A 116,808-nucleotide genomic window follows, 5' to 3' on the forward strand; every position below is an offset into this window, starting at 1 on the left:
TTTTTTAATCTTTCTTTAGAGTGTGTTTTAATTTCCTTTGTTTAAAGAAAGTAAAAATATAAGGCTAAGGTTCCTTTCACAGCTTTGCTCTGGATACTGCTATTCTCTCTGTGGTCTCGAGGAGGATGGCCACAACTGGTGGCTTCAACTTCCCTCCCAGAAATGGTCTCCATTGCTCAAGGTCCTCTACCCCTCACTGCCTTTCCTGAATTAAAGCCACTCACCCCATCAGGGACACCCCCAGCCTGAACCCAGCTGTCAGCTGCAAAGCACAAAAAAGCTATTTGGAATCACACCTCTAGCTTCCTAGTTAACTCTCTTCTCGTATCGTCTCTGGATGTGCTAAGGAACCCAGGAGACATTCTAACACCATGGCTGCCAATGTTTCTGTCAGAATAACGTGTACACTGATTTTATATATAACTAGAGAGAGAGAGAGAGAGAGAGAGAGAGATTTTTTTTATAGATCTGAAGTCATACTAAAAAAAATTATTATTGGCCTTTACTAATCTGTTAGGCTAAGTACAGAATGCTGCCAAATAAATAATTTTAAAAGGCAAAAATGCTCAATTGCCATGTATTGTTTTTTCATCTCCACAATTAAAATTACAAGGTAAAGGGCCACTTGTGGGGAGCCAGCTGAGGTAAGCACTGCCCAGAGCCTGCACCCAACCCCGCAACCCAACCCCCTGCCCCAGCCTGGAGCTCCCTCCTGCACCCAAACTCCTTCCTGGAGCCTACACCCTGCACCTCAACCCCCTGCCCCAGCCCAGAACCCCCTCTGGCACCCCAAAACTCTCATCTCTGGCCCCACCTCAGAGCCAGCACCCTCAGCCAGAGCATTTACTCCCCCACCCCAGCCCAGAGTCCCCTCCCGCACCCAAACTCCCGCCTAGAGCCCACGCCCCAACTCCTTGCCCCAGCTTGGAACCTCCTCCTGCACCCCAAACACCTCATCCCCGGCTCCAGCCAGAGCCCTCACCCCCCCTGCAACCTCCGGCCCCAACACCCATCATTTCTGGCCCCACCGTGGAGTCTGCAATCACTGAATAATAATTAACTCTTCATCCCCATGAGTTACTATCCACCATTTTCTACCTGGGAACTGAGGCACACAGAGGTAAAGTGATTTATTCAAGGCCACACAGACAGTCCATGAGAGAGCTGGAGGCAGAACCCAGCAGGGTGGATTGATTTAAATCACCAAGTGGAAAGCCTCTATTTAAATCATCTGATTTTAATCAACTTTTCTATTTGTACTTCAGTTATTTTCTAAAGAAAGGTGCATTCTCATTCATTGATATAACCATTTACAACTGAATAGTCTCTTTATACTAGTTTTGGTACATCTTTTTGCTACCTCGGAGGACATACTATACCTATATACATTTATTTAAGCAAAATTATATAGCTTAATATTTTCAGATTCTTATTAACTGTACATTTTTAGTATGTTAGAAAATGGTGACTGATGGGTGGAGTCATGAATATTTGTAAGTTGATAACTGAGCCAGGCAAGTAGGGGGAAGCTATAAAACAGGTGTCTGAGACCAGGCAGGTGGGCTCAATGGATGATCTTGATGAGATACAGGATGGTGTCTCCTGGAGTCAGAGGCCAGGTCCCAAAGCCTGTGATGATCTTGCCAGTCTCTTGTACCCAGCAGCACACCCCCGAGGCCCCCACAATACAGTACATAGCCTATTGTTTATACCCATATTTATAAAGCTTGACTTCAACCATTAGATTTTTTTCCCCCCTAATTCTTTCTTTATACAGTAAGGCAGCCTTTAATCCAAAATTGTTGACAGAAGCGCATGGATTCAGCCTATTTATTTTTTATTTAAATGTTTTAAGAGATTACACAAGTTTAGGCCTTAACATATTTTGTATTAAATTCAGATTTCATTTTAAACAGGTTTATTTTTAAAAAGAAAAAAATCATTATAATTTAAACAAGTAAGAAAATTCAATTTAAATTAAAAAAAAAATCTGATTTTTTATTCTCTCCCCCCCCCAAAACCATCATTGATTTTTATCCACCCCCTAGAACCCTATATCGTGAATCCTAGTCCTAGGCTTTAATCTTAGGACATTGCATACTTCATGATTACTTATATAGCAACCAAAGCCTGATTGTCCTTTCTAGGGACAAATACGAGGACAAGGTCCCAGACCAGATGAGCAATACAAAATCTTTAAATAATAAGATTCCTTTCTTACATTTGAAGAAAACAAAGCAACATGGAATCTATGTATAATTGGTTGATTTATTTAATTGTTTTTAAAATCACTGCAATTGACAGAGAATGTGAGCTCCATGAAATGTACCATACATTCAACAAAGATGTATTTAAAGTCACTGATTTCTTAATTCTCTGAGGTGATCACTGCTACAGATAATTCCTTATATATAAAAAGTTCTGTAACTTTGCTTTTAAAGCATCTTTCAAGATGACATTCAAGAGAGTTCCTAGCCAAGTATCCCAGCTTTTCAAATGCTCTAAATGGAAAATGACTTTAGACACTAGCCCACTGGCTTCTCTTCCAGCATTTGCAGCTCTGGTATGAAAGAAACATGTTCACAGAGCATACTGTTTTTGGTAGTGACAGCAGACTGTTAAGAATCTGCAGACCAAAGAGTCCCAAAAGAAGAAAGGAAAAACCATGTTCATTTTATCTTCAGTAATACCTGTTACACAAAGCCAAGAGACCTTAGCAGCCATTTAGCTATTACACCCCTGTTTCAAACAACAATAGAAAAAAAGACCATCAGGTACAAAAATCTTAGTACTACAAGTTATTAAAAAACCAAACCATTAAAACATGTGAGAAAGTGTTTGCATACAAGTAGAAATACAATCCTCATTGAAGCAGCATACACCAGAGAGGACAGTCGTTAAGTTTTTAATTAAAAAGAGAAAAGCCCAGATGTTCTTTTAACACAACCAGAACATTTGGGAAAGGGAGAGGAATAAAACATTCATAGTCTGCCATGCCACAAACATTGTCTTTGTAAGGTCACTTCAGGCATAAAAGAGCATGGTGTCAAACAAAAAGCATGGAGTCAGAGTTTGACCATAGCACTCTATGCCAGGCCCTCAGATAGAACAACTTTCCTGAGTTTTGGTTTATTTGTGTAGATTTGGCAGTGGCCCAGGTAGTCCCCCTGCAGGCACCACAGACCAGGGCAGGTCCTACCTGTTACTCTGGGATGTACCAATCTCCTCTGCATCCAGCTGCCATGGCAGCGCTCGCCACCCAGCCATCCCAAAGGAGGAACATGATCAGCTCAGAGGCTGCTCCATAAAAAACAGAGGGTGCACAAATGCAATACTGTGCTTGGATCATGCCACACCCATACAGCCAAATCCTGACCCCACTGAAGATCATGAGAATTTTGCCAATGGGGCAGGATTTGGCTCATAGAAACAGAGGACATCACCTCCAAGAAATGCATGGGGAGTCGGATCCCAAAGGTCAAGACAGCCAGGTTGGGATTTATTTTAGACTGAGAGATTAAGAATTCAGAAACAAGGAAAGCCAAAGCACAATAGTAAAGGACAATTTGGTGTCAATTATCTGAAAATAAACATTCCTGATAGACTTTACTGCATTGTGACTATATGCTTTTGCTCTTCACAAGAATATGGCCACCTCCCGTTAAAGATGGTACATACCTAAAAGCATGGTAGAGCCAAATATAGCAGGTTAGTGAGAATACCTGATTGAAACTGAAGATGTAATATCCCAGGACTTGTTGCCTTATTTAAGATAGTGTATCTTAAATGGAATGTTCTCAGAAAACAAAATGTCTCACTGGAAATCTAGCACTGCCTTAAACACCAGTATCTGCAGGAAGGCAGCATTTATCTGACAGGAAAGACTGAGTCTCAAAGAAGAAGACAACACAGATAACTGTTTCTGGGACTCAGTAATCTCTCTCTATTCATCTCCTACAGGTCAAGCTAGGCTCACTATGGCAACTGGCTGAAGCCAAAGGGCTTGATAACTGAACATTAAAACTGTATCCACTTAGCATTTCCAGAGAAGTGCAAATTCTCAGAAAGGGCACAATGACTAATGTTGGCAAACATACAATTATATACGACTTAGATTATATAGAACATTATATGCCCCTCAGGCCTTCTCACTTTCCCTTCCAGCTACTATCTAGCTTTCTAAAAGAAAACAGCCTGGAAGAGTTTGAATAGCATAAAAACCATTATACTTCTCTTCACACCTATTCCTTTGTAACATTTGCGTGATTGGCTAACACAAGAAATACTCCAGAACACAAACTGGTGTCAGTTGGCAGTCAATAATACTAATGAGAATCTCAGTATTTAACTAACCACATTATTAGAAAGCAGACCCTGCTCTCTAGATTACTGCTTTACTTCTCCCACTCCAAACCTTAGTAACCCATTTTCATTGACACGTCTTTATTCCTGCTTTTCCCAATTTCTTAACCAGTGCCTAGAAATTTTTCACTAGCACTCCTGGCAGCGCCCGCCTACTGGCCCCATTCAGCACGGCTGCAGGCATCCCAACAACCCACCCAGAGTCTTTGTCACACACCATCAATAACCCAGTTGTGCACCCCTAATCAGACAGGGCCCCATTCTCTCCCTGAAAGCAGCTGCTTCAAAGCAAGACTACTTAGTTACGTTAGACTCCCTCTCTCCCTCCCCTTAATTCTCCCTTCATCCCACCTGGTAACTAGCTATGTCTTGTTTAGATTTGGCCATAGCATCATCCACACCATAACCTCCCTGAAACTATCCCTTACCTTGATCTATTCACTGCCACACTGATCCAGCAGTGTGAGTGTGCGCGCAAACAGTACATTTACATTTTATACTGGCTATTATTGGTTTACTTTAGATTGTTCACCATCCCTTCTCAGTCCCTTCCCCCCTGCCCACCTTCCTGATCCACTGCACCATCCTTTTTGAAACTTTGTCAGTGTCTTCATACATCACTGAAATATTTAACTCTGATATTCCAAGCTTACTTCAAATGTACACACTTTATATAAATAGGTAAAAGCTTCAGACAAAATATTCAATCATCTCTGTGGTTTATCATTTCTTTAAATAGCATTAAAAACACAAACATCCAGCCCTTGCAATTATGCACACACACACACAAATTTATAAGGCTCATAGGTATGTATGCAAAAAATAAACAGACTGTCTGCCCCCGACCCCATCCCCAGAAAAACAAATTCTATACAATGAATCTGAAACCAAACAGAAGCAAACCATTAAAAATACCAAACTTTTTATGTTTTCGAGCATTCTTCTCTCTTCTGTTTTCAACTCATCAAAATAGTATTTACAAGTGGAAGGAAAAGCTGCAGAGGCAGACTTCACAACACCATTGACCTGTAGCCATCTCCACCACGTGCTTCAGAGTGCCTTTGTACTGGCTGGGTGTGCAGCGTGCGATGCCGGCTTCTGAGGGTAGTAGCTGTAGAAGTAAACCTGTAGCAGGATGGCCATGTCCACAAAGACCTGAAGCAGGCCACATATTGAGAACTGGAAAGGAGCCTGGTTCAGGATAAAGTAAACAGTCTTGAAGGTATCACCACTGGTCCACATCAGCACCATCTTGACACTACAAAAAGGGACAAAACAAAGAGAAGAATTAAAGAGGGTATGACTTAGGAACCTCTTGGGGCTAACTGGCAGAGGGCACCGGAGATGTATAGTTTTCCTGGGACCCCCTGGGCCAGATGTATGCATATTAAGTTGACCAAAAGGTGGCATGTGAATTCTCTACCAAGAGCCCCCTGGTCATCTTAATCATTGCAAAATGTATATAGGATCATTTATTTAAGAAATTATGTATCTGTACTGAAAATTATGTTCTAAAGGTACATGAGTTAAGGCAGGTCACCAGGAGGTGATAAACATGCTCCTGTCAAGTAGGAGGGAAGAACCGCTTAGCTCTCTCCGCCTGGTCACCTGTGTACTGTCCGTTTCACAATGGAGGCTTTTTTTTTTTTTTAACTCCTGAAGGAATTCTGCACCAAAATTAAAAATTCTGGGCACAATATTCCAAAATATGCAAAATTCCACAAGTTTTATTTATCAATAAATAAATGCAGAGGCTCCAGCATAGCAGTGGGAGCACAGGCCACTGGCTTGCTGAAGGTGGGAGATCACCCTGCAGCCATCCACCCCACACTCCCCAGACACAAACTCAGCGATGAGGATGCACCCAACCCTGACACAGCACAAGGCCCGGGCACCCTGGGGCCCTGCCCTTCTGCCCCAGGCGCACCAGGGGTGGGGCAGACTCAATCAGGCAGGATCCAAGTGTGGAGGGGCTCAGTGTGGGGGAATCCAGGTGTGGGGTGAAAGGATTCTGTGTGGGGCAATCTGGGTGCAGGCAGCTCAGTGGGGAGTCTAGGTGTGGGGGGATCTGGATGCACAAAGGCTCGTTGGGGGTGATTCCAGGTGCAGGGGCAATGGGACTCTCCAGGGACTTCCAGGAGATTGGGGCTCAGCAGAGGGGTCTGAGTGTGCAGGATCTCAGCACGGGATGTCTGGGTGTGGGGAAGTGGTGCTTGGTGGGGTGGGAGTATCGGTGTAGCTAGTTGGGGGTCAGTGGTATGGGGCTCAGGGTGGTGCAGGGGATGGAGCATCAGGGTCAAGGTTTGAGTGCCGGGAACTCATTGGGGGGTGGTCTGGGTGCAGGGGTGGGGATCTGGAGGCAGGGGGTCAGTGCAAGGGGGGGCTCCAGATTCAGGGGTTCAGTGGGGTGGGGTGGGGTTCAGGTATGGAGGGCTAGGAGGGTTCCGGATGTACCTGGTGAGGCTTGGCAAGGGTGTCTGGGTATGAGAGGTCTGGATGCATGGGGGTTGGGTGGATGGGGGAGCAGCTCCCCGTACAGTGACCCCTCCCACCACAATTGAGTTGCAATGGAGGCAGGAAGCAAGGGAGGATGCTGAGCTTCCTGCAGCTGGGGGAAGTTTCTGGGGTGGGTCTGACACAGCCCCAGACACCTCTTGCAGGGGAAGAGGAAGTCCTCTACTCTCCTGCCTCCACCTCAGTCGGGACTAGCAGCTGATCCTGGCTTAGGGTAGGAGCCACTGGCTGGGGTGTCCCCAGCCCCGTGGTGATTTACCTGTCCGCCGGTTGCTCCATGTGCTTGATGTACCTACTCCACTGTGCAGTGGTGCATGACTGCTCCTGCAGCTTCCCTTTGCTTCCCTGTCAGAAAGTCATTTTTCTGCGGGAAAGCAAAGAAATCTGCAGGGGACATGAATTTTGCGCATGTGCAGTGGCACTGAATTCCCCCAGGTGTACTTTTTGCATTACTGAGCCTGATGCTAAATCAGGAGATTGTGAATTCAACAAGAGGAAAGATGTAGGAAAAAGCAAAAACAGCAAGGAAGTTTACAAGCAAAAACAATGGATTTGGGAGATATAACTGGGAGTACTGAGTACACCTAGATCCTTCACCTAGAAGACAAAGTGTTAGCGTGTCCTCTTTTTATGAATGGAGGGTCACAGCCAGGCTGGCTGGCAAATGCTGCAAAGACTTGGGGTGAGCTAAACTTCATTAGACAGGAACATATCTTGTTAGTTAAGTCTAGACTCTAGAGTGCATGTTACGATTTTATTTTACATATAACCATTTGTTTCCAATAGTTTTACTTGCTATTTCTCAAATTTCTATTCTTTGTTAAATACATTCATACTTGTTTTCACTATAAACACATCTAAGTGCTGCATCTTAAGTGGAGCTGTGATCTAAGGTGTAACTGGTAAGGGAGACACTCAGGATGATGTGTAGTTTGTAGCAATAGCCATGCTCAACTGCAGAGGGACAGCAGAGCCTCTGTAGGCTAAGAGGGGAGAGCTTGTGTTCCCCATGACAGGTGGAGTCAGGGAGCTGACATCCGGCAGGCACAGGCAAGGCTTCCTCCTGCTAAAGGCAGGTGATAGCAAGGGGCCTCACAACCCTGGGAAGTATTACAGGTGGAAAGACGTGAAACTTTTATATAGCTTTAGCTGGTTTAGCTTTACCAGACCATGACAGCATTGATCTACCTACATGAACAGTGGTCAATACCTGATGCTGCAGAGAAAGGCTACTACCAAGTCCACACAACACACTTAGTCCAATCACACAGTGCTCTAGTTAGGGGTGGATAATTGCTTTCTGACCCCCTAAAGCCTATAGTTTTGTTATCTTAGTACCTACAGACATGAATGCCAGTGGCCAAGAAGTTATCTAAATCCTTTTAAAAATCACGCTGTGATATTTGACTTGATGACATCCTATGAAAATAAATTACATAATTTTATGTGCAGCATAATCAGTGTAAGTAATATGGTGAACATCAGACTGACTTCAAATATCTTTTCACTGCAACACTTACGGCCTCCCGTGAGTGGCTCACACACACACCTTCTAGTCACTCTAAATAAACACTTAATGCGAAGAACTGATTTCTTGTACATCATACCATGCAATGTGTGCTCCAGAGTCAAAAATAGGTAGCCCAACAGTACGCACAAAGAAAACAATGAATATATCTGCAGCTGTTTATAGCAAGGTTAAAAGGCCATCAAGAGGATTTGCTCCCATGGTTTATACCTGTGCCAATGTCCAAACTTTAATACCCATCATTCCTCCCTTTTCTACTTTCATTTTGCTGCATCTTTGGCCTTTCCCTGCTTTCCCCTCACCTCCAGTGCATTTCTGGTCCTCCCATTCAAGCTTAAGGAGAAAGTATGGGGAACAGAAATAGATTTTAAAACGTAAAATATGTAAGGTTTTTCTTGTCGTGCCCTCAACATTGACAGTCAAGGATGTGAACAATCAGTTTCTGAAAGTTGGTTATAGGCTTGATATAATTATAACTGGAGAGCTTTTTAAAGGGGCAGATAAGCAATACTAATAAAAGCTTTGCAGTTCACAGTTATATTATCATAAATATTATGCAGCCCATAGATGAAATGTCAGAATTATGACTGAGTTTTGCCAGACTTGATTGTAATTCATCAAATGTAATGGTGCACACACTGTAGAAAAGGAATAGGGCCCAATGTTCATTTCCTAAACATTCAAAGGGGAGGAGGGGAAATCAAGATAGGTCAATTTGTATTTTGGATACAAATTTATCACCCTCATATGGGCTAAATCCAGTATTCCATACTCTAATCCTTACTGTAACAGGGGCCAAGGGAGTAAGAAGATACTGACCCATCACGTAACAGGAGCATAAGCCTTTTGCAACATTTATACCCCATGTTAGGTGACTGGGATCATAAAACAAAGATGAGTAACAATTTACATATTATGACGCGACCAAGGGATTTCATGTGTGAAGCTGCAAGCTGGACATATGATTCAATAAATAATAATATATGACGAGTTCAATCTCAAATTGTATACAAACAACAAGAAGAAAAAGATAAGGTAAGCCTAGTTCAGTCCTTCTCGTTCAGTGAAGGAAAGCACAGCCTTTCTGTGTAACAAATGCCACCAGCAGATTTTTTAAGAACAGAAACAAATCTGAACAGCTTGAATAAGTGAGACGGGAGTGCAATAAATTAGGGTACTTCATTTGCAGACAGCTGAAATGACTCCTCATGGTACTAAGCAGATGGATGTTTGCCATGCAGCTGATCGTGGACACATGATTTAACGGTGAATCTGTCATTTTACAATTTTGTTTGTCTGTTCAATAAAAGCATCCCATGCTAAACAAGTGTGTGCCTGGCCTGCCGTGTCTGGCAAAATGATATGTTAATTGTTTGGATAAATCCAGTTAAAAGATGCCCCAGAGATTTCAAGTAGGAGTCAAACCTGGGACCTCTTTCTTTGCCAGATATTCAGCAAGAAAAAACAAAGTCAAACGCACTTCAGAAAAGGGGGCTATTTAAAAATATCCCAGTCTGTTGCTACCCCAGAGTGTTTTCAGGGGAAATGTATCTCATCAGCAGTCTATAAACCCTGAGGGAGTTTGATCTCCTGGTGAGAGAACTATAGCCAAAGGCAAAAAGCTTTTGGATAAATCCAACGTAGCGCTTTCTGGGCAAAGCACATGCTGCAATGGCAATGCAGATCTAACAGTCACATGAGCCATGATGTCCAGACAAATCGGACTGTGAACTTTCATTAGGAAATATTTTATGATCTTGTTGTTTGCAATGCTGGTTAACAAATTTGGTGAGTGATCCTGCATGCCTGGCACATTTAAGAGATCCAGTGACTTCAATGGGAATTTCAGATGCTCAAGGAAAGTAGGATTGTGCCCGTGATGTTTGCCAGGACACACTCCAACACTCAGTGTTCAGAAGAACACCAAGTTATTCAGTTGCATATATACAATCAGATTGACATGAAATGAATATAGCTTAAAAGTCAACAATGTCAGACATCAGAAAATGTACATTAGTTGGGGCATAACACCAGGAGAAAATCTGCAAATTAATGCTGGGTTTCTGATTTTAAAAAATTGCTATGAAAAAAATTATAGATATATAAAAAAGCAAGCATATAATTGCGACAAACCTAATTTCACAAATAAATCTAGGCCAGAGGGCCCAGGAAATAACCAGGCCACCCTGCACATACTAGTGACCACACAAGTTCTCCCTACTCACACACCCTTATATTTACAATGTTACAGACATGCTGGTAGCACCACTTATTGGTAAGGTTGCCTAATACTTTCCACTTTAGCACTACCCCTGTTCTCAGTAGACTGTAACTTTACCAAACTGTAACCATCTGGGGTGCAATTTTCCATGCTGGGAGTCTGCCTCAGGCTGAATGTTTTTTGGAAAATTTCAGCTATAACAGTTTAGAAGTGTGAGCAACAGGAGTGATGTAGACTTTAATCATCCTGATATCTGCTGGGAGAGCAATACAGCGGTGCACAGACAATCCAGGAAGTTTTTGGAAAGCGTAGGGGACAATTTCCTGGTGCAAGTGCTAGAGGAGCCAATTGGGGGGGAGCTTTTCTTGACCTGCTGCTCACAAACCGGGAAGAATTAGTAGGGGAAGCAAAAGTGGATGGGAATCTGGGAAGCAGTGACCATGAGTTGGTTGAGTTCAGAATCCTGACACAGGGAAGAAAGGTAAGCAGCAGGATACAGACCCTGGACTTCAGGAAAGCAGACTTCGACTCCCTCAGGGAACGGATGGGTAGGATCCCCTGGGGGACTAACATGAAGGGGAAAGGAGTCCAGGAGAGCTGGCTGTATTTCAAGGAATCCCTGTTGAGGTTACAGGGACAAACCATCCCGCTGTGTTGAAAGAATAGTAAGTATGGCAGGCGACCAGCTTGGCTTAACGGTGAAATCCTAGCAGATCTTAAGCATAAAAAAGAAGCTTACAAGAAGTGGAAGGTTGGACATATGACCAGGGAAGAGTATAAAAATATTGCTCGGGCATGTAGGAATGAAATTAGGAGGGCCAAATTGCACCTGGAGCTGCAGCTAGCGAGAGATGTTAAGAGTAACAAGAAGGGTTTCTTCAGGTATGTTGGCAACAAGAAGAAAGCCAAGGAAAATGTGGGCCCCTTAATGAATGAGGGAGGCAACCTAGTGACGGAGGATGTGGAAAAAGCTAATGTACTCAATGCCTTTTTTGCCTCTGTCTTCACGAACAAGGTCAGCTCCCAGACTGCTGTGCTGGGCATCACAACATGGGGAATAAATGGCCAGCCCTCTGTGGAGAAAGAGGTGGTTAGGGACTATTTAGAACAACTGGACGTGCACAAGTCCATGGAGCCGGATGAGTTGCATCCGAGAGTGCTAAAGGAACTGGCGGCTGTGATTGCAGAGCCATTGGCCATTATCTTTGAAAACTCGTGGAGAACGGGGGAAGTCCCGGATGACTGGAAAAAGGCTAATGTAGTGCCAATCTTTAAAAAAGGGAAGAAGGAGGATCCTGGGAACTACAGGCCAGTAAGCCTCACTTCAGTCCCCAGAAAAATCATGGAGCAGGTCCTCAAAGAATCAATCCTGAAGCACTTACATGAGAGGAAAGTGATCAGGAACAGTTAGCATGGATTCACCAAGGGAAGGTCATGCCTGACTAATCTAATCGCCTTCTATGATGAGATTACTGGTTCTGTGGATGAACGGAAAGCAGTGGATGTATTGTATCTTGACTTTAGCAAAGCTTTTGACACGGTCTCCCACAGTATTCTTGTCAGCAAGTTAAGGAAGTATGGGCTGGATGAATGCACTATAAGGTGGGTAGAAAGCTGGCTAGATTGTCGGGCTCAACAGGTAGTGATCAATCGCTCCATGTCTAGTTGGCAGCCGGTGTCAAGTGGAGTGCCCCAGGGGTCGGTCCTGGGGCCGGTTTTGTTCAATATCTTCATAAATGATCTGGAGGATGGTGTGGATTGCACTCTCAGCAAATTTGCGGATGATACTAAACTGGGAGGAGTGGTAGATACGCTGGAGGGCAGGAATAGGATAAAGAGGGACCTAGACAAATTGGAGGATTGGGCCAAAAGAAATCTGATGAGGTTCAATAAGGATAAGTGCAGGGTCCTGCACTTAGGACGGAAGAACCCAATGCACAGCTACAGACTAGGGACCGAATGGCTAGGCAGCAGTTCTGCGGAAAAGGACCTGGGGTGACAGTGGACAAGAAGCTGGATATGAGCCAGCAGTGTGCCCTTGTTGCCAAGAAGGCCAATGGCATTTTGGGATGTATAAGTAGGGGCATAGCGAGCAGATCGAGGGACGTGATCGTCCCCCTCTATTCGACATCGGTGAGGCCTCATCTGGAGTACTGTGTCCAGTTTTGGGCCCCACACTACAAGAAGGATGTGGATAAATTGGAGAGAGTCCAGCGAAGGGCAACAAAAATGTTTAGGGGTCTGGAACACATGACTTATGAGGAGAGGCTGAGGGAACTGGGATTGTTTAGTCTGCAGAAGAGAAGAATGAGGGGGGATTTGATAGCTGCTTTCAACTACCTGAGAGGTGGTTCCAGAGAGGATGGTTCTAGACTATTCTCAGTGGTGGGAGAGGACAGGACAAGGAGTAATGGTCTCAAGTTGCAGTGGGGGAGGTTTAGGTTGGATATTAGGAAAAACTTTTTCACTAGGAGGGTGGTGAAACACTGGAATGCGTTGCCTAGGGAGGTGGCGGAATCTCCTTCCTTAGAAGTTTTTAAGGTCAGGCTTGACAAAGCCCTGTCTGGGATGATTTAATTGGGTATGGATCCTGCTTTTGAGCAGGGGGTTGGACTAGATGACCTCCTGAGGTCCCTTCCAACCCTGATATTCTATGATTCTATGATTTAGCCATTTCTGAGAACAAGGTTAGATGCAAATACATTGTTTTGCCCAATTGCCCATGTAGGTGGGAGGAAGACCTAGGTCATATGAGGAGCTGGGGGCAGGCGAAGGGACACTGGAACTAGCTGGCAAGGAGACTGGGAGTAGGAATCAATGTGGGGGGAGATGGAAGGGAACAGAAGGAGGAAATAAAATCTGACAAGGAGCTGAGGTGTGGCTGGGCAGAGAGACTGGGACAAGGGACCAGGGAGGGGAAGACTGAGATTGGATGAGGAGTTTGAGGAGGGAGACTAGAACTGGGAGCCAGTGAGAAGTGGGGAGAGAACAGACAGATCAGATGAGGAGCCAGAGGGGACTAGGAGTTGGGAGGGGAGTGTCTGGGAGTTGGGGGGGAAGGAGGAGATTGGGACTCAGTACATCCAGAGGGAGAGATTAAGACTAGTTGGGCAAGGAAATTGGGACTGGAATGAGAAGCCTGAGGAGTGGAGACCAAGACCATGGGACTGGATAGGCAAGGAGCCAGGATAAGAAAGAGAGAGGACGAGGATAAGGACAGGTTGGAGGGGATGGGGAAGAAGGAGTCATATTTGGAGGGAATGGGCAGAAGAGTCTGACTGCTAGAGCACACTCTGGAAAGGAACCCAAGATTCCTGAGTGTCTCTTACCCTGATGTCAGCAAATATCTGTGAAAAAAGCATCTCTCTCATCCCCCTTTAGTACTGGTCCACATGGAGGACAACAACCTACTGCTGCTATCAGTTATGCTGTTACCTCAAGTGGAAGAGATCCATGCAATGGATCGAAGGGTTCCAACCATGCCGATGACCATGTGGGCGTCAATATGATGCCACTTGGAGTTTCTGTTTTTTCCTGTGGAAAACAGCATGTGATCACGCAAGTCAAGACTGTATCATAATGCACAGGCACAAGGGGGCTGAATTAAGGTTGCGCGCAGAGTCCTCTGCCCCCGCCAGGGGCCGCAGGGACATGGTGCCGGCCACTTTCAGGGGCGGGGCGGGGCCAGGAGCGGAAGGGAGCCTGCCCTGGCCCCGGGGCAGGCCGCTGCCACCCCAGAGCCGCTCCAGGTAAACGGCGCCAAGCCAGAGCCTGAACCCCTCCTGCACCCCACCCCCCAACTCCCTGCCCTGAGCTCCCTGCCTGCACCCCAACCCCCTGCCACACCCTGCACCCCCCTTACACCCCAACCCCCTGCCCTGAGACCCCTGCTACAGCCCTCCTGCACCCCAACCCCTCCCTGCACCTCTTGCACTCCACACCCCTCCCTGCACCACTGCTCTGAGCCCCTTCCCACACTGTGCACCCCCTCCTGCACCCCAACCTGCTTCCCTGATCCCTCTCGTACATGCCGCACCCCTCCTCTGCCCCAACCCCTTGACCTGAGCCCCTTCCTGCACACCTCACCCCCTCCCAACACCCCGCACTCCCTCCCACACCCCCAACCCCTTGCCCCAGCCCTACATTCATGGCCCAGCATGCAATTTCCCCACCGAAAAAGTTTGCCCACCCCTGCATTAGACAATATCTCTTTCCACAGGCACTGCCAAATACTAATTTTTAATATGCTAACATAAAATAAATCCCTGAAACACTGCAGTTCTGCTGTTCAGTGACAGCACATTTCATATAGATTGTTGTACAACTTACTTTGCGAAAAAAATTGTATGCTTGTTCGTTGTAGTATTGTGTGCGCTAATACTGCAATTTGAAGTCATATGAATTACAGAAACTAGAGTTGGAAAATATCTATTGGCTCACCTTGTCTATACCCCGCCAATAAAGAACTGTTCTGTAGAAAGCTTTTCTTCCCCCGAATAGTTTTAAGTGTCCTAAAGGGAAACCTTTCCACTGCTTCACTTGAGAAGCTATTCCACAGTCTCACCCAGTGGTTCTCAACCTATTTACCCTTCTGGGCTGCATATGCAGCTCTCTCTGTGTTATGTGGGCCACATCCACACTATATATATATACACACACACACACACACACACACACACACACTCTACCTGTATGGCCCTGAGGATGTCACATGGGCCTCAGCTGTGTGCTGATTGGGCCGCAAGCAGCCCACGGGTTGAGAACCACTCACTATTTGGAAATTTTCTCTAATATTTGGGCTCAGCACTCCTTATTCAGACATCACTCCCACAGAACTTAACCTTCGCCCTTTCTTCACTCCATCTATCCATAGCCTGACCGCATGTTCTTGCATGATTCTCCCTTTCTAGTACACCGTTCTGCTTTTACCCTCAATTCTTTGAGCATTCTCTTGTTCGTTACACCTTTCTTCCTCTGCCTTCCAAAAGAAACAAGAACTTCTAAAAAAAGTTAAGGCACAAAACCCCGTTCCCTCTCTCTGCCCCCAAATCATTATTAGCCTCAAAATTTGATGCAACAACACATCAAACTAGCTGTCACTTACAAAGCAGCACATAGGCAGAACCACAGTCTGCAGAACTTTGGTTGGTACTTGGCACAAACCTACACAAAAGGAAAGATGTAACAGTCCTTGTTTTTATTTGTTCCATGGATTTTCTCATAACAGTGTTAAATTACCTACATATGCAGAGTGTTAGCACACAAAACCAAAAATATCCTACAGCTGGAGGATGTGAAGAGATCAGACATTAGACAATGACTTCCGTTGTGAAATTCCACAGTGATTTGACCACACATGCCAGCACACTTCAATAAAAATAGCAGCTACGTCTTGCCGGACTGTAATTACAACCGTGGTATAGCTATGAGCGTAGTGCTAATTTTATTCAGTGGCCAGCCAAGGGACCCAGAGTCCTAAAGTTCATTTCCAATAACTGGAAGATGGATTTAATTTATCAAACTTTAGCCACTTAAAATGTTATTCGCTGCCCTCTCAAACCAGTGGAAACTATGGAAATCAACAACATTTCTGTGACTTTCAACTTTCTCATCAATTTTTGTGAGAGTTAGGCTATGTCTACACTAGCACTTTTGTCGGTCAGAGGTGTGACTGACATAAGTTTCACCAACAAAAGCGATATTGTCCATTTAGCTTATACCAGTTCAGCAAGCAAAATAAGTTATACTGGCAAAAACACACTGAGGCTGGTATAACCATGTTTACACTAGGTCTTTGTAGGTACAGAAATATCAGGCCTGGTGTACCCTACAAAGTTTTGTTGGCAAAATTTGCCTTTTGTTAACACAGCTTTGCATGTGTCCACACCCAAATCTAATTCTTGCCAGCAAAACCCAGACTTTCTGTTGCTAAAATAAAACCTCCCCAAACAACAGAAGTCCGCTGATGACATACTTCCACTGGCAAAATGCCAGCGTGGACACTGCATTAGTCCCTTCTGACATATATAGAAATTGAGGGTCTGGAAGTTTTAAGTGACTAGCCCAACATCATGCAGAAAGTCTGTGGTTAGGCACAGACTAAAATGCCAGATTTTCTGAATGAGTCCTGTACTGTGACCACAGGATCACCCTAGGATCAGCTACAGAACTAGTTTGCAAATCTTGAACAATTTGAGGAAACATTTTAAGATCAATAGTTAGCAAAAGTTGTGCTATATAATTAATAGCTTATATTTGCACATTTAAGGTGAAATTCTGACTCTGTTGGTGACACTGGCAGTTTTGCCATCAACTTTAATATGGCCAGGATTTCACTCTTAGGGAAGAAGAAAAGGAGTACTTGTGGCACCTTAGAGACTAACAAATTTATTTGAGCATAAGCTTTTGTGAGCTACAGATCACTTCACCTCTCCAACACATCATCAAGGATCTACAAACTATCCTGAAGGACGACCCATCGCTCTCACAGATCTTGGGAGACAGGCCAGTCCTTGCCTACAGACAGCCCCCCAATCTGAAGCAAATACTCACCAGCAACCACAAACCACACAACAGTACCACTAACCCAGGAACCTATCCTTGCAACAAAGCCCGTTGCCAACTGTGTCCACATATCTATTCAGGGGACACCATCATAGGGCCTAATCACATCAGCCACACTATCAGAGGCTCGTTCACCTGCACATCTACCAATGTGATATATGCCATCATGTGCCAGCAATGCCCCTCTGCCATGTACATTGGTCAAACTGGACAGTCTCTTCATAAAAGAATAAATGGACACAAATCAGATGTCAAGAATTATAACATTCAAAAACCAGTCAGAGAACACTTCAATCTCTTTGGTCACTCGATTATAGACCTAAAAGTGACAATTCTTCAACAAAAGAACTTCAAACACAGATTCCAACGAGAGACTGCTGAATTTAAATTAATTTGCAAACTGGATACAATTAACTTAGGCTTGAATAAAGACTGGGAGTGGATGGGTCATTACACAAAGTAAAACTATTTCCCCATGTTTATTCCCCCCCCCCCCCCCAGTTCCTCAGATGTTCTTGTCAACTGTTGGAAACGGCCCACCTTGATTATCACTACAAAAGGTTCCCCCCCCCCCCCCCGCTGCTCTCCTGCTGGTAATAGCTCACCTTACCTGATCACTCTCATTACAGTGTGTATGGCAACACCCATTGTTTCATGTTCTCTGTGTATATAAATCTTCCCACTGTATTTTCCACTGAATGCATCCGATGAAGTGAGCTGTAGTTCACGAAAGCTGATGCTCAAATAAATTTGTTAGTCTCTAAGATGCCACAAGTCCTCCTTTTCTTTTTGTGGATACAGACTAACATGTTCAGCTAATATTTTCAGGCTCTGCAAAGCAGCTCTTCTACATCAGGTCTCCTTACAGAAATGTCAAGTGTGCACACTACTGGCGTTTCTGCCAGAGAGACTGACCTGACTTTAACATGGAAGCAAAGGCGGGAGACCATGAAATCTAAATGCTATGCTATTTTTAAAAGTGCAAGAAACAAAAAATACGTGAACAGAGCGTTTATCCCCAACTGAAGATCACGCATTTTAAAAAGGGTCAGTACTGATGCACCACCATCAAGAGCCACATTTCCAAAGGCCAGTGTCTAAATTTTGCCACCTGGAAGTCAAGTTTGCACACATCAACACAGGCTATTTGTGTGAGCAAATAGCTAGAGCATTTTTGCAGGCCCAGCAGTGTATATAGTGCACAACCAGCTGAGAATCTAAGTTTGACACTCCCTGCCTAGGTGCCAAGCCTCTAGAGTGCCTTATGTCATTTAGCAGCAATTTGTCTGACACTGGAGTGGCACAATTTCCAGAGGGAGCCATATGTACAGCCCTTGACAGAAGAACATTGAACAGGAACTTGAGGGAGGAGAAAGATCAAGAGCTTATTTTGGAACTTCAGCGTTAAGCTGAAACTAGATCCATGAGTAATGGATAGCATAGTGTGTGCGGTTTTGAAGATCCAGCTATTTGAAAACCCCAGCAACTTTCAGGAACAACAGGGTTTATTGAGAAAGATGCTCCAGAATGAATGCTGCATTCCACTTGTTCAGCAAAAAAATTCAGAGAGGTGCACTCCAAGGTAGTTGTGTGAGGTGTTTATTTTATATTTCTTTTATGCAGCCACAAAACACAAAAGAAAAAAAAAAGAGAAAATAATTATGAAAAAGGACTTAAGCAAGAAGATTACAGCTACTCAAATACACACACACACTTTTCCATGATTTCCAAGTGAGCGTCTTTATTATTAATTATTATTACTACTGCTACCGCCACCATTGGCAGTGGGCTCTTGCAAAGGGGTTCAGCACCATCCGATCATGTACTGATTCAGGGTAAAATTTCCCTTGGAAAAAACACAGATTCAGGTTTGCGAAGTCATGATAAATTTGCTGAATTGTTTTGGTCAAAAAACCTTAAAAAAAAAAAATCCTCCCTCCAAAGAAATCAAAATATTTTATTTCAACATTTACTTCAATTTTGTTGTTGTTTTTTAAATGAAAAAAATTAAAAGCTCAAAACCAAAATGCTTTGTTCCACCATAGATAAATAAATAAATAAACCAACTAAAGACTTTTCAGTTCGCCAGAAGTTTTTCTTGATTTGTCAGTTCAGCCAGTAAACTGAAAAATCAATTATTCACACAGCTCTGTGGTGTACATATAAAAACACACATTGGGTAACCATCCTACAGCGCACTGTTCATATAACAAAATGTCCCAGATTGAATTAGTTTTGCTCACACAGTATATAGAACACTCCTACATAATATTAATTTTTAAATACAGGTATCTTATTTTTTTAAACGTGCTCTTAAGTGATTGCCCCATTTTATAAAAGACAGGTATTACAGCCTGTGGAGATGAAGGATCTTTGACACAGTATGTTGCAAAGGTTCCTTTAGAAGCTGTAATAATTAATAGATACTATTTTGTAGAGCAACTTGAAATCATTGATTGAAAGTGGAACCAATGAGCCTCAACACCCCAGTGAAGTAGATCAACATTAAACCCATTTCACAAGTAGGTAAACTAAGGTACAGAGTGGCTATTTATCCAAGGGCCACACAGGGAGTCAGTGACAGCTCCAGGAACAGAATTCTTTCTTGTAGTGATTAAAGCATAAATGGCTGTGACTTGTCCAGATAGCCTCTTGCACTCTACCCAGTGAAGTGCACTGCAGAGAGGTACATTTGCAACTATTAATAATTTGTCTACTTTTTATGGGGCTAAATAATGCAGAAGAAACACCCAAATCCAATAACATTCTAATTATTTGAGTCTGCAATCCTATCTAACTTGAAGCATAAGCCATTTAAAGATTTTAATAAAAAAGAAACCTGCTCTTGAGCCCAAGCTTTGTATCCCCAGGCTCAAACACATTATTACTTTGATTTTTAACAATTCCCCTTCCCCCCTAAAAAAAAAAAAATAGGGATTTATAGTAGGAAATTTTGTTAGGCCCATCAGCCAATTAAAGTGAGGTCATTTTAATACATGTGTGCCTTCATTTTACTATGCTAACCCAACGAACAGTCTGCCCACGCTTTTAATATTGTAATGATTTAAAGCTGCAATTGCTGCGGAGGTCAATATATACAAAGTACAGCTTGATCTCTAGGTCTAGCTTTAATATTTCCTACGCTGTCTTGGACCAGTGGTCTTAAGTAGCTCCATAAAAAAGCTGGTCTCTCATGGAGCAAAATCTAAGAATATTATTATAGTCATTTACTCTTCATGCATCAATCACATCCTTCAGCTAAATGTTTTTGTACATTTTAAGAAAACATTGGAGAAATACAATTCCCAACCACAACAGCGTGTAGAACAGGAGTGAACACACAGGGGCCATGTTTAAGACTCCTTTCCCATCACCTAGCAATCTGGAAATAAGATTAGATTTTTACCTGAAATGAGATTCACCTTCTTCTTGAAACCTTTGTGATTACATTGGAATAATAAATACAACTGCACTTACCACTTAGCAGAAAACACTTGCAAACTGGCAGTAAAGAGGACATAAACCAGGACCAAAAAAAAGGTCTTTATGCACAACAGATTTCAAGTGTTTAAGAATTGAACTCAGTACCTTAAAAAAACACAAACAAAACCGCTATAGCAGCAGCAACGCACAGCAAGATTATACCCTTTCCTGGGGTACAACCCAAAGTTCCCAATTTTAAATAGAAATCAGAAGATATTGTTTTGTCACAAGATACCAAGCCAGAGAATGATTAGTAAGCAAATTATTGTTCCTGAATGTTCATTTGCATTATAGTAGCATCCAAATGGCCCAATCAGTGCTGGGCTCTCCACAAAACTAGAAAAAGGAGTCCCTGCTGTAGATATAACAATAAAAAGATTATATACACTCGCACACACCCCCTTCTACCCCGATATAATGCGGTCCTCGGGAGACAAAAAAACTCACCGTGTTATAGGTGAGACCGTGTTATATCGAACTTGCTTTGCCCCCCCCCCCCGCCCCTCATTCCTTGTTCCCTGACTGCCCCCTCCAGAGACCCCCAGGACCCCACCCCCTACCCAACCCCCCTGGCTCCCTGTCCCCTGACTGCCCCGACGCCTATCCAAACCCTCCACCCCCGACAGACACTCACCGGCAGCGTGGGAAGCGGAGCAACACGGCCCCAGTCCGCTCCACTCCGCCAGCTCCCAGCTGCGGCGCTCCGCTTCCCGCTGCCAGTGAGTGCGGGGAGCGTGGGGAAAGGACGCCCCCCGTACTCACCAGGGTGGACCGGCAGCCCCCCCTTCCCCTAAGTTCCCTGTGCAGCAGCTGCAGAGCAGCTATCAATTGCCGGCAGTTCAGCTGTCCCTCCCCCCACTGCCATGTGCTGCTCCTGCCCTGCCTTGGAGTGGCTCCCGGAGCCTCCTGCTTGCTGTGCGGGGTTGGGGAAGACAGGGGGGCTAATGTCAGGGTGTCCCCCTCCCCCCTGCTCTGGCACCCCGCTTACCCCATCTCCATAAAGCAGGGACACACACGACAGGGCTCAGGATGGAGGGAGCTTCCTGGCAGCAGCAGCCCTCTCAGCTTGCTGATTAACTTAAAAAGGCAGTGTACTTAAGAGTGGGGTCAGCGTACTTAAAGGGGAAATGCGCATCTCTCTCTCACACACACACGGTGTGTGTCTCTGTCTCTCTCTGCCATGCTGTCTCCCCTCCCTCCATTCGTGCTGCCTTGTAGAGTGTGAGGCTGCATTAACAACGAGTTAACCTTTGAGGGCTCAGCCAATTGCTAGTTCATCATTTAGTAGTAAGACATTCCCTGGGAAATATCCCACCCTCTGACTTCACCACCTCAACAATCATCATCGCTGTGTACCAGTATTAAATTGTTTGTTTAAAACTTATACTGTGTGTCACACACACACACCCACCCACAAATGTTAAGTGAGGAGTTACTGTATATATAAAACTATCAAAGCAAAATGCTAATAACCTCTCCATGTAGTAACCCAATATGTATCTGAAAGTTCAGCATTAGCAGCCATAGTAACTGGAGATAGGTAAGACCTGCTAGGCTGTAGAACATCCTCCTACTAATGCACAGTTGCTCCCTACAGTCTATTTTTAGGGGTTTATCCAGTCTAGGATAAGTGTCCGAAGGGATGGGGCTTCCACCACTACCCTTAAAAGTCTACTCCATAATGTAGTAGATCTATCTCAGGAAGTTTTTCTTGACAATTAGCTTATATTCCCCCTTTACTTAAACAATGTATTTCATACCTTACTCCAAGTTATAACCCCTACCACCATGCTAAACAGTTCCTCTCCAGTCCTGCCTTTCACACCCTTCAGATATGTGTAGACTTATGACACCCCTCTCCCAAGCTGTCACTGAGCTAAGCATTTTTTTTCCACCTTTTGTCAGTAAGTCAGTCCCTCCAGCGTCTTCATCATTTTTGTTGCTCTTTCCTGAATTCCTTTACAGTTTGTCTACGTCTTTAATTAATCTACTAACTGCTGTTACCACTAACCACCCAATGACTTTTCACATTGTGCGTCTTCTTCACCCACAGAATATCATCCTTGTATTTTCATCACCACATATCAATTTTCATTTTTCAAAATTTAAATTTCATTTTTATTTCTTTCCCATATTTCTAGCCTCTCTTGGTCTCTCTGAGGTGTAAAAAGAAAAGGAGTACTTGTGGCACCTTAGAGACTAACCAATTTATTTGAGCATGAGCTTTCGTGAGCTACAGCTCACTTCATCAGATGCATACCGTGGAAACTGCAGCAGACATTATATACACACAGAGATCATGAAACAATACCTCCTCCCACCCCACTGTCCTGCTGGTAATAGCTTATCTAAAGTGATCATCAAGTTGGGCCATTTCCAGCACAAATCCAGGTTTTCTCACCCTCCACCCCCCCACACACACAAACTCACTCTCCTGCTGGTAATAGCCCATCCAAAGTGGCAACTCTCTTCACAATGAGGTGTGGGGCACAATTCTGCAACCACTTAGGAATGAGAAGAACTTTACTCACACAAGTAGTTGCATTGAACATTGGCAGAACAAGCAAGGTTTGTAAAATGTGCATTGGAATTTATAGGCTCATAAAGCCACCCTTGTTTCAGAATTCCAGAGTTTCTTAGGTACTGGGGGAAGAAGGAACTCTTTAAAAGCCAAGCCATTTTTTCTTAGCCCTCCATTATAAGCCCAGTTTTGACCAACTCCTCCTATAATTTAGCTAAACCACACAAAAAAGTTTTTGTGACACCTCCCAGCTGGGAACATTTTGACCAAATCTAACATGCATCGGGCATTGCATATTTATGATGTGTGTGTGACAAGAATAAGAGGCCTTTACTTTTCAAAAAATCTCAAGCTATTTTTGGGGGAAAGCACCTCTCAGAAGAGAGTTTGGGGCTAGAAACTCAAAGTTTGGTTTTACTCATCTGTGTCCTATAGAAGCCTTTGAATATTTGGGAAGTTGGCTACTTAAGAAAGATGTTATTTGCTATGGATTTCTGAACCAAACCCCCAAACTTTTCTTAAGGTTCTCACTGAAGGCAGAGACAAGTGGAGATATCCCAGGTGTCGAAAGGGCTGCAGTATGAGAGAGAGTTTTGGCAACTAGTGGTGGCTGAAAGTTGACAGGGAGTTAGGGTTTGTCTACAATATGGAAACTATGCCAGCATAGCCCCATACTAGAGATGCAGCCTACGCCAATAGGAGTGGGTTTTCTGTCAGTGTCGGAACATCACCGCCCAAATGATGTTAGCTATGTCAACAGCAATCCTCTTCCATCGACAAACCCCCAGTGTAGACAGCTCTGCTGGCATAGCTACGCTGGTCAGGGTTGTGGTTTCTCATACCCCTCACCGATGTAGCTATGCCAATGTAACTTTTCAGCGGAGACCAGTGTGGCAAGAAAAGAGACTGCAGCTCACGTTGCTATAGTAGAGGTGGCAGCATGAGAAGGTGGCTTCCCATTTTCACCCTGATTTTCTCTGGAGTCCTCTGTGGCCTTGTTGTAGAGCACTGGTTCCCAAACTGGGAGGCGCACCCCCCCCCCGGGGAAGCGTGAAGGAATTCCAAGGGGGGCGCGAGGCTGTGAAATTTTCATAAATTTTTTTTAATCAGCATAATTTTTTTTATTTTTTATTGATTTATTTAATAGACCAACAGACAGTAAATTATATATATTCTGTGTACATAATAACTATTCATAAAATTGTCCAATTACAGCCCTATATTATTTAACTACAATAAAGTATTAAGAATCTTCTCATTTTTGATTATGAATATAGTAGACAAGAAAAAAGGTATAACAAAGTATAATAATAATAAAAATACAACTATAAATAAAAGTATATAACTGCAATGTTTTAAAATTTCATACCACAAAATCCGAATACTTTTTAGCCTTTCAACATGTAGGAGTGCCATTTCAGTCGACGGCGAGGCCGAAGAATGATGTAGAAAGCGATGGAACTTTTTAAAACTTCCTAGCTCGCTCACGAGAGTGTTCAAGACTGTTCTATCGTGGGAATGGTTACCTCCACCACTCACCATGCAAGACCAGCTACTTGCCGGACTGGTGGTGGGGTATATATAGGGCAGCATGGGTCCGTACGTAATAGTAGTAGTAAATAAATGTTTGTGATAACTCAAATTAATTTGCATCCGTTATTATTCACAAATCAGGAAAATTATTTTTATAGATTTTTTTTTATTAGTATATTTTGGCCACGATTAAGAAAAGGAAGATGATGAAGACTACATTAAGTATGGTTTCACTGTCATGGAAAAAAACAGGATTGATCATCCTCAATGCGTAGTATGCCACGCAGTTCTCAGCAATGATGCCTTGAGACCTACTCGTCTTGAGTGACACTTGACATAGAACCACAGCGCTTTTGAAAGACAAACCAAAAGAGTTTTTTTGCTGCTAGACTTCGAAATTTAAAACGCATGAAGCTTTACACTACTGGAGCTTTTCATCAAGTGTTGGCCAAAGTGGTAGAAGCATCTTATGAACTGTCATTGCTCATCGCTAAAGCCAAGAATGAGCACATAAGAGGAGAAACTCTTGTGAAGCCTTGCTTGTTGAAAGCAGCTGATATTGTGCTTGGTGCCGAAAGCAAGAAAAAGATATCGGAAATTTCACTTTCCGACAATTCCGTGAAACGTCGCATCGATGACATGGCAAAAGATCTAAAACTTCAAGTTGTGGAGGCAGTAAAAGCTTCTCCTTTTTTCGCAAGTCAGTGCGACGACCACTGACGTAGCACAATGCTGTCAGTTGCTTGTCTACGTTCGATTCATTAACGATGGAACTGTGAAAGAAGAGCTGCTTTTTTCAAAGGAATTGACAACCACATCAAAGGCTTCTGATGTTATGAAAATGGTTTCCAACTTTTTTTTTTTTTTTTTTTTTTTGAAGAAAATGGACTTTCGTGGGAAAAGCTGGTCGGTTTATGCACAGACGGTGCTCCAGCGATGCTTGGCTCTCGCTCTGGATTTGTGACATTGGTGAAAGAAAAAAATCCAGCCGTAACCACAACTCACTGCGTCATACACGGACAAGTGTTGGCTGCTAAAACCCTTCCAGATGACGTGACTCGTTGAATTTGGCCATCAAAGTTGTCAATTTTGTGAAGAACAGTGCTTTAAATAAGAGACTTTTTGCAGCTCTTTGCGCGAATTTGGGAGCGGATCATAAAATTCTTTTGTTTCACACGGAGGTACCATGGCTTTCCAAAGGGAACATGCTTTTGAGATTATTCGAACTGAAAGATGAAGTGGAAATTTTCCTCAAGCAACAGAAAAACGAAGAGTTATATCATACGTTTACGAACCAAACATTTCAACTTTCAACTGGCATACCTCGTGGACATTTTTGAACAATCTCAATTTGAAGCTGAAAGGAAACAATGCTGCAAACATTATAGTGCACCACGATGCCATCAAAGCATTTACAGAAAAAATCAAGCTTTGGAAACGTCAAACGCAAGCTCAGACGCCTAACTTTTCATCTTTTCCAACATTTTCATCACTCACTGAAAATGAAGGTTTCCAAGAACTTTGTAAAGAGGAGGCAAAGATCAAAATTGTGTTTCATCTGGACTGCCTTGCTGACGAATTCATCCACTATTTTCCAGAAAACTTTTCTGGCAACCTCGTTCCTAAATTAGCACATAATCCATTCAATGTTGATGTCAATTCATTGCCAGAAGTATTGCAAGAACAAGCACTCAAAATGAAATGCGATTTAAGTGCGAAAGATATTTTCAAAAACTTAAGCCTGGAGGAATTTGGGATAAAATATTTCCCAATTTACCCAAAAGTTAGAGAAGAAGCACTACCTATTATTCTTCTGTTTTCGTCGACGTACCTCTGTGAAAAAAGCTTTTCAAGTTTAGCCATAATAAAAATGAAACAAAGGAATTGACTGGATATCAAAAACTATTTGCATTGTGCACTTTCATCTTTCAAACCTAGGATTTCCCAACTCGTAAAGAAAATGCAGCAGCATCCTTCACATGAAATTTGTTTTGTTTATGCTATTTCTTATTTTAAATTACATTTTTATTAAATTTAAATTTTTGTGCGAAGAAAAACTATTTGTGCTTATTTTTAATTTTAAATAAAAAAATGATACCAAGTTTTTGTGTTGATTTTTAATTTTAAATTACGAATTGAATTTGTAAAAAGGGGGGTGGGATAATGGTAAAGGAGAGGTGGGGGGCATGCGGGTTTCTAGAAAATTAAAAAGGGGGCATGATGCCTAAAAGTTTGGGAACCAATGTTGTAAAGCACTGAGAATGCAGTGGGAGGGAGGGGCCAGTGTTAGTGGCAGCAGCATGCAGACATCGAGAAGAGCAGTGCAATGACCCAAAGCATGGAAGTAGGTGGGCCCAAGGCCAACAGAGTGTGAGCCAGGAGGGCCATTTGGCCTGGGCCTCAAGCTCAGAGGGGGCCTCAAATTTAGACACTTGTTAATTTTTTGGCATTTGATAAGTTTTGCAACTCGTTGTTATGCGCATCGCCATCAGGACCAAAATGTGACACTGTGACTGACACACACACACTCAGCTTAGAGCTGCAAATAAGAGGTGTGATTTGGTCAAAGATATAATTTTATTGTTAACTGATAGATTTTGTCATATTAAAGAGTTTTAAATGTTCATAAATATTAATAAAAATATATCGGTTCTGATGGCACAAGATTAGACCATGCGTCGTCATTTTTTATTATGGATAGGGGCCTCAAAAGCTGGAAGTGGCCTGGGCCTCTCTGGACTTCTGAGAGGGCCTGGGTGGGCCAGAGTTTAGGTATTAAATTAGGCTGCGGCGGGAAGTTGCAAACTGAGCAGAGCAAATGGCAGACAAACCACAGATTTTGTTGAAATAGGGGGGAAATATTTGCTCCTTGAAATAAGATTCAGACAGTTTTCTACCAACATCTCTTTAGTTTAGGGCATGCTCTGTGCTCATTTTGCATGCCCGGAAAATACAGTAGAGTATGCTCCTTCTGTCAGATCAATCAGTTTGAATGTGCTGCATATTATTCCTGCTGAAGTGACACTCTTAGTGGGGAGGGGAGGAACCCAAGCCTACCATATTCAAAGGGTCACTCCCCCTCCACCCTTCCCATTGCTATTAGAACCAAAAATGGTGGCTGGAAGTCACAAATTCAAACTTTGTCATAGCACTGAAATTTGGTCTAGAAAATAAATATCTTAACACAAAGTTACAAATCCTTTCATGTTAATGGGTTTTTTTCCAAGTCTCCCACAGCTCACCATTTGCTACTATATTTTTTGTAGCCACAGTAAGTTCTATTAAAAGTTTCTCAATGACTGTTGCACAAACCACTGTTTAACAGAGGGAGATAAACAGTGTACCAAGCCTTTATACTGGAGGATCTCCAAGCATTTCACCAACATTTAATTAAGGTATTATTTCCAGTTTGCAGATGGAGAAAATAGATAAGGTACAGGGAGACACTAAGTGACCTGACTACAGTCACAGATGGGGTCAATTTAATAGCTGCAATTAGAACCCAGGAATTTCTGTTTCCCGGACTTGCATTCAGGACACTATACCATACCTTCCTCACCAACAACGTGATGGGGCATTAGGAAACATTGTGAGGGCCATAAACAAGATACTGCAAGTAAGGGAAATATATATAAAAAAACCAAAACAGACTCTCTTTACTACTGCCAGATGTATGGAGGCATGAGATGGAAGAAAGAAGTTCTTTTTATAAAAGTACATTTATGATTTGGTTGACATTATGGAGATAGAGTGGGATAATATACATGACTAGACTGTCAACAGAAGTATTTTGAATGAGCAAGGAAAGCAATTAACAGATGAAATAGGAGAAGATCAAAATGCTTAACAGCTATTTTACAACCAGTGTTCACTGAAAAGGACAACTGTAGCCCAGATAATTGGTGTCATAATACCTAACAAGGAAAGGAAAAGATCACTAGGCAAAACGATGAAGGTACACGTTAAAGAATGCCAGGTTACCATTCACATAGCTGAAATATCAGAAGCACTGACAATTATTTTTGAAGAATCATGAAGTCCCAGAAGAATGAAAAACGTTAAATGTTAAGTAAAAAGAAAAGGAGTACTTGTGGCACCTTAGAGACTAATGTTAAGTATTTGAAGAAGGGTAAAACACACTCAAGGAATACAGATGCCTACATTTAATGTTACCCGAATAGTTAAAGCAAGCAATTTGTAGGTACTTTGCAGAAAACAAGGTATTAGCCAACATGGGTTAACTTAGGGGATAAAGGAAAAAGACAGTTGACATAGTGCATCTTGAATTCAATAATGGATTTGAAGGAATTCCACATAAGACACTTGTAACAGTAGCAGAAGTAAGTAATACTCTGCACTTATACAGCAACTTCCGTTTATGCTCATTGTTGAAACCCTGATGTCTCAATATGACACCGTTTTTTCTGTAGGCCAGCTCCTACCTGTTCCATTGAAAACTGCAGTTCTTTTTCATACCACTAGTCCAGGAACCGTGTTTGTAAATGTTCTTTGGTCCTGAAAGGGTTTGTACTGACTTCAGAGCATTTCTTGTCCTGCCAGGTCAGATTTCAACCCATAAATCCACATTGTTCTGATTACTATCTTAATTTTTCCACTTCAGCTTTAACTTGTTAGCAGCTGCTGTTTCAAGAATGACTAGTTAGAGATTAAATTATACCATGGAAACTGCGATTCCCATTATATAAAACTAGATGGAAATGGAGAAACTGCCTTTTCTGCATTATAACTGGCAAAGTGTTCAATAAACATTTCTGTTCTGTGTTTGGTAAAAAGATTATGTTTCATATCATATGATGATTGAACACTTTCTATTCCACTCATAACTCAGGTGGATGTTAAACAGCAGTTACTAATGTTAAATATTTTTTAAATCAGCAGTCCAGATAACCTGTATCCAAGAACTTTAGAAGAGTTAGAAAGGTGCTCACTGGACTCTTAATGCTGATTTTCAATAACTCTTGGAACACTAAGGAAGCTCCAGAAGACTGAAAGAAAGCTAATATTGTGCCAATATTTAAAGAGGGTAACGGAATGATCTGGTGTCACTGGTGGGACTGCTTCATAGTGCCTCCTGAGGTGCCAAGTATGGCTCTGCAGGAGCTTCTCGCCTTAACCCATACGTTTTGGCAGCCTGCTTGGAGCAGGGTGTCCTGTGCCATAAGCTCGGTTTCAGTCTCTACAGAGTAAAATAAAAATAAACTCAGAATTTGGCCATCCGCCTTCAATATTCAAACTGAAAGGCAAGCACTTAGTTGCAGCACGTGAAGGCAAGGCCATGACCTGGCCCTGGGGTTCTGAGCCAGCGATGAGGAGTTCCTCCTCTGTCCAGTCGCACTCAACACTCCCCTGATAATCATAGAATCATAGAATATCAGGGTTGGAAGGGACCCCAGAAGGTCATCTAGTCCAACCCCCTGCTCAAAGCAGGACCAATTCCCAGTTAAATCATCCCAGCCAGGGCTTTGTCAAGCCTGACCTTAAAAACCTCTAAGGAAGGAGATTCTACCACCTCCCTAGGTAACGCATTCCAGTGTTTCACCACCCTCTTAGTGAAAAAGTTTTTCCTAATATCCAATTTAAACCTCCCCCACTGCAACTTGAGACCATTACTCCTCGTTCTGTCATCTGCTACCATTGAGAACAGTCTAGAGCCATCCTCTTTGGAACCCCCTTTCAGGTAGTTGAAAGCAGCTATCAAATCCCCCCTCATTCTTCTCTTCTGCAGGCTAAACAATCCCAGCTCCCTCAGCCTCTCCTCATAACTCATGTGTTCCAGTCCCCTAATCATTTTTGTTGCCCTTCGCTGGACTCTCTCCAATTTATCCACATCCTTCTTGTAGTGTGGGGCCCAAAACTGGACACAGTACTCCAGATGAGGCCTCACCAATGTCGAATAGAGGGGAACGATCACGTCCCTCGATCTGCTCGCTATGCCCCTACTTATACATCCCAAAATGCCATTGGCCTTCTTGGCAACAAGGGCACACTGCTGACTCATATCCAGCTTCTCGTCCACTGTCACCCCTAGGTCCTTTTCTGCAGAACTGCTGCCTAGCCATTCGGTCCCTAGTCTGTAGCTGTGCATTGGGTTCTTCCGTCCTAAGTGCAGGACCCTGCACTTATCCTTATTGAACCTCATCAGATTCCTTTTGGCCCAATCTTCCAATTGGTCTAGGTCCTTCTGTATCCTATCCCTCCCCTCCAGCGTATCTACCACTCCTCCCAGTTTAGTATCATCCGCAAATTTGCTGAGAGTGCAATCCACACCATCCTCCAGATCATTTATGAAGATATTGAATAAAACCGGCCCCAGGACCGACCCTTGGGGCACTCCACTTGATACCGGCTGCCAACTAGACATGGAGCCATTGATCACTACCCGTTGAGCCCGACAATTTAGCCAGCTTTCTACCCACCTTATAGTGCATTCATCCAGCCCATACTTCCTTAACTTGCTGACAAGAATACTGTGGGAGACCGTGTCAAAAGCTTTGCTAAAGTCAAGAAACAATACATCCACTGCTTTCCCTTCATCCACAGAACCAGTAATCTCATCATAAAAGGCGATTAGATTAGTCAGGCATGACCTTCCCTTGGTGAATCCATGCTGGCTGTTCCTGATCACTTTCCTCTCATGCAAGTGCTTCAGGATTGATTCTTTGAGGACCTGCTCCATGATTTTTCCAGGGACTGAGGTGAGGCTGACTGGCCTGTAGTTCCCAGGATCTTCCTTCTTCCCTTTTTTAAAGATTGGCACTACATTAGCCTTTTTCCAGTCATCCGGGACTTCCCCGGTTCGCCACGAGTTTTCAAAGATAATGGCCAGTGGCTCTGCAATCACAGCCGCCAATTCCTTCAGCACTCTCGGATGCAACTCGTCCGGCCCCATGGACTTGTGCACGTCCAGCTTTTCTAAATAGTCCCTAACCGCCTCTATCTCCACAGAGGGCTGGCCATCTCTTCCGCATTTTGTGATGCCCAGCGCAGCAGTCTGGGAGCTGACCTTGTTAGTGAAAACAGAGGCAAAAAAAGCATTGAGTACATTAGCTTTTTCCACATCCTCTGTCACTAGGTTGCCTCCCTCATTCAGTAAGGGGCCCACACATTCCTTGGCTTTCTTCTTGTTGCCAACATACCTGAAGAAACCCTTCTTGTTACTCTTGACATCTCTGGCTAGCTGCAGCTCCAGGTGCGATTTGGCCCTCCTGATAACATTCCTACATGCCCGAGCAATATTTTTATACTCTTCCCTGGTCATATGTCCAACCTTCCACTTCTTGTAAGCTTCTTTTTTATGTTTAAGATCCGCTAGGATTTCACCATTAAGCCAAGTTGGTCGCCTGCCATATTTACTATTCTTTCGACTCATCGGGATGGTTTGTCCCTGTAACCTCAACAGGGATTCCTTGAAATACAGCCAGCTCTCCTGGACTCCTTTCCCCTTCAAGTTAGTCCCCCAGGGGATCCTGGCCATCCGTTCCCTGAGGGAGTCGAAGTCTGCTTTCCTGAAGTCCAGGGTCCGTATCCTGCTGCTTACCTTTGTTCCCTGCGTCAGGATCCTGAACTCAACCAACTCATGGTCACTGCCTCCCAGATTCCCATCCACTTTTGCTTCCCCCACTAATTCTACCCGGTTTGTGAGCAGCAGGTCAAGAAAAGCACCCCCGCCTAGTTGGCTCCTCTAGCACTTGCGCCAGGAAATTGTCCCCTACGCTTTCCAAAAACTTCCTGGATTGTCTATGCACCGCTGTATTGCTCTCCCAGCAGATATCAGGAAAATTAAAGTCACCCATGAGAATCAGGGCATGCGATCTAGATAAGAAGCAGACAAGCCGTCTTAACTGGCCTGCTGGCTCCCAATTGGTCTCTGCTGGCCCCAATGCCCCAGGGCAGTGCTGGGGGGTGGGGTCTGCGCAGCAGGGAATGGGGTTGGAGCTGAGTAGGTGGTGCCCCCTCCTCACAGTCAGTCCTGGCACTGATGCTAGGAGGCTGTATGGCCTCTGGGCCTAGAAAATCTCGTTAGTAACCTAGCCTGAGCAGAGAGATGTCTGGACACCAATGCCTCCAGCAAGGAGGACCTGGTAGACCAAATCACACTTGAGTAATTATAGGTCTGTTAGCCTGACATTGATACGGGGCAAAATAATGTAACCACTGATATGGGATGAGATTAATAGAATGAAAGGGCGGAAAGATAATTAATGCCAAAACATGGGTTTATGGAAAATAGATCCTGTCAAACTAACTTGGTATCTTTTCTTGATGAGATTACAAGTTTGGCTGATAAAGGTAACATCATTGATGTAATATACTTAGACTTCTGTAAGACATTTGACTCATGACATTTTGATTAAAAAAACAGAATGATACAAAATTAACATGTCACACATTAAATGGATTAAAAACTGGCTAACTGAAAGGTCTCAAAATGCAATTGTAAGCGAGGAATCACCACAATAAAGCAAGTTTGTTTCTAATGAGGTCCTGCAGGAATCTATTCTTGGCTCTATACTTTTTAACATTTTTATCAAAAATCAGAAAATCATCACTAATAAAGTCTGTAAATGACACAAAGATTAGGAGAGTGATAAATAAGGAAGAGAACAGGTCACTGACACAAAGCGATCTGGATTGCTTGGTAAGCTGGGCACAAGCAAACAATATGCATTTTAATATGGCCAACCATCAAGTTATACAACTGGAAACAAAGAATGCAGGCCATACTTACATGATGGGGGACTCTGTCCTAGGAAGCAGTGACTCTTGAAGAAGACTTAGGAATCATAGTGGATAATCAGCTGAACACGAGCTCCTATTACAGCACTGTTTCCAAAAAGGTTAGGGCAATCTTTGGATGTATAAGCAGGAGAATCTCGAATAGGAGGTTAAATTACCCCTATATTTGGCACTGATGCGACCACCACTGGAATAGTGTGTCCAGTCCTGGTGAACACAATTCAAGAAGGATGTTGATAAATTGGAGAGGGTCCAGAGAAGAGCCATAAGAATGATTAAAGGATTGGAAAAACATGCTTTATAGAAACAGACACAAGGAGCTCAATCTATTTAGCTTAACAAAGAAGTGAAGGGGTGACTTGATCACAATTTATAAATACATACATGAGAACAAAAATTTGATAATGAGCTCTTCAATCTAGCAGACAAAGGTATAACAAGATCCAGTGGCTGGAAGGTGAAGCTAGACAAATTCAGAGCGGAAATAAGGTGGAAATTTTTAACGCTAATGGTAACCCAACCACTGAAACAATTTACCAACTGTTGTGGTGGATTCTCCATCACTGGCAATATTAAAATCAAGATTGGATATTTTGCAAAGAGATGTGTTCGAATTCAAACAGGAATTAATTCAGGGAAGTCCTATGGCCGGTGTTATACCAGAAATCAGACTAGATCATCACAGTGGTCCCTTCTGGCCTTATCTATGAAAAACAACGGTTCGATTGCTAGTAGTTCATGATAGCAGCTGCTTAAATCAGGATGGTAATCACAAGGCCATTATTTTAAAATGAAGTATGTTGCAAATTGATGGAGCTACAGTAACACAATATTTGTATCCTTGGTAAAGTGGAAATCCTGATCTTTTTCCAGTGCCCTACAGCATTCATTTTACAGCGTGGCTGATTTGCAAGGGAGAGAACCTTAATGCTCTTGCTGGTCTCTTGGAATAGCAATGTGTTTTGAGCATTGAGATAGGAAGATGCTGACTTTAGAGCAGTGTAACTAGCAATCTCCGGTTTTTAGCCATGCCAAACATTTAAAAAGAAATAATCTTGCCATATTTAAAAGGAAAATTCCCATTTAGGCCTCAATCCTGCAGACAATGGGAAACTCTCATTTAATTCCTATTCTTATGATTAGTGACAATCAGAAACTGGGGTTAGAAAATGTAAGCCAATATTGCTCTTACTTACTTCCTAAAAACTTTAAAACTGCGGTCACATTATTGATTTAAGGTTGTTGTTTTTCTTTTTACATTTCAATTTTATTGCATTTCTGTGCTTCTGCTGAGCTGTCCAATGCAGATGCAGCCAGCATCACTTTCATTTGAACTAAATTCATTCATTGTTAATCCAGAACTAAGGTACTGTACATATGCACAGTTGTTTTGTTTCACAGAGAGAAAAATTTCTGAAGACGTAGCAAAGAGTAATATTCTGGTGTTATTTTCAATATTTTATTTTTAGTCTAAAATTCTCTTTAAAATAAAAAAAATAGTTGTGCCATTTTCAGATTGTTTCCCTGTCTGCTGAAGTCAAAAATTATCCAGAGACCAAAGTCTATTTCAACTCATTGAAAATTCCTAGCTTCAGGTTTTTCTAATTTGTTTAGATCAGCACAAAAAAAAAAAAAATTCAAAGTAGACAAGCTCAGGAATCAGATTCCCTGTGTGTGCTGCCAAAAATGCATCTGGTCACCATGACTCATCCTGTTCTGTCAGTGTACCTCAGTCATAATTGCAACCCATTCTTCAACACCAATCTGGTACTTAGTGATTAAAATGGTCCTTTTACAACTGCTCTTTAAAGTACGTGCCTGAAGTGATATAAATACAGATGGAAAATCCCTCAACTCACAATAACCTGTCCAGGGGTCAAACTAACTATTTTACCAGAACCAAGAATCTCTGGACCAATGTAAAACAGTGGTTAAGCCACTGAAGTCAGAAATGCTTATGCCGATGTAAGGAAGATACAGACGCCCTCTGTCTCTAAATGGAAGATAGCTGGTGTGAACAGCTGCACTGTACCCGAAAAAAAACATAACAAAAAAGAAAAACCACCATCCAGCAAAACAAATCTTATCTCTCACTGAGAAATGTGGTTTATTTTATATTTTCAGAACAAGCTGGTAAGACAACTTTGGGGGAGAGGGAGCAAGCAAGATATCCCAGGACACATATGCCTCAGATTTTTTTTTTTGTAAAGAAGAACAGCTATATGTACTGCACATATTATATTAGATCAGTGGTTCTCACACTTTTGTACTGATGACCCCTTTCACATAGTAAGCCTCTGAGTGTGACCCTCCCCTTATAAATTAAAAGCACTTTTTTATATAGTTAACACTATTATAAACGCTGAAGGCAAAGAGAGGTTTGGGGTGGAGGCTGACAGCTTGTGACCCCCCCATGTAAGAACTTTGTGACCCCCTGAGGGGTCCTGACCCCCAGTTTGAGAACCCCTGTATTAAATAGTTCTCAGACATAAGGCTGCTTATAAACTGGCTTATAGCTATGTTATACCTCACTATAATAATACTCTTACAGTCAGAAGTGTATTAAAATTTGCAATTCTTGGCTCCCAGGGCTTGAGAGACAATGAATACAGACTGTTTTTCTTCCGTGAATTATGATTCTTTTACAGGGGAATTCCAGTAACCCCAGCAGTATTGCTACAGAAGAGGCAAAAATCAGCATTTGCTTTGAGTTCTCATTTTTCCCCAGTTTCAGACCACACTAAGTTGTAACCTGACCTAATATAATACCTTAACTCTCCCACACAGCCTTTATGGAACAGATTTTCCAAGTTAGGCATGTATAGTTAGTTGTGTGAGCCTACCTTACGCATACAAAATGCCAAATTTATAAGTGTATGTGCCTGTACGTGTCTGATTCAGACATTTGCACCTGTGCAAGGCCTGTAGGTACCCAACTGGTTACGTGAGAGTGCACAAAGCTGAATTACATGCCCACAAATTAGCTTTGCACAATTATTTGCCATGCCTAATTGGAGATCCCCATCTACATCTGTTTACAAAGTCCATGCAATTCTTTATGGCTTCACATTAGCCAGGCAATTAAGCACAATGTGGCAGGAAGTCAATGCATTATAGAATTCCAGATCTTTGAAAACAACAGAAGCCCTGAGAGGCACCCTCCTCCCCACCTCTGATCTCACCTTTCTACAAGTCCCTGGTTCATCAGCATTTCAGGCTGGGCAGAGTCCCTGATCCTGCAAATCCTTCTGACACGTGGCAAGGTCGGACCCCTGCTCAGAGAAGAGCCATTCTGCTCTTAAATACGGCCTCTGACTCCATGGCATATACTCACATCAAGGTCTTATCTTCATTGTTAAAATAAGGTGTAGTTTCTACCCTGGATTTACTAACGTGTATGAGCTATCCCCAGTGAAGATGAGAAAAACTCTCCAGAGTCAACCCCTAGAGTGGGTATAGGGCTGTTTCTCTCATGGTAAAACTATAGTGTCCAGTCTTCACCTCACGATAGCTCAGGTGCCTTAGTTACCCCAAAGTAACTAGTAGTGAAGACAAAGCCTGAAAAGTCCATACCCACCAGTCATGTTTCCCCTACCCTGTTGCAGGTTGGTTTGTAGAGAGACCATTGTTTCATTGGGGTTGACCAGTAGTTGAGAATCATTCCAAGTCGATGACCCCAGTCTGAAGTCTTGATGGCTCTCAGCAATGGTCTTTCAACAAACCGTCAAACAGCTTTCCTTGGACAGGGCAGCTGTCTGGGATGCAGAACCATTCATTGCCCAGGGTCAAGACCAGACTTGTGAAGTCACAGTGCTGGTATTTCCACACACAGTACAACACAGAGTTCATAATCTGATGCAGATTATTGATCAGAGAGCCATTCTGTCACAAGGCCTATATGGATTTTCGGCTCTGAAATAAGTGCAAGAAACAGTGCCAGGAGTACTATACTACATAATCATACCCAACAACAACAAAGCCAGAATCTCTGCTTGCTGGAAGAGAAACATTCTGCATGGAAACTTTTGTTCATCAAGTTTCTGAAGCGTTCAGAACTTTTTTGTATGTTATACTTGGGTATAAAGAACAATCTTTTGTCCTCTTCGATATCATACTTTTGCAGATAGTATGATTAACTCTGTATTTCAGGGCTCCAAAGTTTGGGGATTACTTTTTTTGCTTTCTTCAGTGTGATGTAAAAGAGTAAATGAATTATAGTAAAATCCTTAATCATGCATTTAATTCACTTCAGTAACAATTAGATTACTCTTTCATAATAGGAAAAAATAGGTGATTTAACAGGATCCCAAACTGAATAGAGATTAAATTAAGTAATCATTTCCTTGATAGATATTAACTTTGCCTTCTTCATGAGCTGTGGTACCTTTTTCAAGATTAGTCCAATAATTAATGGGATTATAAATGTACTGTCTAGATTTTCAATTCTGCAAAAATATCTAAATGTTGGAACAGAGCCCCATGTTCCTATAAAGTACTAATTTTAAAGACAAATTTGGTGAGTCATTTAAGAGCCACTGTGGAATTTTCTATTCTTCACATCAGCATTTGTCCTAAATATTTATTTAATAACGGAAAATTTTTACCCCTGAGCCATCATTCCAAGACACACTGCCCTGGCTTACTATAATGAAAGGCTATGATTCAGCATACATCTCCCCTGACTTAAAATTTCTCTGCCTCCTCCCATGCCCAAGTTTTCTCTTTGGTCTCTGCTCCCTCGAGCCTGCAGCACAGTAACTCTCTGGTAGGCACACGGCTGATATTACTACAAACAAAGAAAAAGGAGTGGACATAAAAAATAAAATTTATCTCAAAATAAAAGAGCCACTTGCATGGAGTCAGATGAGTTCTTACTACAAGTTGTTTCTGGCAAATGGTGGGGAGCAGAATATCTTTAGTATTGAGTCAAATAAATCGTACCAAATTTATACAGATGTATGCATGTTGATTATACATCAGCTTAGATTTATTTGCCAAACTCAGAATCCATAGAAATCCCTTATTAGAGTCTCAGAACTCTGAAATGTATTTCAACTTGAATCTACATAAATTTTCAGACATTGTATCATTCTCAGCCAATCAGAGCGCACGGTTATTGTACAGTCACTGACCCATAACTGTAAATTTTGACTGGTTGCTGGAGTGATCTGACAGGCACAGTGACCATATTTTATTCCATATACATTCAAGTCCCTGCACTCTGACTCAGGAATATCACCAGCCATAATACACATATAATCAGATTGCACAGCTGGTTCTCAATAATTCTACAGTGCTTATACAAATTCCCCATACCTGACTACTGCCCACAACAAACATGGCTACAACACCACCACCACCGCCCACTCTGCCAACCCTCTTGATACCAGATGTTGCACGCATTTTTCGTTGAGCTGAAGGACAGTAGCCAACTGAAATGCACAGATAAGATTACTAAGAGCACATAGTATAGCAACTTGAGACTGCTCTCTATTCATTTTTCACTAACAACCATACATTCCTTTAACACCTTTCTTCATCTTTGGTCTCTGAGTTCACTTACTGGGATGCAGATAATGCCCTCAAGTGATCATTTAACTATTACTACCATAGCTGCTAGGAGCCAGAGACATGGACCAGGACCCAATAGTGTGAGGCACTGTACAAACACAGAACAAAAAGATGGTCCCTGCCCCAAAGAGCTTCCAATGTAGTGTTCATTTCTTGTATGCCTGTTGCAGAAGCAACACAGTATCAGAGAAGGGAACTCCTGAACCAGCAGACCCAGGAATTGGCTTCTGTATTAGGCCAAAGTAAAAATTCATCTATCACGTCACTTATTTTCCCTCCTCAGATATTGTTTTAATTTAGAAAATGAATAATTTGTTAAAGTAAAAATATGCATAACACATCAGATACTACTCCCTACCTGGCTCTAATTTAGAAAGACATTCACCTTTTGCCATATTTCAGCAATTAATGAATCTAATAAGATTTTTGTACTCTGACAGACAGTATATATGCTAATCCCACGTAAAAAGTGGTAAGCAGTCAAAATTCCAACAGGCACCCATTATAACCATACGAAGTCGGGCCCCAAGCCTCTAAACACGTAAGCATGGGTATAACTTTTCTCATGTGAGTAGACCTACTGAAGTCAGACGGCATTGTTCATCTGGATATAGCTACATAAATGCTTAAGTGTTTGCAGGACTAGGGTTTTTGTCATATCCATAACAGTGTGTGGGGTGGGATGGGGAAGGTCATAGGAAACAAATTTGGAACAGTTCCCTCCACAAAAATAATTTCATAATTTGTGTATAATGTACAGATCATACTTATTTAATAGTAATAGTACAGTAGTGCCAAAAGACACCAAGTTCGGAATCCCATATTGGTAGGCAGCGTACATATACATTCCAAAATAATTACATAAATTGCAATATATTCTGAGAAACTGTTTATTGGAGGATGAATTTTCCTTGAAGACAGAAACAGCACAAAATTTTAGGAGACTACTTCCTACTTGTGCATTTCAAGAAATATCGTTAGATCTATTAAAAACAAATATTCTGTATGATCAGTTACTGATACCATCCATAAATGTCATGCAAAACATGTCAGCCACTGCTTTCAGGAAAAAAAAGGAACAAATTGCATAAAAGCCACAGAACATGCTGACACATCAGCCCAACACCACCAAAAGCTTTTTATTTTAAAGGTAGTGTGAAATAACTTTCATTACTATTTTCTTCAGTAAATGCAACCCTCTTTCCCCAGCTAGAAGCTGTACATGTTAAAATAAGATATCTGCAGTTCTATGCTGTGTATGCTTCACAGAGAAACAACTGTGCTTGAATAGAAAGCACTTCTTTGATTTTGCTAATTCCAGTCCCCATAGGGTAATTAAGAAAAACATACGGTTACCTGGTCGTAGCTATCATAATACAACACTATTACACATGGAAGGGAAAGGCCAAATGAGAGCATGATTGAGGTCTGGCACTTAAAAATCTCTTTTCTCTTGGATACCACAGATACAGAATTTCTTTTGGCAATGAGTATGCACGAAATGCATAAATATTTACATGAAAACTCCTGACTCCCCCCAGTGCCAAGGGTACTACCAATCGTAAGATGCCTCGAGCATCAAAGCAAACAAATATCAAAAAACATTTCCTTGAAAATGTCCCAAACTAGAGAAGCACTTTCAGCAGGTACTTAAAATACCTCTAATCCAAGCCAAACAAGCAAATGGAATATGGACAGCAGACCCAGGAAGTAGTTTCTGTATCTGGCCAAAGCAAAAGTTTTTTGATGATAATCTTTTGAGGAAAAAAATAATTGGAAGACAGCTGTATTGATAAAGGGTCAAGAATGATAGTGCTGGGCAAATGGAACTTGCTGCTGTATTGGTTCAAAGGATTAGTGAAATAACACAATACAATGGTCACTTTTAAAAATTTTACAGTTGCTTTTGCAACTAAGTAACATTATCTCGAGATGTACAGTGGGCATGGTGGTAATGTAATCTAGTCTAACATTCCGAATGGTGGATATGAGATCAAAGTTTTCTTTCACTCAGTTGTTCACAAACGGTCACCCAATAAGGAGTCTACATTTTTAAGTTTCTAGTTTGTAATTTTTAATATCATTTTATTTATTTTCACATGAGTAGAAGTCATATATAAGAATGAACAGCCAATATGAAAAAAAAAATCACAGAAGGTACCATTAAATAGTAAAAATAGTTAATTAACAAAAATGTGTGAACTAGACTGCCAGAAATTATTACACACAAATTCAAACTATTTTCCCTATCTTTGGTGGTTTTGATGTGTGTCAGTTTCCCCCCTATACACTCCCAATAAACAACACTTTCCAAATTCGGTTAAAATAAGACATTGACATTGGTGGCATGCCTCATATAGTGATTTGCAAGAGACTGTGAAGATATAACTTATAATTGGGAGATTAATTTTTTTAATTAAAAATATCGTTGATTTATTTTTTAATGGAAGTCTCACTAATGGGCTCAATCAGTCCATTGGTAAATCTTTTAAGTTTCAAAAAAGGGTCTTATGTCACTTATTACTGAATCTTTACGTGACAAGTGGTGCCAGATCCTTGTTCCCTATAAATACTGCCCCAAAAGCCACAGAACAGGGAGTGATGAAACAAGCCAATGAGCCTGCAGTGATCAGACAGAATACGTCTTAGATCATCAGCAGTTACAGACAGATCCAAAGACCAATGCAGCCAATGGCAAGACTCCCACTGACGTCAGTGGGCTTTGGATTACGTCGCTGGTACCACAGTGATAGATGCTGTGTTTAAAAAAAATTTTTTAAAAAAAGTAAAATGGGTCTTTTCCTGGAACTTTAAAGAGTTTGAAATGGTGACAGTTAGATGATGACAGAGCCTAGCAACTTTGTACAACAGCCAGGTAATGGAAGGAAGACAAAGGCTGGGAATGAGGCCAGAGGGAAATCATATTTTGTGAAAGGTGACTGACAAGGGGAGATGTCTATTGCTTTCAGGAAGATTAATTTGTCAGCATTTGGGGTGACATCAAGGACGGAAGTCAGACCTGTAGCCCGTTCTTCATCTAGATCCAATGTGAACAACGATAGCAGAATGTTTAAAAGGTTATTTTACAAACCGCCACCACCAGTGTGGATCAGATCCTCAGTGGATGTAAATCAATGTAGCATGACTGACTTCCATGCCACTGTGGCACCTTACATCAGCCAAGGATCTAGCCCTATGACTGCTCTATCACACAGTAAAAACTCAAGGACATTAGAAAATTCTTCCAGAAATGTTCAGGGATTCTCCCCGTGCCCCACCTCAAACACAAACACACACCAATTTAAACAAACAAATAGCTTACCTCATTCCGTCTGTCGATCTGTTCTGATAGTTACGGTAAAGCTGTGGAACACCTAACATGGCCTCAGTGAACACAGCCAGGAAACCCAGTGTTTCCACAAAGAGAAATGAGTCAAGAGAGAGGTAAGTGATGTATCCTGTCACCCCCGTGAAAGTCAGAACACACTGCACGTAGTCTGTAAACTTGCTCCAGTGCCAAAAATAGTTCAAGTCAAAATCTGAAATAGAATATTAAAAAAAAAAATAAGAATTTTCCCAACTCACTTCATTAATCTCTCTCAGAATCTTTAACACGTGGAACTAACAACTGGAAAGCATAAGAGTCATTATCATCCTTCATGTAAGGGATTAAATAAAGGTGGGAGGGGGGAAAAAACCCCAAAGCCTAACGTTAAAAATGGAAAAGCTTGATCAGTGGATGTGCCTGCTCAGGAAACGAAGAGGAAACAAGGATTTCCCACCCTTCAACGTGCTTCCAAAATTGGCTTTTACTGAAATCCTTGCCCCTTGGGGAGTAAACAAGAAATGTAGAGGACCTGTCTGGCGATTACTAGTTGTAGAACATCAACACAGATTCGTACAACACCACACAATACAAAGGCTCTGCCCCAAAACACTTACAATCTAAGAGCTTTCCAATTCAAGGTCATGGTCCTTAACTTTGAGGCACTCACACTCCTGGGACACCTAAAAAGTTGACTGAAGCTCTGGGACAAAGACTGTGGTAGACAACTCTGCTCCTCAAGCACAATGGACCTATCTACAGCAAAGGTAAAAAGCTCATCTGTGCAGGAGACAGCTTTCTCGGGGGGCCAGCCCAAGCCTGCAAAATGAATTCCCACAGGAACCACCACAAACCTCACTAACCTTTCATTCCAAGTGTAAGATGCATTCCTTGGACCACCGAGCCTTTGCTAATAAAAACACAACTCAATGGAGATATATAGAGATATAGAGATAAAGATATAGAGGTATATATATTTGAGTCAACGCCAAAATAAAACACTGCAACTACACTATAAACACAACCTTTGCCCCTGGGGAGCACATTAGAGAAAGAATGAACAGCACAAGACAGATGTTATTCATATAACTTAAAGCACTACTGAAAGGCACTCGGATACCTCAGTGATAAGGTTGGTATAAAATAAAAGACGAATACAATCAACGACAATGGCTTTATTGCAAAACAATAATAATGGAACCACCAAAATGAAAGCTCTAAACTAAGGACTCACTTGTAGCTGCTATTATAGCTTCTTCTACTCTACTACTATTAAAAAAAAAAAAAGGGGGGGGGAGGAGGGTTAAAATACACTTGCTTCATAAGAACTTGATCCCCTTACTCATCAAAAGAGTGGACCATATAATGGCTGAGCTACTTGAAGCAGCCAAAACGCTCCAGGAAGCAACCAACCAGTTGTGGCCTTTGTTCACTTTCTCCCGCAGTGAAAGAATTTGAACCAAAAAAGCCACTCTACTAACAAGGCCAATCAACACCTTGTCTGACCCTGCAACATACCCAGGTGATCTGGATGCTCTTTAAAAAACACTTTCTGTAAATTCAGGTTAAACCCATCATCACATCAGCCTCTGCATCCAGCAAGTTAACTTCATCCAGCCAAAACAAAATGAAACAGGAAAGCAGGTTGGATTCCAGCCCAGCTGTAGCATAACCATGTTTGACTAGAAAATACATTAGTGTGCTATGACCAAGAACTGAATTTAACAGCCTATTGCAGAGCCATTCACAAAGCAAAAGTGACCCAAATCCTTGAAAAGCAGAACTACAAATGGCCTTTAAACGCAACCCAACAACATCCTCTCACCAGGTTTTTTTTAGACAATGCTGGCAATTCATTGACGTTCAGCCCTTAGAAATTATAGAAATTTTGATTTAATTCAGACTCTCTGCTAAAGCCTGTAGGACAGAATATCCAACCAGTGCCTGGAAAGTTTCCATTTACTTTCCAATAAATACCCCTCCAACTCAATATGTAATATTCAAAAGGTGTCCATGTAAATACTTGAACTCTATCAGAAAGCAGCAGCTGTAGCTCAGAACACTCCCATACACTACCAGACCCAAAGGGACTTTGACAGCTCTTGAAATTCATCATCTAGTTACACTACTCTGAATCTTGGACTCCGCATCTATTTCTTTTCTTATTGGTTGTACTGCCCTTTTCTGGTGTAGCTTCCTTGGGCTTCTCTCCTACTACTGCCCACCCTCTTTTGCCAGGCCTCACCTCCATACACTGTGTGTATGTGTGCGTGGGGATTGGTTCCCCCCCCCACTCCATTCCCCCTCTTTCCTCCTACTCTCAGAGTCCTTTCCTACAGTTCCACCCCCACGGTGAACCTGAATGCCTATCTAACTTTTACAATATAAACTAAATAGCTAAAAGCTATTTAACTAACAAACATAAAAAATTAAAAAACACAACTTACAAACCCATCAGAATGCATGCACCACTCTAACACCTCCACTCAATTAATAAAAGCATCCCAAAGTCGTGATAGCACTTAAGCACGCACTTCACTTTAAGCATATACTTAATTCCCATTGAAGGCAATGTAACTGATGCACACGCTTGAGAGCTGTTGTGAACAGAAATGGACACGCTCAAGTGCTTTCCTGAATCAGGGCCTAAGCAACAATACAACCTTGTAATAATGATTTACTTAACACCTGTCCTCCAGGGGTGCCTGAACAATTTATATAGTGGGGGTGCTGAGAGCCATTAAACCCTGTATCTAACGGAAACCAGTTCAAACCAGGGATGCGGCAGCACCACCAGCACCCCTAGTTCCAGCACCTATGCTGTCATCTGAGAATATTATGAAGTAATTTTCCTAGCTTGCATACTATATAAATAAAAATGTATAGATGAAGAAACTGTGGTACAAGTAGTTAAGTGACTTTATCCAAGGTGTCAGAGTAAGTTAGCAGCAGAATTGGCATAGAATCCAGGTCTCCTGACTCCTAGTCTCTTGCTCAAACCATCATTAGGCTATACAGGGCCTAGATTTCACGACTGTAGGTTCTGAGTAATTTCTAAATTTCAGCTACAACTAGCCTGGTAATGTTTTACTGAACAGAGGGTGGGAGAGAGGGAAGACAAGAACAATTATAACCTTGATAACTACAGAAAAAAAAAATCTGAATTCAGTTAAAAACAATCCAATCAGTAATTGCTCTATTTAACGGACATATATTGTATCAAAAGAGACTTCTGCATTTGGAAAATAAATGATAAACTTCTGCATCACCCTGACAATGGCAGTACTTTTTCCAGAAACAAGTAGAAATTGATTGGACTTCTAAAAAAATGTTAAGAAGATAATGTCACATTTGCTTCTTGTTTTTCATATGGATGCTAGTTTTGCCGGCCCTTACTTGGATTGTTAAACTAGTGTTTTGTCTTATAATAGGTTTCAGATGTTTTGCAAGGCAGCCTGTTTTAGCCAAAGCTATCTGCCCTAGTAATTGGTTTCAGATGCTCAAGAAAGGTCAGAAATAAAACAAATCAATTTAAGGCTGGAAATAAAGTTGTGAAGTATTCCTTCTGAGTGTCACCCTTCTCCAGGAGGTGCCAACTATGTTAGATGAAATCATTATACCTTTCATAGCAAAATAGATTACTGTTGAGCTAACTGACCTGATACAGTGTGACAGGATGAGGACTTCAACTGGTCTCCTACCACATCCTTAACAATCTATCCCACCTTGTATTTAGCTTGAAGATTCTAGATAGCTTCTCCAGACTGGAGAAAGAGCTCTGACGCTCAAAAGCTTGTCCCTTCCAGCAGCAGAAGTTGATCATATAAAATACATTACCTCACTCACTCAGTCAGTCTCTCTCAAAGACTAATTGATCTTAAAGTGACCTACAAAGGTTTTTTTATTATTATTTTATTTTTAATTAAGTTGGTATCTTTTTTAACCCCTCCTTTGATAATGTATGAAGAGGGCCACAAAAGACTTTTTTTTTTTTTAGGGATGGGTTTTCTGCTTTTTTAAAATTACAACTATCATGAATGTGAGCTCATGTGACTTAACTGAAAAGACAAGATTATAATTAAACCAAAGCCTCAATTTTGAACTGTGACTAAAAATCCTTTCCCCTAATTGTTTATCTTTCAGTCTCTAATGTCACCATTTCACTGTTCTCTAGTTGCCATAGTCTTCCACAATAAATAGATCACGAATATTGAAGATATAGAACACAAAACAAAAAAACAGGCTTTCGCCACTTATTTGAGTCACCTGTAAAACACACTAATGCAACACTTTCTACAGCTGCCTTAATGCTCCACGTTAAACAAGGTGTTTATTACATTCCTTGAAATAGGACTGTATTGCTTGTGAAAGATGCTGGCTTGTCTTTTTTGTCCACAAAACCGGTACAAGGACAGCACCGGTACAATATGAACTACCCCCATTGCTTTCCCAATATGCCTCAACCGTAACCTGGACAGATCACCTCTGCCAATTAAGTCTTTAGCTCCTATGTCAAAGCTGACAGCAAAGGTGATTTGCATCACGTGGACTTGTGATCAAACTCATCAGATGTAGGCCACTGAACAATCAGATCGTAACTTTCTGTCACTACTGACCTGCACTAGATTTGAACTGACGATGTAAAAATGAAAGGTTCTGTAACATATTACCAGCTCCCAATGCTATTTAATCCAATAAACTGGTTACATTTCTAACATGTTAATCCATTGATGGAAGAGAGACTTATATTGGAAAATCCTATTAATACTATAGGGAGTTTGCTGCAGAAGTCCTTTATGCAATGATGAGAGTATTTGTGGGTGGAGATAGAGGAGAACAGGTTGCCATGCCTACTCTGGGATTCACATCAAATGTGTGTCATCTGTAACACTGAAAGAAGGGATGGAATAACCAGATTTAGTATTATCAGAGCCAACACAAAAGTGGAAAATTCAAGGTTAAGATTAAATGTGAAGTGTCAGAATGACCCCAGGAAAACTACACAACATCTGTTTCCACTAGGATGTTGGCATCAAACTTCTTACAGAGCTCTTAAAACAAAACAAAAACTCAAGTCATACTTTGGTCATGAAAAGTTTTCCAGCAAGTTAGTCGTTCCATTAATTCCTTCTGAGAAGCTGTGAAAAGGAAGACTAAGACAGTGTAATAAGAAAGCAAAAATCAAAAGCCACTGGAAATTTGGCTTCATGTAGTTGTGAGGCTGAAGTGCACTTGTCACTCCTTTGCCCCATTTCATAACGGGGCATATGCCTCGAGGCTATGCCATTATTGAGTCTTTCTTTCCAGAAGGCTCAAGAAGATAACAAAAATCTTGGCTGCTGGGAAGAGGAGGAAGAAAAGGAAATCAGAAGGCAGTTACTGCTGCAGCAACATTTCTGGCTGGCTGGCTCCAAGTCAACTAACCCTGTCACAGGATTTTAGTAGTTGGTCAGAGAGAGACTGACACAAAAAGAGAAGGGTGCTGAACTGGTCTTTAACTTTGGGAATGTGGGAACATAGCGCAAAAGGATAATTGGGAGTTGGCCCAAATGAAGCCTGGGTAATTTTACTCTTGCATTGATATAAACAGCCAGGGCCGGATTATGACATTCTGAGGCGCTAAAGCAGGGGTGGGCAAACTGCGGCCCATCAGGGCTTTGGATCTGGCCCGCAGGATTGCTCCCATGGTGCTGCAGGCCCCACGTCGCTCTCAGAAGTGGCCGGCACCACGCCGCTGCAGGGCGGGGAGCAGAGGTCTCCATGTGTTGTCCTTGCCTCCAGGCACCGCCCCCCGCAGCTCCCATTGGCTGGGAACAGGGAACCGCGGCCAAGGGGAACTTCAGGGGAAGTACCTGGAGGCGCGGCAAGGACAGTGCGTGTAGCCCTGTGCCCCCCTTCCCCGGGGCCGCGCAGGGACATGGCTCCGGCTGCTTCCTGGAGCACAGCGGAGCGGACCAAAGCGGTGCGGCGCAGCACGGCACGGCGTGGGGTGGGGTGGGGCGGGGCAGGGCCACGGCCAGGGCCAGGGAGCCTGCCTTGGCTCCAGTGCGCGTTGCTGCCACCCTGGAACCACTTTAGGTAAGCGGCTCTGCGCCGGAGCCCAAATCCCTCCTGCACCCCAGCCCCCAACTCCCTGCCCGAAGCCCCCTGCCTGCATCTCGCACCCCTCCTGCAACCCAACCCCCTGCCTGCAGCTCATACACTTCCTGCATCCCAACCCCCTGCCCTAAGCCCCCTGCCGCACCCCGCACCCCTCCTGCACCCCAACCCCCTGCCCTGAGCCCCATCGCACCCCGCACCTCTCCTGCACCCCAACCCCCCCTGAGCTCCCTCCCGCAGTCCACACTCCTCCTGCACCCTGCTCTGAGCCCCCTCCTGCACCCCAACCCTCTTCCCTGAGCCCCCTCATACACCCCACACCCTCCTCTGCCCCAATCTCTTGCCCTAAACCCGTTCCTGCACAACACACCTGCTCCCACACCCCTCACTCCCTCCCGCACCCCAACCCCCTGCCCTGCATACAATTTCCCCACCCAGATGTGGCCCTCGGCCCAAAAAGTTTGCCCACGCCTGCTCTAAACTATGTCAAGTGTAAGAGGCCCCATACCATAAAATTGAATGTATTATTTTCACAGAAAGGACATTGTATATATGAAAATATAAAGCTTTTGTGTTTATATATTCAAAGGTGAAGTTGTAAAAATAGAATAATCTTCATTTTCAGCAGCCCTCTCTGTAACGATGACATGACAGAAATAAATTTTAGACCAATTATTTGAATTAACTGCGTATGTAAGTAAAGTAGAAGTAAACAATACAATATAAAAAAATACAACATAAAAAAATACAGTACATAATACAATTTACTAGAAGAGTTCTCAGGAAATTTTTCTTCTCTGTTGGGGCATCTAAATTATGAAATTCCTTGTCTGAATATACAGTGAGACTCAGAAGATATAAGATAGCAATAGAGGATATAGGATGCAGATAACCCACAAGCTTAAAGCTCAACTATTAGTTATATTGATATGAATTACACTCAGGTAATAAGCAAGCCATCAGAAACAGGAGGTGCTGAAGCCAATGACCCAGGCTCAGGGTAGTGGAGCGGGGGTCTCACCCTTGTAAAAGTGGAATTCTGGGGCCTAGCACTAAAGGAACACACTCCCAGGACGGACTGTATAAAGGTCAGAGGCATTGCATACTCTGTAAATGCGTGACAGGTGCAGAGACTTACAAACCATTTAACAATGTGGAGGCTGGAAGGCACACAGGAATCATATCATATGAGACTAATGTTTCAGAAAGCTCAGAATGCTGCCTTTGCCACCAAGCAAATGCTTCAGAGGAAGCTGCAAACAAACAAAAAGGCCCACACCTTTCCCCGTATCTCCTCGACTGGGCAGTTGTGGAATGGCCTATCCAAAGGGGATATTAAACACAAAAAAGAATCTTACAAGAAGTGAAAGACTGGAGAAATGACCAGGGAAGAGTATAAAAATATTGCTCAGGCATACAGGAGTGAAATCAGGAAGGCCAAATCACACTTGGGAGTTGCAGCTAGCAAGAGATGTTAAGAGTAACAAAAAGGGTTTCTTCAGGTATGTTAGCAACAAGAAGAAAGTCAAGGAAAGTGTGGACCCCTTACTGAATGAGGGAGGCAACCTAGTGACAGAGGATGTGGAAAAAGCTAATGTATTCCATGCCTTTTTTTTGCCTCTGTCTCCACGAACAAGGTCAGCTCCCAGACTACTGCACTGGGAAACATAACATGGGGAGCAGGTGACCAGCCCTCTGTGGAGAAAGAAGTGGTTCAGGACTATTTAGAAAAGCTGGACGAGCACAAGTCCATGGGGCCAGACGCGCTGCATCCAAGGGTGCTAAAGGAGTTGGCGGATGTGATGGCAGAGCCATTGGCCATTGTCTTTGAAAACTCATGGCGATCGGGGGAGGTCCCAGAAGACTGGAAAAAGGCTAATGAAGTGCCCATCTTTAAAAAAGGGAAGAAGGAGGATCTGAGGAACTACGGGCCAGTCAGCCTCACCTCAGTCCCTGGAAAAAATCATGGAGCAGGTCCTCAAGGAATCCATTTTGAAGCACTTAGAGGAGAGGAAAGTGATCAGGAACAGTCAGCACGGATTCACCAAGGGCAAGTCATGCCTGACTAATCTAATTGCCTTCTATGACGAGATAACTGGCTCTGTGGATGAGGGGAAAGCAGTGGATGTGATATTCCTTGACTTTAGCGAAGCTTTTGATACAGTCTCCCGCATTATTCTTGCCAGCAAGTTAAAGAAGTATGGGCTGGATGAATGGACTCTAAGGTGGATAGAAAGCTGGCTAGATCGTCGGGCTCAATGGGTAGTGATCAATGGCTCCATGTCTAGTTGGCAGTCGGTATCAAGCGGAGTGCCCCAAGGGTCAGTCCTGGAACCAGTTTTGTTCAATATCTTCATTAATGATCTGGAGGATGGCGTGGACTGCACCCTCAGCAAGTTTGCAGATGACACTACACTTGGAGAAGTGGAAGATACGCTGGAGGGTAGGGATAGGATACAGAGGGACCTACACAAATTAGAGGATTGAGCCAAAAGAAATCTGATGAGGTTCAACAAAGACAAGTGCTGAGTCCTGCACTTAGGACAGAAGAATCCCATGCACTGCTACACACTAGGGATCGAATGGCTAGGCAGCAGCTCTGCAGAAAAGGACCTAGGGTTACAGTGGATGAGAACCTGGATATGAGTCAACAGTGTGCCCCTGTTGCCAAGAAGGCCAGTGCCATTTTGGGATGTATAAGTAGGGGCATTGCCAGCAGATCGAGGGACGTGATCGTTCCCCTCTATTCGACACTGGTGAGGCCTCATCTGGAGTACTGTGTCCAGTTTTGGGCCCCACACTAAAAGAAGGATGTGGAAAAATTGGAAAGCATCCAGCGGAGAGCATCAAAAATGATTAGGGGACTGGAACACATGACTTATGAGAAGAGGCTGAGGAAACTGTGATTGTTTAGTCTGCAGAAGAGAAGAATGAAGGGGGATTTGATAGCTGCTTTCAACTACCTGAAAGCGGGTTCCAAAGGGGATGGATCTAGCCTGTTCTCAGTGGTAGCAGATGACAGAACAAGGAGTAATGGTCTCAAGTTGCAGTGGGGGAGGTTTAGGTTGTATATTAAGAAAAACTTTTTCACTAGGAGGGTGGTGAAGCACTGGAATGCGTTACCTAGGGAGTTGGTGGAATCTCCTTCCTTAGAGGTTTTTAAGGTCAGGCTTGACAAAGCCCTGGCTGGGATGATTTAGTCGGGGATTGGTCCTGCTTTGAGAAGGGGGTTGGACTAGATGGCCTCCTGAGGTCCCTGCCAACCCTGATATTCTATGATTCTATTTTGTCCTAATCAGTCAGTGGTTAGCTTATGAGATTGTATAAGTTTATAAACACACACAAACACAAACGGAGTGCAATTGGGGGAGTGTCTACTCTGTTTTTGAAACCTATGAAATTCTAGGCCTCAATGATATCACATGGCAACAAGTTCCACAGACCAATTATGGGTTGTGTAAAAACCAAAAAAAAAACAAAAAAAAACCACACACTACTTTTTGGATCATTTTTTAAATGATCAAATTTTCAAATGAAACCTTTCATTTTCACTGAACACCCCATTGTTCTTGCATTAAGAGATGTGTGCTCTTACTACACCCTTGCTTACTTCTCTAGATCATTCAATTATTTTGTACACCTCTTATATTCCTTCTTATTTGTAGCACATTGACTTGTCAACAGGCTCATGACTCAGTATTAAATATTTACATCACAGTAGCACCCACAGACCCAGTCTGCACTGTTGTGCAGTGCAGAGGTGCTGGAACAATTTGTATACTGGGGGTGCTGAGAGCCATTGAACCAAACTGTAAAACCCATATATGGTGGAAATCACTTCAAGCCAGGGGTGCAGCAGCACCCCTAGTTCCAGCGCCCATGGTGCAGAGACTGTACAAATAGATATAGACATGGTCCATGCCCTATAATCCAAGATGAAGGACAAGATATAGAAGGTGAGGAAGTCTATCAAATAGCTATATGCACACACATTTATTATATATATTAAAAACAGTATATTTTAATAATAAAATACATTTGTATTAACATTCCTATTTGATGCTCAGCTGCCTGACCCTGACCCCTCTCAATCTATCCACTGTATGTTGGCTGATTTCTTGCAGGCATTATGATAGAAGAGGATTTTGAGCAGGAGTGGCAGAAGGTCCCTAAAAGTGGGAGGGCCTCACCGGTGCCCAAACCATGGCCCTGCCCCCCACGCCTCCCCTTCCCCTGGAGACCCCACCCCCGCTCACTCCTCTCCGCCCCCTCCCACCCCAGTGGCTCATCCTTATAGTTGGTAAAAAATGGGAGGGTATAGCCCACCCACTTTTAAAAGTGGAGGAGCCATGGCCCTCTGCCCCTCCCAGTTCCAGCGCCTTGGATCTGGAGAAGGGATGTGAAGGAGGTGAGAGTAGCAGTCTTACAGGTCTAATTAGGGAAGCCGTTCCATGTGTAAGGGTCACAATGGAAGGAACCACAGAGAGGCTTGTGGGAGGAGCAGACGTGAAGGTGGTCAAGGCTAGCATTGCTGGTGGAGCAGCAGGGATGCAGCAAGATTTATCAGTGACACCTCATCCTTACCTAAGGGTTTTGCACAGCTCCCATCACCGTAGGATCTAATAGAGGGCCTTCAATTAGCAGAGTTCGGTTCATGCAGCGACTTATGAATTGGAAATAGAGTTTTTTTTTAAAAGCACTGTGAGTTCAGTGAGAAATAACTCATAAAAATCTTCCTTGAAATGGAATCCCCCCCCACCTCAACGGCAAGGCATGAAATGCAGTTAACAACCCTGCTCTGGGTGCTCTAGTGACAGGTTACTAGGCAATATACCAGATACAGTAGAGTTGTGAGAGAGAGCTCGGCTTAAGAGGGTTGGAGAAGTCCAAGTTTAATTGTTGCCAAGTGGTCTGTGATGGCCTTAATAGTGCTCATCAGCCGCAGAAACAGCTAAGTAGCTGTCTTTAAAAAAAAAAAAAGAAGAAGAAGAAAAAAGAAAGCAAGCAGAATTAATGAGAAAAAAAGAGAGAGACAGTGAGCTTTAAAGTTTAAAAGAGTGATAAAAGCCAGCGGTACTTAGTGTGATCCCAAGTGTCCTTATAAATTATCCTGGATGAAGGAGGAAGTGATTAAACTCACTCCTTGAACAAGAAAGAGAAATTAGAGTTTTAGCACCAAAGCTTTTTATAGCTCTGAACTGTACTCATCTTTCCTCTGAAACTCCCTCCTCTCCCACAAATCCTCTGCAACTGCTAATGCCACCATCATCCTCCCCCCAGTCTCTCAGGCCTACAATCTGCGAGTCACGGTCACCTCTATCTATTTTATGTGCCCCTATCACTGTAATATCTGAGTGCCTCCCAACCTTTAATTTATTTATCCTCACAACACCCTTGTGCAGCAGGGCAGTGCTGTTAATCCCATTTTACAGATGAACAACTGAGACACAGAGAGGCTAAGTGACTTGACCAAGAAGTCTGTCCCAGATTTCTTCCTCTCAGTCGGCATCCACATCCAGCTGTTCCTAAACTGCTTCTCCCTCCACAGTACTTCTAAGGCATAGATGCTATTGATATTTTTACCCTAAGTGACTTAAGAGTCTAAATTCCACTTTCAAAAGTGCCCTAAAGCAGTGCTTCCCAAATTGTGGGTCAGGGTCTAGGCAGGTTGCATGTGCCCTAGAGGTGCTCTCCCCTGCGCTCTCACTTCCCATGAGCAGCTGTATGGGAAATGGGATCCAGGCAGCAGCACCAGCAGAGAGGAAGTACCTCTGAGGCACACGCTGGGCAGGGACAGACTGCTGACCATCTGCTTACTAGCTCCCTCCAGCCACTCCCTCAACGCTGCTGCTGCTGCCTGGATCCCACTCCCCACACAGCTGCCTGCCACCCAGGGGAAGTGAGAGCAAGAGGGTGCAGACAGCAGCACAGGAGATGACTGGAGCCAGTGAGTGGACAGTCAGCAGCCAGGTAGCAATGGCGGCCCAGCTGCAGGGAGAGGGGGGTAGAGCTGGGACGGCAAGAGGAAGGGGTTTGAGGGAGCCAAGCAGGGGACATGGTGAGTCCCCAAAAAGGACAAATTTCAGAGTAACAGCCGTGTTAGTCTGTATTCGCAAAAAGAAAAGGAGTACTTGTGGCACCTTAGAGACTAACCAATTTATTTGAGCATGAGCTTTCGTGAGCTACAGCTCACTTCATCGGATGCATACAAAATGTAACTCATGGGTCACCTTAGTAAAAAAAGTTTGGAAATTTAAGGCACTTGGGATATTCACTGAAAGTCGATCAGACTTAAGTCTTGACTCGTGATTTCCGAATGCTTGGGACTGGCAATACTGGATTACTAAAACCTCCTCAGCACCACATCAGCCCCTTCCCCAAATCCATTCTGAATGCAGCTACCAGGATTCTTTTCTATGACCACATCACCCACCTCTTTGAATCTCTCCACTGGTGCCCCTTTTTCACCCCATCCAGTTCAAGTTCCTTGTCTTCACCTTCAAGACTCTTCACAACTCTGCCCCATACCTATGGGGTGGCTCATCAATTATTGCATGGACTCCTACCCTCATTTGTTCACCAATAATATCAGCCTCATCTGCCCAGCTGTCAGCGTTGCACACCAATGTCTCCAAGCTTTCCTCAGTGCAGCCTCCCAAGCAACGGTATTATACCCTCCCTGATAGGTGAGCCACCAACACTCTCCTGCTTCACCTCTCCAATATCCATCTGCTGTGATGCCTACAAGTAACCAACTAATTAATGATGGCAAAGGGGCAAATAAGGGGCAGGTGGGGAGAGCTGGCACTTTAGTTACAATTAAAAAATTACAAGTGTATATATGGGCATAAAAATGGTATCTCTCATTGCATCCCTTTCTCACCCACCCTTCATATGTCACTTTTCTTATTTTAAGCCCTTTGGGGCAGGGACTGCCTTTGCACCTAGCACAGTGTTGTTGGAACTCAGTTTTAAAAATTAATAAATAAAATGCAATGACTACTGTTTGGCCAACTTGAAAACTTCACTTGGTCTGAAAATGTTTTACACCAAATGGTTTTACAAGAAATGCCTACAATTCATACAAAATAGAAAGAAAGTAGAGACAAAAAAAACTATTTTTTCAGTTTGTTTACTTTGTGCATTTGACAGCCAACTGTGTGTAGACAGCATCACTGTTTGCTTTGTACAAACTCTCAGTTTGCGTGGGTCTTTCACACAGCAAGAGGAGAGAAAAATCACTTTTTAAAATAGAAAAATTGACTGTAAAAAAAAAATCACAAAAATTGGCATGGGAACTTATAATTTCTGGAACTAGTTTTAGCTAATCTTTTAAAATTGACTAAATGTCCCTTTAAAACCACTTTAGTTATCCTTTTGAAAAAAACCTCATTGTTAGGATTATACTTTTGCTAATCCCAAATTTAGAAGCATGTTGTTGTAGTATGACAGAAGACAGAAAACACACAAACTATCTAAAGCAGATTGCACCTAAAACACTAAAAAATAAATAAATAAAAATCATTCAATAGTAATGCTGATGGTACAGCCTTTAAAAAACATCATGATGTTAAACAAGAAAATCATGAAAGATTTTTGTTTAAACACAAAAGTAGTATTTAGAATGCTCATAACACAGACTAGAACTATCAGCTGGGCTTTTAGAAATGAGATGAGCTAACGTACCTGCCTAAGATTTAAAATATAAAACAGACCAATTCTGATTGTATATGCCAAGGGCATATAGACCCAGAGTATATTTTTCTTCATATTATTCACACTACATATAGCAACATAGCGTTTTTAGTTAAGTGAGGGGGTTTGGCAAGGGTTCTTTTTTGGGGGGAAGAGGGAGCCTACAGACAAAGGACCCAATACTGAGACAGTACAAAGGAATGAATTAAGTGCAGTATGACAGGCAACCTGGAACTATGAACCTCTTGCATCTTGTAGTTTTAAGCTGAAGCCATTTTTCCCATGAAAACGGTTTTAATTTATTTTAACCAGTACTAGTTGATCATTTGAAACCCCAGCAAAGTAGTGTCAGGCTTTGTTTACACTGGCAATTGAACGACAAAACTTTTGCTTTTCATAGGTGTTAACCCCCCACCGAAAGACAAAAATTTTGCCAACGACAAGCATCGGTGTGGACAATGCTGTCGGCAGGAGTGCTCTCACTGGGGTGGAAGTTTTTTTGTCGGCAGGAGAACTGACAAACAGCAGCTACACTGCATGACTTTTAGTGGCACAGCTATAGTGTCACAGCCATGTCGCTAAAAGCTGTGTAGCGTAGACATAACCTCAGATTAATATACTAAACACCTTGCACTTATTGATCAACTTTCATCCAGGGATCGCAATGAGTTTTACAGAGATGAACATGTCTCATCTCAAATTTTCCAGGTGTGGAAACTCTGGATCTGCACAGCGTTGGACTGCAGGCTACCTACACGGATGCCACAGTGCTATGTGCTCCTGAGGCTGTATGTCAAATATAGCCAGTTACTTCCAGAACCCAAGATGCCTAACCCGTGCTGTAACTGTCGGACAACATTGCCTCCTTTAAACTAGGAAAGCATGGGAAATGTGCTAACAATGTACGAGCCACTTACAAACTGAGGACTGTTCTCTTTTTGGTTTGTGAGTGAAACTTCCATTAATAGTAAAAGCGAACTGCAAACGTAACATAGTCAGCAATCCATTCTGTGATTGCTCTAGGTAAGCACTACCCACCATGCTGCCCCTATCCCCCCTCCTGGGGTGGTAATGCTGTGTGGCACAAACTGTGATACAAGAGCCAGAGAGCTAGATAATCTGTGCACAGCAGCCTCAAAGAATCTTCTTTGCATTTGCCATGCATGAGTCCTGTGTCTTCTCTGTTGTGAGGGACATATGCCCCACAAACTGAAAAGAGACTGCATACCATTCCATGTAATCAGCTAAATGTTGAAGATAATCATCAACCAAATTTGACATTAACAGTAACTATCAGAATATTTTATTAGAGCCCAATTCTTTTTCCATTTGATCTAAGCTGCGTGTACTCTTCAAGTCCAGACCTGAGGAAGAGCTCTGTGACACTTGTCCCCTTCACGAACAGAAGTTGGCCCCCCGAAAAAATATTACTTCACCCACCTTGTCTCTGTACTCCTCTCAATTAGTTATACTAGAACTAATAGAAAGATGTGCCCAGTAATATTTGATATATTAAAGTCAGATTGTTTTAAAGTAGCAGCCGTGTTAGTCTGTATCCGCAAAAAGAAAAGGAGTACTTGTGGCACCTTAGAGACTAACCAATTTATTTGAGATGAAGTGAGCCGTAGCTCATGAAAACTTATGCTCAAATAAATTGGTTTGTCTCTAAAGGTGCCACAAGTCCTCCTTTTTTAAAGTTAGATTGTGTGTCTGACGATTTCAAGGTTTGTTTTTGATATCAGCTCTCAGGAGAAAGAATAATTTTTAAATTGTGAAGTTATGGAAATGTAGCAACACCTCCACAGTGACAGCTGAATATCCTATTCAGAAAGATAAAGGAGGAGAGAGAGCACCCATGCACATGGTTTTGTCCCACACACTAACTTCACCAGTCTGTCTAAAAATAGCATGCAATTCTCCCCTCTTTCCTCTTTTTTGCAAAGTTTAATCCAAGTTTCCTAGGCAACCTACCTCCAACCAAGACAGACTCCACAGCCCCACAGTGGCCATACTAGTTTAGAATCCGAATGAAAAACCGTATTCTCCATTTACATCCTTTGGTAACGATGCCATGTGGCCTGCTAAACATTTCTTGGCACCTGCCGAAGTTTGATAAATGGGGGACGAAAGGCCTCAATTAAAATGTTTTTAAAAACTGAAACTGACTACACAATGCACCATAGGGGCTGGAACTAGGGGTTCTGCCACACTGCCTGCCTGGTTTCCATCATATCCAAGGTTTACAGTTTGGTTCAATGGCTCTCAGCCACCCTCACTATACAAATTGCTCCATCTAAATGCAGTGCATTGCAGGGCTGCTCATTCCTAGTGAATCTGTCAGTCTATACACTGTGCAAACCCAGCCACGTTTTTAAAGCTAGGCTGCAGAAAGTAACCAACGAGAAACATGTGTTAGCAGGAAAAGCACAGCTCACGCTCATTTCATTCCTCTTAAAATTTCTCAGGGGCGGGGGGGAGCGGGAAGAGAGAAGAGAGGTTTCTGCTTTCCAAGGCTTTTCCAAGGTTAAGACAGTACCAGCAAGTAAAAAGATGTATACTCCCCACTGTCAGGGGGGAGAAGTGGGTAGCAGGGAAAACTACATTAAAGTCATGAATTTGAGAGGAGGAAGCTACACTGGTAACATAATTAATACTGCAAAAAGCAAGAGAGATAAAGATCTCAATGCTCCCTAGTAAAGCTTAAGTAAAAATTCACTCTAAGACATTTCTGCACAAATGTAAATTACGATACACCAGTGGTTCTCAAACTTTTGTACTGGTGACCCCTTTCACACAGCAAGCCTCTGAGTGAGACCCCCCCCTTATAAATTAAAAACACTTTTTTTATATTTCACACTTATTATAAATTCTGGAGGTGAAGCACGGTTTGGGGGTTGAGGCTGACAGCTCACAACTCCCCATGTAATAACCTCACGACTGCTCAAGGGGTCACAACCCCCAGTTTGACAACCCCTGCTGTACACTGACTAAACCGAAACAGGTAGAATTTCAAGCCATAGGTCTACCACTCCTTTAACAAAGAGAATTTGTGGGGGTGGAAGCCATTAAAGAGTTTTATTCAGGGACATTGGTCTCATTGATTTCAATGCTTGTGATCGGAAAGCTGAAAAAGCTAAGTGAGACTGAGCTACCATAAAATAAACTTTTCCTTTAACTTCTTAATCTCTGGTCTGACATGATTGACAATAGTTATGCAAGGCAATTTTTTTTTATTTATAAGAACAATTTGTGTTCATTTATAAAAGTATCTCTCGTCTGCATATTAGTGCCTTAATAATTAAGATAAACGCAGTTTTAGGGGAGAAGGGGGTGGAACAAGAAATTAAAACACTGAAATGAATCATTTGTTTTCTTTAAAATCCTCTGGAGTTTAACTTTGTTTTTTAAACTGAATTTGTAAAGAGGAATAAAACAAAAAAAAAACAGACACAAGGGTATAAATGGTGTTCACTAACAAGATTAACACTCCCCCCACCACAGCACAGAGCAGTTTTTGTGGCTGAATGATATAGACATTTGTCCTCCTTTGTCAGGCTTGTTGCACATCCTGCCTTTACTCAAGGGAACAGGGGGAGAAGGCATGACAGCTGACGAGCTATTAGACTGATGAACTGTGCAGCCTTCCGCATCTATTATACATAGGAATTTAATTAGGAATTTGTGGAGAGGACTATTTAAGTCATTTTGATATTAATTTTGTTTGTTCTATTCCTTGGATGAGTAATTACAAGTTATTTTACTACACCCTTCTCACAGAAGGGGCAGGAGGGAGGAATGATTGTGTAAATACCAAAGCTCTTGCAGAGGCAGTGAAGAGTTAAAAGCAAAAGAAGGATGCTGAATCAAATTACTATTGATTTTACATGGCAGGCACTCTGATACTACAGTTACAGGTGGCAGTATAAAAACCCTACGTATTTTTTCATTTTGGCTGTTCACATTGGATGTCTTGTATATTTGGACAGTGAGGGGGAAAGTCCAAGAGTAGCAACTCACACTTCTCAATTATTATCTATGGGAAATTGAGACTGGACAGTTATGAAGCTGCTCACAGAGTTTGTAAAAGTACCCTTACAAATCAAGCAACCAAACCCCATTATAAATGCAGAGGGTGCTGAAGGACGAAGTTTCTTTTTGTAACTTAAAGCTGAGCTGCAAGTGATTTTTCTTAAAAAAAGAGAGAGATTGTGCCCATATAAATAGGGCCCTACCAAATTCACAGCCATGAAAATTTGGACCATGAAATCAGACCTCCCCCATGAAATCTAGCTTTTGGAGGGGAGAGCAGAGGAAGGGCTCCAGGGAAGAGGGGCTACCCGTTGGCTCCAGCTGTTAATCCCCTCTGGGCTGGGGAGGGATGGGACTTTCTCTTTCCCTGCACAGCCACGCTCAGGGGAGATCAGACTCAGCTTCAGGTACCCACCCCAGCTGCAGGACTGGGCAGCAACCCCGAAGTTTCCTGCAGTCGCAGAAGGTTGCCAGATGTGGAGGAGGGTCTGATCTCCCCCGTGCTGCTGGTAGCACCTCAGCCGGGGGCTCCTAGCTGCTAGTTCCAGCCAAGCTGGGGAAGAACAGGCCTTTCTCTTTCCCTGCGTGGCCGCTCTCAGGGGGAAATAAGACCGACCTCCACCTCTGGGAGCCTTCTGTGGCCATAGGAAGCTCAGGGTGTGCTTAGCTGTGACGGCAACGCAGAAGTGAGGATGGCAATCGCACGACCTACGTTTCCTCTAAGGTGTGTGCCTGCAAGGCTGCTCAGGAGACCACCAAAGGCCACACAGGCGTGCACACTGCACTCAGGGGCATGGGGAGTGGTGTGGTGTGGTGAGGTGAGGGTGGGAGATATTGGGCGGGGGTGCAGTGACTCCCCAGCCCCGGGGCTGCTGCACCCTGAACCCCTCATCCCCAGCTGGAGCCCTCGCCCCAACCTTCTGCCCCAGCCTTGAGCCCCCTCCCACACTCTGAACCCCTCAGTCTCACCCCCGCCACACATCACCTCCATGTTGGAGCACATAACAAAATTCATTCCACATATGGATGGAAAAATTAGCGGGAACATTGCCCACGACCTCCCCACAACAGGTTTGCAACTCCCTCATAACCCCATTTTGGGTCTGGACCCCCACGGTTACAACACGGACATTTTAGATGTAAATGTCTGAAAACGTGAAATTAACAAATTTCCAAATCCAAGTGAACATTACAAAGACATTAGTCAGAGTATATACAAAGAGAAAATCCAGAAGACACCACCCACCCCCAATTATTCTACACAAAACTCAAAAATTGCTAAAATAAAACTTGAAAAAGGAAAGTTAATAAACCCCCTCCAAAAAAACTGAAGCCCTAATTATATGTTCATAAGGCCATCCATGACTCCATGAGTATAAAGGAAGAATCCACACAGGCATTATTTGCAGTCAGGGGACTGAAGGTGAGAAACTGTTTAGGGCCTGAGCATCACATACATTTCTTCACTAGTTTGGGCAACAGACCAGAATATGCTCTCTCCCACCACTTCCCTTGTAGCCCTGGTCTACACTAGGAGTTTAGGTCGAATTTAGCAGCGTTAAATCAATGTAAACCTGCACCCGTCCACACGATGAAGCCCTTTTTTTGACTTAAAGGGCTCTTAAAATCGATTTCCTTAATCCACCTCTGACAAGTGGATTAGCGCTTAAATCGGCCTTGCTGGGTCGAATTTGGGGTACTGTGGACGCAATTAGATGGTATTGGCCTCCAGGAGCTATCCCAGAGTGCTCTATTGTGACCGCTCTGGACAGCGCTCTCAATTTAGATGCCCTGGCCAGGTAGACAGGAAAAGGCCAGCGAACGTTTGAATTTCAGTTTCCTGTTTGCATGGTCACCTACAGCTTGCCACACTGGCCAGAGCTCATCAGCAGAGGTAACCATGCAGAGCTCCTCAGCAGAGGTGACCATGATGGAGTCCCAGAATCGCAAAACAGCTCCAGCATGGACCGAACGGGAGGTACAGGATCTGATCGCTGTATGGGGAGAGGAAACCGTGCTATCAGAACTACGTTCCAGTTTTCGAAATGCCAAAACATTTGTCAAAATCTCCCAGGGCATGAAGGACAGAGGCCATAACAGGGACCCGAAGCAATGCCACGTGAAACTTAAGGAGCTGAGGCAAGCCTACCAGAAAATGAGAGAGGCAAACGGCCGCTCCGGGTCAGAGCCCCAAACATGCCGCTTCTATGATGAGCTGCATGCCATTTTAGGGGGTTCAGCTACCATGACCCCTGCCGTGTTGTTTGACTCCTTCAATGGAGATGGAGGCAACACAGAAGCAGGTTTTGGGGACAAGGAAGATGATGATGATGATGAAGTTGTAGATAGCTCACAGCAAGCAAACGGAGAAACCGGTTTTCCCGACAGCCAGGAACTGTTTCTCACCCTGGACCTGGAGGCAGTCCCTCCCGGACCCACCCAAGGCTGCCTCCCGGATCTGCCAGGCAGAGAAGGGACCTCTGGTGAGCATACCTTTTAAAATACTATACATGGTTTAAAAGCAAGCATGTTTAATGATTAATTTGCCCTGGCATTTGCAGCTCTCCTGGATGTACTCCCAAAGCCTTTGCAAAAGGTTTCTGGGGAGGGCAGCCTTATTCCACCCACCATGGTAGGACACTTTACCACACCAGGCTAGTAGCACGTACTCGGGAATCATTGTAGAACAAAGCATTGCAGTGTATGTTTGCTGGTATTCAAACAACATCCGTTCTTTATCTCTCTGTGTTATCCTCAGGACAGTGATACCATTCATGGTCACCTGATTGAAATAGGGTGCTTTTCTTAACGAGACATGCAGAGGTACCCGTTCCCTCTGGGCTGTTTGCCTGTGGCTGAACAGAAATGTTCCCCACTGTTAGCCGGGGGGGTTAGGGTGGGGGGGTGAGGGGCTAGCCACGTGGTGGGGGGAGGCAAAATGCGACCTTGGAACGAAAGCACATGTGCTATGTATGTAATGTTAACAGCAAGGTTTACCGTGAAAGAGTGCAGCCATTGTTCTAGAAAATGTGTCTTTTTAAATACCACTGCCTCTTTTTTTTTCTCCACCAGCTGCATGTGTTTCAATGATCACAGGATCTTCTCCTTCCCAGAGGCTAGTGAAGATTAGAAGGCGAAAAAAAACGCACTCGTGATGAAATGTTCTCTAAGCTCTCTCCCACACTGAAATAGCACAGACGACTGCGTGGAGGCAGACAATGTCAGAGTGCAGGAAAGCACAATATGACCGGGAGGAGAGGTGGCGGGCTGAAGAGAGGGCTGAAGCTCAAATGTGGTGGCAGCGTGATGAGAGGAGGCACGATTCAATGCTGAGGCTGCTGGAGGATCAAACCAATATGCTCCAGCGTATGGTTGAGCTGCAGGAAAGGCAGCAGGAGCACAGACCACTGCTACAGCCCCTGTGTAACCAACCGCCCTCCTCCCCAAGGTCCATAGCCTACTCACCCAGATGCCCAAGAACGCGGTGGGGGGGGCCTCTGGCCACCCAGCCACTCCACCCCAGAGGATTGCCCAAGCAACAGAAGGCTGGCATTCAATAAATTTTAAACTTTTAAAGTGCTGTGCGGCCTTGTCCTTCCCTCCTCCACCACCCCTCCTGGTGCTTCTCTCCTCCACCACCCCTCCCGGGCTACCTTGGTAGTTATCCCCCTATTTGTGTGATGAATGAATAAAGAATGCATGAATGTGAAGCAACAATGACTTTATTGCCTCTGCAAGCGGTGATCGAAGGGAGGAGGGGAGAGTGGTTAGCTTACAGGGAAGTAGAGTGAACCAAGGGGCAGTGGGTTTCATCATGGAGAAACAAACAGAACTTTCACACCGTAGCCTGGCCAGTCATGAAACTGGTTTTCAAAACTTCTCTGATGCGCCCTCCTGTGCTCTTCTAACCGCCCTGGTGTTTGGCTGTGCGAAACCAGCAGCCAGGCGATTTGCCTCAACCTCCCACCCCGCCATAAACGTCTCCCCCTTACTCTCACAGATATTATGGAGCTCACAGCAAGCAGTAATAACAGTGGGAATATTGGTTTCGCTGAGGTCTAACCGAGTCAGTAAACTGCGCCAGCGCGCTTTTAAACATCCAAATACACATTCTACCACCATTCTGCACTTGCTCAGCCTGTAGTTGAACAGCTCCTAACTACGGTCCAGGCTGCCTGTGTATGGCTTCATGAGCCATGGCATTAAGGGGTAGGTTGGGTCCCCAAGGATAACTATAGGCATTTCAATGTCCCCAACGGTTATTTTCTGGTCTGGGAATAAAGTCCCTTCTTGCAGCTTTTGAAACAGACCAGAGTTCCTGAAGATGCGAGCGTCATGTACCTTTCCTGGCCATCCCACATTGATGTTGGTGAAACGTCCCTTGTGATCCACCACTGCTTGCAGCACTACTGAAAAGTACCCTTTGCGGTTTATGTACTCGCCGGCTTGGTGCTCCGGTGCCAAGATAGGGATATGGGTTCCATCTATGGCCCCACCACAGTTAGGGAATCCCATTGCAGCAAAGCCATCCACTATGACCTGCACATTTCCCAGGCTCACTACCCTTGATATCAGCAGATCTTTGATTGCGTTGGCTACTTGCATCACAGCAGCCCCCACAGTAGATTTGCCCACTCCAAATTTATTCCCAACTGACCGGTAGCTGTCTGGCGTTGCAAGCTTCCACAGGGCTATTACCACTCGCTTCTCAACTGTGAGGGCTGCTCTCATCTTGGTATTCTTGCGCCTCAGTGCAGGAGAAAGCAAGTCACAAAGTTCCATGGAAGTGCCCTTACGCATGCGAAAGTTTCGCAACCACTGGGAATCGTCCCAGACCTGCAACACTATGCGGTCCCCCCAGTCTGTGCTTGTTTCCTGAGCACAGAATCGGCGTTCCACCGCATGAACCTGCCCCATTAGCACCATGATGCCCACACTGCCAGGGCCCCTGCTTTGAGAGAAGTCTGTGTCCATGTCCTCATCACTCATGTTACCGCACTAACGTCGCCTACTCGCCCGGTATCGCTTTGCCAGGTTTCGGTGCTGCATATACTGCTGGATAATGCGCGTGGTGTTTAATGTGCTCCTAATTGCCAAAGTGATCTGAGCGGGCTCCATGCTTGCCGTGGTATGGCATCTGCACAGAAAAAAGGCGCGGAACGATTGTCTGCTGTTGTCCTGATGGAGGGAGGGGCGACTGACGACATGGCTTACAGGGTTGGCTTCCAGGGAATTAAAATCAACAAAGGGGGTGGCTTTGCGAGAAACTGAATGGCCCCCTCAGGGATAGAACTCAAAACCTCAAGGATAGAACTCAAAACTGGGTTTGGCAGGCCGTTGATTTCACAGAAGGAAGGAGAAGAAAAGGAATACAAAACAAATCTGGTCTATTTCTTGTTTTGAGCCACTTCATCTATCTTTACACATCTTGCTGGCAGCAGACTGTGCAGTACGACCCGTAGCCGTCATCATTTCCTGGGTGCTCGGCAGAAGACGGTGCAGTATGACGACTAGCCATCATCTTCTGCTGGCTGGAGCTTAAAACACAGTGCACTGCCGGTAGGACTGAATCGCCACGAGATGAAACTTAAAAGGGAAATGACCTGGCTGAATCACTCCCATGTTTGCCCAGGCGCCCGGTTAAAAGAGCACCCAGGACTACGTTGATGACTGCTACCAGTCATACTGCACTGTCTGCTGCCAAAAGGCAATTAACTGCTGCTGTGTAGCAATGCAGTACTATGTCTGCCAGCACCCAGGAGACATACGGTGATGGTTTGCTGAGCGGGCTCCATGCTTGCCATGGTATGGCGTCTGCACAGGTAACTCAAGAAAAAAGGCGCAAAACTATTGTCTGCCCCTGCTTTCACGGAGGGAGGGAGGGAGGGAACTGGGGCCTGACAATATGTACCCAGAACCATCTGCGACAATGTTTTAGCCCCATCAGGCACTGGGATTTCTACCCAGAATTCAGATGGGCAGTGGAGACTGCGGGAACTGTGGGATAGCCACCCACGGTGCAACGCTCCAGAAGTCGACGGTTTCCTCGGTGCTGTGGACACACTCTGCCAACTACATGCACTTAGAGCACTTGTGTGGGGACACACACAATAAACTGTATAAAACGGCTTTCTACAAAACCGACTTCTATAAATTCGACCTAATTTCGTAGTGTAGACATACCCGTAGATTCAAGCAGGACAACATAGAGGTTTATGAAGACAACATCTCTTATGGTCATATTTTCCCTCTCACTTATGAATTACATACTACTTATCATAGCACCTTCCTAGGCATGGGAGAAGGAAGGGGGCAAAAGTTCACAAAAACAAATTTTAGGTATTTAACTTCAGCTGTCTCTCTTAAATCCTCATGACAGGCCCAATAAACTCCTACTGAAGTCAAGGGGAGTCCTTCCAGCAACTTCAATGAGAGCTGGATTGATTCTCTTAGCTACTGCATAAAGAGCACAAGTCACATACACAGCTGTTAGCTCTTTGTTCATTATGGAAGTGCTTCTCCTGCTTCCATTGTTCACGCTGAGCTGTTTTTCACTTCAAGCAGGGAGTCAGCCATTTGGTAAAATACCTATGAGGAATACAGCCTATCTTGCCAAAACTACAGCCCTTATTCTTTAAGTTCAGAATGAATTGGTTAAAGATTATTTTTCAGGTTCTTTTAAAAAAAAAAAATGTAGACTATATCAAACCATTTTTTGTCCTGAATGATCTTAATGGAATAATGCAGGCCCTTCAAAACTTTCTATATAATTAAAATCCAGAGAAATCTCATGTACTGTCTAAATTTGAACAAATGCTATTAGGATTAATGATCATTTTTTGCTGTTATTCTTCAGAACTGACAGTTTGTTCTTCAGCAGAGCCTGACAAATTATGTTCAACTACAGAGAATTTCAGGAAAATCTCTTCTCTTTCCAAACTGCTGCCATATCCTGTTGTTCTCAAATAGAGTAAATCCAAGATGACCTCATGAGATGGTGGCCCCTGACAGCAGCTTGACTTCACTCTCATTGGTAATAGCAGAAGGTGAGGGCCATTCTGAAAGAAGGCATCATAACACAGCACCTTTGGCTTCAGTCCCATTGAGAACAATAGGACAGAGCCACTATTCCAGGGTTGCCACATTGTCTGGTTTTCCACCAGAACACGCAGAAGAAAAGGGATCCTGGAGCTGACCAGTGTGTTAAAAGTCCAGTTGGCGGCACAGCGGTGCTCCCAGGAAGCGGCCAGCATCTCCTTCCAGCTTAGGGTTTCAAACTGTCTAATCGCACAAACCCAAACACCTTTTCCCCGCCCCTTCCCCAAGGCCAGGCCCCTTCCCACTACTTTTCTAAGGCCCTGCCCCTCGCTTACTCCAGCCCCCCTCTCTCTGTCATGCTCCCTCCCCTCACTTTCACCAGGCTGGTGTTGGGGGTGCAGGACGGGGTGCAGGCTCTGGGCTGGGGACAAGGGGTTTGGAGTGTGGGAGAGGGCTCCGGGCTGAGCCTGGGGAGGTTCGGGGTGCCAGCTCTGGGAAGGAGTTGGGGTGCAGAAGAGGACTGAGGCAGGTGGTTGGGGTGCAGGAGAGGCTCTGGGGTGCAGGCTCTGGCTGGGCACTGCTTACCTCAGGCGGCTCCCAGAAGCGACTGGCATGTCCCGCTCCTAGGCTCACAGGCGGCTCTGCCCCTGTCTGCAAGTACCACCCCCGCAGCCCCTATTGGCCGCGGTTCCCCATTCCCGGCCAATGGGAGCTGCAGAGTCAGTGCTCAGGGTAGGGGTAGTGCACAGAGATCCCCTGGCTGTGCCTCCTCCTAGGAGCCGCTGCCAGACATGCCAGCAACTTCCGGGAGTGGCTTGGAGCCAGGTAGGGAGCCTTCCTTAGCCCCACTGCGCCACCGGACTTTCAGCAGCCTAAAATCTCCTGGATTAGCTTCAGTAGCCTCCACGAGATGGAGCCCAATTCCTGAAGACTGCCAGCCAAACCGGGAGGGTTGGCAACCCTACTCCGGCTCCTCGGCATGGGGCGGCCATGGGGGCTCCGCGTGATGCCCCTGCCCCAAGCATTGGCTCCGCAGCTCCCATTGGCCAATGGGAACTGAGGGGGCAGCACGCAGAGCCCTCTGGCCCCTCCTACTAGGAGCCGGAAAGACATGCTGACTACTCCTGGGAACCACTTGAGGTAAATGCCACCCAGAGCCTGCACCCCTCGCCCCCTCCCGCGCCCCAACCCCCTGCCCCAGCCCGTTGAAAATGAGCGAGTGAGAGAGGGTGGGAGGAGGGATGGAGCGGGGCAAGGGTGTTCGGTTTTCTGCTATTAGAAAGTTGGCAACTCTACACTATTTACAGCTACTACATTTTTATTGAAAATAAACAGTGACATTTTTAACTGTCAAATCATCATCCTTTGGAGATATAACACTAAAGAAACCCACTGTAGAACTGCCCCTACAAGCAGGAGGATTTCACTGAATTTTTAACGGGGAGTTGCAGGTCCAGCAACAGTAAAACATTTTATTTTGAACACTGAAGGGGGTAGAGTGCCTTTGCCACTGAAAATACCAAACATACAGCTTTGTATTGACCCAAGCTATATGGCACTGGTTCTACAGTAATTAAGCTAGAGGTAAAAATAAGTCTTCTTTGGCAGGCAGAGTCAATGCTGCCTTCTAAGCAGAGAGAAAAAAAATGAGTCACACTCATCCCACAGATTATCCATAGAAAAAAATATAGACATGCAATTAAACTGAGGTAGGTATCATTTAACAACATTTTTTAAAAAAGCCCATCCTCAAAAGCTTGAGAGGTGAACTTAAATCATATCGGGGCTCTTAAATACAACCCCGCATATAGTATTTTCCAAATATGTCATTCAGAGACTAAAACTGAATCACTATATGAATAAAATACAGAAACAGTAATAAAATATGCATAAATATTACTGAAAAGAAGGTTCTTTGCTGTTTAAACGTACCACAAAACATGACCAATGTGAAGACTTTGATACTATTCCTACATTTTAGAAGTCCACTTTATTAATTAATACCTGAAAAATACCTAATCCTCAACTTAATAAATGCAAGTTAAGCATATACTACTGTCAAGGTTCCTTCCCCACTTTGAACTCTAGGGTGCAGATGTGGGGACCTGCATGAAAACCCCTAAACTTATTTTTACCAGCTTAGGTTAAAACTTCCCCAAGGTACAAACTATTTTATCTTTTGCCCTTGGACTTTATTGCTGCCACCACCCACCGTCTAACAAATATATAACAGGGAAAGAGCCCGCTTGGAAACGTCTTTCCCCCCAAAATCCTCCCCAAACCTTATACCCCCTTTCCTGGGGAAGGCTTGATAAAAATCCTCACCAATTTGCATAGGTGAACACAGACCCAAACCCTTGGATCTTAAGAACAATGAAAAAGCAATCAGGTTCTTAAAAGAAGAATTTTAATTGAAGAAAAAAAAAGGAAAAAGAATCACCTCTGTAAAATCAGGATGGTAAATACCTTACAGTGTAATCAGATTCAAAACATAGAGAATCCCTCTAGGCAAAACAAAAAGACACAAAAACAGGAATATACATTCCATTCAGCACAGCCGATTTTATCAGCCATTTAAACAAAACAGAATCTAACGCATATCTAGCTAGATTACTTACTAAGTTCTAAGACTCCATTCCTTTTCTGTTCCCAGCAAAAGCATCACACAGACAGAGAGAGCCTTTGTTTCCCCCCGCCTCCAGCTTTGAAAGTATCTTGTCTCCTCATTGGTCATTTTGGTCAGATGCCAGCGAGGTTATCCTAGCTTCTTAACCCTTTACAGGTGAAAGGGTTTTTCCTCTGGCCAGGGAGGATTTTAAAGGTGTTTACCTTTCCCTTTATATTTATTACAACTACTTTTTAGCTGTGAAAATGACAGCAGACTACATAATCCTACTACTCATTTTCTACATCCATTCATTAACTGCTGATTTACGAGTCAAATGTCATCTAATTACTATGAAGCTATAAGTCTGCCCATTCATTGCATCCCTGCAGTCTTCCCACAGGATACAAAACCACTCACAAAAGAAGAAAGAAACTATGCCCTTCATTTAAATCATCTGGGTATTTATTTAAAGATTAAACCCCTTATAGGACACTAAAATTCAAAATCTGATGTTTATTGGCTCATAAAAGAAAAGTAGAAGTGTTTTTCCCTGATTACATGATATCACCAACAACATCATTATGCACTGTAGATAGAAATTTTAACTTCTTTTCAATGTACTAAAAAATAGGAATTGTTTAATTTTTCTGAACCTTTAGAAATGTAATGCCCATTCTCCCCAACCCCTCAACCCTACATTCTTTTCCTAAAATACTGAATTCAAAAACATAACTATTTAAAAAATAAATAATAAAGGGTAATATGTTCTTCCTTGAAATGACTATCACATTTCAGATAATCAGTTAGGTGAAATAGAGAATGGAAAGGAAGGAGGAGAAGATATTCCAGTGCTTCAAGAAAACTTCAAAAGAAGCAGTCCTGCCTAAAAATATGATGGAACATGAGTGGTTGTTAATTTTCTTTTATATATATACAATCTGTGCTAACATAGCATTTATAATCAAATACAGTGGAGTCGCATCTTACTTGGCAGTTAGGTTCTAAAGTCAGCACATAAGGTGAAAATCACGTATAGTCAAAATTACCCTTGAAAATCCTTTTAATCACCCATAAAGTACAGTATACTGTACATGGTTTTGTGTATACAACCCTATACAGTAATGTATAAATGTATAATGTATACAGTAATGTACAGTATATAATAAAAAGTACATATGCAAAATATAATTTTATAGTACTGTATTTTTAATTACAGGGGGTCATCAGGGCTTGATGTCGATCCAGGAGACGGAGAGCGAGTCGTAGACGAAGTGGTTGGCTCCGATTCAGCTCGAGAAGTTGGTTGCATAGGCTCATCTGCTGCTGGTTGTTTTTCCTTGACTGGCAACTGTCGCTGTTGTCTCTTGAGCTGCTCAAACATTTCTTGATACGGTCTCAAATGGTCCGTAATACTACGTGTGATTTTGAGGCTTCGTTCTGTAGAGGGATCGTATTCAGAAATTAAATCATTCAAGTGTTTCGCTGCTTGTAACACTTCAGCAAATTTATGAAGATTCCAACTTGCTGGCTCTTCCTGTTCGTCGTCATCTTCGTCTTCTGCAGACGATTTTATCAGTTCCTCTAACTCGTCGTTAGTCAATGTTTCTCTATGGCTCTCAATTCATTTTTCAGTTTCTTCCTCAAGGATGTCGACGAAGCCATCACCACTCACTTGCCTGGCCACCTGAACAATGTGTTTCGCTTCTTTGTCAATGGTCGGGAAACCCTTAAAATCAATCATTCACACATTCTTTCCACAGGTTTCGCCAACATGCATTGACTGTTTCAGGCTTGACTGCATCCATGGCCTGTTTAACATAAGTGATGCAACTGGCAATGTTGAAGGACTTCTAACACTCCATCACATTAAGATTGGGATCAGCATCCATAGCGCTACGTATCCGTGAGAACGTAAGCCTCATGTACATGGCCTTGAAACAGCGAATCACGCCTTGGTCACAAGGTGGTATGGGGGGGGGGGGAAGACGACTTCAACATCGTTATACGCAAACCGGAGTGCCACAGGGTGGCCAGGAGCATTGTCTACGATCAGCAACACTTTAAAGTCAAGTCCTTTCTCTTCGAGGTACCACTTGACCTCCGGAATGAAACACTTGTGGAACCAATCCAGAAATAATGCTGCCGTCACCCAAGCCTTTTTATTTGGTGCCAGAACACAGGCAGGAGATTTTTGTTCTTGCCTTTTAGGGCACGGGGATTTGCAGCCCTGTAGAGCAAGCCCAGCTTTATAAAATGCCCAACCACATTGCCACAAAACAACGCAGTCACACGGTCTTTAGCTGCTTTGAAGCCAGGGGCTTGTCTTTCTGATTTTGAAGAGTAAGTGCAGTTGGGCATTTTTTTTCCAGAAGAGCCCAGTCTCGTCAGCATTAAAAACTTGTTCTGGAAGCTAGCCCTGTTCTTCTATGATTTTCTTTAATTGTTCGGGGTAGGCTTTTGCTGCCTCTTCATTGGCAGATGCAGCTTCACCAGTAGTCTGCACGTTTCTGAGGTTGAAGCAGGTTCCTAAAACTGTTAAGCCAACCTTGGCTGGCTTTGAATGCCTTCTCATCAGAAGGCTGTCCTTCTTTGGTGGGAGGTTTGAGCAGCGCGCAGAGGCTAAGAGCCTTTTTTCGCAACCTGTTGCCATCGATAGGCACACGTTTACGGTTCATGTCTTCCAGCCATAAGTTTAATGCCTTTTCACTCTTCACTAAAGTCTTATCACACACTTGGCTAGTCACCTTAGCAGTTATTGGAGCACTTGATGCCACGGCTTGACGAATTTCTCTCTCTCAAATCTTGATGGCACAATGCTCAATTTGTTGCGGCCACGTTTATGCGCCACATTGGAGACCGACATACTATCTCTCAGTAAGTCCAACACAGCCAGTTTTTCCTCCAGTGTTGGAACAGATTGCTCTTTCTTCGGTTGAGCACCAGATGAAGTAGTTGGCTTGCGTTTAGGGGCCATGTTGTACGAAAAATACGTATCTTTAAACACTAGAATCACACTCAGTGCGGCGAGATGCTTACACTATGAGAGGCACACGGGAACTGAGACCGACTGAGGGAAAAGCAGATTCATGTCTCCCATCTCACGCTCACTCCGGGGCATATGCTTATTGAGTGGAATGGTGGGCGGAATCGCCTGCACTATTTACAGGTATCTTGTTATTTTTCTTTTTTTTTTTTTTTTTTTTGCCGAGCGCGTATAGTTGAATTCATGTAAGTTAAATGCACGTATGATGCGACTCACCTGTACCTCATCTCTCATTCACAGTCAAATACAGTGCCATTTTTCCTAATAGCACTCCTCCCCCCAGAGATGTAGGAAGAGCACTCAGGAATAATTCATAAGATCAGATTTATTCTGTCAGCATTTATCAGTAGTTCCTTGGGCGTATTTTAAGATTGCTGATCCTCAAAAGTAATGATTTAGCATGCACAGTGCCTTGCTGGCTTTTTTAAGATATGACTTGGGCTTTAAGCTTCATAAAAAAAAAATGTATTAGTCCATTAAAAGATAAACAGATATTCAAGAAACTAACTAGTATTTCAAAAGAACAGCTAGTAAGAAAAACCTAGGTCAGTTAAACTTTCAAGAGTCAGATGAATACAATAAATAATTACAGAAGATAAGGCGCCAAATCCTGCATGGTCTTAAGCATCCTCAGTTCCGTTTAAATCAAGGGTGCTCATCACACTGCAGGATAAGGACCTTATTTTAGGTCTAAAAAGGAATAAAGTTTTATCATCTTATTTCCCCTTGATGGGAATAAAGAAAATGGTGATTCAATGAAGTTTCATTGGGAATAAGAGTCCCTATATTGGTGTTTAATGCATTTTTGTTAACAAAAGATTGTTTATATGCAGACTTCACTAAAGTAGGCCTGTACAAGGTGGATTAAAAAAAATAATCAATTTGTGGGGGGGGAAGGTTACAAACAGGTTTATTTTTAAAAAAAAAAACCTATTTAAAATTAAATTTGAAATTGACAACTTATGTTAAGGCTTAATCTATTACAATCATTTAAATTAAAAGTAAGCACTAGGTGTTTGCTGCTAAGCTGTAAAGAAAGTCAAACCACTAAGCACCTGGAACTAGTCTGTTGAAGTGCTAAGTCAGCTTTTGACAGCAGTAGCCCTTTCTGCAGGTGCAAAGAGAAGAATATTTTTTTTCATTTCAGTTTATTCAGCTAGTTCAGTTCAATAACTAGTTCATTCAAAAGTTAAAAAGCCAGTTGAGAGCTGAAAAGCAGAACAGCTTGTTTTCCTCTTCCAATCTATGAATAAGAACTACGTGCGAGGATGAGATCTTCTAGATCTAAAATTCTGTAGGGCACAGTGACCAGAAATTAATCAGTTCAATTCACTAATTACAGATAATACTTCCTTTGTTTAATAAATCAGTTAGTTTCAAATGCAAAACATGTTTTGATAAACTTTGTAATTTTTTCCTTATGTTTCAAACACATTTAAGGTAGTTTTATTTCATAAAAACAAAAATTAAAATGCAGTTTTTGTGCATTTTAAATTTAATTTTAACTTGCATCCAAAAAGCATGACATAAATCACAAGTTTTAAAAAAAAACCCAAACAATCTAGTAAATAAGAAATGCATCATTCACCATTTTTAGCATAAGGTAAAAATTAAGAATCTAAATATATGTAAGCTATGTCATTGCTTAAATAAATGTGTAAATATATAATGTAACCTCCTGGTTAGCAAAAAAAAAAAAAAAAATTACCAAATTTGCTGTAAAGACTACATACATTTAATTGCAAATGACATGTCTAAATGGTTACCAACCAAAGAGAAGTTATTTTCTTTAGGAAAATAATTTTAAAAGCACAAATGCAAAACATGATTAAAATCGATTTAAATAATTTTGATTTAAATCAACCCACCATAGTCCTTTTTATAGTCCTTGTGCATTTTAAATAATAAAAGTTACCAGCCTCAAGTAGCATATCAAATATGGCATAAACAAATAGCCATATAAAATGTACATAACATATAAAAGGTTGCAAAATAAAGTGCACTGAGTATACTCTTCAGTCAGGAATGCCTATGACATCTGCTCCATGTGTGGACTTGGGAAAGTCATTTCAGCTCAAACTTTCTAAAGGTGCTCCACTTGACACCCCAAGAGGATGACCAGATGTTCCGATCTTATAGGGACAGTCCTGATTTTTGGATCTTTTTCTTATATAGGCTCCTATTACCCCCCATCCCCTGTTCCGATTTTTCACATTTGCTGTCTGATCACCCGACACCCCTATGGTCTCATTTTAAAAGGTGCTACGTAGCAGCTCCAAGTAACAAAAGCTGCAGGTGCTTACCACCTCTGACAATCAGGCCCTCAGTTATCTCAAGTTGGGCACTGAAGACTAGTGGATACCTCTTGAAAAGTTGGGCCACTGCCTCTGTGGGCCCAATTCTGATCTGACATATAGCTTGACATCAATGGAAGTGAAAAATCAGGAGTGAGATTAAAATCAGGCCCACTATTCCTCGATCTATAAAGCAGGGACAGCGGTCCCAACAGCAGCATCCTGCCACCGATTCACATGACAGTCTTCCAGATAAGTCAATGGCACAGCTGTAAGGATTAGTTAATGTTTATACAGCACTCTAAAAAATAAATAAAATAAAATCTGTCTGCACACATTTTTATGATTGAGTTTGCTATCAATCCTAGCAGGTCAAATATTTTATATGTATGTATATACATACACACACACTTGAAGTGTATGCTGCATCAGCTAGTGCTATGCAATCATGTAATGAAAGAAACCATCATAAAATTCACACACAAGGGAACAAGGACCTTAGCTTTGAATGGCTTTCCTGAATGTTGTAGGTTTGTTACAACTTTGAACGCTGCAAGAGTGTACATTTTCTGCAATGAACTGACCCCTCATCCCCCCATATAAGAGACCATGGTTTTTCTGCTCCCTCCAGTCTGTTACACTCTTCACTATTTTGCATTAAGTGCACTGGGTTTTGGATGGGAGAGGCAGCAAGGCAGGGAATTAGAGGTTAGACAACCAAACCTTTGTATTCCTTTAAACCTGCAGGCTGCACTCCTGTTGGTTGAACATTAAGGTATTTTAACAAGAAGCCAAATTTAAAACCATGAACAGAGCTTTTAAGGAGCATAGGTGCATTCAAAGAGTGTGTGATTGGAACACTCTCTCACTCCTCCAGCTGAAACGGAGATGTAATAGTGTTTTGCTGCACATACATCCTAGAGAAAATAGAATAATGTATGTTCATATACCGTGTGTGTGTGTGTGTGTGTGTATATTCTTCACACACACACACACACACACACACACACACACACACACCTACCTTCTCCTCTTTTTCATTTTTTCCTCTAAGGTTACAAATCTGAATAATTCATTTTGTTCCTACCCAACTCTTTCCTCTGCCCACTGAACTACATTTTTCAGATCCAGAGAGAGAGAGAGAGACTTTTACCCACTGAATCTATATTTAGAATCATACCCCTGACAACAAGATCATGTCTTTAACATTTAAATTGTTTCCCCCATTCCATTTAAGGAACTCTATAAACTGACTTTGGAAACCCATGAGCACCCTCACGTGGTCAAATGTAGCTATAAGCAATAAAACTTTCCTTGCTTGGTTAAAAATGGACACATTCTGCATTAGCAAAGGTTTTATTCATTCAAAGTTTTCACCCCCAAAATCATAAAGATCACCATGCCCAAAATATTATTACTACCACCAACCAGTCCCTTCAATAACGCCTTCCCTGCCTTTTGTTCAGTTTCAATTCAATGAGACCTTATTGGTATGAAAACCATTGAAAGCGTTGCCAAAGTAAATGTAAGAGGAAGACCCTCAGGTATGTTCATAGGTAGGTAAGATCCATTGAAGATAGGACTACACACAGAGTTTGGGGATTTATCTGTGTCCATTTGGTATTACTATCCATTCCCAATCTGGTAACAGGCTGCTATGTCATGTAATGCCACTTCTACTATCTCTCCTTTCTCCCACCATCAGACACAGTTGTTCCTCAGTCTAATATAAGAATTTCCTGTATCTGATGACCCCAACCTTTGCATGTTTTTCTCTTTTCAAGCTGTAAGCTTTTCAGAGCAGGGATTAGCTCGTCCCCTGTATTTGTGCACAGCCTAAAACATCAGGATGCTACCTATAAATAAATACCAACTTTTTAAACTCGATTAAAAATAAGTCAAACTTCCATTTTTACGTTGAGGGCATTCCACAGTAGTAGCAGAGTTGATGCACAATGATGGGCACTGGAGGTTCAACACAAATCTCCCTCCTCAAGTAGGGTTTTGTTGCAGTACTTCTGATTTAGCACAAAATGCCACTACATGGAAGGTCTGCAGCTGCATTTCTTCCTTGCAGTTTTCCAAACAGTAAACTCCAAGTATATTTTAAAAATTGTACAAGACTACAAAAGAGCATCTGTTTCCCCAGCGTTCCCTGCCTTGGCTTTCGGTCACTGCACAACCCCTTTGTTTATCTCTCCTTCTTCTAGGGAGGTGAAGCGAATACATGATTTGATTGCCTACATATCAATGCTGGGTAATGAACATGAGGAATTGGAAATACTTATGTCTCAGAAAAATTACTACAAAGATGGCATTTACTGAATCCTGGAGCCTTGTTATGTTAGTCTTGAATGTTATGTTAGTCTTGTTATGTTAGTCACTGGCTACATCCTCATTAGGAAGGACAAAAAGGACAGCAGGGAATAGGGGTTGGACTCTATATCAAAGATACCATTACTTATTTTAGTGATAGGTAGTTGTATTGACAGAATACACAGAGTTCTGTGAGGCATCTGATTTAACACAGTACCAACACAACATTCTGATTTAAAAAAATAATAAACTAACACTGAAGATAATTTACCATTGGAACACATTACTGGGGAAGCAGCAGACTCTCCATCACTTGGCCCTTTTAAAAAAAAGAATGGATGTGTTTCTGATGATTATACTCTAGTTGATCTACAAGTTATTGAGCTCATTGCAGGAATTAATAGGTTAAACCCTACAGCCTCAACACTATGCAAGAAGCCAGACAAGATGATGATAATGGTCTCTTCCAACTTTTTAGAAAGGGGGTTATTAAGCTTAAATGAACTCAATCATACATAATTAGCCTCTAGTAGGGAATTAAGCCCCAAAAGTTCAGGCTGTTCATTGGCTCAGCAGTCTCTTAGGGACATCACTGGAGAGATATGCAGCAGGGCTCTTGGGGTAACCACTAAGGGGAAGAAAAACCTCTATGCCTAGTCACATCCACCCTACACTGAAAATCTCAGGAAACACCGTTTCAGTAGAGTTCCCTTTAAAGTGCCCACCAATTTTTATTTTATTTAACTCCAAGTACACACTGGAACTAAACAAGCTGCTTTTTGGGATGGGGAAAAAAAGCAGGGCTCCAAACCCCATTTCTCATAGGTAGTGGCATATATGTAAAGTGGCCAGTATTAATTTTTAGAATCCTTGCAGGCCGCCACCTTCTCCACTCCAAGTGCCAGAGTAGGAATCAGCCTTGACAGTGCTCTTCCAGGACTGCCTGACAGAACAGCAGTGGGTGGGGGGGAGCTCTTCATCAAATGAAGGTGACTCCATAGGCATTGCAGACTCCAGAAGGATGCTGAGCTGCTTATCCTTCGGGCCAAACTGGTGTCTGGGTTAGTTGCATGGGTGAGGAAAACCTTCTTATCAAACCCAACTCCATAAAGCCCACAACAAATATATTCCCACTCCCAGCATTGCCAGCTCTTGTGATTTCTTTGCAAGTCACGTGACTTTGGCCAGGGCTTGTGCCAATATCACAATGACAAAAGAAACTCAGCCCTCTCTCGAATTTCAGCCACGCCTGTGGGAACCCCTTCTGATTGGCTGCCTTCCCCAATTATGCATCTCCTGGGAAGAGCAGCCAATCAGAGCTGCTACAGGAAGCCGACAGAGCTCTCTCCCCTCCCTTCAGGAGCAGAGGCTGGGGAAGAGGGAGGAGCAGACATCATTCTCACAGGAAGGAGCAGAAATAGCCCAGCAGCTCCACACCCTCCTCCTCATTCCCCTCCCCACTGTGAAAAATGGGACAGTCAGCTCCCTGCTCCTCTCCACTTCCCCCAACCCTAGGAAGGGAGAACAGAGGATCCCACTGCCCCCGCCCCTTCCAGGAGTTGCAGAAGAAGCAGAGGCAGGGAGAGGAACAGGATAAGCAGATGTTGGGGCTGGAAAGACAGATATGGGATTGGGGCACACATAGTTAATTAGAGCCTTTGTGTTTGGGGAGATGCTCAGCACCATCAACCAGCCAGCAACAGCTCCTGTAGGGAGGTCAAAATCACCTTACTCTGAGAACTTGGGTGTCTCAGCAACACTACTTGTCACAGACATTGCGGGTGAACAGGAGGCATTCAAAAACAAAACAACCCAGACAGACCAAGAGATACAATGAGATTTATTTAATTACTTGATTTTGGGGCTAAATCCATTATTTTGGGGGATCTAGTTCATGAGTTTTGAACATTGGCGGCTGACAACACTCCCCTCCCCTCACAAAAGGAATGGCCTGGCAGCCACAGCTCCCACTTTCCTGTGGCCCATTTAGAAGGGAGATGAGCTTCCCAGTCTTGATCCAAAACCCATTGAAGCCAACAGGAACCTTTCTCTCAATGTCAATGGGCTCTGGATCAGGGTCAAAAACCTAGATATGGGAGGCCTCACCCTTCTATTGCTTAAACCAGAGGTCTTCCCACCCCCTCTACATTCAAAAAAAAAAAAAAAAAAAAAGAACAAAATGGCTGCAGACTGAAAGATATTCTCTCTTGTGTGAGTAAGTAGGGGCTGATCCAAGTATTGCAATCTGAACTACCAAGCCAGGCTTCAAGGATCACAATCATAGAATATTAGGGTTGGAAGGGACCTCAGGAGGTCATCTAGTCTAACCCTCCATTATCATGACCAAGATTTTCTCTACTGTACTTATCTAAAAGAAATCTGAAAGAGAAAACACCTAAGTATATACCCTAAATATAAGAATTAAACACATACAGTGAAATTAATAGTTTTCTTCTCATAACTTCTATAGTCCAAGATATGCTTGTATAAAGGCATGCCATCATTATACTGAATAATTCCTCTAGATTTCTAAAAGAGAGCTCACATGAACAGACACACACAAAAAGACTTCCTGTTAAAGCAGAATTAGATCTATAGAACTAAAGAAGGATCTATACTAAAAAGTTCTTTGAAGTTTTTAAAAGAATTCCATTTCTGTTTGGAATCTAAAAAACAGATAAATGGACCCAAAATGTATTTTGTTTACAAATACTGGGGAGGTGGGGGTGGTCAAGGATTTTAATATCATTAGCTTTATGATGTTATTTCTTTTACAACAAAACTAGTCACTTTCTCTCTGGATGTGTAGCTGGAAAAATTCGCTGTTTAGCTTTCAAGATTCTTAAGCAAATTCCACGTTTTTTCTTAAAATATTTAGTTTAATTCAGTCCTATTTGTAGTGATATTAATCAAATCTATTTAGAGTAACCTGAACAGCAAGCGGGGGGGAAAATCACATTAGATGACCCAGTTACAGCTACTTTCTGGAAAGCAGATGATCTATCAGTGGTTCCCACTGCTTCATATGTGGCAACAAGGCTATGCACAGGTGACCAAAGAGCGCCTCATTTTAATAAGGATATACTTCTACAAGCTCAAAATGCTGTCACTCCATTCTTCATCTTCCATTTCCTTTTCAGGGAGATCACAAAAAGAATAAGACAGTAATAAATGCAGGAGAGGCCTTTACACAGAACTACAACTTTAATACAACAGGACAAGCTGGAGGATATGCCAGTTATCAGACAATAGTTAATTGCATACGTTAGGAGATCCTGCACCACTGAATGCTACCACTTCAACCAAAGCAGATCTGGATCCCTTGGACTTCTAACTTTATATTAGGAAAATAAGCCTAATAAAAAACCCTAATGATACACATTCATGCTATGGTAATGCATACAAATTAAAAAAAAAATCAGTCTAAAGGAGGACATCGTAATTTTGGAGAAGTGCAGAGTTGGCAGAAGGAATAATAAAGCCCCTCTTGCCCATATACAGTTCCTAGGGTCAGTGCTAACTGGTAGCAGCCAAACCCAGCAACAGCCACAATTTTTTAGATAAACAAGCACACACATAGCAGTGGTGCACAGAGATCTGTAATTGTCTCTTTTTCCCTAAACTCCCCAGACAGACAAACAAAACAAAATCAAAGAACAGGTTTCAGAGTAACAGCCGTGTTAGTCTGTATTTGCAAAAAGAAAAGGAGTACTTGTGGCACCTTAGAGACTAACCAATTTAGAGACTAACCAAAGAAGAAGCCACATGATTGGCTGATGGAAAGTTTGGCTCTGCCCTGTCTTCAACTCTAATCAGTATGGTAAAGCACCAAAAAGAGAAGCACACGGTGTATATATCTGCTTATCCATTATATTATTTATATAGCACCCACATATGTTCATGGTGCTTTCCTATATATTTGTCAACACAAGCTCATAACCCAGAGATAGACCCAACACACTCCAAATTCCACAGAGAAGCAACTAGGTTATTGGTCTTCTAACTGGAGGAAAGAAATGAACAGGACAACGGTTGGAGAGTGAAAGAGTGAGTTACCTCAGTTGTCATATTATACTCACCGCTGCATGTAGTGTAGCAGCAGTTCACACTTAGTATCCACGGGCCAACTAACTAATCAATCCATCACTGGTTTTTCCCATTTGTTTTTACACAAGAACCTCCTAAAATGAATTTGTTTACACAGACATATTCTGGTTTCGCATATACAACTTTTTTTAAAACTACAGTTTTCCATATTATTGTACTGATGTACAATTAATCTACATTGTTTTTGGACACCTACTATATCATTTGGACTCTACTGTCCTCTGGACCAGAAGAAAGCAGACTTCAAGCAAGTACTCTCACACTGCTCAGTAGCATGACAGATACCAAGACAACTTCATTTCAAGATTTAAAATAAAGCTTTGTAAACAAGAAAGGAAACCCTTGTGATTTCTTTCAGCAGCGTCCTTCAAATTTGTTTAAATATTTACTTGAAAATTATAAAATCCAGCTAATCATATGCATTGGAAGTTACACACTGCATTACTGAGAATACCACAGAGCTATAAAAATATCTTCAAAGATCTAACCACCTTGATCCAGTGTCTTGTATGTCCTGTCTCCCCCAAATATCCAGATCTCATTTCAAGGGCTCAAAATGCAGGCAAGAACTTGCATCTCAACACAGGAGAGAACAAAAACATCCACAGTTATTCTAAAGCATTTCAGCAAGTGACAAACTGACTGGCTGAAGAAAACGCCTGGGCTTTCTTAATGAGCAAGCAGTACCGAGGTAGTACTTTAATTTAGCTCTCATGCTAATCTTCACATACACCAACAGGCAATGTGTAAAACTAGAGCCACTGTTTTGTTTGTTTTAAATAAAGTTTCTTCAGAACTGTTGCTACTTAGATCTTCCTTTTCCTGGAACAACTGGGAATAATTTTGTTTCTATATGAAAACAGGAAGCTACATACCGCAGATCCAAAGCTGGTGTAAATTGTCATAACTGTTGACGTCAATGGAGCTATGACACCAGCTGAGGATCTGCCCCTTAGTATAACAGAATCTAGGCAGTCAGCTTTCAGAGTCAAGTGTCTGATAAAAGCTTTTGCAGTTAATGTGTGTGTGGAGGAACAGTAGCATTAAGTGGTTTGCTGGAATACTGACAATAAATATGCCTAAAGAGAGACACCAGTGGGCATAGCAAAGGTTCAGTTTCTGATTCAAGGGTGGTGACAGAGGACAGCTTCAGTATCAGCATTTATCTACCAATTCCCCCACAGATCTATTGATATAGCAGAGTGAGCAATATTTTCCACTTTAACACTCTAATCATCCTGCAATTAAACGACTTCCAGGGCTAACTGAACTTAAGTTAAAATGAATACAGTATACTGTATGCTTACCATGCTTTTGCACAAGAGATGTAATGACTCCCAAAGCCTAGAAACACTAAATAGTTTTTAGGGAACTGAAACTTGAAGTGAGAGGCAGGAAGCCCAGTTGTAATAACTTTTTTGAAAAAATGGTCTGCTAAATCCATTAAGAGAGGTAAAGGAATACACAAACCTCTGAGCCAAAAATCCAAACACCTCCTTACATACATTTTTAGTGAGATTCCCATGGCTCTGGACAAACAAAGCACTGCTATAAAGACATAAGCAGGTCGTAATTCAATTAAACAAATCCTGTGTAAACCAAAATATGACTAGTCTCACTATAGCCCAATAAAGCAGAGTTTCTCCCATGCAAACCTTCTGAATCTAGTAGGATATTGTATACATGTAATCACACACACACCCCTCTACCTCAGAACTATTTTAAACAGATTTACACTAATTAAAAATATCCAGTTTAAAGAAACAGAAACATACAAAGAATAGGTACCCAAAACCCAATCATTAAACTTTTTGCATTCCTGACAAATTGTTTTTCCTGTTTCATCAAAATGCAGTCTGACTACTTCTTTTGATCTGTCCTGTTTTTCTAACCAAGTTGCAGTTCATTTCAGAAACTGCTTGTCACAGATATCAAGGGACCCAACTCTAAGTTTCAGCAGATTTTCATACAGACATTCAGGTCCCATTGTTTACTGAAAACCAGGTTTTTGTGTTTAGAAACTTGTAATCCGTTAAAAGACATAAGCAAAATGTAGCTACTAAATCGTTTCTCTATTTTCTTATGGTTCCCTGAAGCACTCCGTAAGTGTGCTTCCATCCTTCAACAAGTAAACAGATTGCATTTTTTAGCTATGATACCATAAATAATAAAGCTTTCGTGAATAAAGAAAACAAGAATGTAAGCATGTTAAAAATGGGGTAAGATTCAAGTTTACATTCTATAGGTGAGTCTATTTTGACATAAGCCAGTGCGAATGACTGCAAACTAAACAGCAAAACAAATATTATTTGATGCAAAGCCCAGAAAAATGTTTTTTTGAAAGAGGTACAATAGGAAAAGGTGCTTTGCAAATTACTGGCATTAAACCAACATGCACTTTTGGAATGAGCCTGAGCGAGTGCCTGATTGGCTGGTAGCCTGTAGGGGGCAGGCATTGGAGCTGTCTGTTTGTTTGTTTCAGGGAAGCCTGGCTGTTTAAAAATAGCCAGAGCTTTGGGAACCAGCTGAGCAGCAGGGAACAGCAGAGCAGCACACAGCAGGAGTTTGCCTGGGAGTTCGCCTGGAGTGAGCCCAGTGAGGCTTACATCTTGCCAACTTCTCTGAGGAAGCTCATAGTAGGAAGGTGATATGGAAGGGGGGGGGGGAGGGTTCAGCTGTTGTGACCTGCACTGGATGTGCCATGTTTGTCTTTCTTTCACAGGACAGAAGCGACTTTGTCTGTACAAAGTGCAAGCTAGTCTCCATATTGGAAGAGAAGATTGAAGGTCTGGTGCAACAGATAACGACCCTGCGTTGCATACGAGAAACTGAGGATTTTCTGGATAAAAGTCAGGATATGCTTCTACGGGCACAAAGCTCTAAAGTTTTAGAGCAGGTTGCACAGCGGAGCCAAGAGGCCAGTGAAGAAGCTTGGCAACATGTGACCTCCAGAAGAAGAAGGAAAAATGTCTGGGTTCCAGCAACGCGGACAGGTAACTAACCGCTTTCATGTTCTCTCCACAGGTACCTTTGCGGAGAGTGGACCAGATGATATGTCTGGGGGGAGAAAGCAGAAGGAGACTCCGCTGGTTGGAAGGCATGAGATGCACTGTCCTGAGATGGGGGGTTCCACGACCACCACTCCCAAGAGAAGGAGGCGGGTGGTGGTGGTCAGGAACTCTCTCCTCCGGGGGACTGAGTCATCTATCTGCTGCCCTGACCGGGAAAACCAAGAAGTCTGCTGCTTGCCAAGGGCTAAGTTTCGCGATGTGACGGAGAGACTGCCGAGACTCATCAAGCCCTCGGATCGCTACCCCTTCCTGCTTCTCCACGTGGGCACCAATGATACTGCCAAGAATGACCTTGAGTGGATCACTGCGGACTACGTGGCTCTGGGAAGAAGGATAAAGGAGTTTGAGGCGCAAGTGGTGTTCTCGTCCATCCTCCCCGTAGAAGGAAAAGGCCGGGGCAGGGACCGTTGAATCGTGGAAGTCAACGAATGGCTACGCAGGTGGTGTCGGAGAGAAGGCTTTGGATTCTTTGACCATGGGATGGTGTTCCATGAAGGAGGAGTGCTGGGCAGAGACGGGCTCCATCTTACGAAGAGAGGGAAGAGCATCTTTGCGAGCAGGCTGGCTAACCTAGTGAGGAGGGCTTTAAACTAGGTTCACCGGGGGAGGGAGACCAAAGCCCTGAGGTAAGTGGGAAAGCGGGATACCGGGAGGAAGCACAGGCAGGAACGTCTCTGAGGGGAGGGCTCCTGCCTCATACTGAGAATGAGGGGCGATCAGCAGGTTATCTCAAGTGCTTATACACGAATGCACAAAGCCTTGGAAACAAGCAGGGAGAACTGGAGGTCCTGGTGATGTCAAGGAATTATGACGTGATTGGAATAACAGAGACTTGGTGGGATAACTCACATGACTGGAGTACTGTCATGGATGGTTATAAACTGTTCAGGAAGGACAGGCAGGGCAGAAAAGGTGGGGGAGTAGCACTGTATGTAAGGGAGCACTATGACTGCTCAGAGCTCCGGTACGAAACTGCAGAAAAACCTGAGTGTCTCTGGATTAAGTTTAGAAGTGTGAGCAACAAGAGTGATGTAGTGGTGGGTGTCTGCTATAGACCACCGGACCAGGGGGATGAGGTAGATGAGGCTTTCTTCCAGCAACTCGCAGAAGCTACTAGATCGCACGCCCTGGTTCTCATGGGCGACTTTAATCGTCCTGATATCTGCTGGGAGAGCAATACAGCGGTGCATAGACAATCCAGGAAGTTTTTGGAAAGCGTAGGGGACAATTTCCTGGTGCAAGTGCTAGAGGAGCCAACTGGGCGGGGGGGGGGCGGGGGGGCTTTTCTTGACCTGCTGCTCACAAACCGGGAAGAATTAGTGGGGGAAGCAAAAATGGACGGGAATCTGGGAGGCAGTGACCATGAGTTGGTTGAGTTCAGGATCCTGACACAGGGAAGAAAGGTAAGCAGCAGGATACGGACCCTGGACTTCAGGAAAGCAGACTTCGACTCCCTCAGGGAACGGATGGGTAGGATCCCCTGGGGGACTAACATGAAGGGGAAAGGAGTCCAGGAGAGCTGGCTGTATTTCAAGGAATCCCTTTTGAGGTTACAGGGACAAACCATCCCGATGAGTTGAAAGAATAGTAAATATGGCAGGCGACCAGCTTGGTTTAATGGTGAAATCCTAGCGGATCTTAAACATAAAAAAGAAGCTTACAAGAAGTGGAAGGTTGGACATATGACCAGGGAAGAGTATAAAAATATTGCTCGGGCATGTAAGAATGAAATAAGGAGGGCCAAATCGCACCTGGAGCTGCAGCTAGCAAGAGATGTCAAGAGTAACAAGAAGGGTTTCTTCAGGTATGTTGGCAACAAGAAGAAAGCCAAGGAAAGTGTGGGCCCCTTACTGAATGAGGGAGGCAACCTAGTGACAGAGGATGTGGAAAAAGCTAATGTACTCAATGCTTTTTGTGCCTCTGTCTTCACTAACAAGGACAGCTCCCAGACTGCTGCGCTGGGCATCACAACATGGGGAAGAGATGGCCAGCCCTCTGTGGAGAAAGAGGTGGTTAGGGACTATTTAGAAAAGCTGGACGTGCACAAGTCCATGGGGCCGGACGAGTTGCATCCGAGAGTGCTAAAGGAATTAGCGGCTGTGATTGCAGAGCCATTGGCCATTATCTTTGAAAACTCGTGGAGAACGGGGGAAGTCCCGGATGACTGGAAAAAGGCTAATGTAGTGCCAATCTTTAAAAAAGGGAAGAAGGAGCATCCTGGGAACTACAGGCCAGTCAGCCTCACCTCAGTCCCTGGAAAAATAATGGAGCAGGTCCTCAAGGAATCACTCCTGAAGCACTTACATGAGAGGAAAGTGATCAGGAACAGTCAGCATGGATTCACCAAGGGAAGGTCATGCCTGACTAATCTAATCGCCTTCTATGATGAGATTATTGGTTCTGTGGATGAAGGGAAAGCAGTGGATGTATTGTTTCTTGACTTTAGTAAAGCTTTTGACACGGTCTCCCACAGTATTCTTGTCAGCAAGTTAAAGAAGTATGGGCTGGATGAATGCACTATAAGGTGGGTAGAAAGTTGGCTAGATTGTCAGGCTCAACGGGTAGTGATCAATGGCTACATGTCTAGTTGGCAGCCGGTGTCAAGTGGAGTACCCCAGGGATTGGTCCTGGGGCCGGTTTTGTTCAATATCTTCATAAATGATCTGGAGGATGGTGTGGATTGCACTCTCAGCAAATTTGCGGATGATACTAAACTGGGAGGAGTGGTAGATACGCTGGAGGGCAGGGATAGGATACAGAGGGACCTAGACAAATTGGAGGATTGGGCCAAAAGAAATCTGATGAGGTTCAATAAGGATAAGTGCAGGGTCCTGCACTTAGGACGGAAGAACCCAATGCACAGCTACAGACTAGGGACCGAATGGCTAGGCAGCAGTTCTGCGGAAAAGGACCTAGGGGTGACAGTGGACAAGAAGCTGGATATGAGTCAGCAGTGTGCCCTTGTTGCCAAGAAGGCCAATGGCATTTTGGGATGTATAAGTAGGGGCATAGCGAGCAGATCGAGGGACGTGATCGTTCCCCTCTATTCGACATTGGTGAGGCCTCATCTGGAGTACTGTGTCCAGTTTTGGGCCCCACACTACAAGAAGGATGTGGATAAATTGGAGAGAGTCCAGCGAAGGGCAACAAAAATGTTTAGGGGTCTGGAACACATGACTTATGAGGAGAGGCTGAGGGAACTGGGATTGTTTAGTCTGCAGAAGAGAAGAATGAGGGGGGATTTGATAGCTGCTTTCAACTACCTGAGAGGTGGTTCCAGAGAGGATGGTTCTAGACTATTCTCAGTGGTAGAAGAGGACAGGACAAGGAGTAATGGTCTCAAGTTGCAGTGGGGGAGATTTAGGTTGGATATTAGGAAAAACTTTTTCACTAGGAGGGTGGTGAAACACTGGAATGCGTTACCTAGGGAGGTGGTAGAATCTCCTTCCTTAGAAGTTTTTAAGGTCAGGCTTGACAAAGCCCTGGCTGAGATGATTTAATTGGGCATTGGTCCTGCTTTGAGCAGGGGGTTGGACTAGATGACCTCCTGAGGTCCCTTCCAACCCTGATATTTTATGATTCTATGAATGTTATGAAATCTGGATTTTTCCGATTGAAAAAAAAATAAGAGGACAATTGCATTTCTTGAATACATGCTCCATTAAAGATCAGCCGATACACAGGACTGATCCAATGGCCTAAGGAAAGTGCTCTGCATTGCACCACCATATAGAAATGTTTCCGTCTCTGTCAGGGTTTGTCTACATACAAGCCAAACACCAAATTGATTACATTTACAAACAGATTCAGTAATACTGATTCAAAACCCGATTTAGGTACTCTTATTCTGGAACAAGAGGGCCCTATGTTGACTTCCTTTAAAACTGATTTCTTACCAACTTAACCAAAATTGAAAAAGGGTCCTCTTGCTCCAAAATAAGAGAGTGTCTACATGGGAAGAATGCACCAAACTAAATAGGTTTAACAAACAACTTATGCTAAATTGGTGCAACTTCTGTGTTTAGAGATATCTGAGACCTTGTATAAAGTGGTATCTAAACTCTTTAAACTAAGGTAACCTGGCTAAGATACCGCCATGGTCTCTGAATCTTCAGGCTTCTAAGAGCTGGAAATGACACAAAGGCAGGGTGCACATCATATTTCTCAATCTCTCTGTCTAGCTAAAGAACATTCAAAATCTCAGAATGGATTCCAAAAACATGAATCTAGATGGTGACGGGGGGCCTTCAAAGTGTGTATGGGGCTATAAATCCCTCTCCGCTCCCAATCGCAATACAGAGGATGCCCTGCTGAAAATGAGGGATGGGACAGAAAAGCTTCATAAATAAACGTTGTTGTAAGCCATTTTCATTTTGCTGAACTTGAGAGGCTATAGGGAAATCCTTATTTGCTGTGTTGCTGTGTGAGCAGCTAACATTTCTCCTGGCTGAAAGCTGCTCCCATATTTTTTTTTTATAGCTTGCTTCACACAGTCTTGCCTTTCTGGGGGACTGTGTGGGAAACAGAAAGAAGAAAAGTTCCTATTTTGGTGAGGTGAGAAGATCCCCACGTAGGTCATGCTGGTTAATAATTTCTATTATATAAATACTGTTTTGTTTCTCTAATGGGGCAGGAAAAAGATCAAAATACAATTGAGAAGAATGATGGGATGAAACGACAATTCAATTACCTCCAGAAAAAAAAATGGTTTCTGGAACGGAACTGAAAGCATCTTTTCCTCTATGAAAGTTAAAACTGCAAAACAGATAGATGTTAGTATCTGAAGAAAAGATAGCATAAACATTCTCTGTAGAAACGGCCATCATGCAATCATTTCTAAAATGACAAAAAAGGAAAAAACCAAACACACAAAACAAAAAGTAGCAAAGCATGAATTATGTTTCAGATGGCAACCTCATGCAGCGTGGGTTTGTACAGTACATACCCAGATAGGATCTCTTTGGAGGTGCTTTGATTTCTTCATCTTTACTATCTGCAGCTACATAAGAAAAATAAATTGAGAAGAGAGGACGAAAAGACAAAACAGACTAATCTGAGTCAATACAGTAGATGGTCTTTTAGGCTGTTTTATTTTAAGCTTAATTAGTACATATCTTGCTGATTAAAAAAACATGCAAAAAGTTTTAGTTTCCATGCTGTCTATAGGATTTTTCCCAAGATTTTAGGGAGGGATAAAGGGGAAGGAAATCACTGATGGCCTCACTGTGAGAAAGAACAGCAATTTAAAATAAAATAATAAAGGGGAGGAGAGAATAGAGACAGTGTAACATGTAACCCTCTTCAAAGCAATGTACAAATATTTATAAACTTTTCAGTGAGAGAAAGCTTAAATTGCTTATTTTTATTCCTGTGCCTGAGTTAAATGTGAAGATGGGAGAGACTTTCAGGAAAGAATCATGTAGGAACAAATAAAGAAATAAAACAGGATAGGGCTGCCTCACGTTCTGGAGGAAACCCTTTTCTACAACACTTCCAACTGGTTTAACAGTTTAGCTGCAGGTTTGGCCACTCGCATTAACAAAGACAGAGACCAAATCACCACTTCAAGTGTTCCATATGCTGAACCATTTAATCTGATCCAAACCTTCCTCTGTAAGCGTGAATTCCATATGAAAACCACATACTACCCAAGACTATTGCCAGTGCTCTTAATAAAGCTCTTCAAGGGAACACGGTGTTAAAGTAAGGGACAAGTTGTAAAAAGAAGTTAAGATAGCATCAGTTTGAGGGAAGACAAGGTCCAAAATTAAATGACAGAAAGAAATAAACTGAAGCAGTAATGGAGCCCCCATGCTCCTTGGCCCCTAAGCACTACAGGAATACAAATAATTACACAGCAAGGGTAGCTTTAAAGTTAGGCAAAATAAACTTAAGGCATCACACCAACAGAATAGACCATCCCCATGACAAACTCCCCACTGGTTGTAAGCAAAGTTAGAATATTTAGGGGTGCCTGGCAGTTACCCACACACCAGGGCAAAGGTTCTTGGGGCATAATCAAGATTTGGGGTGGGGGGGTAGGGGAGGAAACAAATCTCTGCATTACATTGGCCCTAGCTGTATCTAGGATGGTTCTACTACTCTGCCAAGATTTTCAAAAAATGACTGGTAATTTTAGCTGCCTCTACCTTTGGGTACCCAGCTTGAGCCATTTTAACAGGAACATGATTTTCAGAGGATGGTTGCTTGGATATTGCCTGACCATCAGGCCCCTTTAAACAGTCTCAACTCGGATGCCTCAGAATTGACGTACCCAAAATCAACAGGTCACTTTTCAACATCTTGGCCTTCCAGCATAGTTGCACTGTGGTATACAACAGGACTCTCACTGCTAAGCAGATTTGTACAAGGAGAGAGATTAAAAATAAACAAATAAATCCAACCTTGAGCCATTCTGTACTGAAGGAGACATCTATACAGTACACTGCTACTGCAGACACCAATTTAAACTCAGCTGTGGAGGGCTGTTATTACCACTACAATGGTGTCAGGATATCCACAAATAAAAAGTCACGATATGATCAAAATGGAATTAAGAAAGAGACAAAAGAAAAGGAGGGCTTGCTGGCACTATCTAGGGTCTGCCTCATCCCAACACTAGGTGTCACCGCACAGTTTGATCATGTTCTTCCATTTGAGAGAGAATTATCCTATTACTGAGGATTTAAAACAAAAACCAAAAAAAAATGTTTTCTGAAGCCTATTTTCAGCAAGTGTTTGATTGTTTTGGGCTGTAATCTCCTCTTGGTTAATGCCTGTAAATAAAGGATAACAAAATGTATGCATGAGAAAACAAATCTTTCCTAGAAGCTCTGGGGGAGCAGGGGTAAGGGGGGAAATCATTTCCTGGTGGTGGGGGAGGGGGGGTTGTTTTTTTAAAGTGGAGAAAATAAGTCTCCCTAATACCCGGCCAGGGCGGAGACTCTCCAAGGAGACAGTCAAGCCAGTCCAAGGGGAGTGAACTTTTAAAGTTGCAAAAGATTCCCACATAAATGGAAGTGCCAGAACTGTACACTATTCACATTAAATGGCTTTGTGGATACACGGTTAACTAAACATTAAAATGTACTTCAAGCCAGAGGACTTAGCATAACTTGCTTGAGCTCACAAAAGCTGTCCTCTGGATTAGGAGAGAGACCTTGTTATTGCTTTGGAAGCTAAGAAAAAGATTGGCTTCCTCGTGAACTAGTTATTTAGCAGGGATTATTTGGTGGAATAGAAAAAAAAACAACATGCTACTCCTGGACAACTCAAGACTCACTGGTCAAATGTGCACCAGGATTATTAGAACGAAATATAAGGCCTCCGCGAGAGTGAAGACAGAGCGAGGACAGGCTCACTTTTTAATCTGAATTATGTTGTAGAGGTATTAGGAAAGAGGCTGGAAGAAGGAATGGGTAGAAAGATTTAAATACAAAAACATAGTGATATTGATCTTATTATTCGGATACTGCAATCCATAACCTAGCGCCTTCCATCCAGGGATCTCAAAAGCATCAAACTGAAATTTAGCTTCCCACCATCTGCGTGAGATATGGAGAAAACTAGGTACAGAGAAAACTCAGGATCAGATGGGAAAACCATGGGAGAGTCAGGTTTAGGAACGCAGGTCATCGGATTCCCAGCTCCTGTGCTTCACCCACAAGATCATTCTTCCTCTCCTGAACTATGTATGTATGCCCAGAATGGTAAATAGCACTAACATTAGTTTCAAGACAGTACATTACTTCCGACAGTGAATCACAAGATCCTCAGCATTAATACTTTTTCAACTTGTACATCTTTCTTATATGAAAATATCACTGGTTTAACCTTCCCATCACTTAGAAGTTAATCGCATGTATGAAAGCCAGGAGAGACATTTAGTTGCACCGTGCGGTTCTAATAACAAAAGTTTGCATAAAGTACAGTGAGCTTCGTGCTGCAAAAAAAAGAGGGAAGGCCCAAAACAACAGGCAAAATTGTTCTCTTTAGTGAATATATGGAAAATTGGTTCTTGGGAAATGATATGGCATAACACTGAGTATGCTCTGCAAGTTACCTTACAGGCTGGTGAAGAACCCAATTCTTTCACTAGGTGACTGAATGCCAGTCATTAAATCAAAAAAAGATTGTGGCTGAAACTGAATTGGATATGCATCCACCGACATGTATTGAGGCAGCCTGCTAGAGAAGGCGTGAGGGGGAAAGAGGACAATCTGGCTTAAAGACTTACCCCCTTAGCCCCACAAAGGGCAATCTGAAGAGGAAGCCCTCTGCTCCCAACCAACAGGTATCTAGAGGCAAAGAGCTGGCTGTTCCCCTCCCAATACATCCAGTTTTTAAATCTCTGCTAAATGAGGCCAGATCTAAAGTCACTCATTTTCCCAGCCTGTGATAAATCTTGCAGACAATGCAGCCTCAGACTGTAGAGGAGAAAAATGGATGGGTCAGAGTATTGAGAGTTGCAGATGAGCGAACGTTCTTCATGATCTCACTTTACCTGGGCAGCTTCACAGCACACTCCACAGAAACCACTGAGTGGGAATAGGTTTGCAGAGCAGGCCTATCGTTCTATTAAATAAATAACCCTGCTGCAGATCCAGCACCATAGCCCTGTAGGGCTCCCTCTGCCTGGAAAGGCTGCAGCAATTTGGAGCTGGATCAAGCCCTTAGTTTTTAGGGTAAGAGAAGGAAGAAAACAGATCAAGAGCGCAAATTATATGTCCATATTGGCAAAACAAATGAAAAGAAGCCAACAGTTTTATAGCCCAGCAGCAGCAGGAGAAACATAAAAACAGGGAACATACAAGTCAAACAACAAAACCAGAGGTCAGCAATTGTTACATTTCCAAACTGGAAGAGAGTTGCCATAAAGTTATGTCTTTTTTAACAAAATGATTTGAGTTTGTCTACATGGTGGGGTATAATGCCCTCTATAGGGATGTTATTTCTGAAGCACACCAACATGCTGTACATTAATTGGTCCCCTAAGACCCTGCTGGCGCACACTGAAGGCTCCCTAGTGCGCTTTACCGTAGTACCATTTCAAACAATATCACATTAAAGCGCACCAGCAGGGTCTACACAGACTAATTCATGCCCAGCATGCTAGTGCGCTTTACAGCCATAAAGCACATTACCCCACTGCTGATCAGTGATACTCAGACTGAGGCTCGGGAGTGGCTCTTTAATGTGTCTCTTGTGGCTCTTTGCAGCACATGATATTAAAACACTGTGATTTAATTATTAACTAATTTAAGTTATCAACCACTCAGGATGCTTTTACTATGTTATTAACCAACTGTAAAATACTTTTTCAGTCATTTTGCTATGAGAATAAATATTAATAATAAATAAGACAGAGAGAGAGAAAATGAAACAATGAATTCATACTACTATGGCTCTTTTGTGTAACGCTGATCGCTAAAATGGCTCCTGAACCACAGAGATCTGAGTATCACTGCCTTAGATTAACAACAAATGATATTCTGGCCCAGATTGGAAATTTCCACACACAAAAAAAAGGACGGCAAGACCATAGGAAGTGTTGTACAATACGTACACTTCGATAAACCTGTAATAGTGACACACCATCACTCCCTATTTTGACAGCAAATGTGGTAACAAGAAATAAAATATTTTATGTGCAAGCAAGACACAGCATTGGCAATAGCAAGATATGGCTTCTGACACTGGCCAGTGACAAGTGCTTCTGTAATATAGAGACTTGGCAGAAAAGCACAGTGAAAACTGTAGATCTTAGCATCATCAAGGCTGGCAGAGTAGCATGACTTCCACTACTTTCTAGGGTTTGACATAAAATATTAAAGAGAACTCTTATTTTCCAGACTGAACTAAGACCCATTTTAAAAATACTCATATGGAAGGAAATAATGTTAAACAGGCCATTCAGAAAGTGCTGGGTTGGATCTCCAAGAGACAATGGTTTGCACCACATACAAAAAAATTTCACTCAACCCAATGACAGTATAAGACATTTTTAGAAATTAATATAGGAAGATTTCACTCTGCAAAATTACTGTTACCAACCTGAAAAGGAGCGACGTTTTATGTTCAGTTCATTTGACACACGTACTTCAGTGCATAGTTTCAGCATCAGTAACATAGTAATGATCATGATAATGCTTTGCCACAGAAGAGGGGACTCAAAATGCCTTCCAAACCTAAAAAGTAAGATAAAAATATATAAACATCTCAAGATGATGATCTTTATACCCAATTACCTTCAATCCTATTTAGGTGTTTAACGATTGTATCCTTAACAATCGCCATAACTGACAAATTTGCAAAGCTGAAGAGAAGAATTACTCTAACAGAGATCTAGCTGCATGTAACCCAACCATATTCCACTTGCACTTGTAGCCATAGGCGCCGACTCTGTGGGTGCTCTGGGGCTGGATCACCCATGGAAAAAAATAGTGGGTGCTCAGCACCCACCAGCCACAGCTAGTGAAACCCCAACGAGCTAATTAGAGGCACTGCCAAACTGCTGTTTGCCAGCTGGGGGAGGGGCTTACGGGAGGGCGGAGAGCGGTGGGCGGGGGCACAGTGGGTGTGGAGCTCCCCTGGGGAAAACTAGAAGTTGGTGCCTATGCTTGTAGTAATGCCCCTGGATCGGACACCTGGGAACTCTGGATCTAAAAGCATGAGTTTCTGTTGCCTGAGCTAAAGGACCAGGCCCATTAGCTTGAATTAAGAGGCAGACTTGCAAACCTGGTCTAGTCACTAGAAGGGGATAAAGAACTACATTGCATTAGCATGAGACATACATTTCTTTCCTCTATTAAGTGAAGACACTGTTAAGTAAAGAACTCCTGCACTATATACTAAGTTCCCTAAATATAATTTTAAAATACATTACATTAAATCATAAGCCCATACCATCCCATTCCCCAAAAAACCACAACTACCAATCTATGATGTTTAATCCAACAGTGCCCCAACAAACCTACAAACACCCGCTCTTACTGCACTCCCACCACTCCAGAAGTCTGGGAGAAGAGAGAGACATCACTTTTGGGGCATACTGCAATCTCATTTGGACTAATTTGGACCATGCTTAGGGAAATGAACTCCAAAGTTTCAGGAAACAGCTACTTGATTGTTCAGAGATGTGGAAACCTGAACGGAAAATGTTTTCTCCCCTGCCTCCCCCAATTTAATTTATGTTTGCTTATTGATGCTGTCTGGCGGGAATTACTGACCTCTCCTACATGTAATGCGGGAAGAGGAACTTGTATAGTAGCCAATACTTAATGAAGAGTCCATCGTCCATGATTGTTTTCTATGATAGAATCTAATGCAAGACTCTTCAGTGAGGATTGGCTGCTATCCAAGTTCCTCTTCCCGCATTACACATAGGAGAGCTCAGTATAATACCCAACAGACATCACCAATAAGCAAACAAAAGTAGGGTTTTGTGAAAAGGGAAGGAAGAGAGGAAAAGCCTTATTTTTTGTGAAAAGGGAAGGAAGAGAGGAAAAGCCTTTCCCATACAGATCTGGTGCAAAATATATTCGATTTATTGTAGAAAGGCTCTGGGCACATGATTGTGACCTCTCTCTCAGCTCAAACAACCTTGCTAGGGTGTATGCCTCAGAAATTCTTATTGCTTCAAGGAAGCAATTTGGGGAACTAAACAGTGTGCTTTCACTCGCTCTGTAATTCTGGGCCACATTTCCTATCTGCCACTCCAAATACACCCACAAAATAGTCACCCAGGCCACTGCCTCATCACCCCACAAACATTGTGCTGCCATCAGCTAAGAAGACAGGAGACAACACTTACAGGAGTAGGGTGATGATTTGTTTAATTAATGTTTTACAAAGCTCTGGCAAATGTAAAGTATAGTATGTATAATGAGCCGTTAGTATGTATGAGAGTACGGTGCAAGGTCTCCCATACACCAGGGCGCAAGAGTCTGGATATAATACTTTAACTTGGGTTTCTTTCAAAATAGAGCTCTGATCTAGTCAACGAGACACTCAGACAGTACCAAGCATATTTGCCAGTAAGCCCTTGCATTGTATGAATGCTGAAGGAGTTCTTTACTTCCACTAGAGTCTTTAGGGAGACTCAAGTTTTGTTGTTATGGGGTCAAATCGGCCCCCATGCGGGTGATGCCCAGTAGTGGGGAGAAACTGGAAAGTCCTTGATTCTGGACTTGCTGAGTTTTCTTGGAACTTTTCCTTTTGTGGGTGGCCAGGTTTGTCCCCAATGGAACAGACCATCCCCAGGGAACTGGCCGAGGGGGGGCCCTAACTGCCTAGTGCCACAGAGCTGGGGCCATCCATTATGAAACCACGAGCCCGCACAATGTCTCCTTGGATACCAGTGGCCTATGGCTCTTGTCTACATGGCTGCAACAAGGCAACTAATACCCTGGGGGGAGGGGAAGGGTGACACCGCAGTAGACCACACCATGGTAGGGTCAGCATTAACAAATTTGGAGGGTTGCTGCGGGTGGGGAGATGATGCAGCCAAGTGTACAAACTCCCCTCTCATCCGCAGAGAACTCAGGTCAGGTTTCCATTGAGTCAGGAAGAAAGAGGATGGAGTGGAGCAAAGCAGAGTTGCCATTACTCCCCAGTCTGTGCCCCTGCTCCTTGCCAGGGCAAACTCAGCAAATGCTGCTGCATCTGCAGTTTCAGGGGAACCTGATGTATAGAGTCCACAAGGGACAGTTTGCATTGCACTGACCATGACCCAGAGCTCCATGGGTGTAGTGAGAGGAGCATCACACACAGCTCTGTGGCAAAAGCCGGATTCCCAAGGGTCCTCAAGTTATTTATCCCGTTAACATGGCCATGATACATAGAAGAAGTGGGGAACCTATGTCGTAAGAGAATGTCTCTATTAGGGGTGGAGCTAGGGGCTAGCAGATAAACACACAAGTTCTGGACACATTACTGAGCCAAATCCATGCTGCCATGACAGAGGAGCTTGGGAGTGTTACACAGCAGATCTCGGACCTGACAACCAAAGAGCCCATATTAATTATTTTGCTGGAGGCTTCAAAACTGAGGAACTAACTCAGTCCACTGCTTTCATCCAGGAAAGAGAGGAGAGAATCTGTCCCACTGTTAGCAACTATTACCGAAAGTCCTCTACTGTAGGTGTATGAAATACTGTACTTATCCCCATTACAAGTCCATTTTTATAAGAGCTAATTTAGGACTACACTGGCAGCTGGTGCTGAAGTTTATTTATTCACAGGATAGGGACAGCATGGACAGTACTGGTACTAGTTTCCCCTTACTGCCACACTAATGTTCTTCCAGCCTGACCCAGAGGGAGCCCATAGAGTCTCTACTGGCTTATTCACTCCTTGGTACATTTGTTGAGAGTGCTGCCAACAATATCAACTGTTAGGCAGATATCTGCCTACTACAAACAGAAACGATTCCAGGATCCCAATAAGACAAACAGAAACAAGCTAATTGCCTCAGGCTACCAGCTATCAGCTATAAAACAATTTACAACCATCATAAGCTAGGTTTCAGAGTAACAGCCATGTTAGTCTGTATTCGCAAAAAGAAAAGGAGGACTTGTGGCACCTTAGAGACTAACCAATTTATCTGAGCATAAGCTTTCGTGAGCTACAGCTCACTTCATCGGATGCATACTGTGGAAAGTGTAGAAGATCTTTTATACACACAAAGCATGAAAAAATACCTCCTCCCACCCCACTCTCCTGCTGGTAATAGCTTATCTAAAGTGATCACTCTCCTTACAACGTCTATGATACTCAAGGTGGGCCATTTCCAGCACAAATCCAGGGTTTAACAAGAACGTCTGGGGGGGGGGGGGTAGGAAAAAACAAGGGGAAATAGGTTACCTTGCATAATGACTTAGCCACTCCCAGTCTCTATTCAAGCCTAAGTTAATTGTATCCAATTTGCAAATGAATTCCAATTCAACAGTTTCTCACTGGAGTTTGGATTTGAAGTTTTTTTGTTGTAATATAGCAACTTTCATGTCTGTAATCGCGTGACCAGAGAGATTGAAGTGTTCTCCGACTGGTTTATGAATGTTATAATTCTTGACATCTGATTTGTGTCCATTTATTCTTTTACGTAGAGACTGTCCAGTTTGACCAATGTACATGGCAGAGGGATACTCTCATGGATACTCTCATAAAAAAACAACCTTCCACACAAACTTCCTCGTGGCTGGACTTTACTAAAACTAGACAAGCCATTTACAACACACACTTTGCTTCTCCACAAAAGAAAAAGGACACTAAACTTTCTAAACTACTACACGCCACAAGGGGCCACAGCAATGGTTCCCTCAACCCACCCAGCAATACTGTTAACATTATCAGCCCAGCAGAAGCAGCTGTCTAGCTCGGGGCCTCTCCTTCTGCCCCTCCACCCCCATGAACATGATACAGTTCTGTGGTGACCTAGAATCCTATTTTCGACGTCTCCGACTCAAGGAATATTTCCAACATACCTCTGAACAACATACTAATCCACAGAGACCTCCCTACCAACACTACAAAAAGAAGGATTCTAGGTGGACTCCTCCTGAAGGTCGAAACAGCAGACTGGACTTCTACACAGAGTGCTTCCGCTGATGTGCACGGGCCGAAATTGTGGAAAAGCAGCATCACTTGCCCCATAACCTCAGCCGTGCGGAACACAATGCCATCCACAGCCTCAGAAACAACTCTGACATCATAATCAAAAAGGCTGACAGAGGTGCTGTTGTCATCATGAATAGGTCGGAATATGAACAAGAGGCTGCTCGGCAGCTCTCCAATGCCACTTTCTACAAGCCATTACCCTCTGATCCCACTGAGAGTTACCAAAAGAAACTACAGCATTTGCTCAAGAAACTCCCTGAAAAAGCACAAGGTCAAATCCGCACAGACACACCCCTGGAACACCGACCTGGGATATTCTATCTACTACCCAAGATCCATAAACCTGGAAATCCTGGGCACACCATCATCTCAGGCATTGGCACCCTGACAGCAGGATTGTCTGGCTTTGTAGACTCCCTCCTCAGGCCCTATGCTACCAGCACTCCCAGCTACCTTCGAGACACCACTGAATTCCTGAGGAAACTACAATCCATCGGCGATCTTCCTGATAACACCATCCTGGCCACTATGGATGTAGAAGCCCTCTACACCAACATTCCACACAAAGATGGACTACAAGCCGTCAAGAACACTATCCCCGATAATGTCACGGCTAACCTGGTGGATGAACTTTGTGACTTTGTCCTTACCCATAACTATTTTACATTTGGGGACAATGTATACCTTCAGATCAGCGGCACTGCTATGGGTACCCGCATGGCCCCACAGTATGCCAACATTTTTATGGCTGACTTAGAACAATGCTTCCTCAGCTCTTGTCCCCTAACGCCCCTACTCTACTTGCGCTATATTGATGACATCTTCATCATCTGGACCCATGGAAAAGAAGCCCTTGAGGAATTCCACCATGATTTCAACAATTTCCATCTCACCATCAACCTCAGCCTGGTCCAGTTCACACAAGAGATCCACTTCCTGGACACTACAGTGCTAATAAACGATGGTCACGTAAACATCACCCTATACCGGAAACCTACTGACCGCTATTCCTACCTATATGCCTCCAGCTTTCACCCTGACCACACCACACAATCCATCGTCTACAGCCAAGCTCTGCGATACAACCGCATTTGCTCCAACCCCTCAGACAGAGACAAACACCTACAAGATCTCTATCAAGCATTCTTACAACTACAATACCCACCTGCGGCAGTGAAGAAACAGATTGATAGAGCCAGAAGAGTTCCCAGAAGTCACCTACTACAGGACAGGCCTAACAAAGAAAATAACAGAACGCCACTAGCCGTCACCTTCAGCCCCCAACTAAAACCCCTCCAACGCATTATTAAGGATCTACAACCTATCCTGAAGGATGACCCAACACTCTCACAAATCTTGGGAGACAGGCCAGTCCTTGCCTACAGACAGCCCCCCAACCTGAAGCAAATACTCACCAGCAACCACATACCACACAACAGATCCACTAACCCAGGAACCTATCCTTGCAACAAAGCCCGTTGACAACTATGCCCACATATCTATTCAGGGGACACCATCAAAGGGCCTAATAACATCAGCCACACTATCAGAGGCTCATTCACCTGCACATCCACCAATGTGACATATGCCATCATGTGCCAGCAATGCCCCTCTGCCATGTACATTGGTCAAACTGGACAGTCTCTTTGTAAAAGAATAAATGGACACAAATCAGATGTCAAGAATTATAACATTCATAAACCAGTCGGAGAACACTTCAATCTCTCTGGTCACGCGATTACAGACATGAAAGTTGCTATATTACAACAAAAAAACTTCAAATCCAGACTCCAGTGAGAAACTGTTGAATTGGAATTCATTTGCAAATTGGATACAATTAACTTAGGCTTGAACAGAGACTGGCTAAGTCATTATGCAAGGTAACCTATTTCCCCTGGTTTTTTCCTAACCCCCCTCCCCCTCAGACGTTCTTGTTAAACCCTGGATTTGTGCTGGAAATGGCCCACCTTGATTATCATACACATTGTAAGGAGAGTGGTCACTTTAGATAAGCTATTACCAGCAGGAGAGTGGGGTGGGAGGAGCTATTGTTTCATGCTTTGTGTGTATATAAAAGATCTTCTACACTTTCCACGGTATGCATCCGATGAAGTGAGCTGTAGCTCACAAAAGCTCATGCTCAAATAAATTGGTTAGTCTCTGAGGTGCCCCAAGTATATCATAAGCTAGTGGCACATTAGAACTAGTAATCAGATCAGCGATGGAAAGCTGTATTCTCAACCTTCTGAGTCATCTAGCACTTTAGATATAAGATGGAAGGGGAAAAAAAACACTACACAAGAGAGTTCACCTGGGACTGAACATACATGGCAAGGTTTCCATAGCCACTTCAAACAACATATGAGAATTTAACCAACTCCAGCACACACAGGACAAAAGTTGCACTACATAAACTTTCATTCTATGATTCTGCCTAGCCAACGCACTTCAAGTGAAATTCTTCTAGATACGGTGTTCTATTCTAAACAACTTGAAAGCAAACAGCTCCTATTTTGGTCAACATAATGGACATTAACATGGGGAAAGCATCATGTACACTCCAGTTTGTATTTGAAATTATGCTTCAGGAGCCAGCCTGGCAAAAGCATCACACCAGGACATGGGGGATCCAAATTTAAGATTCTATTACCTCTCCATTCCCAAATGGGCTGGGGAGGTGACAGGGACTGGAAGTGGAGAAGAGCCTCGTGTTGCTAAGCAGTGACTATTCTAGATGTTTCAGAAGCAGCATTCAACCCTTCTCTCCCCACCTGCCAAAGGTGGTGAATATTTTCGCTAAAGCAGGGCTTGAGGGTGGGAACAGTAAAGAAGCTGTTCATAAAAGTAGGAGGGATCCTTAGGGTACTAACTGGGGCTCAGGGAAAGAGGAATACAGGATTGAAGCATTTTTTTTTATTGTTGTTCTTTCTTTCCAAGTTTCTGGCTGGTAACTATTATATAGCTAAACAACTGTGACATTTACAGTATTTGGGGTGTCCAATGTCAGACCTCGAAGTAGTTTCCCTGTCTACTTATACAATATTTTAAACTATCACAGTAAAGAGTTCTGGTTTTTTGAACATATACAACTTTCTTTAAATACCAGTAATATTTTCTGTTTAAAATAATCTTAACTGTTAGTGTTCATAAAACTGAGAGGCTGAACTGGGCTAGAGCCAGACAAACTGACTAGTCACCATGAGTTTGTCTGAATAACTCTACCAACGCACCTCCATCTTCTTGCAACAATCCTGTTATTCCAGTCCTGGGCCTACCTTGACAGAAACTGCAGATTGTGTGGAGACAAGCCACACCGTCTACCAGTTTTGTGATCTAAAAAGCAAGGAGTTGGCAGAGACTAACCTTAACTTCACTAGCAGCCAAGCTGGGTTTGAATGCAAGTCTTTGGATATGAAAGCTTAATACGCTAACCTACTATAGCATTTAAAGCCCAGGTCAAGATCCTCTGAGGTTTCTTAAGAGATTCTAATGCAGGGTGGAAGCTGGGTTACAGGCTGACACTGTGTAACCCAAACTATCAGGCTCATGGGCGACAGCTTGATGCAGCAGCCCAATGGTAGTGAGCAGGAAGTGTAAAAGAGAAAACAAAACTAGTTTCAGAATATGATCTGCCTGCTAAGAACTGCTTCTCCATATGTGAGCTCCCCAGATTTTGTGTGGCACAGAACATATATTTTAAAATAATATATTAAAACCTACATTTATATTTTATTCTTCCTGTACAAAATAAAGTTTGCCGAAAAATGCTAGTGATTGAAGAGAGGAAGTCATGTGGGCATTTCTATTTCAGTAACAATTAGTATGGGAAAGCTGCTCTATGCACTGCACTCTCCTACCATGGCATTCTCTCTACTAGGGGACTCCTTTGCTGGTCAGTAGTATCTTCTCACCTTCACTTTACACTAGTGACCAGCAATTCTTTTTAATCAGTAAAGCCAAAATAAAGTCTAAGCAGCAGAAGTTTCTCCCATCCCTCAAACAGTCCTGCCAGTAGATGCCCCTAGATCACCCACTATCAGAGCCGAGGACTAGCCAGTGTGGAGAAAGGTCAGATATAACTGCAGCTGCCTACCTTTCCCCTTCACACTGTGCAGGCTAGACTGTAAATTCTTTGGGGGCAGAGACCATCTTTTTTCAATCTGTGTTTGTACAGTACCTTGCACAACCAGAGTACTGGTCAATGACTGGGACTGCAAGGCACAACTGCATTACTATTTACACACACACACACACACACACACACACACCCCTCACTCTATCCTAGGCAGCAGTGAACCCAAGATCTTGTTAGAGACTTGTTTGGGCCAGGGCTTGTTGTTCTGATTAAAATAAATGAGGTTAAGTGGAATATACTTGCTCAAAAAGTAATCTGAAAGCTGAGGTCTGCACTGAACTTTTTCAAAATAGTTTCAGATATTCAAAACTGGAAGGGTCCCTTAAATCAGTCTCAGCAGCTTTAAATTAAGGTGAACATATTGCTGGAGAACTCCTCCAGGGCTTGAAGCTTTTTGGCAGTGCTGTGTGGCTTCAGGACAGTGACCCACTAAAACTATATGCTAGAACTATTAGGGGAGAAAAATGTGGTGCAACTTGTGATTCCGAATATTGTCTCTTTTTTCCCTTTACTACCCCATGTGCCTGTATCCACCTCTTGTCTCATGCCATATATTTAGACTGTAAGCTCCTGGGGGCAGAAACCATCTTTTTGATCTGGGTTTGTAGAGTGCAGTCCTGGCCTATGACTAGGGCTCCTCCATATTATGATTATACAAATAAATATTCAAATTGACAGGAAGCTTTATCCCTAAACCCATCTAGAGGCATCCAAGATATTGCATAATCAAAGCCCTCTGAAAGTCAGGAGGAATCTTTCCATTTACCTCAGTAGGCCCTGGATCAGGGGCATAATCCTCAACTGGTGTAAACTGTCAGAACTCCACTGCAGCGAACTGAACTGTGACAATTTACACCAGCCAAGGATCTGCCACCAGGACTTTAACACACACCCAGGCAGTAAACTGACTGCAGCTGCATGCTCAGTGTTTCTTTGGCTGACAAAGAACAAATATGGGAAGCTAAGATAAAGGAAAATGGTCTTTTATTCAGGAGACTTCATTCACATGTTTCCCCCAACCCATATCTTGGGCACTTCAGCTCAGGAAAACCAGCCTTGGCCTATCAACCATTCCTATTTTTTAATTAGTAGAGCAAAGGCTACAGTGCTTTATCCTGCAATTACAAAAAAAAATTAAAGAAATCACAGGTAACCATATATGGCAGTTAGTACATCTCAATTTGATGAGACAAAGGACTGCACCACAACTCAAAAGACTCCAGCCTGCTGAGCACAGCAGGAAGCAGGACTACTGTTGGCTGACCTTACTTATTAAGATATAACTAGAACGCCTACCATCTACTTCAGAGAAATCTTTTCAAATTTCCTTTCCTTGGCGTAGGCTACGTATTTGTTCTGCTAATATTAAACAGTCTGTAGAACATTTTGTACACCAAACTCAGGAAACCCCATTATGAACTTTACAACAAAATAACTGTATTCTAGTGAGCAGTGTTGAATGAAATTTCTCTCCACCCTTTCCCCTACACACTGTGGTCCCTCCACAGAAATAATTGGTTATTTCTTTTCCTGTGTATCTGACTGACCCTGCTAGGTGAGTAGCATCCTCAGCATCAAACCAAAGGTGAGCATATAGAAGTCTTTTCCATAATGTCACACAGGATTTTACTTGTCTACCCATCACAGCCTAACTCAGAGACGAGGAGGGGATGCCTTGGCTTGCTAATGAGAATGCTAACGAAGAAGAGAATTTTTTAGAATGCAGAGGTTTTTTCACAAATTGCTAGTAACTGTCACGCACATTCACACAACTACGTTTTTTCCATTTGTGCTCACAGATATTTTCATCAGCAGCACACTCATGGACCCCAAAAAGTTGAGAGTCACATGAATCACGTCATATGTGAGCTACTCCCAATGGGCGGAGGTTGCTCATCGCATCTGCAGATGAAAGTTCCAGACTCGGTCTAAAATGTTACAGTCAAAGGTTTTTTTAAGATGACGTATTAAAAAGGGTCAAAGACTTAATATGTAATTTCTAAGAATCAACATACTGGGTCAGATGCTCGTGTGACAAATAGGGGAAATGTCTGTACTATCCCTTATGAAAACTGTGTAGGACTGTTTCCTAGAGCAATTGTGTATTGCTGCCTGCTTGCACGCACAGAGATAAGTCAAAGGAGACTGCAAAGGGGTGCTAAATAACAACCATAAAACAGTGATTTAGATAAGTCAGTCTCAGGTACTCAGCTTCAGAGGAGCCATAACAAAGCTGGCTCCATCTAGGTTAGAATGTGATACCCTCCCAGAGGCTATGCCTGGGATCAAAGGAGAGCTAAAACCTCAAAGACCCTAGAAAAAGCAGAGGGCGATTAGGTGAGCTGGGAGACGCTGACAGGTTGGGATAGAGAGAGACAAAAGACATGGGTTACAGCCCCTGAGCGTCAACCATGTCCTTGTTTGAGAGTGGGTGAATTGCAGAAATCCACCCCAGGTGAGGTAAAGGCGTGAGGCCTGCCACCTGTAGGAGTTGCACTCATGAGACCCAAAGAAGGGACAGCGACGCAGCTAGTCCACAACCATTATAGCTTGCACATCTAAATGCCTAGTGATTTTTAATAAGAGTTGTACATGTACCAGGAAAGCAGAATCAGGCCTATTATTGTCTATAATAATACAGATTTATTATTTCTTGTGTACAGGTCTTCTCACACTGCCTTTCAGCAAAGGCCTGGTGCAGAAACAAACCTGCTGCTTGAACAGAACTGTGCTGAAAACTCTGGAAAAAGTTAAAATTATTTTTAACTCACTTCAAAAGAAAAATTTAAGAGGCACTTTTAGCAAGGGAAACACAATGCTGAAGAGACAAAGTTAAGGAAATCACACTACTGTCATTGCGTGAAGACGCAAGATCTCAGCCTTTGATAATACCCTAAATGAAGAATTAGAGGAAAGAGGGCAAGAGGAGGGCAAAAATTGAGTCCTTTAACTTCAAAAATAAAAAAAAGCCATCTCCTCTTTCATTGGCAGTGGAATAACTGGAAGGGAAATCTTGAAAAGTAGTAGTATCTAATAGAGACACGATCATGATTCTTGCCCTTAGTGCTAGTACTAATTTCTGAGTTAGTATCACAGTCCTGCCATGCCAGCTTTAGCTGTAGAAACACTTAACAGTAGATTTCATGGAGATAAGTGAGTATTTGCAGATTGGAGGGCAAGGGGAAGGTCACACTCCTCCTGTTTTAAAACTAGTTGATTTTTTAAATTAAAAAAGAGGGGCAGATTACGGGAGTGGGTTATGGAGGAGGTTCAGTGGGCACAGTGCGTGGGAATACATGGTTTCATGCAGTAGCAGGGGAGACAATTTCGGAGATTGTGGGGGATAGGAAAGAACCAGGAGTCAGGCATGAGTGTGTGTGTTGGTAATACGCACACTACATTAGCACTGAACCCTATTATCATGATAGAATCATGAGCAAAAAATAAGTTAGATTTGTTCTGGAAAAAAGCAAGCTGGTCACATGGGGATACGCACATATTGAACGTGAGGGTGACTCTGGAAGGCCTTAAAGGTGCAGACAAAGTTAGATAGCAGTATGCATTGTCATATAGATACAAAAAAGGCCAGTGCAATTTATGAGGATGTGCTCAGAGGCAATACATCACAAAAAAGTGCACTAAGAGTCTCTCTCTGGTACACCTGTAATAGTGTGTTCAATTCCAGGAACAACAGTTCCAGAAAGATATTGACAAACTCAAGGGAGTTCAGAGAAGAACAACAAAAGCTATCAGGGGACTAGAGAAATTGCTTGAAAGGAAAGATAATTAAATATGTATAGCAACGCTAAGCAATATTTGGAGCTAGGGGAATAACATGATTAGACCCTTCAAATATTTCTAGACCTATGGCTATATATCTAGAGAGAGAGAGAGAGCGCGAGAGAGAGAGCGCACGTGTACACTTAGACAAAACGGGGGAGGAATTAGCATAGTACATCAGCGCAGAACCAGGAGTAGTGGAGGGATCAGGGGAAAACAATTTAGGAAAGAATTTAGGCTCAGTGCCAAGAAAACCAGCTTGACAGAGGCATGTATCTGGCTGTAGAATAGTCTACAAAGTGGGGTGGAAGTCTCATCCCATGGTGCTTTTACAAGTAGAAAGGACAAAAACACTAGAAGATGAATTGTAGGGAACAGCCCTGTCCTGGCAGGAGGATGGACCAAATGATCCAACAGGCCTTTTTTTTTTTTTTTTTTTTTTTTTTTTTTTTTAACATGAATCATAGAAGATTAGGGTTGGAAGAGACTTCAGGAGGTCATCTAATCCAACCCCCTGCTCAAAGCAGGACCACCTCTTATCATTATCATGAACTCTTATCATTATCTATATACACCTTTAGGAGTAAATCATAAATTTTAGTGTCAATACCCAGTCATATTTTGTTTCAAGTACTGATCTTGCCCCAGCTGGTCATAAAGTGATATCAGGAGTAGGATTACAATGAAAGAATTACTATGCTTAACAACAACAACAACAACGAGAGAGAATGAATTACTGGCTGCTCTCTGACATGATTAAGACAAGAGTACCTTTAAAAACTGAATCTTGCTTTGTGCATTAATCACTCATATGCATCAGAACTGTATTCACTCAAAAAAGCACTTTCTTTGCATTTCACAGTACATTCTGCAATACCATGGATGCCATAACCTTTTCATTGTGTGAGGTATCCTCCTAAGACCATACCATTTTAGTATGATGGCAGTTGCTTTATAGAGAACAGTACATGGGTCTTTTCATCTCTAACTTGTATTTCAGTGGAACTACTGGCATAGCAAGGGACTATTCACTGCAAGTGAGGGTGGAAAAATCAGAACCTAGAGGTTTTGCAAGGTCAAGCCTGTAGTATTTACCCAGTGTGGGTGGCTATATCACGTACTTTGAACTTTTATTTCTAGGCCACACCAACTTGATAACTGTGACAGCATTCTGAAGTCTGGTTCTGTGCTTTGGACTCAATTGAAGCAATTTAAAACAATGCAGGGACTTTCAAGATCAGAACACAGAGAATGACACAAAGCTAGAATCCATTAGAGAAATTGTTATAATATGTAGCTACTCAAAATAACAATAGCATGAAAGGACACCATTAGCTTGAAATAAATATTTTTTTAAAAAGTGTTTCCTTTCTCATTTTACAAATAACTCTCTAAGATGTTTAAAAATTTTAAACTTCTTTCAATTTAAAAATGTGGTGGTTTTTTCTTTATTTATGCTATTTACATATCTCTTAGCTTGAGCACTTAAAATAGACTAAAAATCAGGGATTCACATTTTTTCCTCGGGATTACAGGCCTCCTCTTAATAAAGCAATTGCACAGCATCTCTCTGTTAATGATAAATACTTAAATATACATAGGACTTACATGGAATAGAGAACTATCTTTATTGTCACAAGCATTTTCACATATTTGGAAAAAAAAATACTATCTGCTTTGGCTTTTCAGGTCTCATTTCCTCCCCATCACTCACAGTTCTGTTTACTCTGTTTCCCTTGCACATTAGTTTCTTTCTTTCCCCATTCTCCACTACCACATGAGCCTCCTTTCTTCCACATGCTCTTTCCCTTCTCTCCATTCCTCTCTAAGTACAATTCCAATCCCACAGGCAGTTCTGACACTACAGATGACTTCCCTACATCTAATTGCTAGCTCTGGTCCCAGAGAACAACCCGTTTCTTCTACTCACATGCAGCAGCAGACTTGTAGATGTTTTATTAGAGTCCAGGCTGCTCTTTGCAGTTAAGATCCTCAGGATCTTTACAAGCAACTGGAAACAGGTAGGAGGAGCCAGCACGTGATCGTCAGCTCTCCCTCCGCAGACCACCAGCATTGCTCCATTAGTCAAACTGTTCTCAGAATAGTTTCCAATATTCTTACTGTTATTTCCTAATCAATTGCACTTTTAGATTCTTGTACATTCCTAATGCTGAAGTGGCCAAGTTAAAAACAAATATTCCTCTGCAGTTTTGTAACATTTATTTCTACATGGTGGGGTGTGGGGAACACACACGAAACAGGTCTATTGGTTGATAAACACAAAGCCTAGATTTCAGAGCAAAATTTGCTTTTAAATGTTCTTTACATATGAAGTTTTAAAAATATGTAATTGTTTTGAAAGGAGGACCTTCTTTCAATGCTTCTTGTCAGGCTGCTTTTTAAAGAGTGGATCTTTAAATTTTGGGCTCTGATCCTGCAAGGAGCTCCATGGGTAGACCCCCACAGCAGCCAATGAGGGCACGGGGTCTGCCTGTGCAGAGTTGTACTGAATTCAATGGAGACCTACCTGCATGGAGCAACTTGTAGGGTAGTGATGAGGGCGCGGAAAGAAAGGAAGAGATTTTTCTGAACTACTTTAGGTGTGGGCTTGTTGTTAGCATCCACTGTTAGCTTAAGAGTTTTGAAATGCAGCTTATTAACATTGATAACTATATCAGGAAGACACAAGAGATAAACAAATTTGGTACATAAGCGCTAAGCTGATGCAGATGAACCCACCTGCACCAAGACTGAATTCTGCTTCACATCTTTAAAGGGTGGGTCTCACCAAATATTACATCCTCAGAGACCTCACGTCTTTGAAATCAATTAGAGAGAAAAAGAACAAACACTGTAAGAGAATAAAAAATAAATTACCAACTTACCAAAAGAGTATTCTCAAAATATTTGCTACTAATAATACTAGACACACGTAGGTTGAAAAGCCCTCTGCATTCTGTGTCCTTTTTATGTCTCTGTACTGGGGGATGTATGGCACCACACCTCCAAATACCATCGCACCAGCTGCACCCCAGGAAACCAGCTGGTGCATTGGAACCACCAGCCACTCCAAGCCATCTGCCTCCATGCCAGGCAAAACAAAGCCGTGCAGCACCAGGGCAGCCACTGACAAGGGAGTCCCTTTCACGGTTTCTTCAGACTTAGTTGATTTTAATCATACACAGTCCTCCTGGTGCAATGTGTTGCCATGCTTCCATCATCCCTTGCACAGATGATGTAACCTAAAAAAAAAAAAAAAAAAAGGAAGTGGGAGGGAAATGTAAATATATCATCTGACAACAGGAATACAAGCCCCACATGCCTATGATCAGGTCAGAGCCACAGCCTCCAGTGTCACAAGTTAGCCCGGGATAGCCAAAGTGGTCAAACATATGGAGTTGTATGGTCCATGACTGGAACTCCCAGGTGCTACAGTAACACAGCTTGTGTCCAACCTCATCTGATCGCTAATATTAATATGAAACATTTCCTGCTGTTTACTTCATTTTTTGTATAAAATTAGTGCCAATGGCATAGCTATAATAGTGCAAATGGTGCACTTGCACAAGGGGCCATGAGGCTATCAGGGACCAAACACATGAGCCACCAGGGGCGGGGAATCAGGGAAATGGGGAACAGAGGGAAGGTAAAAGAACCTGGGGGAGGGGGGGTTGGATCCAGGCTGGGGGAGTTGAGGGCAAGACTGAAAGAGGAGGATTGGGGAGAGCTGGGAGGACTGGATCAAAACTGGTGGAGAGTGAGAGGAGACTGTGGGTCTGTAGGGGGGCCACGAGGCAACTGGAGGGAAGCTAAGAAAGAGGTAGGGGTGGGAGGGCTGGATTAGGGCTTTGGGGGAACAGGAGAGGTAGAGGGGGCTGGAGACTAGATTGGGGCTGGGGAGACCTAGGCAGGTGTTAGGGAACAAGGGGGCTGGGAGTAGGGCTGTGCGGAACTTAAAGCAGAATGTATTTTGGAATCAGGAAGGGGTCCCCTAAATTATTCTTGCACTAGGGCCTTGTTACACCAGTGTATAATACTTATGAAAGAGACTGACTTGACAGCCCTGGATGGAGACTGATATCCTCTAACCACAAAATAGGTAGAGCATAAATAGCAGAGAACAAGTTTTTCTACATGGCTTTGTCAGTGTGCCTCAATATTGATCTGGAAAGACCAACTTTAGCAGTGAGAAAGTTCAGTCTCTGTGGTCATTCAGTGCCTATCAGGTAGCACAGTAGCTCTCAACCAGGCGTACAAGTTGCCAACACAACTCTCACTTTGGGAAAAGCCTGGGACTGGGGGGTAGGAGAGAGAGGCCAGAAAGAGCTTGGAAACAAACACATATCTCCACCCCAACACTAATGATTAGATTTGGGGAAGTGAAGATAGAAGAGAAGTCAAACAAAGCAAGGGAAAATAATTACTCTTAGAAACCAAAACAATTACAAACGTTGCCAAGAGGCTATGATAAGACTTCTCCTTAGGAGCAGGAGACACAAACCCCCAATTCCCTTTGTATAGTGGGAGGTACTTTTCAACCTAACACATAACCCAACACATCTATGGCTGAGGCTCTGGTCCCATCAGACTGGCCCTTCTCTCCTCTGGTCCCCCTCTTCATATTTTTTCACCTTCATTATTTAGCAGAGAGCAAAAACTAAAGCCCGGCGCTCCCCCCGTCCAAGAGAGGACACAGCAGCACCTGTGTATATTAACAACAGCCACTCAATCTAGGGTACATTTACAAACGCCTCCTTCCCCCCCGATCCCCTCCCGGTCCGGGGAAGAGACTGCGGCTCTGTAGCCAGCAGCGATTGCTGAGTCTGCAAGAGTGCCCTAACTCCAGAGAACTCCTCCGGCCCCAGAGGAGGGCAGAGCAGGCAGCATGGCTAGGGGGCTGCTCCTTTAAACCCCGTCCCGGACTGGAGTCTTTTGGAACCAGCCCCCTGCGAGACCCCCACCCCGTTTCGTCTCACCTTGGGTCTGTCCCCCTCTAGAGCACTAGTGACGCGTCTGGGGGTGGTCACCAGATCCAGGCCCCTGTGGTCCCTCCAGAGCCGCACATCTCTGGGTGCTGCCGCTCCTGCCTCCCGGGCGCCTGCGGTGACATTAACCAGCAGCAGGGACAGGACCGTGGGGCTCTGTGACGTCACAATGACCAGCGGCGCCTTCGTCAATGAAGGGAAAGGCCCACCCTCTGACTCAGCCCCTCTTTCCTCTAGGTCCTAGAGGGCACCGGATCGCTTCCCAGAGCGAGGTGGTGTCCCACGAGATGTGGGGCTGTGCCGGCCACAGCCGGCGGGAACCGACTGAGGGCCGCCCTGCAGGGACTGGCCTGTGCCAGTCACTTTATTTACAGGGCTGTGCCGGGCCCATACAGAATGAAGGGGGTAGGAGAGCACAAACTGCTGAGTGAGATTTGCAATGGCTCCTTGTAACACACCCAGCAACATCTGCTACCATCATAACAGGGAGATGCTTTAGAAAGTGCATCTGAAGGAACCAGATTAATACAAATAATTGCTTGGTATTTAGGCGGTAGTGCTTTATCCTTGAACAAAATTATTCTTTAAGCTGGCATTGTGCTTGGTCTGTTCAAGACACAAAATACAGACAGTTCCTGCCCCCCAAAGTTTACAATCAAAGGCCCCAATAATTATCATTATTTCTACTGCAGTAGTGCCTAATAACAGGCCTGAACCCCACTGTGCTAGATACTGTAGAAACACAGAACAAAAAGACAACTTATTCCATCTAAGCTAGGGCTGGCAAGCGATTTAAAAAATCGTGATTAATTGCACTGTTAATAATGTGCTGTGATTAATTAAAAAAACTAGTTGCAAGTAATCACATGATTAATTGCACTGTTAATAATAGAATACCATTTATTTAAATACTTTTGGATGTTTTCTACATTTTCAAATATTGATTTCAATTACAACACAGAATACAAAATGTACAGTGCTCACTTTATTTTAATTACAAATATTTGCACTGTAAAAACAAAACAGTATTTTTCAATTCACCTAATACAAGTACTGTCGTGCAATCTCTTTATCATGAAAGTTGAACTTACAAATGTAGAATTATGTACAAAAAATAACTGCATTCAAAAATAAAACAATGTAAAACTTTAGAGCCTACAAGTCCACTCAGTCCTACCTTTTGTTCAGCCAACTGCTCAGACAAATACGTTTGTTCACATTTGCAGGAGATAATGCTACCCGCTTCTTGTTTACAATGTCACCCAAAAGTGAGAACAGGTGTTCTCATGGCACTGTTGTAGCCGGTGTTGCAAGATATTTACGTACCAGATGTGCTGGAGATTCATATGTCCCTTCATGCTTCAACCACCATTCCAGATGACATGCATCCATGCTGATGATGGGTTCTGCTCGATAACGATCCAAAGCAGTGCGGACTGACGCATGTTCATTTTCATCATCTGAATCAGATACCACCAACAGAAGTTGGTGTACATGCATCTGACGAAGTGGGTATTCACCCACAAAAGCTTATGCTCCAATATGTCTGTTAGTCTGTAAGGTGCCACAGGACTCTTTGCCGCCTTCACCAACAGAAGGTTGATTTTCTTTTACTTTTTTTGGTGGTGGTGGTGGTGGTAGTTCGCATTCTGTAGTTTTCACGTTGGAGTGTTGCTCTTTTAAGACTTCTGAAATCATGCTCCACACCTCATCCCTCTCATATTTTGGAAGGCACTTCAGATTTTTAAACCTTGGGTTGAGTGCTGTAGCTATCTTTAGAAATCTCACATTGGTACCTTCTTTGCACTTTGTCAAATTTGCATTGAAAGTGTTCTTAAAATGAACAACATGTGCTGGGTCATCATCCAAGACTGCTATAACATGATATATATGGCAGAATGCATGTAAAATAGAGCAGGAGACATACAATTCCCACCCAAGAAGTTCAGTCACAAATTTAATTAACACTTTATTTTTTTAATGAGAGTCATCAGCATGGAATCATGACCTCTGTAATGGTGACCAAAGCATGAAGGGGCATATGAATGTTTAGACTATCTGGCACGTAAATACCTTGCAATGTCAGCTACAAAAGTGGCAGGTGAACACCTGTTCTCACTTTCAGGTGACACTGTAAATAAGAAGTAGGACTGAGTGGACTTGTAGGCTTAAAGTTTTACATTGTTTTGGTTTTGAGTGCAGTAATGTAACAAAAAAAATCTATATTTGTAAGTAGCACTTTCACTACAGTACTTGTATGAGGTGAATTGAAAAATACTATTGAACTGAATACTACTGAATATTATTGAATTGAAAAATAGTATTTCTTTTATCATTTTTACAGCGCAAATATTTGTAATACAAAATAATAATATAAAGTGAGCACAGTACACTTTGTATTCTGTGTTGTAACTGAAATCTATATATTTGAAAATGTAGAAAAACATCCAAAATATTTAATAAATTTCAATTGGTATTCTATTGTTTAAAAGCGCAATTAAAACTGCCGTTAATTGCGATTGAGTTAATCGTGTGAGTTAACTGCGATTTATCAACAGCCCTAACTAGGCAGATGCTTCATCCACATGGAGCCTGATTTAAGTCATTGGGCCTACTCAAGTAACCAATGCTCCCACTTTGTGTTTGGAAGATCAGGATCTAAGAAAGACAGAAACATTAGCAAGGCCAGAGGAGGGAATGACTCAGACTTTTATTTTAAATTGTTATTGATCACTCCACTTTTTGTGGGCATCAGATATAGTGACGTTGTGTACCAACATTATTGAACCCTAAGTTTTATCATCCCCACTATACATATGAGGAAACTCAGGCAGAGAAAGATGAGGTTGTGCAGTATCGCTAAAAAAATCAGACTCATGCACTCGTAGAGTTCCCTTCATCCTTTCTCACTGTTTTTAGAGACTGTCCCAGATTTGGGTCCCGTGACTCTAATTTTCCTTTCTGAAGAGTTAAGAGAAATACGGCCATGCTTCCTACATTTATTACGGCTTATATAAAGACTGTTGTCCCTTGTTTGTTGCCTCAGCCAGCGGGAGGGACAGGGAGGGGGAGGGAAGAGAGAGAGAGAGTGTGTGTGCGTGTGTACAAGTAAATAACTATAGCTTCCAATCCCCCCAGGATATGTTCTTCAACATAATTCGATTTTTTTTTTTAACCAAAGCTGGTGGGAAAAGGATATTTTTGTGAAAAATTTGTAACTTTTTTTCCAATCAAAAAACATTCAATCAGCATTCAATCAGTTTTTATAAGTGTTTCATCAAAACTAAAACCCAAGAATGTGTAAGACTGTGACTGAATTAGAACTAAAAGGGGCTTGGTCTGAGTGGAAGTTAGGTGCTAAACTGAGCCTCTAAACAGGAAGTTGTGTTTGATTTAAATAAGATGGATGTTTATTCAAGTAAATGTAAAAATCACTGCACCACCATTTTGGTTTTCTCTTCCAGACTCCTGCCTTAAGTTCCCTATTGTGTTCTCAGTTACATTGCATTTTTACTGACTCCTGCTTTTGCCATAGGTAACCATAAATTAAATCATCATAAGAAATTAAATATGAGTTTTCTACACCTGAGTTTTGGGTACAATTGTCTAGTGTATCAACAACCATAAGGATTTGTGGTGAATTTTGGAAGTTAGGACACTGAAATACACAAAATGCCTGGAAGGGCTCAGGTCAATTTCTCTGAATAGTTACATCATGGTGCCACTTTTGGTTTTTTTTATTTTTTTTTCAAAGTGTGGCAGACTCAGGGACATGCACAGGGACATGCACAGGGATAAAAATTTGATGGCTTTTAGAGGGGCACGTTCTGTGCCCCTGCCGCGCCCCTGGTACTGGAGGAGTTCGCTCTTCCCCTGGGGCCAGGAGGAGTTCTGTTTCCCTACCAATTATTCAGGGGGCTGTGTCCCTGCTTGCCCCTCTCGTGCACACCCCTGGGCAGACTGTAATAGTTGTGTCCATACTATTAGTTTTTGCAGAGTATTACCACTCCATCCCTTCTCACAAAGTGGATTTTTCTGGCATTAAAATCAGCAGTAGCACAGAAACTACAAGCCTACTTCTATGGAATAGAGTTTCAGGTCAGACTGGATAAAAGACAACTGTCTATTAGCTACTGTTAAGTGGATGCTACTGGACAGAGATTATTAGCTGCCTTAACATCTATGTGTTTAGCTTTCTGTCAGCATCCTTATCAGACAATCAGTGGCCCCAGTGGCTTGTGAATATGACCCCATTTTCAACACATTAAGAAGAAAGACGTGTTTTGAAGTACTTTCTAATGGCACAGCTATGTGCTAACAGCCTTGCTTGGATACAAAACCCTCTGATGCAAGTCCAACTTCAGCCAGAGCGTTAGGACCCACCTCCATCATAAGAAGATGGTCTGGTTTATTCCAGTTACAGAAACTTGGACTTCTAACTGGAAATATTAGTTACAAACTATGTCACTAGGCATTTATTGTTTTCTGATGCTTGAAGAAGCCACACAATTTGTAGATCTTGTTTTCTGAGTATCAGACAATAGAACATCTTCCTAGGTACCTTAAGGCTCCTGTTTGTGTGCTCTGTAGAAGGGCCTGGTAAGGCAAATGAAA

The 116,808-nt window shown here is 42.8% G+C and overlaps 1 protein-coding gene across 4 annotated transcripts; it reads right to left on the bottom strand.

The window, feature by feature from the left end:
- Positions 1–2,250: 2,250 nt before the first annotated feature.
- On the bottom strand, positions 2,251–112,363 carry SLC66A2 (solute carrier family 66 member 2). 4 transcript variants are annotated; one of them, XM_073331842.1, is made up of 6 exons: positions 112,186–112,363; positions 110,095–110,451; positions 94,733–94,866; positions 89,625–89,678; positions 42,377–42,593; positions 2,251–5,620 (listed from the first exon to the last, which is right to left on the bottom strand). In XM_073331842.1, the coding sequence occupies exons 2-6, from the start codon at positions 110,295–110,297 to the stop codon at positions 5,413–5,415; spliced, it is 816 nt and encodes a 271-aa protein (XP_073187943.1). In that variant the 5' UTR covers positions 110,298–110,451; positions 112,186–112,363; the 3' UTR covers positions 2,251–5,412. The 4 variants fall into 4 exon arrangements, with proteins under 4 accessions (XP_073187943.1, XP_073187944.1, XP_073187945.1 ...); XM_073331843.1 differs by lacking the exon at positions 89,625–89,678; XM_073331844.1 differs by lacking the exon at positions 42,377–42,593 and having other exon boundaries at positions 5,516–5,620.
- Positions 112,364–116,808: the final 4,445 nt, after the last annotated feature.

Source organism: Lepidochelys kempii, chromosome 2, assembly GCF_965140265.1.
Source record: "Lepidochelys kempii isolate rLepKem1 chromosome 2, rLepKem1.hap2, whole genome shotgun sequence".
Taxonomy (NCBI): Eukaryota; Metazoa; Chordata; order Testudines; family Cheloniidae; genus Lepidochelys; species Lepidochelys kempii.

Excerpts from the sequence above, each read along its gene's own strand:
- SLC66A2 (XM_073331842.1), bottom strand. The coding sequence starts at position 110,297 with ATGGAGGCAGATGGCTTGGAGTGGCTGGTGGTTCCAATGCACCAGCTG. Across the intron at positions 89,679-94,732 it reads AAAACGTCGCTCCTTTTCAG|CTGCAGATAGTAAAGATGAA; the intron begins GTTGGTAACAGT and ends TTTCTTATGTAG. Across the intron at positions 5,621-42,376 it reads AGATCGACAGACGGAATGAG|TGTCAAGATGGTGCTGATGT; the intron begins GTAAGCTATTTG and ends CCCTTTTTGTAG.